This window comes from Acanthochromis polyacanthus, chromosome 21, assembly GCF_021347895.1.
Source record: "Acanthochromis polyacanthus isolate Apoly-LR-REF ecotype Palm Island chromosome 21, KAUST_Apoly_ChrSc, whole genome shotgun sequence".
Classification (NCBI taxonomy): Eukaryota; Metazoa; Chordata; class Actinopteri; family Pomacentridae; genus Acanthochromis; species Acanthochromis polyacanthus.
The window spans coordinates 7,858,363-7,977,390 of record NC_067133.1 but is presented as its reverse complement, the minus strand read 5'-3'; the positions used below and the strand labels follow the sequence as shown (position 1 = coordinate 7,977,390).

Here is a 119,028-nt window from a genome sequence, read left to right as displayed (position 1 = left end):
ATCTGTCTGGCTTTGAACGGGAACTTTTTAAAAATGGTGACAGGTTTGATTAAAGCACATTTTTCAAAATTAACTGATCAGCTGTTTGGTCTCTAAAATATCAGAAAATATTCACATTTTAGAAGCTGCAAACACTGAAGTTAAACTGATTTTTATTAAGTTAAATAAACTGATAATTAAAGTAGTTTGTATTTAATTTAATATTTGACAATTCTACAATTAATGGTTTGAAATCTCCCTCCTGGAGAAAAAAAACAATCTGCTTATTTGTTGTAATATGATTCTGATTATTCTTTTTTGACATTTTATTGAAACATTTTCAGACATTTTCAGTCATTTTTGAGACATTTTATCAAGAATTTGAATATTTTATAAATAAATTAGTTGTTTGGTCCATAAAACGTCAGAAAATGGTGAAAAATGTGGATCAGAGTTTCTTCAAATGTCTTGTTTTGTCCAAAGATCTTCAGTTTCTTGTAACAGAGAAGGAAAGAAACCAGAAAGTATTCACATTGAAGAAGCTGAAATCACACAATTTAGACTGTTTATAGAATAAAATTACTCAAATTGATCAGTCGATTATCAGAATAGTTGAAGTGGAACTCAAGATTCATATCAGTTATTGATTCTGGTCATTTTCTGAGCAGAAACGTCTAAATTTGTGGCATCAAGATGCTCAGATTTGCAAATTTGATGCTTTTTTTTTTGGCCGTAAACTGAAAATGTTCTGGTACCTGCTGATTAAGGGTTGAAGGTCTGCTGTCGTGTGTGAAATGTGTGTTCAACATTTTAGTTTCTGGGTTTCGGTTTTTCACAAAAATCACTCTTTGAGGACAGAAAGACAAACTTTAATCGGACATCAAAACTACGAGCTTCATTCTCAACAGAAAACATGAAGGAGGAGAAACAAACTTCTAACAAACGTCTCTGGAAACCTTCAAACCGAAAACAGCCGATTTCTGCAGAACAAACGATAAATCTCCAACACAAACCGCTGCGTCTACTACCAATAATGAGAATAAAAAAATAAAGAAAACGGCGTTAGAAAGAACAGAACGGGGAAACAAACGAGAGCTAAAGCCACACAGCTCCTGTCGTCGCTCCTCTAAATCTTCTCGTTAACATTCGAGGTCCCTGCCGATGCTCGTAGTCAGAAGCTGCAGCGCTAGAAGTTCATTAGAATATGTTTACGGCTCTATTTATCTCTCAGGCTTCTTCTATTTATTTACACATTTTAGATTCTATGTACAGCGACGAGAAACGAACCAGCAGCTCCGACCGGCTTCTGTGCAACTTTACAAACTCTGATCATCACGAACAAAACCGACTTCGAGAGGAAAGAAGAGCCCAGAAACGTGGATTTAAGGGTCGAGTTTCTACACCGTGAACAGAACCGCAACCGATTTTCAGCAGTTTGGTCTGAAAAACGTCAGATTATTCAGCTTACCGTCAAAAAAAATGAAAAAAACGAAAAATATTCACACTGAAAAAGCTGCAATCACTGAATTTAGACGTTTTTTATAATGTTTAACAAAATATTTGTCTTTTATTAGATTTAATTATTAACTATTGCATCTTCTTCATTAATTTATCGCTTGTTTAACTAATAAAAGGGTGAAAAATGTGGACTACAGCCACAGAAATATTCTGTTTACCATCACAGAAGAAAAACAAAAATACTCACACTGAAGAAGCTGCAATCACTGAATTTAGACGGTTTTTAATAACGTAAAACACAAAATAGTTGTCTGTTAATTTAATAACTGACAACTATTTCATTTAATCATTAATTTTTGCACCTTCTTCTTTAATTTATCACTTGTTTAATGTAAAAAAATGGTGAAAAATGTGGATTAAAGCCACAAAAATATTCCGTTTACTGTCACAGAAGAGGAAAAATACAGAAAATATTCATATTTAAGAAGCTGCAATCACCGAATTTAGACCATTTTTCTTAATAAACACAAAATAATTGTCAATTAATTTAATAACTGACAATTAACCGTCGCATCTTCTTGATTTATTTATTAGTTTTTGATATAAAAGTGTTAAGTAGTGAAAAATTAAATGGATTAAAGCCCAGGGGAGGAAATAAACCAGATGTTTACATTTTAGAAGCTGGAAAAAAGGTTGACAGTAAACGAAATATTTGACAACTTATTGATTAATGCACTAAATGCTGCATCTTCCCATTAATCGAGTAGTTGTTTGACTGATTAAAGAAAAATAAAATGGTGTAAAATCATGTTTTATCCAAAGATCTTCAGTTTAATTTAACAGTTGGAAACTAATCGATGATTGAAACCTTGAAATGTCCTCATAACTGCATTTATTACATGTTTGAGATGCTTATTAATACAGAAATTGTGAATTTTGTCTGTGAAATGTCAGAAAATACTTTGAAGTTTCCGTCAGAAGTCCAATCAGAGAATCCTGCAGCCACATAATCGACCTAAATGTTAAATCGCTCGTCTAAATTACTGCCGGTTGGTTTGACGTGCAGAGAAAACGTGATCTCAGTTTGAGGTTTTTACTCCTGCAGAAACATAAATATGATCACTGCACTGGTGAGTTTCTGTCTGTTTAAAGCCAGAAACTACAAGAAAAGGTCAGAATACTCAAATCTGAGCAGCTGGACGCCACAAATTAAACATGTTTCCTCAGAAAATGTTAAAAAAATAAATAAAATAAATAAATTTCAGGTCTAATATGACTCTTCAGCTTCTGCGTTCATCAGAAACATTTTTATTTCACTAATTAATCAATTAGTTGCTGAATTTAATATGAATCCACAAATATTTTGAGAACTTATTCATCGGTTTGACGAACTTTTTAATAAAAACTGTAAATTCTGTGATATTTTCTGACTTCTTTCCTCCTCTGTGACGGCATCTTTGGACAAAACGAGACATTTGATGCACATTTTTCACCATTTCAGACCAAACAGCCGAACGACTCACCTGGAAAATGACCGTTAGTTGCAGCCTGAACACTGATCAACTCTGTAATAAACGACATAGAATAAATGTAGGTTTTAAGTCTTATAATTGCATCACTGTCCACAGGAAGAGTCACAGCCGTTCATACATTAATAAGAACTTTCATCTATATTATAAATCATTTATTTTGTGTTTAGAGATTTAAATGATCGTGACAAAAGGCTGAAGGTGAGTCTGCAGCGCTGAAGAAAAGAAACGACTGAAAAGTAGATGGAAAAAAAAAAAACATCCAAAACTAACCGATACCTGCCGTGACGGAGACTCGTGGAAGCACCTGGTCGGATTCAAACATCCTCAAACTGCTCGGAAATTCAGTTTCTTCTTAAAACGATGAAAATGACACGTTAACCGTTAACATAGCTGGAAACCAACAGAAGAGTTCACCGTGAAAAAAGGAAAATACTTTAACTGGACTTTAACAGCACCGACGGCTCTAAAGGGTTTGAACTCGACAGTCTGGTTCAGAGACACGTCGGCGGGATTCGAACCGGCGACAGTCCGACTGCTACAGGGCTGGAAACGAAGAGGGAACCGAATAGAAAATAAAGTCTTAATCCACCAGTGCTGCTGTGGGTCACCTGCAGAGTCCGTCCACCTGTCCATACGTCCGTTAGTCCCGCCCTCCCTCGCCGGCGTTGGTTGCCAGTGGCGACCGCGACTCCTCACGACCCTCCTACCCCGCTCCTGCAAACACGAAAAGGAAAACATGCTTTAACTTTGAAGATCAGATTCAACTTTATTGCAGTAAAAGCGCAATATGAGTATTTATAATAAAATACAAGATAAACAGAATGAACAAAGAATGAAGTGTACAACCTGAAATCACACCTGCAATCATATCTACAATCACACCTGCAATCCCTTCAAGAATCACCCAGCTCCTAGAGCAGCTCCTTTGTTTGCTAAAGTTTTATCGCATCTTGAAATTTACAAGATAACCAGAATGAACGAGAACAGAGAGCAGGAGAGATGCTAACAGAGGTTAAGTGTCTCACCTGTAATTCCTGGATCAGAGTGAGGCTGAGACAGGTGAGGGAGGGCTGAGGGGCGGAGTCACTCTGAGGCGAAGGGCACTTCAGGAGGGGGGGGCTTCACGGTGACGGGCTGAGACGTTCGGCGAGGCGGCGAAGGCTTGGGCTGAGCCTGCTGCTGCATCGTGTCGTAGTACGTCACACCTCCGTAGGTCACCTGGGACTGACCCTGCAACACAGATCGGGTCAAACACACACCAGATGAACCCCAAAGGAACATCTAAGAACATCTGACACCACCTGAAGAACATCTGAAGAACACCAGAGAATGCTAAAGAAGACCTGGGAATACCTAAAAACAACTTAAAACATTTAAAAACACCTGAAATTCAATTTATTTATAGAGCGCCAATTCCCAACATTTGTCATCTCTTAAGACCGTACAAATATTAAATAGAGAACTCCTCAATCCAAAGCTCCTTTTGGATTTCCTCTGATCTCGGAAGCTTAAAAAAATCCCGAGAACATCAGAAGAGTACCTGAAAACAACTTAGAACACTTGAAAAACACCTTAGAAATAGCTGAAATACATCTGAGAACATGTGACACCACCTGAAAAACATCTAAACACAGCTGAGAATACCAAAAACACTCCAGAAACACCACAAAGCACCTTAGAACACAGTCTTGTTTGTTGTGTTGTGATACTGCTTTATCTTCAGCGTACCTGTGAGCTTGGGTACATGGCGGGGTAAGGGAAGGTCATGACGCCTGGCGGAGGGTAGAAAGGCGGCGGCGGCAGCAGCTGCTGTGGTTGCCCCGGCGACAGAGATACAGGCGGGCCTCCGTAGAGGGCGGGGTTAGCGATGGGGCCGCCTGATTGGTGGGGATGGAGACCTGGATGGAGGTGAACAAAATTAATCTGGAAACGTTCACAAATAAAAATTAAAACCAAAGAGGAAACTAACGTACACCTACCGGGGTGGGGGATGTGCATCTCCGGCTGGACCAGCATGCCTTGTGGCGGGATGGGGGCGGGGCCTTCACTGTGAGCGTAGATTGGTCCTTGGAACGACACTGAGACAGGAAGAGACAGGAAGTTAGTTAAAGTCGGAAATACCTGACTGCAGGGAAGTTTTAATCCAACAAAGTACTGCTGTCTGTACAAGTATTTGTAGTTTTATGGGTTTGTGCCAACAAAACACTACTTTAAAGGTTCATCCCACCTAAAATACTAGTTTCTGTGAACATACTTCTAGTTTTAAAGGTTTATTCCATCAAAATACTACTTTGTATCAAAAATATTTACAGTTTTAAAGGTTTAATCCAACAAAATACTACATTCTATCCATTAAATTACTATTTTGTCAAGTATTTACATTTTTCAAGATTTATTCCACCCAAAATAGTATTTATTGTACTTGTAGCTTTAAGGGTTCATTCCACCAAAATACTTCCGTCACATAATTGTAATTAATGAAAAGGTTTATTCTACCCAAATGCTACATTGTAAACAAGTGCATACAGTTTAAGGTACATTTCACCTAAAATACTTTCTTCTGTCCAAATATTTGCAGTTTGAAGAGTTTATTCCTTAAAATTACTACTTTCTGTCCAAATACTTCTAATTTTGAGAAGATTGACTCCAGAAAAACAGTAATTTCTCTCCAAGTACTTGTAGTATTAAATGCTTGTTTCATCCAAAATATTACTGACTGTCCGAATATTTATAGTTTTAAATGTTTAATCCATTAAATACTACTTTTTTCCACCATATTTCTACTTTTAAAGATTTATTCTACCCAAATAGTACTTCCTAACAAATGAGCTATGGTTCTAAAGGTCTATTTGATTAAAAATTGTACATAGTTCAGGACATAGTAGGACTTCTGTAGATGTATATGAATGTATTAATATATTAAGCATGAAGTTTGCCTCATTAGAACGACTTCACACTGACTTAATGAATGTCACCATCTGAGGATGAGCACCAGCGATTACATGTAGATTTATTGCTGCAAAAACTGCTGGTTTCTGAAAGACACTGCGTTTTCATCTTGTTATTCTTCTACCGGGTATAAAAACTGATAATTTTTTCCTTTCACTTTCACGTCAACATGTTCAGACTTTTCTAAGAATCCGGACAGACAGGGAGTCATTTAATTAATTAATTCTGTTCATAAAATGGATTCACTTCGAGGCCAAAACGTATTTTCTGCCTCCATTAGAGGATGATCCAGCAGAGCAAAGTCAAACATGTAAAATCAAAGACATTTATGTAACACAGCAAGAGCTGGAATCTGCTGACCTCCTCTGGTCAACTGGAGGAAACACTGAAGGAGTCAAACACGTTTCTTCAACTTTACTCCATCAAAATACTACTTCCTGTCAACATACTTCTAGATTTAAAGATTCATTCCACTAAAAATAAGACTTTCTGTCCAAATACTTTTAATTTTAAATGTTTATTCCACATAAATTACTACTTTGTCAATACACTTCTAGGTTAAAAGAATTACTCTATCAAAACATCACTTTCTCTCCACTTGCAATTTTTAAGGTTCAAGGTCCGAATATTCGGATACCAAATTAATATCCGGATAGTGCCGTAGTGAACGAATATTCGGATATTTGGATCCAGCCCTAGTTGTTCAGAATCGTCGCGCCTCTGTCGTCACTTCGTTATGCCCGCCTTCTGACTCTACACTTCATGGTGATTTGTCCGGCCAGTTTTAGGAGAATCCAGCCTCGAGCCTTATGGAGGGTAACTAGACCCACCCTGGCAGAGAATTAAATTCGTTGCCCTGGGTTGTCTAGCATGGCTAGGCTACTAAAATGCTACTTTCTGTCCGAACACTTTCAATTTTAAATGTTAATCCCGCTCAAAATACTACTTTCTGTCAACATATTTCCAGCATTAAAGGCTTTTTTGATCAAAATACTACTTTCAGGTTTAAAGAATTACTTTATCAAAATACTATTTTATTCTATCAAAATACTACTTTCTGTCAATGTATGCCTAGAATAAAACTTTAAATCTAGGTTCAGACTTAAAGGTTTAGATTTGATCAAATAATAGTTCCTGTCCAAATACTTTCAATCCACCCAAAATACTATTTTCCATCCAAATACATCCAATTTTGATGGTTTATTTAATCAAAACACTACTTTCTGTCAATGTACTTGTAGTTCTAAAGGCTTTTTCAATTAAAATACTACTATTCCACCCAAAGACCAAAGATTTTTAGATTTAAAGGTTTATTCCATCAAAATATCACTTTCTGTCCAAATACTTCCAATTTTAATGGTTTGTCTACAGCGCTCGATTTAGACAGTCGCCGGGAATCATGGCAGTTTGATGACATCATACAAAGTGGCTGCCTCCATGAAGAAAACATGATAGACGGTTCAGCTCAATCGAGCGCTCGATTTCGACGGTCGCTAGTTTGCCATTTGCGACGTTTTTAGTCGCAAATGGCAAACTGGCGACCGTCTAAAACGAGCGCTGGTCTAATCAAAATGCTGCTTTCTTTCAACGTGTTTCTACTTCTAAAGGCTTTATTTTACTGCGAAGGTGAATTTGAAGCTGGTTGTTGTCACTTAAACATCTGCAGAAGCATTTTTATAACGTCGTTGTTGTTTTAATTCATGTTATTTTTCGTGTCTGAGCATCAGACTGGTTTGATGCGTTCAAATACTTGGTGAATGAATCTGATGCGGGTCCATGTTCTGGTCTTACTGGGCTCGTAGAAGTGTCCCTCCATCACTCCCAGGTGGATGGGCGGTGCTGGTTCTGGAACGGCTCTCTGGCGCTGGGACGAGTATCGTTTGGCCCGGTTGGACCCGACGCCCATCTCGTCCATACTGGAGAACTGAGGCGGGCCGCCGGGGAGGTGCAGGGCGTTGGGAATGCCTGGATGGAGACAGAAGTTAGTTACTCCGCAGACAAGTTTTACTGCTTTTTACTATTATTACTGAGCTATACTCAGTTTTATTGTGTTTTAATGAGCTTTACTGAGTTTTACTGAGTTTTATGAAGCATTACTTAGCTTTACTGCATTTTATTGCGTTTTACTAAGTATTACTGAGTTTTACTGCATTATATTGAGTTTTAACTGCATTTTTATGACCTTTACTGCATTTCACTGTGTTTTACAAAGCATTACTGAGCTTTACTGATTTTTACTGAGTCTTACCAAGTTTCTGGCCCAAACAGCTGCAGTTCTGGACTCAAAGGCCAGGTAGAAGAACAAAAACCCTCAGAAACTCCTGTGGCTCATTTCCAAAAGGCTGTTTTTAAACACTGTATTCTTACAATGCAGATTTTTTTCAAACATTTTTTGGGTAATTTTATCAGATATTGCCGGTAGTTTAATGTAACAATCATTTACTATTTTTCAGCTGTGTAAGCTGCACAATGACAGGAAATATAAATAAAATGTTCATGTTTTACAGTTTATTTTTCTGTAAAATGTCAGAAAATCTTTTACTTCAGATTTCTGTGGTATATTTTCTCCAGCAGCTGATAACTAATCGATTGATTATTAACTAACCAGTGAACCTGCACAGACTCACCTCTCATTTCTGAGCGGATGTAGGACGTTGGGCTCTGGCTCCAGTTCTGTCGGGTCAGACTGAGGCGGTTCAAGTCCTGGTCCAGCTCGGTCAGTCCTCCCTGGTGGCCCGGCCCTTCTCCTCCCGTCCAGCCCTTCCCCCCTGTGCTGCCAGGGGATGAGGCTCCACCTCCGGCCCCCGACTCCTCCACGGACGCCTGTTTGCTGCCCAGGTCCGCGGGTCGGGACCGAGTCCTGCGGGCCGCCGAATACGACTTCCGCTCCACCGGCCGCTCGGCGGGAGGAGAAGCCTCCCGATTGGTCGGTGCGGCTGATGACTGGGGGGAGGGGTCGGAGGAGGACGCCGCCGAACCGGACCGGTCGGCGCCTCGCTGATCCTGCTGCTGACGTCTGGGAGAAGCCGTCTGGTATCCAGGCTGAGGGGACGCTGCCGTCGTCACGGCTGCCGGGCTGAGGTCCGGTTCAGCGGTGCTGCTGACTGTAACGTCCTCGACGACCACAGACGGACCTCCTCTCGACCCACCGCCTCGCCCTCCCCGACCTGCTCGCTCTCCTGCCGTCTCCGACTGGGCTTTGGGTCGGTCTCGGTGCATCTGGGGCGGCTCGGTGCTCCGGTACTGGTTCTGAGGCTGGAGGTGCAGCTGGTTCTGATGCTGGTTCTGGTGGGTCGGCCTGCTGCGGGAGGGCGGCGGCCTGGAGGGGTTGGAGTTACGCTGAGCCGACAGCAGGGAGGAAGACGAGGGGTGGATGGACGAAGGTGGAGCAGCTCCTCCTCGGGTCGGACCTCCTGGTCCAGTCTGCCAGGACCGGACCGGTCGGTCTCCGTCCCTCCATCGCTTGTCTCTGCTGGGAGACGAACTCTGTCTGCAGGACACACAACAGAAATTTAAAGTTTAGAACCACAAACCATCAGTTGGACAGAATCTGAAGGACTAAAACTGACATAAAAGATACTTTAATTTTATTTTTCTACTTTGACTGATTTTGATCATGCAACCAACATCAGTCCTGAACTCTGTATTTCCACCCACAGACTGATAAACATAATAAATGCATAATGAAGCTGACCTGGGTCGGCGCTGTCTGAACGCTCGCTCTCCTGAACCGCCGCCGCCATTCCTGATGTCGTATCCGTAGATGGCGATCAGCTCCTCGCGGCTCTTCGGAGCTTGTTCCTCCTCCCTGAACTTGTCGTGCTCCCAGCGACCTTCGTCCTTCCACAACTTCCTGTTACGGCCTTTAGGCCTGAGAGGAAATAAGACGCAGGCAAAGATGAAAACTTCCAACTTTAAGTCAGTAAAAACAGCACAAGAGACTAAAAACAGACAAAATGAGCAAAAACAACTGTCGTAAAGAGACACAAAACTGAAAAAAAGACAAATGAGAAACACAAGACACAAAGCTAAACAAAAAAGACAAAAACAAAGAAGATGCAAAACAAACAAGACACAAAACAATACAGAAATGTCGGAAAAAATCAAAGCAAAAGTGACACAAGTGAGGCCAAAAACTACCAAATAGAGACATAACTGTGATGAGTAGACACAAAATGACTAAAATGAGAATAAAATTAACGAGAAAATAGACACAAAATGAGCACAAAGACAAAAAAAAACGTCCCAAGCGCACAAAAAATAACCAAAACTGGGAACTAAAAGACTAAAATAAACTGTCTCAGTTTGTAGAGGCTGTAAATACAGTTAAATATCTGTAGGATGTGAAGAAAAACAACACAAACCAAGACCAAAAATGAGAATGAGACACAGAAACAACCTCAAAGAGACACAACCGTCCTAAAAAGACACAAAACAAAAATAAGACACAAAACAACACAAACGAGTATAAAAACAATCGACAAAAAAAACTACAAAAAATTACCACAAAGACAGAAAACTGTCAAAATGTCACATAAAAACTGGACAAAAACAGGAAGTGACATAAATCTGGAGGCTTTGAGTTTGTTCAGTAATTTGTCTCCATGTTAAACTAATTCTGTGGCTTTCTAGAAGGTTGAAAGAACAAATTCAGTGATGTTTGGTACGAAACAGACACAGATCTCTTTGTTTAAACATTAAAACGTCGGTACCTCTCCTCCTCCTGAGCGTGGCCTCGGACGTCGTGCTCGAAGAACAGACCTTTCCTGGGGATGTACGCCGGGTTCTTCCGGTCCTCGTCGTCGTCCAGCTGCTGACCCGTTTTCCCTCCGGCCTTCGTCTCCGGATCGTCTGTGGACTCCTGATCAGTCACAGAAAATACAACAATCTCTGAAGATGAATTCAACACTTTATTTTATCACCGCAGCAGCCATAAACGCAATACTCAGCATCAATATCAATCATTAAATTCTTGTTTTGTTTTGAGTCTTGTTTTGGTTGCTTTGTGTGTGTTTGGGAACATTTTGCATCTATTTATAGTGTGAGATTATGGTGTCTTTTTAGGACAGTTGCGTCTCTATTTGGTAGTTTTTGGCCTCGCTTGTGTCACTCATCTTTTAATGTCCTGTTTTGGTACTTTTATTTTGTCCTTTTGGTTTTTGTGGTCGTCTTGAGTCTCGTTTTTGTTGCTTTCTGCCTCTTTGATGCTGTTGCATGTCTTTTTGAGACAGCTGTATCCGTTGTGGTTGCTTTTTCTTCTGTCATTTTGTGTCCTGTTTGCTTTGTGTTGTTTTTTCTCATTTTGACTTTCTTTTGTTTGTTTTTGTTGTTTTCAGTCTCATTTTTGCTGCCGATTCATGTCTCTTTCATTCTGAATCAGTGACATGATGAAATAATAACGGGGAAAATTTCTGGTTTCTATCCTTAATAGTAGGGCTGGACCCAAATATCCCGAATATCCGTTCGCTACGGCGGATATTAATTTTGGTATCCAAATATTCGAAAAACTGGGCAATTCTTGCTGGAACTGCAGCTCATACATTTTAACACATTGACAGGAGGGAGCTGGTATCAAGCCTGCGACTTTACAATAATAAAAATTTTAAATTTTACATAGTAAGAGAGAAAATTTCAGGTTTTTATCTTCAACAGTTCCTCAGATGTTGTTGTTCCAACAGACTCAAACTTCAATGTAAGGCTGGGCGATATGGCCAAAAAATAAAATCTCGATTTTTTTAGCCATCCTGGACGATTACGATTTTAACCGATTTTTGTTGTTTCTTTGCGGTCTGTTTGCTATGGCTAGTGCTAGCCATGCCGCACTCCCGTAGCTGCGAGCACTCTTCCCATTCTTTAGGATGCCTCTGCCGGAGGTGCTGAAAGAGGTTAGTTGTGCTGCTACTCTTCGTTTTCACAGTACTTTTGCAAACCTTGCACATGACTGTAGTTTGCTCTGTGTCAGTTTTGTCAAAGCCGAACCACTTCCATATAATCGATGTAACATGAGGCCCTTTTCTCGCGACCAACTCTTCGTCTGCTGTTCTGTCCGCCATGACGGGGATGTGAGTGTTTTGGTGGAAGGAGATGAGAGACGGAAGCAAACGGCAGCGCACAAATCGTGAAAGGCAGAAGAAGAATCTGTATTGTTATTATATATTTAAGCTCGACTCAATTTTACGATTTGGCAAATTTTGAAATCGTCAGGTTTTAAAAAGGCGAATTAATCGAATTAAATTGATTTATCGCCCAGCCCTACTTCAATGTAAGAAAAACTCTGGTGAAAGTGGCAGAAAATATTTAATATATGAAGCAAAAACTTCACAAGTATCTTCATGAATTTCCATTTTGTGCCATAAAAACATCTGGTGGACCAGGTGAGGTCTTACCTGTCCGTCTCCACTCTGCCTCTCTCCTGCCAGGTTTTCTTTCTCCTCGGCTTTGTTTTCCTCTTTACTCCGTCCTCCTCCATCTCCTTTAGCTTCCTCCTCTTCGGCTTCGGCCTCCTCCACCTCCTCCTCCTCCGCCCCCGGCGTCGGCCCGGTGGTGGCGGCACCGGCAGGTTTGGGTTCGCTGGCCGCTGCCGGAGCTTCTTCATCGCTGAACTGCTCTACCTCCTCTTCCTCCTCCGCCCCCTGAGGGAACACAGAGTTTACTTCCTCCTGACGGACACACAATCCAGAGATTAGACCAAGCCAGGACCAACATTTATTCACAACAAACTGAAAACAACAAGGCTGTTCCTGTCTGTGAGCTGGTTATACGTGTAGATCTACTTACTCTAGCAACAAACAAACAGCATCATGAAGACAAGTTGAAGAGTTTTACCTCTGAATGGGATCCATTTTCCTCCGGATCTGCACTGTCGTAGTCCGAGAGGACGGCTGCACAAAACAGAGAAAAATGTCACAAGTTAATTAAAGAGATTCTGCACCAACAACTGCAACCAGCATTTAATCCTCTGAACCCCAAAACCCGTGAGCAAGACTGAAAATGCTGAAAAGATGCCAAAAATTCCCCATTTATCAACCAGAAACTGTAAAAATAGAAAGAATAGTTGGATTTTCAGCTTTTAAATGAATCTTGAACATATCGCGTCTGAGTTCTATCAGGAAAATTCACTAAATCTGAATTGTGATGTATCATTAAAAGCACTTTATTCTTCATGTCTCGCTTAAATACTTGCCAAAAATAATCAGGTTGCTCCAATCAAAATCTATATATAAAAAAAACTACTTAAAATTCACACAAAAACAAACAAACAAAAAAAAGATAAAGACAAGCAAAAACATCCACAAGGAGATAAACAACAACAAAAACGAGACATAAAACAACCAAACAGAGCCATAACTGTCCTGCAGAGACGCAAAACAGCAAAAATGAGACACAAAATGACCACAAAGAGTGAAAACTGTCCCAAACACGCAGCAAACGACCAAAACTAACTTTAAAAAATGAAACGTCTCAGAGTCTGTGGAGTCTCCATTTTTTTTCCAGTGCTGGTAACAACTGTGGTTCTAGATTTTTACATTTTTGTAAAATAAATATTTAAGAAATGTTTCTTTTTCTTGATTTCCATTTCACAATTGAGGACAAAACCAAAGAAAATAAGTCACAAAATGGCACAAGAGACAAAACAAACAAGATACAACATGACAAAGACAAGAACAAACAACCACAGACAAAAAGCAACAACACAAAAAAGGCAGAAAACTACAAAAACAAGACACAAAATGACCACAAAGCGACAAAATGGGACACTTAAAGACAAAAAAGTGTGACAAGAATACAAATAAAGAGACAAAACTAAGCTTGAAGAGGCTCTAAAAGTTAAAAAGTAAAATCTAAATTTAAATAGTTAAATGTGAACTTCCACAGTGAGGAATCAATCTTATCTATAGTATGTGGAGTCTGCATTTGTTTTCCAGCGTTGGTAAACTCTGTGGACACGATGGTTCCAGGTTTTAACATTTTTGTAAAATGAATAATTAAGAAATGTTTCTTTTTCTTGATTTACAATTCATAATTGAGAACAAAAACAAACAAAACAACTCACAAAATGATGAGACAAACAAACAGACAAAACACGACAAAGACAACAGTAAACAACCACAAAAGGAACATGTCTCCCAAAGAGATACAATAACATCACAAAAAGACAGAAAATTACAAAAAAACGAGACAAAATGATCACAAAGAGACAAAACGCAACACAAAAATGAGCCACAACAATAAAGAGACAAAACTGAGATTGTAGAGGCTCTAAAAATTAAATAGTTTTATCTAAATTTAAATAGTTATGAAATGAAACAAGAGAAAAAACAAACAAGATACAACATGGCAAAGACAAGACTAAACCATCATAAAACGAACAGAATGTCTTCCAAAGAGACACAACAACACAAAGAAGAAGAAAACTATAAAAACGAGACACAAAATGACCACAAAGTGACAAAACAGGACACTTAGACAAAAATGAGCCACAAGAATAGGGTACGTGATCAAAAGCGGAAGTGAGCGCGGAATGCAACAGAAATCACCGTCCGACCAGAACGCGGAACACGGACGGACATCGGCGCTGTATCTTGCATGTATTATGCATGCACAATGCAGTGCGGACATCCGCGATCTATCGTAAACACGGATGTCAGTGTTTATTAGGGCTGGCCCGAAAAGTGGTTTCTGGCCTCCGAATATTCGGGCCCTATTAAAGACGAATATCCGAATATTCGTTCCGCCCCGTAACGTCCGACGGAGGGGGTGGGGGGTGGTAAGTGGCGGTGGCACTGCCTTCGTTTTGTCTTCAGCATCTTGTCTTGTGTTTATGCAACGAAGTGAAGCGCGACGTCAGAGTCTGCAGCCACACGGCCATTCGGGTGGTGTTTACAAACATGAATGGAGGAGTCGAAATGAGCCGAAGAAGAAGAAGGCGCAGGGAAGAGACGAGCTCTGAATATTTTCGTCTGGGGGGAGGAGGGAGTGATCACATCGACATCTGTGTATATGTTTATGTGATCACATGATGAGATGAGCCGATAAGTGCCGATGTGGGCCGAAGGCGGAGGGAAGACAGTAACGCAGCATATTCTTTCCGCCCAGTAACGTCCGACGGGGGGTGGGGGTGGGGGGAATATTCGGATACCAAATTAATATCCGGATAGTGCCGTAGCGAACAAATATCCAGATATTCGGGTCCAGCCCTAGCGTTTACTAAACAGCTGTATCTAAACGCGGACATCCGTGCTGCATCGTGCATACATAATATATGTACGATGATGCGCCGACGTCCGTCTGTGTTCCGCGTTCCGGTCGGACGCTGATTTATGTTGGATTGTGCGCTCACTTCCGCTTTTGATGACATATTGTGCTCAGACGATTACTCGAGGTTTCGTTAGCTGCAGCCCTACACAAGAATACAAATAAGGAGACAAAACTGGGATTGCAGAGGCTCTAAAACTTAAATAGTAAAATTTAAATAGTTAAATGTGAACTTGGCTGGTGAGGAATAAATAATCCGATCTATAGTATGTGCAGTATGCATTCGTTTTCCAGTGTTGGTAACATCCGTGAACATGCTGTCCTAAAGTACAAAAATCTAAAAAGTATTTCCTTCTTCTGATTACAGCCAGAAGACATTTTTGAGTTCTCTCTCCCTTTTCATGTTGTTCTGTTTCCACAAAGCTTCAGATTAAAAAAAATGAACCACCGTGTAGAAAAATGAGACGCCCAGAGAGGAGTTCAGAGAATTAAAATAAAGGTTTCCAGTGTTGCTGTGTCTTAAAACTGGATATGAGCCACGATAAACTGCTTTCATGTGACTGTTCTGTACATGTAGATGATTTCTCACCTTCTCCGACGCCATCTTCACTCTCCTGCAACGACAGAAACACAACATCAGCACAGCAATCAGAAACACCCCGAGCATGTTTCCAAACAGAGTTCATTCAGGCTGAAAATCGCTGCTCTGCTTGTGAAGGACAAACTAACTACCGTATTTTCACGACCAAAAGGCGCACTGTACCAAAAGGCGCAGTCTCAGTTATGTGTGCCATTACTGTATTTAACACACACATAAGGCGCACCTGATTATATGGCGAGGGTTTTATATACAATCCACGCCCACACTTCCCCCTTTAACGTTCTCATGGTGTCCTCTACTACGTCGGCCTTACAACAACACACACAAGCATACAAGTGTGCGTATTTAAAAATAGAGCGGGAGTAAAACTGAGTTTGGTATTCACATTTTTTTTACCGGTAATCGTCATCAATCAAACCCATGGAAGTCCTCATCCTCTGTTTCTGAATTGAACAGCTGCGCTAAACCTCCATCAAACATGCCAGGTTCACTTTCTTCACTGTCAGAGTCACTTTCCGTGCCGTGCGGCGCCTCGGAAATGATGCCGGCTTTTGCGAAAGCTCGAACAACAGTGCCAGCAGACACGTTAGCCCAAGCATTTACAATCCATTCGCAAATTGTGGCGTAACTCGCCCGGCGCTGCCTTCCACTCTTAGTGAAACTGTGGTCTCCATCGGTTATCCATCGCTCCCACGCCGCTCGCAGCCTTACTTTGAACGGCCGGTTCACACCGATGTCCAGCGGTTGGAGTTCCTTTGTCAGGCCTCCCGGAATGACAGCAAGCTCAGAGTTCATTTGCTTCACTTGTTTTTTCACATCGGCTGTGAGATGGGCACGCATAGAGTCACAGATCAACAGCGATGGTGATGCGTGGAAAAAACCACCTGGTCTACGTCCGCCTTACAACAACAACAACACACACAGGACGCACTGCACCATAGGGCGCGCCGCACAATTTGAAGAAAATCTAAGACTTTTATGTGCGCCTTATAGTCGTGAAAATACGGTACTTTCATTATTTTCTGGATGAATCGATCCGCTGTTTGGTCTCTAAAATGTCAGAGTGGTTAAATGGTGAAAGGATGTGGATCAGTGTCTTGTTTTGTCCAAAGTTCTTCAGTTTATTGTCACAGAGGAAAGCAAGCAGAAAATATTCACACTAAATTTCGACGTTTTTGTTCTTAAAAAATAACTTAAACCAATTAGTCGACTGATTATTTGGTTATAAAAACAGATGAATCATTCTAAAGTAAACAGGTAAAACATCTGTCAGATTTGTTCTTGTCTTATGTGACAATAAATTCTGCATTTTTTTTTAGTTTTTAGACTGTTGGTAGATGCGGTGAGGACGCGTTGGGCTTCAGGACTATAAGGAGACAGACTACAGTAAATGTGTGAAATTATTAACCGCTATCAGAAATAATCTTCAACAAGTGAGCATCAACAGTGAAAACAACTGAACATTAATCTGCAGCCACTTTTATGACTGAGCCTGAGTCAAATTTTACTGATACTAGCCTCTCATCCTTTTCCAATAGTGATTAAAACACAAATATATGGATAAGCATGGGTTTATCTGTGGATTGATAAATGATGTTTTTAGGTAAAGCTGCTTCAGACATTCTTAGGTCGGTCAAACAACACTACAGGTTTATCAACACTGAGTAAAGGCATGATACCTTTTAAAAAATGTCAAAATGACACCACTTATCAGCCAGAAACTACAAAAATAGTCATTTCCACTGTCTCGTTTAAAAATTAACAACAAACAAATGATTCCCTCTAAACAGATTCTGTAAAAAAAATACAAATTCGGTGCTCCTTTGTGCAGACATGAAGCCAGCAGTGACTCAGCTGGAACCAACAACGACGTGGCAAAAATTGTGGGACTCTCGGCTGAACTGCGGGCTGTGTTTTTAAACGTTTCAGAATTTGTGTCCTACTGACTTCTTGTTCTGTTTTCACAGAGCAGCAGGACTTTAGATTGAAAATTGAAACAGAAACTGCTCAGTTCACACATTCAGCCTTCAAGTTATCACTTATGTACCTCGATAAACATGTTGAAAGTGATTAAACCCTAATCAGATCTATTCTCTCCTGGTATTAATCAGCTATAAGGCAGTAAAATGCTTAAATGTAGATATAAACAGAAGTTCTAAACGTGGTCCAGTATGTTTATGATGATAATCAGTAACTGTAGTCTTGTATTCTTTAATGTTCTTGTTCATATCTGGAAACGAGACGATAATCAGCATCATTTACAGAGAGTTTAATATCTAAAATAAACAAATTCTCTCTCCTCCAGTTATCTTTGGACTGTAATCTTTGAATTTAACCTTCATTTAGTCGTTCTGGTGCTTTCCTTAAAGCCTGTGAATGAGCTGAAGTCATTTTCTGGCTCCACACCGGCCTGATGTCAGGTCTGACGCCGTGGAAATTAGCTCCAACTGGCGCCTTTTCGTCCCGGTTCCGACCGCAGACAGCAGAGAGGCGGTAAAACGAACCACTCCGAACTACCCGTTAAACGGTTAATCTCAGACAGCCCGGTACCGTGTTGGTCCAGACAGCTAACCTCCCCGTTGAACAGCTAACTTTAACTAGTTTCCTCCAAGCTAACGGTAACGGAGCACCGAGAGAATCCAACATGTCCACCGGGAAAATAATTCCAGCTAGTTTCCGCTCCACAAGCCGCAGCGGGGGCTCGGTTACCGGTAAAAGTTTTAACGGCAGCGGTGTGTGTCACAGCTCCCGGCCGGGAGACGGAGCCCCGAGCTCGGCGAGCTAACGTTAGCTTCGGCTGGCTAGCTACTCACACACTCGGACTCCACGTCGCTCTTCGCCTCGGGCCGCGCGGCCGTGGGCTCCGCCGGGTCCGGCTCTCGGCTCCGGGCCTTGGTGGACGGGGAGCCCGACCTCCCGCTGTCCGAACCCGAACCGGACTCGTCATCGTCCTCGCTGTCCTGGGACGCGCGCCTCCTCCTTCGCCGCCGGTCCGCCATCTTAGGACTCGAATGGTTGGAACCGGAAGAAGCAGAGGATTGTGGGTAGCGGAGTTCTTCTTCGTGAAGGCGTCAGAGCGGATTCAGGAGGATCAGTGCTGCTTACTGCTACCTCCTGGAAATTATTAGTGTCTCCACAGAGAGACATGACATGAGATGACATGACACGAAATTAATAAATACCTGCAGAAAAGGTTTAAATTAAGTTTAACAGTTTTATTTCTAAACTTGGAGGCAAATCAAATCAAATCCAATAGAGTCACGCCGAGTCTTTACTTTTCATTAAAGTATAAACCCAAATCATCACCAAAACAATAAAGCTTTAATATTCATTTATTATCATAAAAAAGTCTTTACAGAAGTCATTTCAAATTAAACCTTAAATAAATAAAAGCTAAAAAAAAAAAAAAACACACAGAGCAGGTATGAGACAGCGTGTGATCCAGAACAGACAGAAACACCAGTTATTAATTCTAGAATTATCCTCAAGTGTCAGGAAAAAATAAACATGTAAAGAATCAAGTGAAAATATTTTTTAAAAAGGGAGGGAAGTCATAAAGTAAATGTTTAAAATATTTCCAAAAATGCAATTAATTCGAGAAAAAGCAGAATTTTTTTTGCAAAGTGGTGAAGTATTCTAATGAATATCAGCTGAATATTAGTGTTATTACACAATGTTTTTGTATTATTAGATATATAATGTAAAACATTATAAAATAATGTTGTTAGCTGTTTTAAAGACAGTAAAACTGTAATTTTAAGAGCAAATTACTAATTGTAAAAAACACAGATGTGAACATTATTTACAGCTTGAGCCTTTTTTCTTACAGTCAACATATAAATTAACGCTTTTTTTCATGGCTTTATTAGACATCATCTGCAATTAAACAAAATACAATTTGTAAAAAAAAATGCTGTAAAATTTTTGCATTTTTCAATCATTATAAATATTTTTACTTTAAAATAACAGCAAATATATGGAAGATAATGATATTTTTGGAGGTTTTAAATACATTAAAGCTTTCATTTTGCAGTCAAGGGGTAAAAAAGAACAAATTATTATTTTGTAAAAATACCGATTTTTTCCAGTTTTGACCTGTTTTCTGTTTTCATTTTTTTAAATAATATTTTTGTGATTTTAGTTGAAATTATCAAGAAATGAACAAAACAGAGAAAATCTTTAAAATAAGTTTGAAAAATATTCACCATTATTCAGTTGAATGATTATTTGTAAATTTTTGGATTTTTGACGCTATTCTTTTCCTGCTTTTTGACAGTCAACATGTAAATGAACGCTTTTTTCTGTGATTTTCTAAGATATTATCTGTAAATTAACAAACCAGGAGTAACCCATCCAGGTTTCTAAAAAATGACAGCTAAGCACTATTTTTTTTACAGTATTTAATAAATAGCGAGTCGATCTGAACGTGTGACGGGAAATAAAATTCTTTAACAACGATTCACATCCAGCTGTGGTGAGTCGGTGTTGCCGTGGTAACCATCCCATGATGACGATGATGATGAAGAAGGCGTCTCAGAGAGAGTAGAGCTTCAGCTGCTCCTCCATGTCGCCCTCCGTCACCTCGCCGAGCACTTCCTGGTTCTCCCTGAGCAGAAGAAAGATGGCCGCCAGCTGCTCCTGTTGCACCCTGGGAGTTCAACACAAACACGATTCATTCATAGATTGGATAATAAAGACATTATATTATCCATCCATCCATTCATTCTCTATGCACCGCTTTTTCCTGACTAGGGTTGCGGGGGGTGTCGCAGGGCTACATATATAGACAAACAATCACACTCACATTCACACCTACGGGATTTGATTTGAACCGGGGATCTTCTTGCTGCAAGGCGAAAGTACTAACCACTACTTCACTGTGCAGCCCTATATTATATCATATTATATTATAGTCTATGGTTTCATTCCACCTTAAACTGCTGCTTTTAGCTCAGATCTAAAGTCAGCAGCAGATTTCTGCAGCTTCATTCATTTCTAGGACTCCTGTTTATCAGAGCAGCGCCACCTGCTGGACCGAAGGGTGAATCGACTTCAAACACTTCAGACGTTGAAACGTCATCGACAGCTTTTCATTTTTAGTTGAATATTGTGTCAATATAACTGCATTTATTTGTCTACAGAGAGTAACATATCGTTTGTTAAGACACCACAGTTTAGTTGCTGTTGAATTAATTAATTTCCTAAAAGCCCTGACATGAATGAAAACATCCATCCATCCATTCTCTATACACCGCTTTATCCTCACTAGGGTCGCGTGGGGTGCTGGAGCCTATCCCAGCTGACTCGGGTGAAGGCAGGGGACACCCTGGACAGGTCACCAGTCTGTCACAGGGCTACTTATACAGACAAACAATCACACTCACATTCACACCTACGGACAATTTAGAGTTATCAATTAACCTCAGCATATTTTTGGACTGTGGGAGGAAGCCGGAGTACCCGGAGAAAACCCACGCATGCACAGGGAGAACATGCAAACTCCATGCAGAAAGATCCCAGGCCGGGATTTGAACCGGGGATCTTCTTGCTGCAAGGTGAAAGTGCTAACCACTGTACCACTGTGCAGCCCAACAGATATTTAATATGGATATCATTTACAGTTTGGTTAGTTTTTTTTTTAACAATCAACATTTAAATTAACTTCTTCTATGATTTTATGAGTGATCCGTAATTTAAGAAAATACAGAAAATCTGTAAAATATCAGTAAATAATTTTTTAAAAGTACTGATAAAAACTTGAATTTGTTTTACAGTTAATGTTAATTCCAGGGGGGAATGCTGAATAAATAGTTTATTATTGAGAAGTCTGGTCACAGTATTAAACAGTAAGTGTTTAAATTTCACTGCAAAAACACAGTAAATTATATTCTGCTGAGCTTTTACAGTGAAGCTTGTTTCCACAGAAAAAAAACTGAACGCTGCTGATTTGACAAACGTCTCTTTAATGATCCAGAATTTACAAAAACTGAAGTCTGGAACAGAAAGAATCAACAACACACGTTTATTTCAAAGCAAAAATCGGCAGAAAGAAGCAGTTTCAGTTTCACTTTCACTCAGTTTCTCTTTCTGACAGGAAACTAAAGAACAAACAAACGTTTCCTGAAGGCACTTTGGTGAAAACACGTTTAGTTTATTCACAAGCAGCTCAAAGCGTCATCTTCACTCATCTTCATCTTCGCAGATCTTCGTCTTCCTCACAGATCAGCTGCAGGAAAGAACAGAAGAAGATCAGGAAACAAACAAACCAGCAAACAAACAAACAGACAAATAAAGGGCAACTCAGCTAGAAATGAAGAGAAACACTCAGAAAAACATCCAAAAAGGTGAAATATTTCTGATTTATATGAAGGAGTTGAACCATCTAAATTACTATTATTATTATAGTTTTTTGTGTTCTACATTGCTAATGAAGTAACTTAGATTTATTTAATCTTATTTTATGTAAAACAAAAATAAAGACTTCACAAGTTGTTACGCTGTTGTGTGGTTTTAGTATTTTGTATTAATTTAATTACATTTTTAAATTCATTTTTATCCCGTTTTCCATCACGTTTTTACTATTTCACTTTGGTCTTGCTCTGCATTTAGTATAATTAAAATATATTATATTTAATATATTTACTCTATATTTTATATGTTGTCATTCCTCTATATACTCTATATTTTAAAATGTATTTTATATTTATTTTATTTTTATAAAACATACAACTTTACATCCAGTTTTGTCTTCTAGTATTTTAGATTTATTTTAATTTCCTAAGTCTTTTTATTACTGTTCTATATTTATTTTTGTTGTTATGAGGTGTTATCCTGGATTTAAATTTTACTTTATTTTACAAATTGAATTTAAACATTTTTATCCTGCTCTCTCTTTCTCTTAAACATTTCATTTAAATTTTATTTTGTTTAAAACAATTTTCAGAAATGAGTTTTTCCACTTTTTTAGTTTTTAGACAGGAATCTGCAACAGTTTCTAAAACCTCTTATTATAGAGCAGCTGTAAGTTATAAAAAATATAGTTTAGCTCACTTAAAGGTTTAATTGAGGATTTTTCAGCTGCTTTGATGCATATGAAAAAGATTGTGCTCTAAAATAAAACACTTTCATACTTTAACATGATAAAATTGCAGATTTTCAGCTCACAAACAAACAGAAATGTTGAGGACTCACCGTCAGCTGATGTTAGCAGCAACATGCAGGTTAGAGGTTAAAGCAGCCGGACACAAGCAAAGAACCAGAACCAGAACCAGCAGGAGGACGCACAAACAACAAATATTTCATGTTTTCCTGTCAAGTCACATCTTGATAAAGCATCCCAAGTTATCGCTCCGCAATTGCAAAGTCTGCATTCTCTTACATAAGTATAAAGAAATGGAACAAGCTCCCCACAGAAATATTGAGCTTAAGTGAATATAGAGCCTTCACCAAACAAGTGAAAGATTGGTTTATGGAGAACCAGAGTTGTGAACATTAAGAGTGTGTGATGTGTAGAAGTGAATGTTACCTTGTACGTGATGAGTGACTTTATTAAGTTTACGAGATTATTAAGGAATTTGCTTGGGATGATGAATGGCTGACATGTTATGGATGTTTTTGAAGAATAATGAGTTTTAATTCTGCAACTTTATAAATGGGACTATTTGAAAATAGTCAAAGGTATTTTATGTGTATTTGCACCTTGGCCCCCGTCCCTTTCCCTAAGGACTACAGATGGAAATTAGCTTGAAAAGCTCCAGTCTGGTACAAACATCTTTGCTCTTGAGCTTAATGTCATTGTACACTGTCCTGATAAATAAATAAATGAAATGAAATGAAATAAACTAGAAATGAGGAAACAACAGAGGCAGCAGGAAAAAGCAAAAACTCACAACTACAAAATAAAACAATGACAGAAAAGTGAACTGTGGCTGGATTTCCTTGTATTTGTACTAAAGATGCTTTACAGAAACAGTAACTAGTGAAGGAGTGTTGATCAGCTGTTTGTGATGTTTCTCATGTAATAACTGTGTTTGACCAGTAGAGGACGCTGCTGCACCAAAAGAAACAAGGACTAAGGCTCTTTAAATCTCACTAAACAGGAAACTGGGCCAGCAAGAAAGCAGAGTAACAGAACTGGTTGTACTGGGAGATTAACTGGAGGTGATTGATAACCAGCCGTTTATCAGTTAGTAGGATGATTGATGAGGGGCCTCTACAGCAGGGACAGACCGATCACTGATCAATACATATCAATGTGTCATGTTAGACCTTAAAGTACACAGCAACCAACTTATTCAAGGAGGTTTCTCTGATGCTATTTTCTTGCTCATTCAGTGAATCTTTGTATTCATTGTTTGTCTCTTTGTAGTCGGTTTGTGTCTCTTTGTAGTTGTTTTTGTCTCTTTGTAGTCAGTTTGAGTCTCTTTGTAGTCATTGTGTGTCTCTTTGTAGTTGTTTGATGTCTCTCTGTAGTCAGTTTAGGTCTCTTTGTAGTTGTTTTTTTTGTCTCTTTGTAGTCTGTGTTTCTTTGTAGTTGTTTGATGTCCCTTTGTAGTTGTTTTTGTCTCTTTGTAGTTGTTTGATGTCTCTCTGTAGTCAGTTTGTGTCTTGTTGTAATTGTTTTGTGTCTCTTTATAGCTTTCTGTACGGGAGATTCTGGGGTTGGTGTAGGATTAGAGGGCAGGGTGAAGCTGGGCGTAGCTGGTGTAGCTTGGTGTAACAGGGTGTAGGAGATATAGCAGGGTGTAGCTGGATGTAGTTGGGTGTAGCAGGATGTTGGATGTAGCTTGGTGTAGCAGGGTGTAGGAGGATATAGCAGGATGTAGCAGGATGTAGCTGGATGTAGCTGGATGTAGCTTGGTGTAGCAGGGTGTAGGGTGATGTAGCAGGATGTAGCAGGGTGTAGCTTGGTGTAGCAGGGTGTAGCAGGATGTAGCAGGGTGTAGGAGGATGTAGCAGGATGTAGCTGGATGTAGCTTGGTGTAGCAGGGTGTAGGGTGATGTAGCGTGATGTAGCAGGATGTAGCAGGATGTAGCAGGGTGTAGCTTGGTGTAGCAGGGTGTAGGGTGATGTAGATGGATGTAGCTTGGTGAAGCAGGGTGTAGCAGGATGTAGCAGGGTGTAGGAGGATGTAGCAGGATGTAGCTGGGTGTAGCTGGATGTAGCAGGGTGTAGTTGGGTGTAGCTGGATGTAGCAGGGTGTAGCTGGATGTAGCTTGGTGTAGCAGGGTGTAGCTGGATGTAGCAGGATGTAGCAGGGTGTAGGAGGATGTAGCAGGATGTAGCAGGATGTAGCAGGGTGTACGAGGATGTAGCTTGGTGTAGCAGGGTGTAGCTGGATGTAGCAGGATGTAGCTGGGTGTAGTTTGGGCAGATTCAACAGGAACATCTTACCACGTCCTGATTACAGAGAAGTTAAATCAGATGTAAGTTCTATCCTGAAAGATAAAGTAGCAGCAGGTCAGATACTGAAACCATCAGAAGGTAAATGAAGGTGAAATCATGCTGATGTTCATTTGGAGAAAAACATGACGATAAACTGATACGATAAACTCGTTACAGAGTCATCGATCAGTCATCAATCAGTCATGAGTCAGAGTCATCAGAAGATATCCACATCACATCCACACCGCAGTCCTGATAGATGTCTCGTTGTGGTTGTTTTGTATCTCTTTGTTGTCATTTGTTGTCTGTTAGTGATTGATTTGTCTCTTTGTGCTGGTTTTGTGTCTCTTTGTGGTTGCTTAGTTTCTCTTTGTGGTCATTTGTTGTCACTTTGTGGTTGTTTTGTGTATCTTTGTGGTGGTTTTCTGTCTCTTTTTGGTCATGTCCGTATCTTTGTGGTCATTTTGCATCACTTTGTGGTTGATTTGTGTCTTCATTGTTGTTTTGTGTCTCTTTTTGGTTGTTTTGTGTCTCTTTGTTATTGTTTTGTGTCTGTTTGTGGTCATTTTGTGTCTCTTTGTAGTGAGTCGCTGCAGTCATTCTGTGAGTCTTTGTGGTTTTGTGTGTTCGTTAAGAGTTCCTGTGCAGTTCTAATGAAGCAGCTCTGTACTGGTCAGAGTTTCTGTGGACTGTGTGCAGATATGAAGCTGGAGGTGTTAGAGGGAAACATTCCGTTTATAGAAGCTCAGAGGGAATCTGGAATGAGGAACTTGGACTGAACTCAAACATTCAGACTGAACCAAACAGAAACACGATGAATCAGAAAGCAGACGTCCACACGTCGAGGTGAACTGAAACTCTGCTTTACCTCAGATAAACACGTAAACATTAAATAACTGACTGAATGAGGGTGAATCTACTTCATTACACTATGACTCTAATAAATTCAGTTTACATGGACGAAGCTGCATCTTGAGCCTGTGTTCAGAACCTTAACATTGCATTTAACATTGCACTTTGTGGTTCTTATTTTGTGTTTGTTTTGTGTCACTTTATAGCCGATTTTTTTGTTGTCATTAATCATTATCTTAGTAGTTGTTTTTTCTTTGTCTTCGGTTTGTGTATGTTTGTAGCTGATTTGCATGTATTTGTAGTCAGTTTGTGTGTCTTGTTGCCATTTTCTGATCCTTTGTCATTGGTTTGTCTCTTTGTAGTCAGTTTGCATCTCTTAATAGTTGTTTTGTGTCTCTTTGTGGTCTGTTTGTGAGTCTTTGCAGTTGTTCTGTGTATCATTGTAGTCAATTCCTGTCTCTTTGAAGTCGATTTGTATCTCTGTAGTTGTTTTGTGTCTCTGTTGTTATTCTGTGTGTCACTGTAATTGTTTGTGTCTCTTTGTAGTCCGTGTGTCTTTGTAGTTGGTTTGTGTACCTTTGCAGTTGACTTGTGACACTTTATAGTTGTTTTGTGTCTCTTTGTGGTCTGTTTATATCTCATTGTAGATGACTCACTTCTTTTTGTCGTAGGTTTGTGTGTCTTTCTAGTCAGTTTGCGTCTCTGTAATAAATTTGCAACTCTTTATATTTGTTTTGTGTGTCTTTGTGGTTGGTTTATGTCTCATTGTAGTCGATTCACATCTCTTTGTAGTTGTTTTGTGTATCTTTGTAGTCGATTTGCAACTCTTTATAGCTGTTTTGTGTCTCTTTGTGGTCATTATGTATCATGTCATCAGTTTGCCTCTCTTTGTATCTTTGTAGTTGGTTTGTGAGTCTTTGTAGTTGATAGTTTCATAGGTTTCTTCCTTCCACTGTTTTAAATATTTAATTTATGATTCTGGTGTTACATATGATCATAGCTCCTCTATTCACTGACAGTCGTCACATTCAACTCCGTGCTGCAGATAAAATCATAATCTAATTATGACAACATCACCTGACCACACAAGCCAGACAAACAGCTGAACACTTTCAGGTTACAGATCTAATTTTCCTCCAATTAAATTACTTATTTATGGCCTAAAAGAGCTCAGACTGTTTCTTATCTGTGCAGGATGTTTAGCTTCACACCTTAAAGGGGAACTTCGTTTTTTTTCAACCTGGGGTCTGTTTTCGTATGTCATTTCATACATGTGAGTGATGGAGAAATGAATTTTTGACATAGCTCCAGTATTTAGCCAGGCAGGCAGCTTAGCAGCTCAGCTAGCAGCTCGGCTAGCGAAAAGTATGGGGCAACTGGCCCCCTCGCGTCAAAGTCCGCCCTAACGTGCTTTTTTCCCCACACTGACCGGCTCGGATAGTCTCAATGAGTGTTCCACAACATACTAGAGATGAGAAGTGAACGAAAACCTCCACATTACCTGGCGATCGCTCTTTGTTGTGGTCTGTATCCAAAGCTCAGGACGGTAGAAAGCAAATCTTGTTCCGAAATCGTGCGAGCTATCACAAGTGTGGGGCAAAAAGCACGTTAGGGCGGACTTTGACGCGGGGGGGCCAGTTGCCCCATACTTTTCGCTAGCTGAGCTGCTAGCTGAGCTGCTAAGCTGCCTGCCTGGCTAAATACTGGAGCTTTGTCGAAAATTCATTTCTCCATCACTCACATGTATGAAATGACATATGGAAACAGACCCCAGGTTGAAAAAAAACGAAGTTCCCCTTTAAACTCTGTTTGGTTGGGTGTTTGCTCATGTGGTAAATTTCTAAAGCTACCCACATCATCTACACCAGCTGCTAACTCATGCTGTAAAACTCAGCAGAACTATAATAGTGGAGTAGCTGCTGGAGAACAGATGCCGACATGCTTCCAAGAGTGAGCCAGAGCTTCTGCCAAGTTTTGGAATATCTGTCTGGAAAAACACCCAATTTCACTTGGTACAGAGAAGTGAAACCAGAACTTCCAGCCACAGAACTAACAGACCTCAGAGTTTGTGCCTGATAAAGAAAAAGATATCAGTGTTTTGAACAAGAAGCTGTGACTTAACCAGAGACACAACAAACAGAATAAACTGTTGTCCACTGCAGGAATGTGCAGGTTCTTTGTAGTTCAGACTGAACCTGTGAGAGTCATCCAACCCATGAAGTGTCAATGTAAAACTTCTAAACAACAAAAAACAATGACAGAGACGCAAAGTAACTACAAAAAAATGCAAAGTGATCACAAAGAGATGCAAACCAATGACAAAGAGACACAAACCAACTAAAAAGAGACGCAAATGACCACAAAGAGATACTAACCACTTACAAAGAGACACAAACAAACTACAAAGAGTTGCAAAGCAACTACAAATTGATGCTAACCAACAAAAGAGATGCAAAACCAACTGCAAAGAGACACAAACCAGCTACGATGAGACACAAGATGATCACAAAGGTGCATGTTCACAGGGATGTGTTTTTGTCATGTTTGAATTCAAAGCTGTTTTATCCTGTAAATTTTTACTTTGCACCTGAACCGAGTTCCTGCAGTGGAAACATGATTTATGTCGACTTTATTCTACCAAAATTTTCTGTGTTTAAATTTGACCATATTTAGACCAGAGAGTCTGAGGCACTGATGTCGTTCATGCGGTAAAAACCACAACTTCAATAAGCAACACTGCAGCCTTTTTAGTCTCAGCAGCAGCAGGCAGTCGATGCATTGAAGACAGCAAAGTTCAGGCTCAGACAACTCCTAAATATGTTGGTTTTAGTCTTTGTGTTCATGCAAGATGAAACTGAACTCAGCATGCTTCGTACTGTCAGAACAAACCTCTGCTCCTCCTCGATCTCCTCCTTCGTCATCATGGTCTCAAACTTGCTCTGTTTCTTCCCCGGAATGAACTTCACCTGATCGTCAGCTTCAGCCACATCTGGAACAGCAGGAACACATTACTGACCGTCCACTTCTAAACTAACATCAGCCCAAGTCTTCCTAAAATCCATGTTTATGCTTGCATTATTTCATATTAGCTTCCTGTGTGCTGCAGCAATTAGTACATTTTGAAAAGTAAATTATGCTGGTTTTCTGACAATTAAAAATCCCTGTTTTGTTTTGTTTTTTACCGTTGGTCATTTTAGACTAACATTATGAAAAGATAACTTTGAGCTTTTTAAAAATTATTATGGAAAATGTTATTGACTAAACCATATCGCAGCAATACTCAGAATGGTAGCATGTTGTTTAACTTTGTGCCTGCTAGCATAATTAAAAATTAGCATATACATAAGTGTTGCACTATAACTTGGCTTATGCTAACAAATAGCATTTAATTTGCTGTATTAATTCGGCTTATATAAACATGACTGTATAATTAAGTACACCTTAAGCTAATATATGCTACAAAGTATTATCAAGTAGTTAAATACTACTTAACTTGATGTACACTACGAGTGCTAATATGTAATTAAGTATCACCTAATTTAATGTATGATAAAAGTGCTAAAAGTGCTAGCAATATATTCGCACATCACTTAAGTGAATATAAGCTGAAAATGTTGAATATTGAAAGCAATTAATTGAATATCACCTAATTAATTTTATGCTAAAACAGTAACCTAACTTAATGTAGGCTAAAAGTGTTAGCACATTATTAAATACTATTTAATTTGTCCTAGCATGTACTTAAATACTACTTGACTTGTGTATGCAAAAAGTGTTGGCATGTAATTAGATGTACCTGGACATATGCTCAAAAGTGTTAGCATGTTCTTAAATAGAACTTGGGTTGATGTAGGCTAAAAGCATTAGCATGTAATTAAATACCACTTGACCTGATGTATGCTAAAAGTGTTAGCATGTAATTAAATACTACTCGACTTGATGTATACTAAAAGTGTTAGTATGTAACTAGATCATTGCTAACTTAACATGCGCTAAAAGTGGTAGCATGTATAAAATAACAACTGCTCTTAATTTGATGTATGCTAAAAGTGTTACCATGGAATTAAATACTACTTAATTTGGTGTATGCAACAAGTATTAACATTTTATTTAGCAATACTTCATTTGGTGTGTATGTTAAAAGTATTAGCATTTAATTACAACCACTTAATATTTACTCAGAGTTATTAATAAATGAAACTTTGCAACACTGAAACACATTTACTTGTATATATAACTTGGTGTAACCACATTAGAATATAATTTACTCTGAGTAAATCTCTGGTGTGTGCTGTTAGTGTCAGCATACAATTTAAGATTAGGTTTTTGTATATTAATCAGTGCTGAATCTGCTCAGCACACATGGCTGATTTTGGTGTTGCCAACATGTAATCCTCATTAATTGGTGTCTTTGTTCTGCACACATGTGGAACCCCCGACTGACACACCTGTTGCTCCACCTGCCGTGTGACAGGTCAGAGGACAGAAGGCCGACTGTTGGCGAATAGCGGCTGCCAAGTGCTTTACTGCCTGTTCAAGATTAAGTATCATCCTGTTAAAGCAGATGGCGGCTGAACACGCCAACAGACCGCCAGCACAGACTGGACACGCTCACCACATAAATATACAAACAACAGACTGGTTCATATATGATGTGCTGATGTCACTTCCAATCACATGAAAACCAATCTTTGTGATTATATTCAGGGGATCTACTCTTTGGAGATTACTCATTAGACATTAAATGCATGGATATTTAATATATTGCTCTGAGCCTGTGTAAATAAATGAAAATGGCGTCTGTAAAGGCTGCAGATGAAAAAACATCTAGAACTTTTCCTGGAAGTGACTTATCTGTCAAACACAGCTGCTGGCATCTGTCTGCTGCTAGAAGCTGATCTTCTAGTCAAAGATTACAGCCGGTGTAAACAAAGGAGGCCTTTCTAAAGCAGAAATATCCACAACATTGGTATGTGGACAGTTTAATAATGGATAATGCATTCAAATCTCAGCTTTAATTTGAGCAGCTTGAATACTGTGTGGAGATGCAAGATTTTAGAGCTCCACCAATAATTGGACAGAAACATATAAACAAACCCCGACATTTTTTATTGACTGCCTGAAGTCTTGGACCCACAAACACTTTGTATATTTCCTGGCCAACCACAAAGTGTCAAGGTACCCCTGAGATTTGGACCATGTGTGCAGATTAAGTTTATTATTGGTGATATTGTTGTATAATGTCTGCCCTCATGTGTCCACATATTTATGGTAAGATGTTGGACTGAAGAAGACCCAGAATGGAACCTTGGGGAACTCCAGGGTTAACGATAGATGGACACACGGTTCTGTAAATAAGACCAACCCGACCCAGGATGTCCCTATCAAATAGCAGCGAGAACAGAACAAACATGGCTGGTCAGCGTGAGGAGAATAAAATAGTCCATCTTACCGTTGTTCACACTGATCTCTGGTTCTGGCTCAGTTGACTCCACCACTTTTTCAGGTTCAGACACTGGTTCAGACTCGACAACAGGTTCTGGGGCAGGTTCAGGGACAGAGATTGGTTCTGGGACTGCAGCTGGTTCTGATACCTGCTCTGGTACAGGCTCAGGCTCTGGGACAGGTTCGGGCTTTGATACTGGTTCTAGGACAGGTTCGGGCACTGACACTGGCTCTGGGACTGGTTCTGGAACAGGTTCCGGTACTGATACTGGTTCTGGGACTGGTTCTGGTTCTGGAGTAGGTTCTGGTACTGCAGCTACTTCTGGTACTTTGACTGGTTCTGGAACAGGTTCTGCTACTATGACGGGCTCTGGTGCTGCAGGTGCTTCTGCTGGAGGCTCTGGTACTTTAACTGGTCCAGGGACAGGTTCTGGTGCTGTGGGTGCTTCTACTGGAGACTCTGGTACTTTGACTGGTTCAAGGACAGGTTCTGGTACTGGTTCTGGGGCAGCCTGAAAGACAAGCAGTGAACACATTTGAGAGCCAGAAACAGCAACATGAGTTGAACAGCTGCTTCCTATGAGCATTTTGCTGTTGCTGAGATGCCTGATTAACTTAGTTAGATTTTGGGTCTTGTTAGTTTAGAGTTACCTTCTAGTTTCCCCTTAGTTTAGAGCTTGTTTCTATTTACCTTTAGCTTAGTCTTTATTAGCTTGGTTTGCTTTCGGATCTTTTTAGCTTAGAGTTATATTGGAGCTTCCTCTACTTCAGAGATATTTTCTTTTGACTCTTAGCTTAGAGTCAGCTTCTAAGACTTATTAGCTCAGTTAGCTTTTGTTAGATTACCTTCTAGTTCCTCATAAATTAGAGTTAGTTCCTATTAACCTTCAGGTTATTCCATATTAACTTGAACTTAAATTTTGGTCATGGTAGCCTAAACATTGCTTCTAGTTTCCCCTGGTTTATTGACCTTTAGCTTAGACTCATTTTCTAGGCCTGATTAGCTTAGTGGTCTTGTTATTAGATTGGTCATAGCCTCTAGTTAACCATAATTTAGAGCTGGTTTCTATTTAGCTTTAGCATAGTCCTCATTAGATTAAGCAGCTGTTGTGTCTTCTTAGTCTCAAGTTAGCTTGTAGTTTCCCTTTAGCTTAGGCTCAGCTCCTAGCCCTTGTTGACTTAGATTTAGTCATTGTCAACAACCCTTTAGTTTGTCGGCCATATCACCTTAGGCTGTACATTGCTCTAGTCTTCCCTGATTACCAGTTAGTTTCTGTTTAGCTTACTCGCTTACTCGCAGTTAGAATAGTTAGCTTTTGTTCACAGGAGGAATTTATCTCAGACAAGTTGGTGTGTTTTTGTTGTGTTGTTTGGGATCTTGAAGGCTGGTTGGTGTAAGACTCAGCACAAACTAAACTATTTTTTATTATAATTGAAGACACATTGTAAAAATGCAAATCTGTTGCTGTGCACCGCAAAACAACTAACCAGGAATGTTGCAAGGCCAGGTCACAACTTTGGAAACCTGCCTATCGGATTCAAACACAGCGGTTAATTAATGTCCTGTATTGACATGGAGATAAACAAATTAAGGAAATTCTGCTTGTAAATTCACTTTACATGATTTTTCAATAGAAGGGTACTGAACAAAGGAATGTAAAAGCAGGTAGAAATAGAATTTAAACAGCTGCCTCAGGATGTAAATCTGTAAATAACATTGAAAATACTTGTATGTGTCTATGAGAATGCTGCAGTTTGACCTCTAACACACTGATGCTTGTTACTGTCACTTTCAGCAACTCATTGAGTTTCAGTCGCTGCCTGTCACTGACACCAGGACAAAAAAAAAGTGTTCGACAACCTGTCCTTTCCCCAACACCTGACAGCCCAGATTAGATAGATAGATAGATAGATAGATAGATAGATAGATAGATAGATAGATAGATAGATAGATAGATAGATAGATAGATAGATAGATAGATAGATAGATAGATAGATAGATAGATAGATAGATAGATAGATAGATAGATAGATACACTATGTGCGGGCAAATATACATATATGTAATACATATATACAGATGCAGATATGATATGGCTGCACAGAAGCACCTGTCTATGTCTTTTTGAAGTACTGACTCTGCACAGATCCATGTCCCGGCAGCAGATCTGGTTTCGGCCTCATCCTCTGAACTTTAACAAGCCAAACAGGCTCCATTCAGCTTTATGAGCGGCTTTGTGGAAACTCTTGGAAGCTCTGAAGCACAATGTTTGGTTTCTGAGAGGTCAACTGAACGATTCATATAAATACTTTTAACTTAAGCTTCATGGCTGTAAAACAAAATATTTTTTTATTCAAGGACAACAGTTTATCATCATCCAAATGAAAAACAAAAGAAATACAAAATAAATCTTAACTCTTAGTTTAGCTTAGTTAGCTTCTATCTTCTCCCTAGTTTAGAGGTAGTTTCTCGTTTATACTAGTTTAGAGTAAGTTTGTAGTTCCACTTAAACACAGCTTCTAGGCCTGATTAGCTTAGTTAGCTGCTGGATCCTGTTAGCTCAGATTTAGCACTTAGTTTCCTCTAGTTTGTAGCTATTTTCTGTTTACCCTTAGCGTAGTCTCTATTAGATTAGTTACTTTTAAGGTCTTGCTAGCATAAAGTTAGGTTCTGGTTTGCTCTAGTTCAAAGTTAGCTTCTAGTTGCATTTTGCACTTTTCTTCAACTCGGCTACTCGATCTTATTAGCTTTTCGGTCTTGTTAGCTTAGGTGTTAGTTTAGACTTAGTTTTCATTTATCCTTAGCTTAGCCTCTCTTAGCTTTGTCAGCTATTGAGTCTTGTTAGCTATGAGCTCGCTTCTAATTTCTCCAAGCTTATAGGTAGTTTAGCTTTAGATTAGTCTCCCCAAAGCTAAGAGGGGCTAAGCTAAGCATAAAAGAAAACTAAGTCTAAACTAATACCATTTAGTGTTACGGGAGGCTAAATAAAGATTAAGATGCTAAATTTAGCTTTTGGGACACTGAACAGATTGTAAATCAGGATTAGAAAATACAAAAGTAAACAAGACTCAAACAAGTTAATTATACTGAATCATGATTACAAGATATTAAATAAAGATTGTGATATTCTATATGGTTGATTATCATTTTTTTATCTTGGTAACTAGACTATTAACTAACAAGATATACCATGTATTTACTTTTATTTTTTATCCTTGGCTAACAGTTTCCTCTTGGTTCCAGTCTCTGTGCTAAGCTATGCTAATCATAACCTGTCTAGGGAAGCTAATCTACATCTCCTACTATATTTTCATGAACTAGAATGAACTTGCTGCTTGAGAAATGCTTTCAGGAAACTCGTTTTGGACTCTCTGGACCGGGACAGACATTCTGGTTAGTAGCTGGTGTTAAACCACAGTGACTGTTTCAATCAGGAGGTCAGACAGTGAAGCTCATCAGTCTGCTCTGCTAATCCTCCACCCTCCAGCTGGGACTCCGTCCATGGAGCCGGAAACGAATCCCTTCCTCTGGATTCCTGAGCTATGAAACACCAAAACAATCCATGCCAAACTGAAACAAAGCATTCAGAGCTAAATGCAGACTCATTAAGTCATTTTATGAGTCAGCAGGACGATAAACTGACCAGCTTGTATTTATGCCCTAAATAGGACAAACTGTTGGTTGGAGAGTCGATCTTAATGAGCTCATCCAGTGTTTTATTCTCAGAGACTACCAGCATCCATTCATCACTCCGACAGCTTGAGAGGCTGAAGAACATTACAGCAGATTAATGTCAGGAATGACAACAGACTTATAAACCAACCTGAGCTCATGAAATGCTAATTCAACATTACGAAGCATATAAAATATGAAATCAGAATGATGATACAAGATATCAAATCAGGATTAGAAGATACTGAACTGAGATTCAAAGATGAAGACATAAAATTTTACAAAACAATAAACCAAGTTCATGAAATACTAAATCGAGATTGTGAAAGACTAAAACAAGTCAAAGAGATATTAAATAAAGCATTTTAATAACATTAAGACATTAAACGAGATGACACGATAATAAATTAAGCTTATGAAAATGCTAAAACAAGTTTGCAAGATGCTAAATTGATATTGTACAATGCTAAATTGCTCATTTAAGATACTGAATATAGTTTACAAGTTAAAAAAAACTCAAGATCAAGAAATCCTAACTCAAGTTCTGAAGATAATTAAATCAAGATAAGAGACAAGATAGTAAAGTGAGATTAAATTATACTGAATTAACACTCTGAGATACTAACCAAGTTTACAAGATTTAAGTTAAATCGAAATTTCAAGCTTACAAAACACTAAAACAAGTTCAGTAGGTGCTAAATCAACATCATAAAATGTAAATTGGGATGATGAGACACAAAATCAAGATTATGAGAAACAAGACCAAGACTATGAGAAAATGAAGGAAATAAACAAGATACAAAATCAAAGATACTGAACCAAGATTATGTGACTCTAATTCAAGTTTCTGAAATATTAATTCAAGTTTGTGAGATACTAAATCAAGTTTACGAGATCCTAAATCAAGATTATGAGAAGCTAAACCAGGATTACAAGATACAACATTAACATAAAAGGATAAATCAGGATGTTGAGATACAAAATTAAGGGAATAACTGTACATGTATATCAATAAAACTTGATAGAATTTAGTTTGAAGAATTAAGAAGTCGGAATATAGAATAATAAACCATTATTACGATACCAAATCATTATTCTAATCTCTAATCCAGAGTAATATAAACTTTATGAACCACTAAAACCAAGATTATAAAACACTAACTCAAGAACTTTGCCTCCCAACATGTCAAACTGAAATATCATGAACTAAATAAAACCCCATAAAGAAGTTAGATATAAAATTTACGGACTGTGAGGTTGTGATTTTGGAAAATGAGCTTGACACTGAGGATTAGTCAGAGTCCTGGCGACTCTTCGACCTCTGACTGCTCCTCCCTGTAAATATATCCTGTTCAGTAACATTACACTGGGTGCTTCAGCCATAAAAGCCATTTTAGCTCAGTCAGAGGAAGGGCTGGCATGATGGGAATCCAGAGATCAACACTGGAGGAGGTGATGCTGAGGAGACCGTGCTAGAGAGGAGAGGCGTTCTGTGGTCAAAAAAACGACAAAATGTAGCTTCATCAGAAACTAAAACTTGCACAACGGCCAGAAAAGTGACCAAGTCCTCAACATTAAGGGTTTTTGTTAATTTCTTTGGTAAAAATCTATCACGGAGACTGTCTGAGCATAAAATGAACCCCATTTTACTGTTAGGTGCTTTCGAGAGGTCGTAGTAATTATCATAGAGAAAAAACAAGAAACTGGGCGACGTATGGAGGAGGTCAGGGTGGATGGAGAAATCAACAAAACACAACTTTAACATGAGAGACTGGTGTTTGTTTAGTGTTTCAAGCTGATTTTTGGGGTTGTTGGTTTACATACACACATGTCTAAGCACCATCTAGTGATTGTAGTAATTATGACAGTAGCAAAGGAGGAGCTTGGGCTGGATGGATGGATGTGCCAACAAAACACTGGACTTTAACATGCAACACTGCTGTTTGTTACTTCTTTCAAGCTAGTTGTTGAGATTGTTTTCTTTTACCCTGCTTACACTTATGCTTATTCAGCACCCACTAGTGGCCGTGGTAATTATGACCGTAGCAAAAGAAGCGGTTAGATGACTAAAGAGGAGGTCGGGGTGGAAGGATGGGTCAACAAATCACTGGACTTTGAAAATGTGAGATTGCTGTTTCTTTTTTATTTCAAGCTGATTGTTGGGGTTGTTTCTTTTACCCTACATATACACGTTTATTATACACCCTCTAGTGGTTGTGCTGTGTACTTGTAGTGTAATAATTTAGATGCTAGAAAAGGAGGAGGTTGGGGTGGATGGATGGGTCAACAAAACACTGGAGTTTAACATGTGCGGCTGCTGCATGTTTCTTGTTTTCATGTGATTGTTGGGTTGTTACTTTTACCCTACTTGCACACACGTTGTTTAGTGGTTGCAATGATTACGACTGAGGAGGAGGTCGAGGTGGACAGAGGCTAAACAAAACACTGGACTTTAACATGAGACACTGCTTCTTGTTTTAAGCTGCTTGTGAAGCAAAGTTTAAAATTAATCTTAGCTGAATTTCATTCTAATTTTCCCAGGGTAGTCAATACTTCCCAGTTTTGTGGTGGCACAGCAGGAATGTTGTATTGATTTAAATGCCACTTAATTTGACATTTGTCTATGAACTGACCAGCAGCAGTATTCATCTGTGTGACGGCGGCATGTCGAAGCTTTAGTGTTGGAATAGACTGTTGTTGTGGCCGAGACCTTCGATCTCAGCTCCGTTTGTCTTCTGAACACTGACTCTTTGTTTGGCTGCTTCGGCTCCCTGACGCCGAATCCATTTACGAGCCTCTTTCACTCTGTTGTTTGCAGGAAAATGTCTGCAGGACTGAAATAGCTGCAGACATCTCAGCCAGACTCTACATCTGAGCTCATTCTCTCCCTCTTTGCTTTATGAAAAAAAGGTGCCGACCTCAGGAGGAATTGCCGATGCAGAGATTCAAAGCCAATGTTTGGGAGAGATGCAAAAGAAATCATGTTTTTAGGCTTTACTTGTTCTCCTGCTTTGTTAAGGTAAAAATAATAACCAAGAAAACCATTGTAAAAAATATTCATTTGCATGTTAACCTTTACAAAAACAAGCCAAAACTGTAAATAATGTCCACATCAAAAATCTGTATTTTTCTAAACTGTAATTTGTTCTTTTCCTTTTTTGTTCTTTTCCTTTGTATTTAAATCAGGAAAAACATCTTTATTTTTGCAGACATTTGCTGTTATTTGAAAGAAAAAGTGTGCATATTAGGATTTGAAAAGTGTTGATTAATTTTGAAACTGTAATTTTCCAGATTTTCATTGTTTTGTTAAATTACTGATAATATCAAGTAAATTCGAAAAAGGAGGAATAATTTACATTTTGACTTAAAAAACACAACTGTAAAGACTGTTAAATTACAGATAACTAGTTAAACCACAGAGAAAAAGTTTTAATTTGCTTGTTAACCTTTACAAAAACCAAAAAACTGTTCAAAATTGTAAATAATCATCAAAAATATGTATTTTTAAAAATATTTTTTTTCTGTTACAAAATTTCCCTGTTAAATATTTTACTTTACTTAATACTTAACTTTTATTTTCGACTTTTTAAAACAAATGTTCCTCTTTTGTTAAATTACAATATTAAGCACTAATTTACACTTACTTTCCATCCTAACTGTAAAATTTAAAAAATAGATCAAAACTGTAAATAATGTCTACATAAAAAAATATATTTCAAAAAATGGTAATTTGTTCTTTTCCATTGTTTGACTGTAAACTACATTGCTTTATTGTATTTAAATATAATTATTTTTTAGATACTTGCTGTTATTTTCACACATTTTACAGCCTTTGAATGCTACAATATTTTGTCATTTTTTAAGCATTTGCTTCTGACACCTTGATGAAATAAAAACTAAAATAAAATTAAAAAAGTTGATTTCTATTTGATTTTTTTTTACATTGACTTAAAATTAATATTAAAGGGACTGTAGTGAAAAAATGGCAAAATATCATAAATATATACATAAATCTAAAAAAAACATTTAAATGACAGCTTATAATGGGAAATTGCACCTGAAAACAGAAAGATACTGAAGATACAGTACAATTCTTGTTAAATTACAAATCAGATGACTGTGAATTTAGAAAGTTTGATGTTTTTGTGATACTATAGTAATTTTAAAGGAAACAGTTTTTTTCTAAAATTCTATTCTTGTATAGTTTAATAAATACCTAAATTCAACCAGGTTACTCATTGCTGAATCACATGTGTTATTTTATGGGAGCTACAGTGCAGTGAGTCAGAAGGAGGAACAGGGTTCGGCCGGCGGGAAATACCAGCAGAGGAATGTCAAACAGAAAACAGCTCAGCCTGGTCAAATCCACAGAGACAAGTCACATCCAGCTCTGGTTACAGCCCATCGATGGGAGGCATCACATCAGATCCCGGAATTATTCCATCATATGGAGGCTCCTAATTTGGTTAAATAAAGTCTGAGGAACAGAGATTAGAATGCAGGTTTCCAGGGCTCACTGTAGTGTTTGGGCATTTTGATGCCAAATACCAAAAGTTAAGGTTCTAGGCTACAATGACTGTATTTTTAGGATTAACATTTATTTTTTGTACAAGAACAGCTTCTGAGATTGTGACTAAGAAACTCTGAGAGAAGGTTGTTGAAAAGCATCAGTCAGGACGATACAAGAACATTTCCAAGTTACTGAATATCTCTTGGAGTCCAGTTAAATCCATCATTAAGAAATAGAAGGAATATGGAACATTATTAAATCTGACTAGAGCAAGACGTCCTCAAAAACTGAGACCAAGCAAGAAAGAGACTGAGGGAGGAAACCAAGACACCTATAACTGCTCTGAAGGAGTTCCAAGCTTCAGGAGCTAAGATGGGAGAGACTGTTCAAACAACAACTGTTGACTGTTCTTCACCAGTCAAAGCTTTATGGAGACAAAGAGAAAGATTCTGATGGAAAAAGCTCATATTAAATCTGGACTAGAGTTCACCAGAAGATGTGGAGACTCTGAAGTCAACTAGAAGAAGGTTCTATGGTCTGAGGAGACCAGAATGGAGCTTTTAGATCATCAGACTAGATGACATGTTTGGTGGAGACCAGACACTGAACATCATCACGAACATATCATCCCCACTGTGAAGCATGGCGGCGGCAGCATCATGATGTTTCTCAGCAGCAGGTCCTGAAAGGCTTGTAAAGGTAGAGGGTAAAATGAATGCAGCAAAGTCTAGCTAAGAAACTTCAAACCTTCCTCAGTTTCTGTTTTATTCCTACCGTTTATATCACAGTTAAAACTCTCTGTAGTTGATGTTAGTCAACTTCTGCTGACATGAAAACTGTAGCTTTGATCAACTGGAGCTAACTAGCTTCACCAACGTTATTGTTAATTTAATTTTGTGGCAGACTAGAAGAGATATGGTGCTAGCAGACTGAAGCTAAAGCTAACAGACTGAGGCTAAGGCTAGCATACTGGGGTAAAAGCTAACAGACAGGCTAAAGCTAAAGCTAACAGACTGAGGCTAAGGCTAGCATACTGGGGTAAAAGCTAACAGACAGGCTAAAGCTAGAAGAGTAAAGTTAAAGCTAATACATTGAGGCTAAAGCTAACAGATTGAGGTCAAAGCTAGCAGACAGAGGTTAAAGCTAACAGATTGAAGCTACAGCTAGCAGACTGAGCCTAAAGCTAGCAGACTAAAGTTAAAGCTAACAGACTGAGGCTAAAGCTAGCAGACAAAAGTTAAAGCTAACAGACTGAGGCTAAGGCTAACAAACTGAGGTTGAAACTAACAGACAGAGGTTGAAGCTAACAAACTGAGGCTAAAGCTAGCAGACTGAGGTGAAAGCTAGCAGACTGAGGTGAAAGCTAAAAAACTGAGGTCAAAGCTCACAGTCTGAGGTGAAAGTTAATAACCTGAGCTAAAGTTAAAAAGTTCAAAGCTAAGCTAACAGATCAAAGTTAAACAAACTAAAGTTAACCCAACGGTTAAAAGTCAAACAAACAGTTTACAATTTAACTACAGATGCTGCTACAGATGTTGCATCTTTCTCAGCCTCCACACACGAGGAGGCCTGAACAACAAAAAGCTTCACAGTGTTTCTGAACACTGATGTCTTTATATCAACACAAAGCTGCTGTTAGTTTCCCAGCATGCAGTGCGGCAGAGAGTGAGGCTCTCAGAGCTGGATAACGTTATCAGAAGACGGCAGGGTGGGGTTAGCATGTTAGCATGCTAGCCTCATCTGCAACAAAGATACTGAACAGAACAGAGCTGCTGTATATCTACAGTCTAACAGCCTGACAGTGTTTACAGCTTAAGTCACATTTGAATTAATCTGAACAGATGACACTATATATGTATACGGCATTTAAAACCCCAACTAACCTTTTAAAGACAATCAGTTTGAGGGAAACCAGAAAGGAGGAATAAGTGAGCATGAAGGAGGCTAAAAGTAAACAAGTCTGAATCAGCAGCTGTCAAACATGACATGAAGCTCCGCCCACCTACAGACATGTGACACCGTGAACTCAGGTGTAAATATAGGAGCCATGTTACACCAAAGATAGACTCGGTCATGTCACAGCAGCACATTCTTCAGCTCTAAAGGCCTCGACTCAAAGAGGAAAAAGGTCAGAAAGACGTCCACAAACTGATGAGCAGCTGTTTAGCATCAGCAGACGGTCAGATGCTTCTGGAGGCTTCAGTTTTGTTTTCACGGGACAGAACGTCTCCATTAGAAACATTTTCAGAAAGAATGTTTCCATAAAGTACGTTTTTAAAAAGACCATTTTCAAAGAGAGTGTCCCCATAAAGAATGTTTTCTTAACGAATGTTTTCAAGAAGAACGTCTCCATAGAGAATGCTTTCATAAAGACATCATAAAGAATGTTTGTGTAAACAACATCCCCCTAAAGAACGTCTTCATAATAAATGTTTTCATACACAACTTGTCCATAAATAATATCTCCATAAAGAACATCTCCATAAAGAACGTCTCCATAAAGAACATCTCGATTAAGCTTGTTTCCATAAAGAACGTCTCCATAAAGAACATCTCCATAAAGAACGTCTCCATAGAGAACATCTCCATAAAGAACGTCTCCATAAAGAACATCTCCATAAAGAACGTCTCCATATATGTTTCCATTAAAGAACGTCTCCATAAAGAACATCTCCATAAAGAACGTCTCCATAGAGAACATCTCCATAAAGCTTGTTTCCATAAAGAACATCTCCATAAAGAACGTCTCCATATATGTTTCCATTAAAGAACGTCTCCTTAAAGAACATCTCCATAAAGAACATCTCCATAAAGAACGTCTCCATAAAGAACGTCTCCATAAAGAACATCTCCATAAAGAACGTCTCCATAAAGAACATCTCCATAAAGAACGTCTCCATATATGTTTCCATTAAAGAATGTCTCCATAAGGAACATCTCTGTGTGAACAACCAAATCAACCAACCAGCTGGTGGACGGTGTTCCGTTATCAGTCCAACTCTCCACTGACAATAATATGAAAATGACTTTAGTCAGTCCAAAGAGCGGTTTGTTCCCAATATCAATGATAAACTACAGATGAAACCTGGGCATCATACGGCCCGCGAGCCACATCTGGCCTGCCAGAAGACCCTGACTGGCCCGTATGAGGTAACTGGAAAATATCAAAAGTCACTGCAAATATATAACATCACAATACATGCAAGCTATACGCCTGCACTGGTTTTATTTTGAAAGATCTGCTAAGTTATCGCTTTTCGTGCATGACCTTAGACGGACTCAGATCCAGGTAGATGAGAGGAATTATGGGACGTTTATGAAACTAACAAGTGTTTTCATTGTTGATTGATCTGCAGATTATGTTTTATATTAATCGATTAATCTTCTTGTTTCTCACAGACGTGCTCTGAAGATTAGTTTTCTTCCAGTTGGTTCTTTGTCATGAATGACAAAGAAAAGAGCAGCAGAGCATCAGTACCCTGGAAATTAGCACGTTCAAGTGTCAAATCCTAAAAAAAACAAGGATATTAATGAATTTAACTGACAAAAACTTGATCATTAAGGAAAATGTGCATCAAAAAACTGGGATAATAACACATTTAAGCATCCAAAACCACGGATGTTAGTGGATTTAAATGTCACAACCCTGTAAACTAATGCACCAAAGCATCAAAAACGTGGATATTAACACGTTTATTTAACAGGGACAGAAGAAGAAGCACTGTTACAATAACCGATGCCATGTTCATAGGTCACTAGCTAACAGCTAATTCGCAGACCAGGTCAAATTTTTAGGTGTCAAATCCTAGAAAATAACGGATTTAAGGGTCAAAAACTTGGATATGAACACACTAAAGAACAATAACGTGGAAATTTTATCCAATTTGAAAAGTTTAATGAATACATTTACCATTTCATCTTTAAAAATGACAATAATTCATTCTCTGATGATCAGCTAATCAATCGATCGACTCTTGCTGCAAGTTAGAAATCAATACACAGCCAGATGATAGAAATGATGCAACACCGGGTTTGTCCAGAAAAAAATATTCACTGTGACTCATAATTACAGCTGAATACACATTAAATAAATGATATGAAATGGCATTAATAAAAACCAATCAGGAGTCGCATTGATCACCACCTAGTGACAGAATGTGAAACTGCGACTGAACCACACAAGACTGACAAACAGCAGCTACTCCGATCAATAACATCAATCAGGTTTCATTCCAGCTGTTCATCTGTTAAATATCTGGTTTTATTCCAGAAAAAAAAAACTGTTTCTACCACTAAACGGCTCCAGTAGTTCTCTTATTTTTGGCTTTAAAAATAAAACTAACAGAAACAAAATTTCTATCAATCAACTGATCAATAAATCGACTGATCATTTTAATGCTGCAGCTTCCTGAAATTTATTTACTAAGACAATCCAACAAATATACACACATTTTCAGACTGATAATGATGTTAATAGTCACTTTAATTAAAAAGTGTGAAGATTTTAAAAACAAATTAGGTACAGCAATTGATTATTGATTATTTATTGCACTTTTATCTAATTTAAACTTAATTTAATATAATCCAATGAGGAAAAATGGGTAGTTTTCTTTAACAATTTTTATGGCTATAAAATCAAGGGTTATGTATTAGATCATTTATTAATGCGTGTTTATTGTTTCTACTGAGCAGTTTTCTGACCGGATCAATACTTTTGATGTATCTGTCGGACAATTAAAAACCAACAGAGTCATTAAAAACTCCTGGTTTTTCAGTAAAAACTTTAAGTGAAGTTTCTTGAAGTTTCTCATACCAACCAGCTGATCAATAACGGAATCCATCGATCCTACCTCAACTTTAGGCGCCGGGACGTCCTGGATCTTCTCCGCGGCTCCGATGTCCTCTACAGCCGGGGCAGGAGGCTCAGGTCTCGGGGAGGCTGCGAATTGCGGCGCCAGAGCTCTGGACGGAGGGATGTCATCTCCGTAGCCGACTTTGGGCTTCTGTTTCCCGGCAGAGGAGGCGTCGGGCTTCTTGGTGAGCAGAGACGAGGCGAAGTAAATAGCCACGACGGTGAAGAGGATGGCGGGCAGGACGACGGTGGGGTCCAGGTCCATGACGGATGATCACCGCTGGAAAGTCCGGAGGGTCTGAATGTGGAGCTGGAGGATGTCACTGAAACACACAGGAGGCCGCGCATGCGCACAACATGACACACACATACATACATTTGACACACCCACAAACAGACAAACACACTAACACACACACACAAGTTCAGTAACAAACTCACATGCACAAAATAACACACACACACACACACGATTATACAGCTGACCCACACACGCAATGTAAGACACACAACATCAACACACACACACGGTAACACTCTCGTATTAATACACACAAAAATACACACACACAAACACAATGTAACACACAATAGAACACAGCAAAACAAAACGCACACAAATTTTAACACGTCTGACACACACACGCACTCGGTTACACACAGACTTTCATACATTTGACAAACACACATACTGTAACACACAGCTGACAAAGACACACAAACTGTAATATTCACATACTAACACACACAAAAACAAATTCACACACACAAAGTAACACACACACGCAATGTAAGACACACAACATCAACACACACACACACACTAATAATCACATATTAACACGCACAACCATACACAAACTAACACACAGGCAGTTACAGACTTTCACCCATTTGACACACACACTAACACACAGCTGACAAAGACACACACAAACTGTAATATTCACATACTTACACACACACAAAAACAGTAACACACATGCTTTAACACATCTGACACACAAATTAACACACAGCTGAGCTGACCCACACATACAATGTAAGACACAACATCAACACACTCTCTGTGGCACATACACACACTGCAACACACAGCTGACACAGAGAAAGGTTTTAAAGTAAGACTTTCTATAAACTGAAGATTGAGCTTTCGGGGTTTTTCTAAATAAAAGACCTTTAAAACAGTCTACAGACGTATTTCTATTAGAATTTTAAAATAAAAACCTTCCAAACTATATATCAAGACATTTGGAAAAAATAAGGCAAAATATGAGAAGGAAAAAAGATGTTAGAGTATTTGTGGGGTTAATATTAAAATATTAAGGCACTTAGGGACAGTTTTCTAAATAAAAGAACCTACAAACAGAATGACATGCATTTTGGTTACCGTTTCAAAATGGAACACCTTACAAACAACACAACACATTTAGGATTACTTTTCAACATAAAAGACATACAGTTTTTAAAAATAAAAGCCCTGGTAAAGTGGAATTTTAGGCATTTGGGTCTAGTTTTTCCAAACAAAAGAGCTTAGAAACAGATAAATTCATGTCATGTCCTCGTAAGTTAAGTTTTTTAAAATAAAATGCTTTACCATCAGGATATTACAGCATTTACCTTACAGTCTACAAAGGCATTTATGGTTTGTTTTCTCCAGAATAAAAGAAGAAGAAAGGGGCGTCAGAACTGAACAGACGAAACGTTTTGAGTCATAGAAAAGATTTTATTGAGCGACACAATGAAATTCATCACATCAGCGTCTCGTGAAGAAGCTCCTCCTAGTCGAGCTTCATCATCTTCAAATGAAGGCACCGTGTGACCGACATAGTGCCTTTAAATTCAGACAAACAGATAAAAACACACCTCAGGCTTATTTTAGGCACTTTAGTCTAAAGCGACGGTTAACATGAACAGCACAGATTCACCTCACGACTCGTTTAAAGGATCCTAGTTGAGAAAAGCTGCACAAAGCTTCCACTCTAATCTCATTTTTAAACCTGTTTTCTCCCAAACTGCTGATTTTCTTCCACTTAAATTAAAGTTAGTCGAGCATTTTGGACTTCTGACTGATTTCTGATGTTGTAAAAAACATTAAAAAATAGGATGCAGCTAATTATGAGTTATATTTTAAAATAAACCTTAGATGAGCTCAAACTAAGGTCTAATTTTGACATTTTATCTTGAGGTTTGGCATGTTGGTGGCAGCATCATGATGTGAAGTTCGTATTTGATTCTCTGCCTCTTGAAGCAACAGAAGCTCCACATTTAAACCGTTTATCACCACCGCTTCCTTCTGTGTTCGCTTGCCGATCGGTTTTCACATAAGCTGCCATTTTAAACTGAGAATAACTGGTCTTTAAAACAACCGTTACCAAAATAAAAGCGCAAAAATGCAAAACGGACATCTTCTCATGTCTTGTTTAATCCAGCCGTCAGTGAAATCCCGAAGAGATGCCTCACAAAAGACGTACATGACAAACTTTGAAGCAGAGTTTTTGACATTTTTGAGTGAAAATTCACTTTTTTAGTTGCCTGATGTTTCAGATTTGATTTGTGAAGTGACAAAGTTTGACTAATATTCCTCACATTTGGGACAAGCTGACTAATACTGGGTAAAGTTGAAGTACGATTGGACGATTTTTAAGTCATTTTTACAATGGATTGTGTCATTTTAGACTATTTTTTTGAGTAATTTTGAGCAAATTGTGCCATTTTTTGTGCCAAAAGTTTTTTATTCCGGATGTTTCAGACAAATTTTGAGTCACTTCAACAGATATGGAGTCATTTTGAAAAGGTTTCAAGTCATTTTCGAGAGACGATGAACTTAAAGGGAGAAGATTTCAGGTGTTTTGTACGGCTGGATGCTAGACTCAGGTCGGGTTCTGGTCTCTCAGCACTCGTCATCAAACTGGACCAAACCTGAACATTTTTCAAGACAATTTTAGTAGTTTTGTGTTCATCTGGGCAAATGTTCTTTTGGAAAACTTCTGACACTTTCTAGATAAATTCTGGGTTATTTTTTTAACATTTGTTGTTATTTTTGACAAATTCGGAGTTCTTTATACATGTTTGGATCTTTTTTTTTTTTTTTTTTAAATCACAGATGGAAGTTTCTACATCCATCATAAATCTGACTTCAGACCTTCAGTTTCACAAAAGTTTGTGCAACAATGGCAGTAAAAAAAGAAGAAAGGGCCTAGAATCTGCTCAGAGAACAGAGAAACTCGTCCCTTACATGTCAAACTACTGCATAAACTATTCATCTGCAGTAAGAGAGAGAGTCCGTCTGGCATTTTGAAGTAAATTAATACAACTTTTGAGTAATTTTGGACATATCTGAATCAAATAATCAAACTTTTGATAAATCTCTGCTGAGTTTAAGACATTTTCAGAATTTTTTAACCCAATGTAGAATGAAACGCAACGCTTGTTTTAGACTCAGACCAGTCAAAAAGTGAGAAAATATAAAGTCTAGCTAATTTTAAGGCTGTTAAATAAGTTCTTTTTGTTTAAAATGAGATTTTTCAGGACGCTCTGGATTAACCGCTGTGATGTTAGCAACACTTCAACGACGTGAAACTAGAGGCCCGAGAAGTTTGTTTAATGCTGCGTTTGAGTCAGTTTGGACAACTGTGAGCTCGAAACGAAACGACTTCAAATGCAAACAATCAACACGACTGACAGCAAGAAAATTAAAAAAGAAAACCGAGGATGAAGACGATATAAGAGGCTGTTGGTGTAATATTTCACATTAAATTAGTCTGAATATGACACACGACGAGTGATAAAGTGTCATTTAGTAGATAATTAACGTTCACTTGTGAGGATGTCTGGACAGAAACTCTCCGAGTTGACTCGAACGCAGCATTATGTGTTTAACTGTGTCCAGAGCTCGCAGCAAAAAAACCCAGAAGCCAAACTGTGTCGTCACTGACTCTGCTGATAATTTTAGTCAAAGAAAATATCAGTTCTTCACGTCAGAAAGCAGCTCAGCGAGTTTCAAGAGTCCTGGTTCCTACAGAGACAAACAGAGACTGGTTGGTGTTGAAAGCACAGTGGTGGCAGGTCTCCAGCAGCCTCTCGTCGGCGGCGGCCATCTTGCTTCTGCAGACTGCCTCCGTCCGGGGACGTAAACTCGACCAGAAGCAGCTGGAGTGGAGGTCTGTCTGAGAGCGAAGCCGCCGCTGCCGGAGGTCGGAGGTCACCGTGACGAGCTCCTCTCCTTGCTGACACAGTCGTCCTGGTTGCTGGTGTCGCCGTTCGCTGCCGTCCCGCAGGTCCGACGCTTCTTCCGGCGGTGAGACATGGCGTCGCCCTCCGAGCCCGACTCCGCCTGCAGGACAGACCCGGCGTTACAGCAGCCTCAGTACGTATAAAAACAACCAGATCTGAATTTGTCCAAACAAATGTATCTTTAGTTGTACCGGGCATTAAAACGAACAAGAAATTGAAGAAAACAAGGACGGTCCAATACTTTTGGAGTAAATTTAGAGCAGTATGTGGTTGTTCCCGCAGGTGAAAAAAGACATCTGGATCCTCCTGTCTGTACTTCAAGGGCCTATAACTGTGAAAATATTCATAGTATGAAGGTAAAACTTTGCATGGCTTCACTAAATGTACTGAAGCTATTGTAGGTGAAGAAGCAGCTCATTCTGAGGAGGTCTGGTGATGTTTTTTAAGGGATCAACCAGCAGTGTTGTGCTACACCTGCAGCACCTGTTGGCAGTGCTAACGCCTGCACACAGGTGACAGCAGGGATTTATGTAGGCAGGGACTGTAACTGTGTTCAGACTCAGCAGAACTTTATGTCCTTTTACAGCCCCTTTATTTCACCACGGTTTGCTCCTGGATGCAGGTAGAAAACAAACAGCACAACACAGGACTTCACAATAACTGAAGTCTGGTTAAAAAGCAGTAATGAGAAGTCTCTGGGGCTTCTTTTGTAACTTTGAAGACCAAACACAGCTTGTGCACCACTGTGTTAATGTGTGTTTAGTATATAGCTACTGTATTCTGTAGGTTTACAGCACCATCTAGAAAGGAATCCCTCATTTATGTTGCTTATATTGATACTTGCATTATTATTAAACATAATATTTGAAATGACTTTTTATTTTTCCCTTCAGTGTGTGTTTCAGGACTTACATCGGAGTTGGAGTCGGATGAGCTGGAGGATGAAGAGGATGAAGAGTCACTGGAGCTGTCAGATGCGATGCCCGTGGACTCCTGTAGGTCCACTTTGTCTGCCAGCGCCGCTAGGTCGGGTCGCTCCTGCTTCAAAATGCTGAAACAACAAATCGAGTGTGAGCAACATGTTTGTCCTGATCCCATGTTACCACGGTGACAGAAGTTTCTGCCTTTCACTGATTTTCAACATTGAATCATAGTCAATCTAATCGGATAAGAATTTACATCTCATTCATTTTACCCTCGACCGTTACAAGCCTTCCAGGACCTGCTGCTGAGTCACATAATGCTGCTGCCACCACCGTGCTTCACATCATGATGGACAAAGGAACGAGCCGTAACGTCTGACGTTGTGGGCAAATGGAGGACGGAGCCGAATATTCAGCCCGGTTCGTCACGCCCGTCCGATGGAGGGGGGTGGCAGTGGGGGTTGGGTCGCAGCGGATATTAGGATCGGTTCATATCGAACAAATACCGTTCGCACGATATCGTCTGACGTTGGGGGGGGGAGGGGGAATCCTGAATATTCGGATCTCAAAATAAATATCCGGATACCACCGTCACGACCGAATATTCGGTTATTCGGGTCCAGCCCTATTAAACTGACCAGGTTTCAATGCTGAAAATCAATAAAAGGGGAAAACTTCCAGGGGGTGAATACTTGTGATATACCTGCAGGTTTCACAAAGACACATTTTTAAAAAATGAAGCTTCCTGCACTGTGGAGGATTCGTTCTTACCGGTACCACTTCCTGGAGAGCTTGGGTCGTCCTCGGACCGTTTTGTGCCACACGATGGGGAAGTTGGTCGTGCTGGCGAAGTTTTGGGTGACGGCGATCGTCGTGTCCAGATTAAGAACAACGTGCCACCATCCACCTGCAGAAACAGAGCAGGTTAAGATTAGATCTGCGATGGTTCATTATTTAGGCTAGTACTGGATTCATTTGATAATCCATCAGTTTGGATAGTTATTTTTTTAATAAAAATTGTGAATATTTTCTGGTTTCTTTCCTCTATAATAATAATAATGATAATAATAATCTTTATTTATATAGCACTTTTCATACATCAGTTGTAGCACAAAGTGCTTTACAAACAGACAAATAATTAAAATAAAATGAAAGAAATTAAGACTCAAATCCAACCCACCCACCCCGCAATCCATACACTGTATTGTTAAAAAGCAACATAAATAAAAGGCAAAAATAAATCAGGGACATTGTTTTACCCAGTACGTACTGAGGAAACATCATAAAGGTTTAAAATAGGTAAACAATGGAGGTTAGCTTAACCTATCAACATTATGTTAGAAAATATTCTCAGATGATTACTGAATCAGCTTTTGAAGTGTAAATATGTTTTCTTTTCTTCTCCAAAAGTAAAACTAATATCTCTGGGTTTGATCAGACAAAACAAACATCTGGAAGTCATTAAATCAAAACTCTGTTCTACTTGGATCAGACCCAACCATATTTTTTTTGTGGTACAACTTGTCAAAACTGCTCAATCAGTTATGAAAGTTTAATAAAAATAGCTTTTCTTTTTTGTTTTACATTTAAAGTATTCTATGTTTAGTTTTGTATTATTGTGACCTTCAGCTGCACGTGGTTCAGAAAACATCACTAGCTGACTTGTGCAGTATCCATTTTTTTGTTCATTTGTGCTCAAAGATGGGATTTTTCTTAACAACTTCTATTTTTTATATTTTATTTCACTCATATTCAGACAGTAGTTGAGCTACTTGTCCAGTATTCAGATTCTGAATCAATGACATGATGAGAAACAAGAGTGAAAATCTCAGGTTTTTATCTTTAATGGTTCCTCAGATATTGATACTCAAATGGACTCAAATTGCAATGAGAAAAAAACCTGTTAAAGTGGATAAGCAGGCAAAATATAAACACATTTTATCTCAGAAAGTATAGAAAAGATGTCAGAGATGGTTGAACAGAAACTGCTGATGATTTGAGTTGAAATGACCGATAATGTATATAAAAATAAAACAGGGAGAGGCTGCTAACGCCCTCTTGTGGAGCCGGCAGGTGCGGTCTAAATCCTGGAGCCGTGTCGAAGGAGCAGCCGAGGGTTTAATCCGTGCTCGACTCCAGCAGCTCGGGTGGCATTAGGTGGATGTAGGTCAGATCGCTTCACTACACGCTGCTGTAAACTGTCAACACACGCCGAGTCACTGCTGGGTCACTGCATATTCTCAATGAAGACGCGCTGCTTTCTGCTATAAAACCAGCAGCTCTCCAAACAAAGACGACAATTTACTACCTTTATCAGAGTCCTACCAACCTACAATCACTTACAGAGGCGGTGAATTCATCAGAGTTTTGCTTGCATCTTTCCTGCAGCTCATATTTACGTTCAGTGTTAATAAATCTCAGGGTTCTTCCTGCATAGAATAATTTCAGGTCACCAAAGAGGCTTTATGTGCATCAAAATGATGAGAACTGAGAATAAGAAAGGGAAATACACATTTTTCACAACAGTTTTGCTTGTTCCTGGTTCAACAAATGGCCTAAATAACAGGAAAATACATGAATTCTGTCAGATAAAATAACTATCTCAATACTGTGACTATGCAGGAGTAACACAGAATCTGATATTTTCTTTATTCATCGCTTTGTGATACCAAAGATGTTGACTTTGCTGTCAGAAGCAACAAAGTAAAGCATGAAACCATCACACCCGAGAGCCTGAAAACGTTCATGAATCCAAAATCAAAACAGCTGGTTTTCTGTGGCTCTCCTATTATTACGCTGTCAAGACATTTACTGTTTAAACTTTCCCCTTTTTTTGAATTTTCTCTTCAGTTCTATGGTTTAAATTTGGTGTTTTTTTAAATGAGGTTTGGTAACAAGAAAATGAATTTAACCCTCCTGTTGTTCTCATTTACAGGCACCAAAAATATTGTTTCCTTGTCTGAAAAAAATCCAAACATTCAGCAAAAAAAAAAATTAACACATTGTGGAAATTTGTAAAATCTTCAAGAAGAAAATTCCAATAATTCTTTAAACGTTACCCTCAAAAGTTTTAATTTAAAAAAAAAATCCACCAAATTTGGCAAGAAAATTCTTGTAAATATTTTCAAAAAATGAGTAAAAATCTTCAAAAAAATCCTAAAAATATCTAAAGTTATTACATATATATCAGTAAAACTTCTAATATTTTCTTTAAGAACATTCGCATAAAAATCAACCAAAATACAGTGAGATTTGCTGGATTTTGGTTGATTTTTATCTGAATGTTCTTAAAGAAACATTTTTAACATTTCTTTTTTCCACCAAAAATGCTGAAAATGTGGAAAACAGAAGTTTCACTGTGAAAATACTTTTTTTCTCCACATTTACAAACTTTAAAACGGGTCAATTTGACCCACAGGACAACATGAGGGTTAAAGAGGAACCACAGGACGGTGATATAAAGACTCACCGGGTACGAACACCGTCTCTCCGGGTCTCTGTAGGATCTCCAGCGGCCTGAACTCGGGCGGCCATGATGGCTGCTGTGTCCGCGGGTAAACGACGCTGAACCAGGTGATAGCCTCGTCCTGCTGGTTGCCTCCGTCCTCTCTGGTCACCTTGATCAGCTCTCTGGGAGTGTTGGTGGGGAACAGGCACCACCTCTTGTGGCCCTGAACCAGGGCGTTCCAGGCGCTGGTGCCCAGCGGGTCGATGTGGATGCCGGTACCGGAGCGGGCCGGGCCCATCACGAACCACCTGGGTTTAGACACGACCCGTTTATGTTATTCAGCACATTTAAATCAACAGATGCTGCACAAAAGTGTTAAATATAAAGATTAAGTTTGATTCGGAATCACTTATTAATCCCAGAGGGAAAGTAGTCACATTACAGCTGCTTTCATTAAAAAATATAAACATAGATAAACATAAGCAGAAAAATAAATCCTAAAAACATAAACATGAGCAGAAAAATAAATCCTAAAAACATAAACATGAGCAGAAAAATAAATCCTAAAAACATAAACATGAGCAGAAAAATATAGGAATAACAGTTAAAAATGTACATTATACTTGGAAAATAATAATTAAGTACATGGTCTGAAAAATAATTGTAGTTCTACGAATACAGTAAACAAATAATTTATATCAGTTTTAAATACAGTAAATAATTAATAATAGTTTTAAGTATATAATGAATAATTAATATTTCTACATATACAGTAAATAAATAATAGCTTTAAGTATATAGTCAATAAATAATAGTTTTAAGCATACAGTAAATAATAATATCAGAGCTGTATCAGAGTTTATATTGATTGGGATTAATGCAACAAACATAAATACTACTTTTAGGACACTAAAGTATCATTTATGATATACACTAATGATTTAACCCTCATTCTTCCACTAGGACATTTTGTCTTTTTCATTTTTAGGTTATTTTGGCTGTGTTAATACATTTGGCTTCAAATTTGGTAAAAGAGTTGGAATTTTAAAATTTGGACTTTCTAACACGAGACGCTCGGTAACAAAAATCCAAAATAATAATTATCATTATCTTCGTTGAATTTTCACGTATGATTGCGCAGATATTACAAGTTGTACCAAAGTAATGGCAGATAATTTGGGTCTGAAGTTTCAACATGGCTTTCCGAATCTAACTAAGATTTTTTTTTTAAAGGGTATGTTTGTTATTTTGAGAACTGTATCATCTAAAACAATATTCCAGATTCTGAACAACTTTCACCTTCACTCGACATAAATCAGCTGTGTTGGACAGTAAATAATATCAGTGAGCTTCAGAGTTCATCAACAAATGCTCTAACAGTCATTCTAAAGTCAGTGGCTCCACCTGGTGGTTCAACATCTACAACACATTTTCTGACGGCTCCAGATCAGTTCATACTAGAGGATGGACACAATTTAAAAAATTAATCTGATTAGAGGCTTTGTGTTGAATTGATCGCGATTAATCACATTTTTGTCAGACATCATTATTTGACACAATAAGTTTTCAATTCAAATAAATTTTGGTTAACGACTGAATGGATGAATAGACACATACATGTTTCTAATTTAAAACTGGAACACAAAAGTGATTGTGATGATATAAAGACAGGCTTTAGTTTGGTTTTCCCTTTGAAGGACAAAGACTTGAAAATCCATAGATTCATTCTGTTTTCATAGTTTCTGGGTCTACAAATCACCATTGGTCCTGAGGTGATATTAATCCCATGCAAATAGGACTTAATCTGATGAAAACCTATCACTGATTGACTATTTAAGATGTGTATTTGGTGGTTCTGAAGTGGAAACTTGCAGCCTGGATGGACGAGGTGAAACCAGACTCACCTGTACGGCGGCCGGCGTTTCTCCCCAGCGAACTGGAACAGGTCGTCCGTGAAGAACACGGGAACCTGGTAGTCCTCCAGCAGCTTGCGGCGCTTGGCGTGTTCGCCGTAGCTGCTGTCGAAGATGTAGAGCGGGCTGTCGTCCCTGGTGGACTCCAGGTACTCCGTGTAGTACTTCATCTTCATCTTCACCGAGTAGCCGTCGTTGTCCTCACCGCACTTGAACTTCTGGTTGCGGTATTTGCGTTTGAGGCGCTCCAGGGTCCATTTCTCCCGGGCGGGCCAGTTCTCCTGGCAGCCGAGCAGGACGACAGGCTTGTAGGGCCTCTCGAAGCGCTGGATGAACTCCTCTGGACTGAGGTGGAGAGCGTCCACTCGCTCCACGTTGTCCTGCAACATCAGTACAAACAGTGTGAATACAAAGACTAGTGAAGACAAGGCTCACTTCATCTCAAACATCAGACAATCTCTCATGACCATCTCGGATTTGCCTGAAAGTTTTATACCATGAAATACTGACGACCAAGTGATTAGATTTTGGCAGTGATGCAGATCAAAGTATTGATCCACAGATTTGGTAAAGATTTCATCCATTGGAAATGAGACATCACAGTCTGGGTGCTTTTCTTGTTTAGTATTTTCATCTATAAAGCTTTTCCTGGTGGAACAATCAGGTATTACAGTTAATCTACAATACACTGTGACAGGCATGATTTTCTTCTTCTGCTTTATCAGTTAATATATTTGTAATCTGTAAACTTAATGTAAACTAATGGATTAAAAGGCATCATCCCTAGTTTGTAAACTGAGCAGATCTTGGAGGAGACAGAAGTATTGTTTTTAATCAAAAAATACTTCTAATTCTGCTATTATTTTAAGCACATTTCTTTGGGTTACCTCTGTTGGCATTTTAATAGCTGAAATTGTCCTTTTTATATTTTGAAAAAAAATTGTAATTAATAGTTTAATCGATGTAAAAGTCTTATATTATAATATATTATATTCTATATATTATAATATTCCATCCACATGTGCAGAGATTGTGAACCCATTTTCCTCGAGCCGAGTTAAAAGATGAAATGCAACATAACATCACAACACAAAGAGAAGGGTGTGTGATGTGAACACATACGTATGTGTTGAGATGAACAGGTAAGTGCTGGTTAAACATCTCTTTTATGAACTCAGTCACACCCACACAGACTGGAGCAGAACTATTTATTGGCCAATAACCATCATAAGATTTTATGCTGAACTTTTTCTGTAAATTTATCGTGCAAAATTTATACATGATTATTTCATTTTTGAATGTTAATGTAAAATGAGTTTTGTATAACGGAATTCACCGGTGAAAACTTTAAAAAGTGCATTCTGGGTAAACTTTCAAGGCTCATATCGGCATGTGTGATACATGGTTGGTCAGAACAAGTTCTAGACGATGAAAGCGTAACTTTACTCACAGAAAATAGCAGAATCATCTAAAAGACATGTTGCATTATGTGGAAAAAGCAGTTTCAGACATAGTCATTAATTAAACTGAGATTCTATTTACTGAAGGAATGAAACTCTTGAAAATGTCTGCAGCATCATGGAAAGACAAGTCTTCAATATCAAAATTACACATAATCATACAAAGCAACTGGATGTAAAACTGGTCTGGTGTCAGTTTTTACCAGAACTCAAATATGATTTACATCCTAAAATGTCCATGAGTCCATCTGTTGTGCTGATGAAGTTCTGAGGCTCAGAAATGATGGAAAAAGTCCATTAAAAAGTGATAAATCTGGACCCACCTCTATGTATGTCAGTGGTCTGGAATTCTGGAAATATTCATAGTATGAAGGTAAACTTTGATCATTAATAAAGTTACTGTAGATGATGAAACAACTGATTGAGAAAGTCAGGGGGAGGACTGATTGATCTTTAATTGAATTAGACGACAGATTTAGCTAAATATATGGCAGAAAAATTAAATATTGCAATGTCAGTGAATTTCAAATATCGTTCTAATTACAAACCAATAATATGTTACTTTGTCTTTCTCTGTGTTTACATAACTACTTTTAAACTCTAATATTAGTGCCTGAACTTGAATACCTCCTGTACTGCTGCTTTTTTTAAAATCATGTTTGCTTTCAGAAGTTTAAAAGTGTTAAAGAGCGGAGAAGCTGCCCCAGAAAGTGCCGGTTACATATCTGCCCCTACATTGTCTACGTGACGGGCTGCACTGCTGCTAGCCTAGCCTTAGCTTAGCATCGGCGGCTACACTGACAGTTACCTTCACGGTGCGGTGCGACAGGTCGAACGTCTCATGGTAGCCGTGTTTTATCCAATCCAGAGAGTCCTTCAGCTCGGGCCTGGCGCTCCGTTTCGCCTCTTTGATCCTCTTTTTACTCTTGTGGTTCATTCCTCCTCCGGGCTTTAAAAAGAAAACACCGCTACTCAGCTAGCTATCGAGCTAACCCGGGGCTAGCGCACAAACACATTCACTAGCCTGCACTGACACCCGGCTAGCGCTGGTCTCACGCCCCGTTAACCTGACAAGTCAACCGAAACCACGCGGCCGGTAATATGTGAAACACAGGTGTGTACCGACAGGTGTGGCAGCACTTTAACAAAACCTGCCTGCTCGGTAAAGCCAGGTAAACAGCTAACAGGCTAGCATGTGCGGCTACCAGGCAGCGGGCGACACAATGCTTTTGCAACTGATTGACAGAATCAGCGCCCGCCCCTATGGCAGACAAGAAATCCCATTGGCTACAGCGTCCACAGAAGCAAAGCGCTGATTGGTTCATGAGTAGAATAAGCCTTCCCGCCGGTGGATTTGATTGGCTGATTCAGCGTCCCCTTTGTGTTTTGGTTGGTGCGGAAATAGATCCAACCGGCATGGCTGCTCGTGTGAGATTTAATATGTTTCTGAAATTAATCAGTTAGTATGAGTTTTTGTTTTAAAGACAAACAGTAAGACTGACAACAGACGATGTAAATATGTAAATTTAGAGAGTGTTAGCTCTTAAAATGGCCCACAGTGGAGCCGAAGCAGCTAGCATAGCTTACAAAGTTTTCACGTTTAAAGACAAGAAGAAGAAACCGGAGGAGTCGCTTTCTGTCTCCATCCCTGAGGTCTGTTTGAGCTCATAAGTACAATATTTGACCAAATATTTAGCATACATTTCCGTGTGTGAAGCTGGTTTATGGTATAAATTAGCTGCCGTCCTGCTTTTATGTTGCTCTGTCACACAATCATGATGCTAACCCTTAAAAACACTCAAAATTTCAGATAAATATTTGGATATAAATGGTTTTTATGCGTTAGAAATAATTACTAGAAGATTTATATAACACTATAGTCCTCGCTTTAATTCGGCTTATATCCCGTATACATACATATATTTATTTAACTAATATCTGAATTTAGAAAACCGGAAACTGTTAGTTATGGTTAATTTAAAGATAACCCTGGATGCATTAATAATACGTACCTGCTAAAACAACCATCAGAGGATCATGGGAATTATTAGGATCTTCTGTTTAGTTCAGCTTGCATCAAGTGCATAAACGTGTTTATTTATGTAATATTAGGGTTAATAGAACTCGATTATCTCATTAGACTACAACAGGAGAGCCGCTTAAAGGCATTAGAGGAGATTTTATTTCCTACGACTTTGAACGTAGCATGCGCATGCGCACATACAACCTCTCCCTCACCCACCTCTAACCTCCCCCCTCTTAACATTTACGAAGAAACACCCCCCTCCATAATAGAGTGCCTATATAATGAGAGTGGCGACAACTGGGGATTTGAAGCCATTTTGTTTCCATTCACTCAATATGGGACGCGCAGCGCGAGGTGCACATTCACGAAAACTATGGATTGTTTACTGATTTCAAGACATGTTTTGGACAAAATAATTTACTCGCTTGTTTTGTCTGGATGTCCAAGGTTGGATTATGGCTGTTTTGTGGAATATTTTCATCTGTGACTAGTTTTGAGCCTTCAAAGGTGAGTTCTGCTGTTTACGTTATTTGCTGTTTGTTGGACAAATGTGTTTATATTACTCGCTGTGGTAATCACATCTGAAAGTGGTTTATACCGGCGGATTCATGAGAATCTAAGCTTTCCATGGGTGTATAATGTTTCTATCATCGAGCTGGCAGCTTCGGTCAATTTAGTAAAATACGTCTTCCCGTCCGCCTGTACGGTGCTGCAGCTGTAAGCATATGGCTAACAGCATCCTCATGCTAACGGCGGCTAACAGCCCAGAAACAGGTGAAGAACACGGAGCCTGTTCGAGTCATATGAGGCTGATAAGTGACTGCAGGTTGGACGGAAAACAGAAAATAGGAAACAGAAAACTGTCAGCTGTTTGTTGAATTCGAAATCATGTGAATGAACAGGGAGGCTGTTGTCGAAGCTCAGATGGGCCGCTGAAGTTTAACGGGTTACCCCGTTAAACTTCAGCGGCCCGTATTTCATGCATCTCCATGCATGAAAATGGTCAAAGTCAAAATAACCACAACTGCCTAAAATCACATCAAACTTTTCTATCTGTCATTCGCCCATACATCATAACATGAAAGTACATACATGGGACTAACCTGGTACAAAAATCATGATGAAGTCGGTTTCCATCCCACTCTCCGGACTTTATTTTCCCACAGTTTCCTTCTTTCACGACTCCTGGGAAATCTAAACATGTGTAATCCCTTCTCGGATCGATTTGTGTACCCAAAGGCACAACAGCCCGTCATTTTTCAGGTATTTATGAAGCCAAGAAAGTCCGAGAATTACTCTCTGCGTTGTAAACAACGTTAACAGGCATAACCGGCGTTCATAAATAGGAAACAAAATGGCTCCTATAGATCACGTGACCAAAATTTTTTGGACCCGTCATGTCGCCACTCTCATTATATAGGCACTCTACTCCATAAGAGAGACAGCAGGTCCGATTTGTGGCACTAGCAGCGAGCAGTGACACTTTTTGTGGCACCGCGCCGGAAGCCACGGTTAATGCCACTGTTTGGGCGAGATGCCACTGCCGCGGTGCCACTGTTTGTGCCACAAGCAGTGACACTTTTTGTGGCACCGACGCGGATGCCACAGTTAATGCCACTGTTTGGGCGAGATGCCACTGCCGCAGCGGCATTTCCAGTGGCCTCTGGAGATGCCAGCAGAGATTCCACGGTTAATTCCACTGTTTAGGGAACATGCCATGGTTAATACCAGTACTTTTACCGCTGTTTAGGCGAGATGCCACGGTTAACGCCACTGTTTAGGGGATGCCACGGTTAATGCCAGTACTTTTACCGCTGTTTAGGCGAGATGCCACGGTTAATGTCACTGTTTAGTGGTCGGTAACTGGCGGCCCGCGGGCCAAAATGGCCCGTCAGGAATAATATCTGGCCCACCAGATGATTTTGAAAATTTGATTTGGCAGGGAGCCAAGCCAGTCCGCCGCAACAGGAAACTCGCGTGGTCGGCTGCTGCCGGGCATTTCCGCGTTTGCGCTGCTGGTCGGACACGGTTGTACCAGCCAGATTTCACTGAGCAACAGTGTGTGCAAAACATGTGTGTGTCTCGGGAGTCATTTTTAATATTTTAATACATCTGTGATCAGAATTGAGACGTGTGTCCCAAGCAGCGGCGATCAGCTGTCGAAGCTCCGCTGTAACTCGTAACAAGGCCTGAGCCGGAAGATTTTTGATTGACAGGAAAGGGAGCAAACCAAACGCCTCGGTCCGAGCGCAATGATTGGCTGATGTTTTTCAGGTCCTGCCATGTCCACAGTTATTTTTTTTTTAATTTTTTTAGAAACCATACATACAAGTCCACTAAAGGTCAGTATATTCATTTTATGTGAATCAGACAAATTAAAAAACAAAAAACAAAAAAACATCCTCCATAATGCCTTTAAATCAACTGAACAAGTCAAATTAAAAGTTAACAGATGCCAAATGGTGAAAACTGTTGATGCCAATTTTAAGAGGACCTTATATTTTCTTGACTGATTGTGTGTTTTAACCAGTTGCATACATTTGTGGGTTAAACATCAAGAAGTCCTCAAATTATCGGGTTTATTGGTACTGGTTTTGTTTTGGTCTGCAACTCTCAACGAAAATGTGAGAAAACACAATAATCTAAAACCCAAAGAATCCCAGTTTACAGTGATTAGAAACACACAGAGGCAAGATATCTTCACTCTACAAGGACACTCCTTGTTGGTAGATTTTCACTGTAAATGAGCTGTTTGTAAAATGTTCTGTGTATCATCTGACCCCAGGTTCTGGACCCTCAGTATGGCATGTATGTGTGGCCCAGCGCAGTGGTTCTGGCTCAGTATCTGTGGACGTACAGAGACGAGCTGAAAGGGAAGACGGTGCTGGAGGTGAGCGCGATTCATTTCACACCGAACACTTTTCCTGGAAAACAGCTGGAAGAATAAAACAGAATATTAACAGAATTCAGACAGTCTAAACTTTTACCTAACCAAACCTCCAACAGTTATTTAAGTTTTTTTGGTTTGACATTCTTGACCGAAGTTTCCAATAAAATTTGTCTCCAGAAGCTTCAGCTAACTGTTTAGTTTAGATAATGACTTAATTTACCCAGAATTCATAGCAGTGAGAGCTAAACAGCTGAGATCAGCTGATAGATGTCAACTTAAGACTGTTTGTTTAGACTAAACCTCAGAGTCTTTGTGTGAAATCTAACCAAGTACATTTACCAAACACTACTGAAACACAGCACTTATGTACTTTCATTTTACTTCATGATTCCATTCTAATACATTTACAAAGATGCAAAACAACCACAAAATGACAGAAAGCAACAACCAAGTAGTTTTTTATGCTTTTGCCAGCATGAAAAGCAGCGTTCTTGTCACAGTGCTGTAGAAAGTGGTGCATTTTCACCTTCTGACAATTTAAAATGATTTAAAATGCAGCATTTTAATTTGCATCACAGGGAAACAGAAGTTTTTGATTCAAGATTCAAAACCTTTATTTATCACAAATACAATTATACACAGTATAATGCGCAGTGAAATGCATTGTGCACCTGTTCCAAACCGAAACAATAAGAATAAAAGTACACAAGAAATATGGATATATATGCATATTTAAGTATATATATATATATATATATATATATATATATATATATATGTATATATACATATACGTACACACACACACAAGGTGAAAGTGAATGGGATATTGAACAGAGGTTGCAGGTTGATTGTCTATTGAGTCCACTGTTTCAGGTTCAGCAGGCAGACATTTTTGGCACTTTCTGCTTTCCTTACACCCGTAAACATAAAGTATAAATCCAGTTTTAGTCCAGGACCTGATGCCGTCTCTCCTCCTCAGCTCGGTGCCGGTGTCGGGCTGCCTGGTGTGGTGGCGGCGAGCTGCGGTGCTGCAGTGATCCTGTCCGACAAACCTTCATGTCTGCAGAACTGCAGGCGCAGCTGCGATGCCAACGGCCTCCAGGAGGTGGCGCTGGTGGGGCTGAAGTGGGGTGAGGTGTCCCCGGACCTCGTCCTGCTGCCCAGACTGGACGTCATCCTGGGATCAGACGTCTTCTACGACCCCCGAGGTTAGTTTACTGACAGGAAAGAACCGACAGCTGACTGTGGAGCTACAAAGAGACACAAAACAACTACAAAGACACACAAAATGACTACAGATACATGACAAACAGCCTCAAAGAGACACAAACACCCACCAAGACATGCAAAACAACTACAAAGAGACAAAAATGACTCCAAACATATGAAATACAGTGACACAGAGAAACAAAACAACCACAAAGAGACACAAAAAGACTACAAAGACACAAAAACACCCAAATGTCTTCAAGGTTTACATGTGACAAGAACTTTTTCTAAATGTGTGTGTTTTTGTTGGGGATTAATTTGTTCCAGTTCATTTCTTCTTCTCTAAAACAACACAAAAATCTACAAAAGCTCAAACTCAAAGTTTAACTGATCAACTCTGTAAAATGTAAAAACTGCTGCGACCTGTTTCAGATTTTGAAGACGTCATCGTGAGTGTTGCTTTCCTTCTGAGGAAAAACCCTGAAGCCCAGTTCTGGACCACATACCAACTCAGAAGGTACTGCTGCTGATTCCACACAGTGAAAGTGCTCTCTGTTTATGGTTGCTTTATCACTTTGTGGTCATTTTTATTCTTTTTGTGATCATTTTGTGTCTTTTTGTGCCTTTTGTGTCTCTTTGTGGTTTTGTTGTGTGTCTTTGTGGTTGTGTTGTGAGTCTGTCTCCTGTGGTTTGAGTTTAACACACAGAATAACTCCCCGTCTCTGACTGTGTTTCAGTGCTGACTGGTCGATCGAGTCGCTGCTGCATCGCTGGAAACTGAACTGTGTTGAAGTTGAGCTCGACCAGTTTGATGCTGACGGATGTGATCTGGCCGGGTCGAGTCTGCCGGGAAAACACAGCATCCAGATGATGATCATAACCCAGAGGACAGAGTCGGGCCACGGTTAGCATTAGTTAGCATGAGTTAGCATTTCAGACACAAACAACTTCATCCTTCAAGTGGAAAATGTCTCTGACAGCAGCGTCTCTGTTGGGAATTAGAGCTGAAACGAACATACATTTTTGTTTTCAACAACAAAACTTCTCCTCAGTATTTTTTAACAACAATCCTGGTTGATAATGTGTCAGAAAATCAATTCAAAGTTGTTTTTACCGCTAGCAGTTGATGTTTTCAGCTTGCAATGACATTACAATAACCATTTTGACTTTTTGTGTAAAGATAGACATTTCTGCATTTGTTTTTTGTTTTTGTAAATAAATACAAACTGGTATTCCCCTATGAACAGCAGCCTTTGTGATCCAATGAGTCCATGTCAACACTTTGTCAAAATAGCAAAAAACCTAGACCCCTCACTGTTCTTGCTACATCAAAAATGACCTAAAAAAAGTACATAAGTTGTTCCAAACGACAAAAACTTTTCCAAAACACAAAAATGGTTCCAAATGACACAAAATCTGTCCAAATGAATTCAAACTTGTGTAAAACAGCTCTAAAATTATCCAAAACAACATAAAACTTGTTCAGAACAACTCATGATTGTGCCAAAATGACAAATTTTGTCCAAAGTAACTTTTTCAAAAATGACACAAACTTTTCCAAAGCTCAAAAATGGTGCAAAATAACACAAAATGTGTCCAAAAATTGTCCAGACGTTCTACATATTGGATTATATTGATGCTAGAGTCTTAAAAGTTCTTGAAATGTTGACGAAAGACTGTATTTCAATAGAAACATGGATCCATCCATGTACGTGCACTTACAGGAACTTCATAGTGACACAACACCAGTCTGGATTGAACATCTTCAGATCAAAGAACCTTCTTCCAGTTGACCTCAGAGTCTCCACATGTCTTCTGGTGAACTCTGGTCCAGATTTAATTTGAGCTTTTCCATCAGAGTCTTTCTCTTTGTCTCCATAAAGCTTTGACTGGTGAAGAACAGACAACAGTTGTTTTATGAACAGTCTCTCCATCTCAGCTGCTGAAGCTTGGAACTCCTTCAGAGGAGTCGTAAGTGTCTTGGTGGTACTTTTGTAGCTGTTTGTCGCTTCAGAATCTCATAAATTGTACTGTTGCTGAATAATGTTATTTTCCTGTTGTCGTCGGCTGTGTTAAGTACTACGGTGCATCTACCTTTGTCAACTAGCAGGATTGTGATATTCTTAAAGATGCTACCGTCCTATTTTAACTGGGATGTCAGGTTGCAAGGAGGGATTTTAGCTTTGGAGGAAGCTGCTGATGCTTTCAACCTGAGCTGTTCTGCTTCTGGTCATTTATTTCTAACAGCTGATTCTGTGGCTGTGAAAAGGTCCACTACTGGTAAATCTTGAAGGAAAAGTTCAGACATCCTTGTCTGGTTGGGTTAGTTCCCAATCTGCTGTAATGGAACTTCTTGGTAAGTCCACAATTTTAAATTCAAATCTCATAAAATATTATCAGACAATAGAGGGTTGTGTTAAAAAATAGTAAGATGTTCAATTTCTGTGCCAAATGTCAAAAGGAGATCGAGAGTTAAAGCTGTGAGTTGATTAATTAAAATGTTCCAACAATGAGCTAAATACAGAGTTGATGCTTCATTCTCATCAGCTACATGGATATTAAAGTTAAACTATAATGACTTCATCTGTACTGAGACTAAATCAGCCAAGAAAGCTGAGAATTCAGATAGAAACTCATAGAAGGTAATGTAACGACTAACAGCAAGCCAAACAGGTTGGGAACCACTGGTCTGAATGATCAGAAGTCAGTCAGTTGTGCTGCTGTGGAAGGTAAATCAGGTGGTTTCCAGGAATCCACAGCTGCTATATAACAGTCCAGAAGGAAATTATTGTCATGACCTGGAACACAGCTGTAATGAGGGACATGAATAGATAAGAGTCTTCTATGAAAATGATTTCTGAGGGAGTTTCAGTGATATAAACTTTATTATGTCTGTTATTATACCAAGAGTTGAAAGTGAAACCAATCTGTCTTTAGACGATGAAACAAAGAAAACATTAGTTAAAACCTTCCAATCATCTCATCTTTATGCTCACCTGGTTTCACTGTTTGGTCAATGAGGTTTTGGTAACAATTGGAGAAATTGAAACACTGACCACATTTGTGGATCTCTGGGAGACTTGTAGTGTTTTACCGTAGTAGTATCCATGATGTGAGATGAATGAATGTATCTCACTGTGATGAAGGAAAAGTCTCTCTGGCAGTCTAGTCAGGTCAGAGGTTCTGTATTAAAACTGCACCAATGAGAGCAGTTATATCAGCATTTTCCCCTCCACCTGACTCACTGTCTGTCACATGTTCTGACTTTTTGCTAGCACAAATGCAAAATTTAAGATCAAATTCACAACTAGAAAAGCACTCAGAGAGCACAGACCTTCACCAAGGATATTGACATTCCCACAGAGAGGAAAACAGGAAACCCATGCAGTAAAGGATCATGAGCTGGAATTGAACCTGCATCTCTGACACAGTTCTGTTTACAAATCACCTTCTTAACCAGTTGAGCTGTCTGGACACTTGTTCTGATTTGTTGGATGACATACTAACCTATGATGTTTTTGTCATATTTTGGACCACATACTACAACATACTAAAAAAAATCAAAGTGATCCAGGATCCTTTCCGGATTGCCACCAAAATTAAATCAGCTCTTCCTCTTATCTTAGTCTACATCCCCTCAAAATTCCATCTGAATCTGCCCAAGCGTTTTTGAGTTATCTTGCTAAAAGACAGACAGACACACAAACGCCGGGTGTCACATAACCTCCTTGGCAGAGGTAAATATGTGGCTGATGCTGGGATTTCCAGTGTTAAACATTAACAGTGCAAATGTTGTTGCATCCTCTGGTTTAGAACTATAAAATCAGACTGACTCCTCCTCTGATCAACACTATAAAACACAAAATTGGACGCTGAATGACAGACAGAAGAATTTTCTCATCAAAAGTAAATTTAAGTGTTGCTCTACAGCAAAGGTAGGCTGACAAAACATTTTTAGTCCATGATGCTGTTTTATGTCATGTCTGTCTTTTGTATATTGTTCTTTCGAAATATTCAGTCTTTCTTGTCAAAGTGAAAACCAATTTAAGTGATATCAATTCATCAAAAATATAAAACATAAAATATGTGACTACATCAATATTTTCTCGTCTTTCCAGTCTGTACTTAGTAGAAGAACCTTTTGATCATCTGTTGGTCTAAATCAGTCTGAACATCTGGACGCTGAAATTTGACCTCATTCTTCTTTATAAACTGATCAAACTCTGTGAGGTTCCACAAGGATCATGAGTGAACAGAACTTTTCAAGTCCAGACATTAATTCCCAGTTGGACTGAGGTCTGGACTCTGACTCGGCCTCCAGAACTTTCTCCTTGTTGTCTTTAATGCATTTCTGTGGAGCTTCAGCTGTTTGCTTCGACTCATTGTCTTGATGGAAAACAAATCTTCTCCAAGTCTCAGTTCTCTTCAGACTGCATCAGGTTGTCCTCCAGGATTTATCTGGACTTTGCTGCATCCATTTTACCCTCTACCTTTACAAGCCTTCAGGACCTGCTGCTGAGGAACATCATGATGCTGCCACCACCGTGCTTCACAGTAGGGGTGATATTCAGTGTTTGGTGTCCTCCAAGCATGTCATCCAGTCTGATGGACTAAAAGCTCCATTTTGGTCTCCTCAGACCAAAGAACCTTCTTCCAGTTGACTTCAGAGTCTCCTCATAGCTGGTAGGCTTGTGATGTTCTTAGAGATGCTACCGTCCTATTTTAACTGGGATGTCAGGTTGCAAGGAGGGATTTTAGCATTGGAGGAAGCTGCTGATACTTTCAGCCAGAGCTTCTGGTAGTCTTCTATTTCTAACAGCTGATTTTGCGGCTGTGATTAGGTCCACTACTGGTAAATGTTGAGGAGAAAGTTCAGACATCCTTATCTGGTTGGGTTAGTTCCCAATCTGCTGTAATGAAACTACTTGATAAGTCCACAATTGTAAATTCAAATCTCATTAAAAGATGATCAGACAAAAGAGGGTTTTGTGGAAAAATAGCAAGATGTTCAATTTCTGTGCCAAATGTCTAAAAGCTGTGAGTTGGTTTATTTACATTCCAACAATGAGCTGAATGCAGAGTTGATGCTTCATTCTCATCATCGACATGAATATTAAAATCAAACCATAATGAATTTATCTGTACTGAGACTAAATCAGCCAAGAATGCTGAGAATTCAGATAGAAACTCATACTAAGAAATATAGCAACTAACAGATTGTTTTTTGTGTTTTCAGGTGTGAGACTAAGGCTTTCAAATGAACTCTAAGTTTTGGTCTCTGTTTGATTAATAAGTTACATTCAGAAAAATTCACATGGATAAATGTGGAACTTCTTACCAAACACAAATTATTTTTGTTCAACTGATCAGAGCTTCAGATCAGAAAACGCACATTTCTTGTTTAGTTTGGAAGTTTTGTTTTCCTTGTATGTGGTCTGGATGATCAGAAGTCAGTCAGTTACACTGCTGTGGAAGGTAAATCAGGTGGTTTCCAGGAATCCACAGCTGTTGTATAACAGTCCAGAAGGAAAGTGTTGTCATGACCTGGAACACAGCTGTAATCAGGTACATGAATAGATAAGAGTCTGTTAATAAAATGATTTCTGAGGGCGTTTCAGTGATATAAACTTTATTATGTCTATTATTATACCAAGAGTTGAAAATAAAACAAGTCTGTCTTCATATGATGAAACAACGAAAACATTAGTCAAAATCTTCCAATCATCTCATCTTTATTTATTTGTAATTACTGGGTGTTAATGTGGTACAAAGATGAGCTAGCAGCTGTTCTGCTGTGATGCTCACCTGGTTTCAGTCTTTGATCAAAGAGATTTTGGTAAAAATTGGAGAAATTCAAACACTGACTACATTTGTGGATCTTTGGGAGACTTGCAGTGTTTTGCCCCCACCATGGTTCATGTCATGATGCTGCCACCTCCCTGCTTCACTGGGGATGGTGTGTTTGTGATGATGTTTAGTGTTTGGTGTCCTTCAAACATAGCATCTAGTCTGAAGGACCATAAGCTCCATTTCCAGTTGACTTCAGAGTCTCCACATTTTTTCTGGTGAACTCTAGCCCAGATTTAATTTGAGCTTTTAGTTGTTTCATGAACAGTCTCTCTCATCTCAGCAGCTGAAGCTTGAAACTCCTTCAGAGGAGTTATAGGTGTCTTGGTTTCCTCCCTCACTAGTCTCTTTCTTTTTCGGTCTCTCAATTGTTGAGGACGTCCTGCTCTAGTCAGATTTACTCATGTTCCAAATTCCTTTCATTTCTTATTGATGGATTTAACTGGACTCCAAGAGATATTTAGTGACTTGGAAATTTTATTGTGTCATCTCCTGACTCATGTTTTTCAACAATCTTTTCTCAGAATTTCTTGGCGTATTCTTTAGTCTTCATGGTGTAATTCTGTCCAGGAGTTCTGATCCACCAGTGACTGGACCTCTCTTTTATTATAGTCTTAAAGTACAATCACTGAGACACATTCAATGACCTCAGATAATCCATTCACTAACTCTTGACTTCTAGCACCAACTGACTGCAGCTGAGTTCAATTAAATGAGTCATTTTAAAGGCTCTGAAAAGCCTGGTGAAACTGACCATGATTCAACATTAAAAAGTAGTTAAAGGAGAAAACTACGAAGGGACATAAATAGTTTTATAAGTTCTGTATTTCTTGTCCAAATAAAAACCAGTATACAGTGTGTTATTGAGAAAGAGCATTTATTTGACTGCTAACTGATTTAACTGTTGACATTCCACTGAAGCTGTACCATTTATTGTTAAATTTACCAACATTTCAGCTACATGATAAAACAAAGCATCTCATTTTCATCACTCCAAGATTTACTATAGTTTGATTCTGAATTTCACTTTATAATTCTGTTTCAGTACGATCTCATCATGGGTATTGCTGACATTCTGGTGGAAAAAATCTTCTCCTGGTTGGACCTACAAAAAAAGGTGCTGAGAGGATGAACCAGCTGGCCTCTGAGCTTGAAAAGCATAAGAAGAATGTCAAAATAAGTCAGGTAGTCGGGGGCTCTGTGAGTGTTGGTGGTGCAGCTGCAGTGACAGCAGCTGGTATATTCACCTTATTTACAGGAGGAGCAGCGTTACCATTACTAGCTACAGCAGGAACTGTAGCTTCAGGGCTTGGTGTGGCCACCAATGTGGGTTCTGGTGTTGTAGAAGGAATCATATCAAGTTTGTCCATGAAGGAGGCAAAACAGATTGGAGAGGACATCGAAAATGTTTTCAAGAACATCGAGAAACTCACTGACACCCTGAGCAACAAATGGAAGGATAGTCAAACACAGGATGATTTGTGTTTTGATTCTCCAGAAGATTATATTATGGAGCAAATCGTAAGAGCGATGGCCAAAAACCACGACCTGAAAATCAATGCTCGCATCAAACTGTCCAACATGCTGACGGCTTTGAACCGTGAAGACGCTCCTGGACATCCGCTGAAGGTGTCGGGACGGTGTTTGAGCCTGCTTTCTCGGTTTGTAATAAAAATAGTCTCAAAAGTAGTTCTCAAGAAAGTGGCTAAAAATGCAGGTAAATCAGCAGCTGCTAAAGGACTCGGTAAAGTGATGGCTTCAGCTGGAACCACAGCAGTAAGTATCAAAGACAGATGTTCCTCCTCTGTCTCAGGAAATGAAATGTGGTGAGAACAGATAGAATAGTTACATCAGATTGGAATGATTGAATGGCACCAACAGAAGACACATTTTTAATTATTGGATGTTGAAAATAAAACTGAGGCTGGTGTTGTGTCTCCATAAAGTTCCTGTAAGTGTATATACGTGAATAGATCCATATTTCTACTAAAATAGTCTTTGGTCGACATTTCACCAACTTTTGAGGCTCTAACATCCGTAGAATTAGGGATACAATCCCACCGTTAATTAAAAGTTTTGCGCTATTTTCTGTTTTCAAGGTCCAGAAATTAAAAATGTCATATTCAACAGAACCTAGCTTTGGGTTCTGAATAATAAATAAATAATTGTGACCAGATCCTGAGTCAGTGCAGCAAAGTGTTTTCTGGATTCTGTTTGAACTGAGACGTACTGAACCAGCAGCTCAGTAAAGAGGCTGGAAACATTTACTGACCATGAATTTTGATCTGCTATAGTAGAATGTAGACAGAAACTGTCACAAAAACCTTGGATGGTAAATGCACCATCCAAGGTTTTCTTTACAGTTCAGTTACGGTTGAATGAATGCAGATCGTCTGGTCTTTTAATAAGATGTCGTCTCTTCCAGATTGCGTCTGGAGCAGTTGGTCTTCTCATTTCGGTTCCTGACCTGATTATAAATTCTATCAGTCTGGCTGAAAACAACTTTGTGACAGAAGCCAGTCAGAGTCTGAGAAAAGCTGCAGCAGACACGTTGGATTGTTCTGAGCAGATGAGGAAAGAGATGAATGAAATCAGGTGAATATAACAGATAACATAAAGTGAACAGTGGGTTGGACCATATTAGCTCCTTCATTTTAGTCCACAGATGGAAGTGTCGTCTGCTGATGGAGCATTGAACACTCTTTGTTGTTGTCATTCTGTATAAAATCAAATAAATCTGATAAAGAACATCCTCACAACCATCTGGTTCTCTATCTACAGTAATTTTATTAATGAAGCAAAGTTTTACCTTCATACTATGAATTTTTAATAGGTCCTGATTTTTTTTGTTTGCTTCTTCTCTTGTCATTGTGTGTTTTGTTTTTGTCATTTTGTGCCTGATTTTTGTCTTTCTTTGTCTTATTTTGTTTTTTGCATTTTAACTTTTGTCTTTTGCAAAGTTTTGTCTCCTTTCTGTTGTTTTGAGTCTTGTTTGTGCCGTTTTGTATCATTTTGGAAAAGAAACTAGAATTAGTCTTTAGACTGTGACACCTGGATAGATGTAAAACTGATCTGGTGTCAGTTTTTACCAGAACTCAGATGTGTTTTTCATCCTAAAATGTCATGAGTCTATCTGCTGTACTGATGAAGTTCTGAGGTTTAAAAATGATGGAAAAATTCCATTAAAGCATGATAAATCTGGACCCACTTCTGTGGACTTGAAGGTCCTGGAACTCTGGAAATATTCATAGTGTGAAGGTAAAACTTTGATCATTAATAAAGTTACTGTAGATAAAGAACCAGGTGGTTCTGAAGAGGTTCTGTGGGAACTTTATCAGATTTGTTCAGATTTAATAGATTTTATATGAACTGAACCTGCTGTCAGCTGTAACATTGACGAACTGAATGAATCCTCATTTTTCTATTTGTCTCACAGTGAACTTTTGAAGGTGTGGAGTGATCTGAAGAACATCATTGGAAAACCAGCGAGGAGTTACGATGAAAAGAAATCACTGATAAGGTTTGCAATTAAATACTGCAAGGAAGAAACTACTCGACGGTGGCTGAGTGAAAATTCAGAATCTGACTCCTTCTCCAAACTCGTGGACATGTTTTATTTCCTGCAAAAACAAATTGATGTGGAGGAGAAGAAGAACCACAGCGACAAAGTGGACATCACCTTTCTGGCTCATGGATCCATCAGAGACCAGATGATGCCAGCCAGCTGCCTGCTGCCTCTGGACTCCATCCATGATGTGGTTCTATATTCTCCATGGAACTGTGTTCTGACTGCTGATGCAGTGTACGACATCGCCACCGGAAACATGGAGCCTCAGGACAGAGATTTTTACTGTCGCTCAAAAGACTGCGAGGTTCCTACAGAAAGGCATCGACCTACAGAGCTGCCAAATGAGTGGAACTCAATGAAGAAGGCCGGAGATGAACAGATTCCCAACATCATGCTGAGTCCTCTGGACCCACAAAAGGATGGAGTATGGGAAAGATTGGAGAAGCTGGAAGATGAGTACGGCAGACCAGGCAGAAATCGGATCCTCATCCCGTTCATCATTGAAGGAACAAAATACAGAGTCCCCTTCTTCGTGGTCAGCTTGGCCCTGTCTCTGGTGCTCATCTTCTCCAGGTTTCAGGCCACCCTTCACCTCACTGCCTGCCTGGGAAAAGGATGGCCAGAAATGAAGCTGGATGAAGACGCCCTGAAGAAGCAGTATGCCTACGCCATAGACAACACTGGAATGAAATCTTCAGTGAACTGCTTGAGGAGATATTGGAGGCTGTTCACAAATTTACAAACTCTATTTGGTGAGAGATCCTCTGTGTGTTAGTGCCAAGCTTTATGAAGCTGTTTTGACTGCACTCTGCATGATTTACACTGTAAAACAGCTGTAAAATTTGAAGGACAAATGCAAAAATAACTCATCTTCTTTACTTCTTGGTGTCAGAGCTCTGCCCTTCAGCTGAAACACTCATTTCTCTTCTTTATTTTACGGACATTTATAGAGATATCTGTCAAATTTCACATCGATAAAAAAATTGTGTCTGAGCTGAACATTTTTAAAAATCACACGTCGATCCACTTGCAGCAGGTTTTTTTCTCACACTGAAATTTGAGTCTGTTTGAACAACAATATTTCAGGAGATAAAAACCTGAAAATTTCTCTGTTTTTTCTCATCATGTCATTGATTCAGAATCTGTAATATTGGACACAATAGTCTCTGATTATAGGTGAGAAGAAATATGTAAAAAATGAAAGATGTCATGAAAAATTCCACCTTTGAGCTCATTGACAAATAAACTGATAGAGAAGTGGGCTGGTGATATTTTATGAATCACATGTAGCTGCATGTCACAACAATACAAAACTAAACATGTAGAATACTTTAATATGAAATACTTGATCACAGAAATGGAAAAAAGACTATTTCAGTTGAGCCTTCAGAACTGATTGAGCAGTTTTGATGAGGTCACAGCTGATTGGAAAACCCAAACACCAAGCAGAGAAGTATAGGTAAACGGGATTTATTTTAGGATGAAGCAAAACTAAAGTAAGTCCTGGTGGTAAAAGGGAAAAATTCAGATTCGAGCTCATGATTACAGGTTGGGGTACCGACAAAGCAAGTTACAAGATGAAACCAAAGACAAGCAGTGATTGTAGGAAACAGGAAAGGAGGTGAAACAGGTTGAACAAGCAGAACGACTGGAGCTCTAGTGAGGAGACGTAGCCAGTGGTAACTGATACAATGGAGCTAGATCTCCATGGCAACTGATGCTATTGTGAATATTCATGGAGGTGAGATCCCCGAATCAGCCATAAGGATGAGGTATTGGCAGAATGACAGCAAAATTAAAAAAACACAGCATCATAATTTAACTTGTGATTTATAATCAAATTATGCTATAACCCAGTGAATGTGTGAACGAACCAAATGTCTATTCTTTTTTATATTCTTTAATTTTGCAACAGAGTAAAAATCAGAAGAGTGCCTCACTTGCAAGAGTGATGGTTTGATTATTTTTAAGATATGTCCTTTATATATTCTTTAATTTGGAATTCTAAATAATTGTCACAGGAGACTTTCATTGGAACAAAGGGAATTGATCGATCGTGTTTTTGAATATATATCCATGTAATCTTTGTATCAGAAGTGACCACTTGAGGGCAGCACCTCACTGTGAACAGGGAGGGTCCTGGTTACCAGAGGAGATTGATGTGGTTCAAGGTTTTTATTACTATGAAAATGGGAATGCTTTTAAGATTTTGATTACAATGAAGCAGAGATGTTTACAGAAGAGTTTGATCACCCTGTGAGAATAGGGGATTATTAAATTGATAAGTAGTCTGGAGATAAGATAGGCTAGTATTAAATGTTGACCGTAAAGGTTCATTAGCTCTGTGTAAATTTTGGGGGATTTCTTGTAAGTCTTTGCACATTGTGCAGAAATGTACAGTGTGGGTGGCAGCGAATCTCAGACGCTGACATCAGCTTCTCCTGTTTCCCAACCGGAGGTCTGTGCTGAGCTGCAGATGGAACAGAAACATTAATAGAAAGTTGAGACTGGGTGAAAGGGCTAGACAAAAGAAGCCGGGGTTTTGGTTCCTGCGGAGGCTGCAGGGGCCATGAGGTCGGGGCATGGGGAAGTGCACAAGTGCGGAGGGGGAGGATGTTTCCTGTAATTGCATATGTAAATTAGAGTGTGCCGTCAACATGTATGTAAATAGAATGTGATGTCACCACATATGCAAAGTCAAGAGAGTTGTGATGCATAAAATGCACCCGTTGGAAGGAATTTGTGGGAGTTGTTGTGGGGTGATCCGTGGATGCAATCCAGACATCAGTTCTGAGCACATGGGAGGATTACCACGTAACTTTGGACGGATGCTTCAACTTGATCTGCCAAAAATAACTATTCTGCTGGAATTATGGATTATATGGACTGTTCTTTCTGCACCGTTGGAGGATTACAGCACTGTGATCTAAATAAAACACGGACTGAAGGAACATTACTGGACTCTATCATTTCCAAAGGAACAACATCAGAGTGGATTATGACAAAGTTTATTGGCCCAAGCAACAAAATAGGATGCAAGCAGATCTAAATCTGGACTGAACACTCTCTCCAGCTTCCCCCTGGACTCCGGTAGGCCCTAGTGGCTCCTTGGGTTCCAGGTGAGCAGCCAGGTGTGGCCACACCGTCTGCTCTCCCCCTCCAAGTTACATAGTCTGGGTGATCATTATTACTCTTCTTATATGAAAGCATAGTACCAGTTAGGAACCGTGATGAGTGATTTGAATGTTAACTAATGTTTGATTAATTGTCTGATGATTTATTGGCTTCTGCTTTTGCCCTGCTGAGATATATTTTAATAAAGCATTATTCTACAATCAAAGTCAACGGATTGGGACTTCTATTTATCCCTACCACCCTGGTTAATTAAATACATTTATATATCTTTCTGTGAGTGTGGAAAATCAGGTTAATGTGTGCATTACAACAGTAAAGGTTCTGTTAGGTTACCTTGTCAATGGGACCTGGAGTGGCCTATTACAAACATATCCTAGCGGTTGTCTAATTGTCCATAGCCTCTGAATTTTAACCTGGCAACTTACCAAGTGCAAGACCCGATAAGAGGAAAAGCTCCCGTTAACAGACGTGACTGGTGGTTAATTTAACCATTCCAAATTAGCTACTCAGTTGAATTAATTATAGGATAGGTGTTTGGATGAAGGCAGTGAGAAGCTAGGCAAGTTTTCCTCAATTACCAGCTTAGACGTTCTTCAGCACCCCCTGAGTCAGATCTCACTGGGCTGTAGAACCGGACTTGTAAGATGGAGAACTGGTCCAGTGATTCTCTGACAATTGATTAAGTTAATTTAGGAGGTCACTGGCCCTGAGAATCAACACTATGCAGCCAGATCTCCATGGCAACTGATGCCATACAGCTATATCTCCATAGTAACTGATATAGTGGAGCTACATCTCCATGGTAACTGATGCAATTGAACGAAATCTTCATGGTAACTGATGCTATACAGCGAGATTCCCATGGTAACTGATGTGGTCAAGTGAAATCTCAATGGTAACTGATGCCATACAGCTAAATCTCCATGGTAACTAATGTTATACAACGAGATCCCCATGGTAACTGATGCTATACAGCTAAATCTCCATGGTAACTGATGTTATACAACAAAATCCTCATGATAACTGATGCTATACAGTTTTATCTTCATGGTAACTGATGGTATACAGCTAGATCTCCATGGTAACTGATGCTATACAGCTTTATCTTCATGGTAACTGATGCGGTAGAATGCGAGCCAACTAGTGGGCCACTTTTGGTAAGCAGAACTGGTGCTGCAGGATGAACCAAAAGCCAGGTTCAGGAGCCTGATGCTGATGCTCATGAGACATCCATGGTAAGTGATGCTATACAGCTAGATCTCCATGGTAACTGATGCTCCACATGTCACCCCCTCTGAAGGCAATCTGACATCCTATATCCTGCCTGGGTGTTATACTATATAGGTTGTTTGTTCATTTAGTCAGTTTTTGTAGTGTAGTTCCACTTGGTAGTTCCACTCTGCCCTCCCACTAGTGGGAGCTTTAGTCAGTTTAGATCCTGTTTTGATCGGTACTTCTGGTTGTAGTTTTGTCTCCATGTTTGTAGTTCTGTTTTGGAACACCTCGGAAATAAATATTGTTTTACTTGCCTTCGCTTGTTATCGTGTCTCTTTATCCTGCTTTTGAGCCTCTGAACAGAGGATCCGTAGCACTACACTCAGCTAGATCTCCATGGTAACTGATGCTATACAGTTTAATCTTCATGGTAACTGACACTGTGGAATGCGAGCCGCCTAGTGGGCCACTTTTGGTAAGCAGAACCGATGCTGCAGGATGAACCAAAAGCCAGGTTAAGGATCCTGATGCCGACGCTCATCACACATCCATGGTACTGATGCTGTGCAGTCATCTCCATGGTGACCGATGCTGTGGAGCTTTTCTGTCATTGTCAACAGCATAACTTCTCCACATTATTTTTAACACCAATCATGGTTCATAATGGGTCAGAAAATCAATAAAATGTTGTTTTTCAGCTCTAAAATGTTAGATAGTGCTGTTTTTACTCTACATACAGTGTGTACGTTTAATTTTTCTGAATTTTTGAGTGTAAATCTAAAAGCTGAAATCTTGTCAAACTTTCCGCATATCAAATCCTACCGATGTTAGAGCCTCAAAAGTTGGTAAAATGTCGACCAAAGACTGTATTTTAGTAGAAATATGGATCCATCCATATAAATACACTTAGAGTAACTTTATGGAGACACAGCACCAGCCTGGATTGAACATTTTGCACTTTTTTCCCCATCGTAAAGGGCTAATAATTAAAAATGTGTCCTTTCCTGGATCCATTCAATCATTCTGATCTGATGAAAATATTCTATCTGTTCTCACCACATTTCATGTCTGTTAGTTTTATTGCTGGATATATTGAACCTTTAAATGTCTTCTGAGGTTTTTAAAAGTTAAAATAAAAAAAAATCCATTCATTTGGAAACAAATTTAATTGAGCTGAATTATGTACAAGAAGTCAGTTTTGATTCCTGAAGAGCAAAACAGTGAACAGTGAACAAAAATGAACAAAAATGTGCTGTTGGTTAAACCTGTGTGAGGTGTGTTACCGGCAGTGACCAGTAGGGGGCAGCATCTCTTAACGTTTGACTGAAGAAAACTTCTGCCAGATGGTGGACAGATAGATAGATAGATAGATAGATAGATAGATAGATAGATAGATAGATAGATAGATAGATAGATAGATAGATAGATAGATAGATAGATAGATAGATAGATAGATAGATAGATATCTCTTTGTGCTAGTTTTGTGACTCTTTGTGTTATCTGGTTGTCTGTGTGAACATGTGGTTGTAAAATGAGTGTGTCTCTGACTTGCTGTCCTGGTTTTTGTCGATGGTTTGAAGTGGATCCTGTTCAGTCACTGACCTCTTGTGGTTTTATAGGCTTTCATGAAGTGTTGACCAGCTGCTGTGTTTCTTATCTGGATGGATTATTATGGTCTGGAACTGATTAACAGTCTGTTATCGACCTCGGCCTTTTTGGTTTAAAGTGCTGTTTATGTAATGATGTGGGTTTGGTTTTGAAGTCAGAGCTTTATCATTTAAACGTTTGGCAGTCAGATCAGAGCAAAAACATTCTGGTTGTTTGTTAATCTGATTATCATTGACTTACTGGAACATTTTAGTCTTCCGACAGGAAGTTGTGAAAAATGTCCACAGATATCTGTTCATCTCAGAAAACCACAACAGGTTGTAATTTAAAGCATGAAGTCCCACAAGTCATGTGTTTTCATCAAGTGAAACTAATTATCAAAATGAATGAACTGACTAGTGAGATTCTATAAACAGTTGAAACTGAAACTAAACAGCCATATTTCGTCTCTTTGTCTCTGTCAGTGCAAATTCAAGTTGAATGTGAAAAACAAATGGGTGGTCATTTGAATTTTTAAGGAGTTTTATTTCCTTTTGCCAAAGATTACTGAATACTGATGTTATAAAGCTGAAACAAAAATCAGATGGTGCTTTAATTTCTTTTCATTTTTTCTGATATTCTCTTTTCTCAGACCGACACAGTGTTTTATCTTTTCACTAATCACTGAAGTAATTTTATTCTTTTCTTGACAAATGAAAACAAGCAGAAGTATTGTGATTACAACCTCCTGAAGTAAAAACAGTGATGCTGACAGAACAGAAAGCATTAAAACACCTGTAAAAATCAAGAATCCCAAAAATAATCACACTAAATAATCTAGAATCCACAGTGTATTTGTGTTTGTCTCTTTGTGGTTGTTTTGTTTGTTTTTATGGTGATTTTGTGTCTCTTCGTGATTATTTTGTGTCTCCTTGTGGTTGTTTTTTGTCTCTTTGTGGTCGTTTTTAGTCTATTTGTGGTTATTTTTTGTCTGTTTGTGGTTGGGGTTTTTTTTGTGTCCTTTGGTTGTTTTGTGTCTCCTTGTTGTCGTTTTGTGTTTCTTTGTGATTGTTTTGTTTGTCTCTTTCTGGTTGTTTTATGTCTCTTTGTGGTCATTTTGTGTCTCTTTGTGGTCGTTTTGTGTGTTCTCGTCAACAGCTTGCAAATCTTTGTGGTCTCTTTTGGTTTGTTTGTTGATTTTGTGATTCCTCTGCAGTTGAACCTCCTGCTGATCTCGTCAAACTGTTGCATCTTCAGTGTCTGTCAGTGTCTCTTTGCCCTGATGTACGCCACGATCCCTGCGATTCCCATCAATCCTCCGACAAAAGCTCCGGCCAGAATTCCTGCTGCGATTCCGATCCAGCTGCTGACAGAGTATGACGCAGCTCCTCCGATGGTGGCTCCAACCAATGCACCACTATTCGCCGACAGCGCCATCTTCTTCTTGTTCTCAGCGATACTCTCAGCCCTCTGCATCATGTTGGTCGTGTAGCAGCTTCTCTTCTCTGCTTTATTATCCTTAACCATGTTGCTGATCTGCTGCAGGAGGTTTTCGACCTGAGTCGGATCCTGGTTTCTGTGGTCGATGACGCAGGGCTTCCCTCTACAGCCGTCGGCGAACTCCTTCAAATCCGTGTTGTCACTGATGAACTGTTGTATGGTTTTTCCACGTTCCTTCAACTCATTTCCGCGGACGAACAGAGGCATCATGTAATCTTTAACACTTTTGCCGAGGCTGCTGTCAATCATCTGCACCATATCCTTCTCTTCTTGTGTAAACGGTTCTAGATCCAAAACGACCAGAAAACCGTGAAGACCAGACTTATCACGAGAGATGCATGTTTTGATCTCCTTCATCGTCTCCTCGTCGCTTCGCTCAGTGTGGCAAAGTCCTGGAGTGTCGAAAACCACCACGTCTCGTCCTTCGATCTTCACTCTGAAGCACTGGCACTCCTTTGGATCGAGGTTGATTTTGGTTTCAGAAGGTTCCTCGCATTCCTCTGAGCTGTTCAGGATGGTTTCAATGGCCCATTTCTTGGCAGATCCAACCTTCCCGATGAGCATAATCCGGTACTTTTCCTGCTCTGCTAGAAAGATCACAGAAATCAGTAAGCTCAGTACTTCATAGTGACAAACTGCAGTATTTTCATGTCGCGTAGATAAACAACCAAAAAACAAAATCTCAAAACAAGAACTCTGTGCAGCCAAAGTGAAATCAGCAGTAATCAGTTACACACAAGTTAGAAAAGCTGTGATCATGGAAACTAAGCTGGGTTTAGGACACATAAAATTACCACAAAAGATCTTAAACAACCACAATGACACACAAAAGGACACAACAGACCAAACAGAAAGATGAATGAAATGACTACAAAAAAGGCAGAAGGACCAAAGAGACACAAAAGGATCTCAAAAATGACTGAAAACAACCAGAGAAACATAGAATGACCACAGAAAATAACTGGAACGAGATACAAAATTACCACAAAAGACAGAAAAATGGCCAGAAATACACCAAAAAGACCACAAGAAAGATTGAAAACAACCAGAAAGAGGCTCAAGCTTACCACACAAAGACACAAAACAATCTTAACAAGAGAAAGAATAGTCACAAAAAGATACAATGATGCAAGCAGAAAATGACACAAATTGACCACAAGACAACCAAAAGCATAAATGACTACAAATACACCAGACCAGGACTACCACAGAGTGTGATGATCTGGGGCTGCATGAGTGCAAAAGATGCACGTTAATCCATGTGACCAAACCAAAACACACGACAATCACAAAATGAGGCAAAATGACCTCAAGGAAATACTCAATTTTCAGACAAAAAGATGCAGAACAACACAAAAAAACAACAAAAACAACCAAAATAAGGGACCATGACCACAGAAAGATGCAAGACAGCCTGAAATACACAAGAGACAGAAAACAGCCAGAAAGAGACAAAAAAAATCACCACAAAAAGATGTAAAACAGTTTGAAAACATCGAAACTGAATCTGAGTGGTTTTCCAACAATATGTAATAATTGTGGCAAATTCTGAAAATAAAATTAACTAAAATTTAAAGCTGATATAAACATAGAAAGTGTAAAAATGGACTTATTTTTGAAAATGTTAAAAAACTATTTTCATATACTTGCTTTTTTAAAAACATTTTATTTTGTATTTTAATTTATTATGGATTTTTCCTGTTTTGCTAAATTTCAGATTACATTTAATAAAATAACAGAATAAAAGCATTCATTTACAGTTTGACAAGTCAAAACTGTAATTATTGTCCACATTAAAAATCAGATTTTTTTCAAATGGTAATTACATTTCTTTTGATAAAGCAAGCTTCTTGTATTATTACATGGTTTTACTGTATTTAAATTTGCAAAAATATGTTTTACAAACGTTTACCTTATTTTTTTGAAGCAATTTTCACATTACAGTATTCCACCATTTTTAACATCTTTTTTCTGACACCATTGCTACCAGATTTTCACTGTAGTTTTTTTAAAACTATTTTGTGTAAATACACAAAATATAAAATGGGATGTTGAGATAACTGACAAACTGTCAGTCACCTGACAAGCATCCAAACTGTAAAAAAAAGTAAGATTTTAAAAAAATCCAGCGAAAAAAATAACAGAAAATGTTGCAGCAAAGATGGCAGAAGAAGTTAGGTAAAAATCAGTGGAAAACTGAAACATTAATGACCTGTAAAAACAAAAATCAACTGCAAATATGTGTAAAATAATAAGATCTTTATCTGATTTAAATGCAGTTAAACTAATTTTACTGTCAAATGATGCAGAAGAACAAATAGTTTTTTGTAAAGATACAGAGTTTTGATGTGGACATTATTTACAGTTTTGAGATGTTTTTAAAGTTAACACATAAATTGATATTTTTTCTGTGATTTTACAAGATATTATGTTCAATAGAATAAAATAACAGTGATCTGTTTTCAAAAATTAAAATCAGTTAAATGTATAAATGTTATGAATGATGTGGACTCACCACACAGTGAAGACATTTCAGTGGCCATCCTGCAGAGCTCATCTGTTCACTGACTGACAATTTTAATTTCTAGTTCTTATTATATGGGAGTCTTAGTCCCTCCCCTCAAATCCACATCATCTGTTTCCCAACCACAGCTATCCAGTCACAGATCTCAATGGAAATGTTTCAACAAGCAGCAAATCAGGAAGCTGAGCAGCTCTGGTAGAAGTTTAATGACACAACAGGAGTCTCCACACTGTGAATGATTCCAAATTCTCAGTAAACTGCACAACCAAAAACACTTTAGAAAAGCAGTACTGAAAGTCCACACCCAAAAAAGCCTAAATGCAACAAAACACAAAAGATCATAGCAGACAGACACAAATCTAACAGAAATACAACACAACCAGCGAACCAAAAAATAACCACAAAACAGTATAATAAGTCATAAAATCACCACAAAAACTCACAAAATGACATAAAAAAGACACTGAAAAAGAAACAAAGCAACCTGAAAGACACAAAAAAAGTCCACAAAATGATGTAAAACAGACAAAAAGACACAATGTGACGACACATTTACCAGGACCACCATACTGAATGCACCGTCCTGACAGTGAAGCACTGAGGCTTTTTGTGTCTGTTTGTGTTAATTTTGTGTCCCTTTGTGTTTATTTTGTGTCTCTTTGGGATCATTTTATGTCTTAGACTTTTGGTAGTGATTCATTGAACGTTTTTTATTAAATTTGTAAAAAAAAAAAGTGATTTGAAACAAAGGGAAGCTACCGCAGTGACTGCAAACCATCCATCTTTAGCACACTTTACAGTAAATAATTAATTTAAAGTGTAAACAGGCCACAAAGCTTTGGATGACATTTATCTAAATTGGTGTTTTGATATCTTTTATATTTTATTACACAGTGGTAGTTTATTTTTTTATGACTTTTTTTTAAAATTCAGATTTTTTTCTTAAGCTAAAGCTGGCATCTTTTCCCAAAAAACTTTGTGAAAAATACGCAGTTAAGCTGGTTTCCTCCTCCCAGTTTCTTCTCTAGATTAACAACTGATACATAGAAATGTAGGTATTTTGTCCTCTTCCAGCCAGTGGGAGTCTCACTGCCGTAGGATTTATATTGTTTTCAAAAAGCACCTCAGAGCTCAGAGTGTGTCGACCAAAACTCTCATTGGCTGCCATTATATCTGATATCTCGGAAATCAGAAAAGTTGTGTCTTTCTTGTCCACCGCTATATGTGTATAAAACACAGTAGAGACATGAAAATACATCAGCTGGTTTAGAACAACATTGTACTGCACATGGCGAAAGAATTTTTTAAATGGTACTTACAGTTTCTGAGCTGTTATTGTTTGTTTAGGAGGTAAATTCTTGTTTTGAAAGGGCGGGAATCACCATAGCAACCAGTAACTCCATTGGTCATTGGCTGACTGTAATTCTTCTTTATCAGTCCACCATCAAACATAGTTGTCCTAATAAGCCATGTATTATTGAACATTTATGGTGTACTGCTGTAGTGAAATTGCACCATAAGTAAAACTACATTAGCTCCAATATTTACTCTTGTTAGATTTTTTCATAGCACCAATCAGAGACTTTTGTACTAGAAGGTGTTTTGACGTCATGGCTTATGTCCTAAATATGCTGCATATTATCATTATGATTATTATTGTTATTGTTTTTTGTGTCTTTATGTCTCTTCATTTGGTCTCTCTCCTGACCAGCACCACCGCAGTGAATGCAAAGTCCTGACAGTGAAGCACGGAGGTGGTAGTGTGATGATGTGGGGCTGCATGAGTGCAAAAGGTGTTGGTGACATTTGTAGATGCACCATGAATGTCTGAGCATAAACTACAACACAAGACAGCCATAAAAAGATGCAAAATGACCACAAGGAGACACAAAAAGATTACAGACACACTCAAAACAACCTGAAAGTTACACAAAATGGAAACAAACACGCAGAAAGCAAAGAGAATGAGAAACAAAATGACCACAAAGAGACACAAAAAGATGCAAAGACACAAAATGACAAAAAATCACCACAAAGTAACCATAAAGTAGCCAAAAAGTCACAGAATTACAACAACGCATGCCACGCATGTTGACAAAAAGACATGAAACAACCACAAAGAAACCTGACATCTGAATTTTAAATAGATGAAATCTAAACTGTTGTAAATGCTCTATTGTAGGAGTACTCACTGTGAGGGGAAGCAGTTTATTTAATACTGTTTTCTTTGTATCTTTTTACAGAGTGAAGGTTCAAAAAGGCAGATTTTCTGGGTACGTGTCAGGCTGCGTGTGTCAGAGCTAAACATTTACAATTAGAGTCGATATCTAATGAGCATTAAATATAAAGTGATTGTTGCTTATCCAGATTCGTGAGAAACAACATGATAATGAGTCACTTTTAATAAATCCATCAGCTGCTATGAAAAGCTACATATGGGTCGTAAGTGTAGTACAGAAAGAAGTGGCTCAGGATCACTGCAGAGCCAAACAGGACAAAGATTAAACATACAGTCATAAAACCACTGCCTTAGATAACAACATCCTGCCAGTAGTTTCTGTTCTGCTCACTGTTGACTCTATTTTCACTAAAATGCTCGAACAGAGGACTTAAAATGTGTCCAAATTAACAAAAACTGGTCCAAAATAGCTCTAAATTTGGCCAAAATTACTAAGTCTGTATTCAGAAGTGCAACAGCAAAGTGCTCTGCACTCTGGACAAAATGTAGCCCTTCTACTGTAGCCTCAGAGCTTGTTGAAAATATATGCAAACGGAAGCTTATTATCCCAGTAACAACAAAGTGGAATTCATTCCATGATGCCTTGACATGCATCCTCACTATTCCAGTCCCACAGTTAAACCACTTGTGTGCTCAGTTAGACATAAGAGTCCTCTCTGAACGTGAACATAAATTTCTTAGTGAATACTGTTCAGTAATGAAACCCCTCAGCATTGCCTTGGATATTTTACAAGGAGAAGATAACTGCTACTATGGGTGCCTTCTGCCAACACTTGAAGTTTTAATGTCCAAGGTGTTGGCACTGCAACCCAGCCTGTCAAGAATGACTGCAGGTCTACCAGATGTCATTGTGCAGGTATGTGTACTATACGTACATTTAAACAAAACAAAACAAAATATATATATATATGTTCTTATGCGATTTTATTCTTTTTACATGCAGAGCATCAAGACCAGATTTGCACCAGTGCTGGAAAACAAGGATGCTCAGCTTGCTGCAGTCACACTTCCGAAGTTCAAACTAAGGTGGCTGAAAGAAGAGCACAAGAAGGACTCTTTAAAGACACTGCTCATCACAGAATGCTGAACTTCAATTGATACACAACAAGAGGTGCTCCCATTCGATTCTAAACCACAGGCCTCTTCCTCAAACAAAAGTGAAATTGACTTTTTTGCTTTTGAAGACGACCATCCAACTTCTCGCAGCTGTGAAAGTGAAATCTTTGGTTATTTCCAATCAGGTTGTCAAGTAGACATTCTCCACCAATTTCCAAACATTAAGACCTTATTCTTAAAACTGAACACAGCAACACCTTCAAGTGCCCCAGTAGAGAGGCTTTTCAGCTTGGGCAGCCTGGTCCTAACTCCGAGAAGGAATAGGTTGTCAGCCAAACGTTTTGAGAAACTACTGCTACTAAGGTACAGCCATTACTTTGAAAAATAACACTTGCTATGCCAATAACTTGGTATACTCACACTTAGTCCTTGACTAATGCATCCCCACATAATATGTTGCAAATGAAAGAAACTTATCCTTCCAAATATGAAAAGCATTCCAAAGTGCAGCTGCAACAATATATTCAAAAAAAATAAAATATAGATCTGCTGTTTAATATAAAATTCAATGTTGATGTCAAACCTTCTCCTTGCAAAAATATAATCCATACCTCCCAAATGCAGCTGTAGAAAACACACGTTTTCTCTGAAAAAATCAAGAAAGATAAAAGATAAATGTATTTGTATATCTTTAGCCATTAATTTCTTCTTGTCAAAAAAGTGAGTGAGTGCTGTAGCTCTAATGGCTGCTGTACTACAATTAATCGACTAATCTATGCTCCATGTAATGATCAACAGATGTCAGTTGTTAATTTGCAAACGTTCTTGGTATATTAATCAGCAAAATCATCAGACTGAGAAGGAGTTGTTAAAGGCTTACTTTACAGAAGTTAGGTTCCAAAACTTATACTGTTCCTTTTTTTGCACTGTTTGCACTTTTTTTGATATGTTCAAATGCAATTCATGACTTGTTGTTAAGCCTGAGTTTTATTATATTATTTGGAAGGCCTTGAGCTTGGGTTCTTCAAACAAATGTGACTGATCTTGGGTTGGTGAAGAATAATGCAAGGAAGCTCTGGGAAAGACTACCTCAGGAAATGAAGGGATATGAATTCTATGAGAGTCGTACTGAACAGCTGGATCAAAGGTTTAAGCAGTTTACAGATGCTGACCTGATGAAGGTGGTGGGCTGCATGGAGCACGCCATCTCTGCTGTTCATCCTCGTACTCGCTACTCTCCTGGATGGGACGCAAAGTTCTTCTGGCTGCCACTGTCCTACATGCCAACCTGCCTGATGGATTTAATGTTCCTAAAGTACAGCTCCAAACCAAAAAGAGCCGTACTGTAGTTTCTGTCATGTCACTTGGCAGAGACAGTTCCCTTCACTTCTCAAGCCATAAGATGTTAATCTTCAGCACTGTGCCATTTTCACCTCTATTAGCTTTTAACGCTCTTGTTCTTGATGGACTTCCAAAACGTACTGTGCCTTTTTTGCACTGTTTGCACATTTTTTTATATGTTCAAATGCAATTCATGACTTGTTTAGCCTAAGTTTTATTATATTATTTGCAGTTTTGCACTACCAGCCAGTAGTTTTGAAGACTAGACTAGTTATCCTGGCTTATTCATATTAATGGCGCATTGTTTGAGCTAGTTTAATAATTTAAATGACTTTAATAAAACAAACATACACCTTTGACTCTCCTCTTTTTATTTTTTGGGACATGAAGTAATCAAAAAGTAGTGTAACTTAGTTACTTTCTTGAGACAGTAACTAAGTAATATACTCAATTACTTTTTAGAAAGGTAACTAGTAATTTGTAACTAATTACTTTTTCAAAGTAACTTACCCAACACTGAAACTGAAGTGGAATTTCTTTATTTATCATCGACAAGATCATTAATGAGTTTCATTAGTTCACAAACTTCAACAGTAAATTTTATAAGTTCAAAGATCCATGATTCACAGTCAACATGAGATTTTACTCCTTATTGTCTGTAATTTAACAAAACTGGGAAAATCTGCAGAAACAACAATAAACTCGTGGAAAAAATCTTTTCAATGCGGTTGATTGTTCTCAGTGATACATTTAATTCATTTAAAAGATGATTCCTTGATCATACAACAACCCATTTAATGGCTGTGTCTGATGTTTTCATTCGATTAATTTTTGTGCTGCTTCCTGCACATAAAGAAGGAATTTTCTCACTTGGGGCAGACCTGGAGCTAATTCCTCCAACTTATCAAGACATAGGTTGAGAATGTCCGGTGGTGGATTGGTGGCCAAAGCAGGTTGGATCATTTCTTCAAAGGCGTCTGCAGCCTTCTTGAAGCCTTCGTTGCTGTAATGCTCTCCTTTGTTTTTCTCCACCAGGTCAGTGATCTTCTTCAGGAGATCGTCAGCCTGGCTATCGTCTTGGTTGTTGTCGAAGACGTGGTACGGTATCTTTTCCTCCGCGATGAACCTTAGAGGAGGATCTCTGATGAGACCCTCGACTTCGTGCCCATCACCCCCATGGGTGAACAGGAAGATGGTGTGGCGCAACACACCTTCAAAGGCGTTCTTGAAGGCCTCCAGGATCTTCAGATCTTGTCGTGACAAGGGGTTTGGCTTCAGGACATACAGGAACACGTGAGGCCCAGGATGGACCATCTTGATGGCGGACAGGACTGCTTCCATCACCTCACGCTTAGATTTGCCGGTGTTCATCAGACCCGGAGTGTCGACAACAACCAGATCCTTTCCATCACGCTTTCCGTTTATCATTTTGCATTCCATGGTCTTGGATGCAGACGACAAATCAGTTGAGAATTCGTTTTTCCCGAGGATGGTGTTCCCTGAAGCACTCTTCCCTACGCCAGTCTTTCCCCAGAGTAGAATCCTCAGCTGATCTGTTGGAAAAATTCACACACAGGATGTTTTCAATCAATCAATCAGTCAATCAAAATTTATTTATAGAGCACTTTCCAACTGACAAAAACTTACTTTAAAATTCAGTATTTTTTAAAGCAGTAATTTGTTGTCTTACAACATCCAACAGTTAAATTACACTAGTTATTATATTACTAGTTATATTTAAATCTGTTGCAAACATCATTGTTTCAGAGATGCAAGAAATGCAAAGAACAATTCTGAATATTAACAATTAAAAAAGGGAAAATCATTTGTTAATTATTATTTTACAGATAATAAATCAGTGAAAGAAAAAATATTAATTTACATGCTGACTGTAAAAAACAAACAAAAAACAACAACTTACAAACAACAGAAACAAAGTATGGCAAAAGTGTATATAACATCCACATCAAAAATCTCTTTTTCTGCAAATAGCAATTTGTTCTTTTACAACCTGTACTGTAAAATTAGACAATTTTATTCTATTTAAATCAGGTAAAAATCCTATTTGTTTAATGTGATTAGTTTTTACAGTGTTAAGTAGCCAATAATATGTATATAAAAGATTTTAATATGGTTATTTTGAAGATATTTGTCATTTTGTTGAATTATGGATAAAACTGAATCAACAATGCTGATTGTAGAAAAAAATGTCAAAAATTAATATTAGTTTATTTGTTTTTACTAAATTATACCATATAATTAAACAACTTTACTTCATTTAAATTAATCAAAATTAAACTGTTTTAACAGGTTCTCCAAATTTGACGTATTTTAGCAAAAATAAGAGCCTAAGCTTAAAGTTTAACTTTTACATTACTAAAGTTCTACTGATTCCACAGGATTCATTTGAGCTTCATGCAGTTAATTAAGGCTATATTTTTGCATTTTTAATTTATTTTGAACCATTTAAAAGCACAGTAGGTGGAAGAAGGCAAGAGCTTCTGTCCGATTTCAACTTGTTTGAGGAAGTTTGGCAGATTTCCTGAAATAAATCTCACTGGTTAGCAATGAACCGCAGTGCAAATCTCTGTCATCCATCCATTTATTTACACTGATGTGAAACAAACGTGAATGTGAATGCACTTTTCATTCTTCTGATTGAACAAGAGTCATCTAGAAGCTGATGTTTCTGTCGTACTTTTCTATACGCTGATGACATTGTTCTCTTCTTCTCTGGTATAAGGAGCAAAATTCTGATTACATATTCCTTCTTTAAGTAAAACTTCACTGTTACTTTGACCATCTTCTTTTTATCTATTTGCAAGTGAATTTAAAGTAGTTAAAAAATCTATGTTAAAGTTTCTTTTATTACCACACAAGTAGTCATCTGGTTTGATGTTGGTGTTTCTCCAGTGATAATTCAACATTAAAAATTAATTTGAAAACTCTGGACAGCAGATAGAGATTAGCTTAAAGCTAACTCTGGTGCTATATATCAAATGGCAACCTTTATGTTTAATATCGTACATGGGCCCCCTTTAAATAAACTGATTATTATTATTAATTCTTATAATATATATATTTTTAAAAATGTTGACATTTGTCTTTCTGATCCACCAAAATATAATCCACCTTCTGGTTTACTGGACAATAAATATGAGAAACACAAAGCACATAAAATTTAATCATTGAGAATAATTTTAAAAATCTGATTAATCACTTTTCAGGAGGTAAAAGATCATGAAGCTGCTTCATCTGCAGACTTGAATGCTTTTTGCTTTATTGAATTTAAAAGGCATAAACACAAAAACCCCACCACCTACTAGCAGTTTACTGAGTCTTCTTTTGGTTTACTTTAATTACTTCTATTTTCAGAAAATAATATGAAACTTGATGAATTAAACCAACAGGTTAACCTCAAGTATGACTGATCACATAAACTGCACTGTGACATCTGTAACACAGGAATGACTAACAAGGCAAAAATAAATTTAATCAGAACTATCACAAACTAAATATAAGGAATGTAAGTATTGAAATGCCGCAAAATGTGAATGTGCACAACAATTAAAGCTAAAATTACAAATAGACAGAATTAAATGTGTAAAATTGTGGGTTAAATGAGAGTTTCATGTTAAACAGCAGAAGCACATGAAAACAGTAAGAAGAGACCCAGTTGGTTGCTGTATTTAAATGGACTTACCAGCCATGTTTATGTCTGTGGAAGCAGTTGGTGTCTCCTCAGTGTTGATGTGTTACTTTTGAACATTTCAGTATCATCACATTTTTATATTATAATGTCTCTGCAGTTCCCTCCCCTTAGAACCAGTTTGAGAAAGAGCCAACCAATCACAGACCACAAACCAAAATGCAGGTGCAAGCAGCAAACCAGAGGCAAAAAGCAGCAGTTCTTGCCAGTTTCACCTCCAGTCCATTGCACATTTTAACTGGACTCATCTCATAATGGAACTCTTTTTATTGGGAATTTTTAATTTTAGATTTCACTGTTTCCTTGCATGTAACTATTCACATGTTTAAAGATCATTCGCCGCCTCTTCACCATACAACTCATCTCATGGTCCCTCAGACAGCAAAGGTCAAGAACTTGCAATACTTTGTTATACAGTAAAATTCAGCTTTGTCCAAGGAATCCAACGATACCTCATTTGTGAAAACCAGAAATACGGTTCAAGAGTTACGGTCTGCGGCTGAATGCAGCTTAGACCCATTGGTGGCGCTACAGAGCTCAGCGTGCAGATGCCAAAATTCAACGGACTCTTCCTCTACCAACAGTTCTTTTTTTTAAAAACACATGTAGTCTCCTGAAATGGTTTCACAACAGGTGTTCCTTATCAAGGTTCACTTGTGGAATTTCTTGCCTTCTTAATGGGGTTGGGACCATCAGTTGTGTTGTGCAGAAATCAGGTTGGTACACAGCTGACAACGCTATTTGACAACTGTTAGAATCCATACTATGGCAAGAACCAATCAGATAAGTAAAGAGAAACGACAGTCCATCATTACTTTAAGAAATGAAGGTCAGTCAGTCCAGAAAACTGCAAAAACGTTCAATATATCCCCAAAAGCCATCAAACACTTTGATGAAACTGACTCACATGAGGACCGCCCCAGGAAAGGAAGACCAAGAGTCACCTCTGCTGCTGAGGATGAGTTCATCCGAATCACCAGCCTCAGAAATCACAAGTTAACAGCAGCTCAGACTAGAGCCCAGATAAATGCCACACAGAGTTCTATTAGCAGACACATTTCTACATCAACTGTTTAAAGGAGACTGACCAATCAGGACTTTATGGTCAAACAGCTACTTAGAAACCACTACTAAGGAAAAGCAACAAGCAGAAGAGATTTATTTGGGCCAAGAAACACAAGGAACGAACATTAGACCAGTGGAAATGTGTGCTTTGGTCTGATGAGTCCAAATTAGAGATCTTTGGTTCCACCGCCGTGTCTCTGTGCGACACAGAAAAGGTGAGCTGATGGTCTCTACATGCATGGTTCCCACTGTGAAGCATGGAGGAGGAGGTGTGATGGTGTGGGGGCCCTTTACAGGACACACTGTTCGGAATTTATTAAAAACTGAAGGCACACTGAATCAGTCTGTTAGCATAACCTTTTTAGCTGGTAGAAGAAGAAGAAAACAGTGAATCACATGATACGCTGGAATTGACATCATCAAAGAGTTTTCCAAAAGAATGCATAGATCAAAGCTGTGTTTTTTCTTCTATTTTTTATATATTTTCATAACATTGTCAGCATAGAGTGAATGTGTCTCTCTACCTCATGCAACCCTGTTATGTATATTATTAGGAAAAGACAAATTCCTTCAACTTTTTTCTTTACTGTTTTGCATCAGTGAGTTTTCTGACCAAGGCCTCTTGGTCAGCAGTAACAGCTAGCTAAATATCTAGCTTCTACTCCTGAGAAAAAGCTAACATTAGCATGGATTTGTGACCCTGTTACTGTGAATACAGTAGGGTTAGCAAACAACAAATAAAACATGTAGTAAAGACTTGTACCACGGATGTGTAAACTGAGCTAATCAAGCCTTTGATATTTTATTACCTTTTATTGATGAATATGTAGCAGAAAATTATAAAAGAGAAGAATCAGAAATATTTTATTGATCATTTAAAGTCTTAGAAATATAAACATTGCAAAAATTAAACAGATAAACATAAATAGGACAAAGTGTTCTAAGAATATAAACATGAGTAGAACAACTATCAGCATAAAATTTAAAGTGTGCTTCTCTAAGAAAAATAAAATGTAAGCATCATGTTTAATGAATAGTGTATGATTGCATATTATTAGTAACTGAATAAGTAAAGTGAAGCACAAACTAAATGCTGGCACTGAATGATAATCAGTCCAAACAGTCAGACCCTCCGAGTGAGCAGTTCTGCAGTCTGATTTCCTGTAGTGCTCTGTGGAGGGATGACTCTATGACTGGATGACTCTATGACTGGATGAGTCTATGACTGGATGACTCTATGACTGGATGAGTCTATGACTGGATGACTCTATGACTGGATGACTCTATGAATGGATAAGTCCATGACTGGATGACTCTATGACTGGATGAGTCTATGACTGGATGACTCTATGACTGGATGACTCTATGAATGGATAAGTCCATGACTGGATGACTCTATGACTGGATGAGTCTATGACTGGATGACTCTATGACTGGATGACTCTATGAATGGATAAGTCCATGACTGGATGAGTCTATGACTGGATGAGTCTATGACTGGATGACTCTATGAATGGATAAGTCCATGACTGAATGAGCTCCCCACCACCATGTTGTGGAGTAGGTGGAGATATTGTCCCAGATGCAACTTAGATGACGTCGTCTTCCCAGACACCACAGTCAGAGAGTCCAGATCTACAACATCACTGACTTTGTCCAACACTTCAGTCTGTTGGCGTCCACCACCCTCAGTCTTCTGCCCCACATAAAGGATGGTCCTGGAGAGGGTCGTAGAATAGATTAATCACTGAAGGGCGTCCAAGAAGCAGGGTTTCCGCTACATTCAATCAGCAGCGACAACCTGCCGCTGCTGAATCACGACCGCTGCTCCTTCAAATTTGTTTCTTTTTTTTTTAATCGTCACAAATACACCGCCGCTGCATGTCTCCATCTTCACAGCGGTCTTGCACTGTGTCGGGTACTCACAGGTACTAATGTAAAAAACTACAGATAAATATCTTGATCAGGATCTACTCTTTGATACATTGGATTATTATGACGTTAATTACTCATGAGAACGCGGCCTTGAAAGTGTTGTCATATCAAGCACCCAAGCACCAGGTCAGAGAGCCTTCCACCGCTGCTGGAAAAAATCCTAGAGGAAACACAGAAAAGGATTTAATCCCTGAAGGAGATCCAAAAAGGATTTAACCACTGAAGGGGATCCAACCACTGAAGAGGGTCCAAAAAAGTTTTTCCCCACTGAAGGGGGTCCAAGTGGTCCTGAGACTAGAGAGGACATCAGATAGTTTCATATTTTGTGAATATTTTGAAGATATTTTATTCACTTTATTTATGTTATTCTGGAATTTTATAAATATGTCTGGGACATTTTAGGAGTATTTTTCATTTTCAGCCTATTTTCACACATTTTAGAAACATTTTATTGATATTTTTGACATTTTATGAGCTTTTTATATGTCAGGAGTAGGTCACTGTTGCAGCTATTCTACTTTTTTAACTCATTTAATGTTCAGCAGATAAATCTGAGGATTCATTGGAGGAAAGAAGAACAAACTAAGTTCTGAATTCTGTTTTCAGTTGTTCGTTAATCTTTGATTTCTGCTCAGATGTTGGATCTTTGGAACATTTACTGAAAATAGTCATAAGCTCAGAGTACAAATCAGTATTTGCTGGAGCTGATACCAACTCATTTTATTATCTCAATGTGTTTCCACTGAACTAAACGTCAGTCAAAGACAATGAAATGACTTTGTTTTCTGCTGCCAGCATTTACAAGTCATCAGATTTCCTCAGAAACACTTTGATAAACTCTGTTTGTGTTGAACAGTCGCTGCCAAAATCTATAAAACAATAATTTGCTGAGTGTCATTATCTGATCTGAATATCATTTGATGGGAGTGTTTGATGGACATCTGACCTTTTGTTACCTTCACAATATTTTTCAATTATTTTACCGTCCATGCTGGGGAAAAAAGTAAATCTGTTTTCTCAGTTTGTCACATTCTAGAAAAATATGAGCAGTTTGTAAAGCCAGACTTCAAAGCCGTGAACGTCGTCATCTGCAGAGCAGAAAATAAGAAACCAGGTTTTCATATCTATTGACAATAATTATATCACTCTGACCTTTTTTATTCCAGCTGATAAGACTCTTATGTAACAGACTCAACAGCTTCATAAAGTCTCCTGTGTTTCCTCAAAAGGCTGTTAGTCCTTTGATGTGCAACACGGGTCAAAAGTGATCCAAATTAAATGGAAAAGGGGTATCTCTTGACTCACACTGCCCATCAAAGGGTTACGAAACTCAGAATACAGGCGAGAGTTCAAAGTTCTGACATGAAGCAGCGAAACCATTAAAATTGTTTTAAAGACTGTTTTTTAAATGTCCTTAGTTTGTCTTAAAGGGACCAGTTTTAACCTTCTGATGTCCGCTGAAGATCATTATCATTGTACAGGACGCTTAAGATGTAGAAAATTAAATAAAAATAAAGAATCCTGTGACAATAACATAAAAATAACTAGCAAAAAGCAAATTTTGCTAAAAGCTGCTGTGAAAGTGATGAGTTAAAGCTCCGGTCATAGAAGGATGTGATTGATGGAGTTCTGCCCTCTGGTGGCTGCAATATAAATCACAGCTGAATGTTTGTTCTCTTTTCAACAACTTCGGCGTTTGTTCACAAACTTTGATCAGCATTCTTGCCAAATTCAGTTCAATACAATTTAATTTTATTTATATAGCGCCAATTACAATCAAAGTTCAGATTCATAGTAGTTTCTATTTGACCAACAGATTTCTTCTGACATTATTTTAGAAAGTTCTATTGACAAGATTCTGTCAAAACTGTCAAAATTCGGTTAAAAAAAATGAAAACAGAAAGATGCAAAACAACCAAAATGTGAAACAAAATCACCAATGCAGATGTAAAGACACCTAAATTCCACAAAAAAAAATCACAACAGAAAAGTCATGAAACAACGATATGATGCAAAATAACCACAAAAATACACAACAGTATCAGAATGAAGCGGTGATTCTTGCCACAGCCACTAGAGGGCAGAACTCCATCAAAGAGCTCCTACTATAGAGCCTCAAACACAACAAATGAAAACTGCTGAACATCCTGCTGCAGTGTGTGTGTGTGTGTGTGTGTGTGTGTGTGTGTGTGTGTGTGTGTGTGTGTGTGTGTAAAGATGATTCTGATGTCAGTTGAGTCTGTCAACTCGGTTGCCTGTAATTATTATTTACATCCAGCAGGTGTCAGTGTTGAGCGACACAGTACCAGCACAGTATCACCACGGTTAAGGTGATGTACCGAAACGCTTCATGAGGCCTCATTTACCCATCACTATCCAGCTGAAAGAAGCACAGAGCAAGAAATAGCGAAGACACAAAAACCACAGGGAGTTAAACTGAACAAAGATACCAACTAAGTGTTGCTTCTTCACAATCCAGCACTGAGTGGTGAATGAGGTCTGCTTATATGTCCCAGAGAGTGGATAACTGAACCACGCCCACCTGCTGACTCCAGATCAGCTGCACCTGCTGATTAAACTCAGAGAAAGAGGGAGGAGGAGAGTACTGCTGCTGTCTGGAGCCGGCAGCCACGGGCATGACAATTTTATTAGCTTTGCATCATTCTGTGGGAATTTTGCATCATGTTTTAGCTGTTTGCATCTTTTTGTGGTCATTTTGCTTCATATTTTCGTTGTTTTTCACATTTTGTGGTTGTTTTATAGCTTTTGCGTTGTACTTTCTATATGGTTGTTTTTCATCTTTTTTGTCATTTTGCATCACATTTGAGTCATTTTGCATCAGTTGTGGTTGCTTTATAACTTTTGAGTGTTTTACATCTTTTTTGGTCATGTTTGTGTTACATTTTGATTTTTGCAAGCTTTTGTGGTCATTTTTGTGTTGTTTTTTGTCAGTGTTATGTCTTTTTGTTGTTATTTTTGTGTCATTTTGTTATTTTTGTATCTTTTTGTGGTCATTTTGCATCCTATTTTAGTTGTTTTGCTTCTTTATGTAGTCATTTTATGTTATGTTTTGTTAGTTTTGCATCGTTTGTACTGTTTATGAGGCTGTTTTTGAAATTTCCCCCCTATTTTGCATCTTCTTTTAGTAGTTTTGCATCTTTTTTCTTTGCTTTTTTTGTTTTATTTATTTAGTTTTTGCATCTTTTTGTGGTTGTTTTAAATTTTTGTGGTTGTTTTATATTTTTGTGTTTGTGTTGCATCACATTTTAGCTGCTTTTCGTGTTTTTGCTGTCTTACATCACAATGGTTTCAAATCTGATCTCCAGCTCTCATGCAAACCCACAAAAATCTGACTTGGCCACAAATTTTATATATGCTGGCTGTTTTGCATCATATTCTGTAATTTTTGGTTGTTTCAGGTTAAATGTGGGAATTTTCAGATGTCTTTTTTGGTCATTTTGCAGTTTTTGTGGTTTGTTTACAGAATATTTAGGCAATGTCACATTTTTAAAAAAGACTATTATATGTAAAATTGTGATTCCATTAGGAAATATTCAGATAAATTCTTAATTTCTTTATTTGTTTATTTTTTTTGTGGAATATAATCTTTAGAACACCAGGAGGCTGGTTAAAAATGTTCAACCTCTTATACAAAAAGCAAATACAAGTTTATTTTGAAAGTCTCTTTAGCTGTTTCCGCCATGCACTTATGGTAACTTTATGTATTCTAGACAGCAGAAAGTGCCATAATTACCTCTATTTGCATATGTCGTGATTCATATCAGAATACTACTTTTTACTAATATTTTGTAGCCTGGCCGCGCTAGACAACCCACGGCAACGAGTTTAATTCTCTGTTCGGGTAGGTCTAGTTACCCTCGGTAAGCCTCGAGGTTGGATGCTCCTAAAACTGGCCGACGAATCACTATGAAGTGTAGAGTCAGAAGGCGGGCGTAACTAAGTGACGACAGAGGCGTGACAATTCTGACAGAAACAACCGGAAACAACTAGCCTAGCCACGCTAGACAACCCACGGCAACGAATTTAATTCTCTGCCAGGGTCGACAACAGTCGTTGAGCTCCATTAGCACCGACTCTGAATAATCTTTCTGTTAACATGTCTGTAATATACTTGAGCTTCACCCATTGACTGTATAAATAAGGCCTCGCCGAACTACCGCATCCTCTGATTTCCGGCGCTCTAGGAACTCCGTCAGCCTATTCGTTGTGCTGATTGGTTGTATACCTACCCAGTGATTTGAAAGACAACCTTTTAGCCCGCCTCCCTCCCTGTCGAGAGTTCCTAGACCCTTGTGTCTTCAGACCTGGGTCTAGCGTGGCTAGGCTAAATATTTTGCCTTCTGGCAGCATATTAAGCACCTTTATATTGTTTGTTGGAACAAAACGCAGCATTATGACAGATTTTATTGTCAAAAGTGGCATTGTAATTAAGATGTGGCATGTTTTGGAAATAAAATGATTCTTTACTTGACTTTTGAGGATGTAAAAAGTGGCGATGTATAAGTATGAAAACCAACATTGTAGGTAGACACTGAAATAAGTGGCACTTTTTGACAATACAGATTTTTCCTGAGGAAGAAAAAAATGGTGATGTAATTAGATCAATATAGAAATGAATGTTTTGTTACTTCATGACAAAAAATGAGCATTGTAGTTAGACATTGTAAAAAGTGCATCTCTTTCCACCTTTGGGGAAAAAGCTGCATCTTTTTTTGGCTTTTGATCACATAAGTATCAGAGTCTTTGAATGTTTTAAAAGCAATGTAAAGTCAGGATGCCAACAAAAACCACATTTTTTTGATCAAATTTATATCTACTTTCTTTTTAATAAAAAAATAGAAGCACAATTTCCATATTTTGACAGCCCTAAAAGGTGGTGTTGTGTGTACCTTTGTGTTTTTTTGTATCTTTGTTTCATATAAATGTGTTGTTGGGGTCATTTTGGTAATAAATGTGGTTGTGTTTATATATCTTTTGTACTTTTGCAGTTAATTTTTATGTTTTTGGCAATTTTCTGTATCTTTCTAGATCATTGCATTTTTCAGCTTTCAGTTAGGTCATGTTGGTATTTAAATCGTTGTTATACATATTCTCAACTTTTGAGGACAGAGAAAAACAGTGTTTTTGTTCGAGCTCCATTTCTGCATTTTGACAGCATAAAAAGTGGCGTTGTAAACAGAATGCTACAAAAAACGTTTTTTTGCGTGCTTGGTCAGCATTAAAAGAACATCTTTAAAAAGTTGCGTTTTGATTTTTGTAGCGGTGAATTGTTGCAGTGCGAGCCTCCCGTACCGTCCGGAGCTCCGGTAACTCAGCGGCAGAAGGAGACAGAAGGAGGCGGAATGAGGCATTCAGGGAGCGGACTTAAAACACGGAGCACCGCGGAGCCGCAGAGGCTCCAGGAAAGGACCAAAGTCTAAATTGTTCTCCTTTAATCGTCGTGTTCGTTGTGTGTTTGGATGAAAGTGTATTTCTACGCTACCTGAAGCTCCTTTTATACGGATGTAAACGGGATTTTCTGGAATATTCACACCGGGAATAACGTTACTCTACAACAGGACAGCCGCTTAAATCAACTGAACAAGTCAAATTAAAAGTTAACAGGTGCCAAATGATGAAAACTGTTGATGCCAATTTTAAGAGGACCTTATATTTTCTTGACTGATTGTGTGTTTTAACCAGCTGCGTACATTTGTAGGATAAACATCAAGAAGTCCTTAAATTATCGGGTTTATTGGTACTGGTTTTGTTTTCGTCTGCAACTCTCAGCGAAAATGTGAGAAAACACAATAATCTAAAACCCAAAGAATCCCAGTCTACAGTGATTAGAAACACACAGATGCAGGATATCTCCAGCAGCTTCAGCTAACTGTTTCGTTTAGATAACAACTTAATTTACCCAGAATTCATAGCAATGAGAGCTAAACAGCTGAGATCAGCTGATAGATGTCAACTTAAGACTGACTGTTTGTTTAGACTAAAACTCAGTCTTTGTGTGAAATCTAACCAAGTACATTTACCAAACACTACTAAAACACAGCACTTATGTACTTTTATTTGACTTCATGATTCCATTCTACTACATTTACAAAGATGCAAAACAACCACAAAATGACAGAAAACAGACACAAAGAGACAGAAAAAGACTATAAAATACACAAAAATAGAAAACAACAATAAAGACACACAAAATATTGACAAAGATGCACAAAGCAACAACCAAGTAGATTTTTTTTATGCTTTTGCCAGCATGAAAAGCAGCGTTCTTGTCACAGTGCTGTAGAAAGTGGTGAATTTTCACCTTCTGATGATTTAAAATGCAACTTTTTAATTTGCATCACGGGGAAACAGGAATTTTTGATTCAAGATCTTTATTTATCACAAACACAATTATACACAGTATAATGCGCAGTGAAATGCATTGTGCACCTGTTCCACATCGAAGCAATAAGAATAAAAACACACAAGAAATATGGATATATTGTGTATGTGTGTGTGTGTGTGTGTGTGTGTATATATATGTATAGAGAGAGAGAGAGAGAGAGATAGATACATATATATATATAGCTAGATAGATCGAAATGGGATATTGAACAGAGGGTGCATATTGATTGTTTATTGAGTCCACTGTTTCAGGTTCAGCAGACGGATGGTGGACATTTGTGGCACTTAATGCTCTCTGTACACCCGTAAACATAAAGTATAAATCCAGTTTTAGTCCAGGACCTGATGCCGTCTCTCCTCGTCAGCTCGGTGCCGGTGTCGGGCTGCCTGGTGTGGTGGCGGCGAGCTGCGGTGCTGCAGTGATCCTGTCCGACAAACCTTCATGTCTGCAGAACTGCAGGCGCAGCTGCGACGCCAACGGCCTTCAGGAGGTGGCGCTGGTGGGGCTGAAGTGGGGCGAGGTGTCCCCGGACCTCGTCCTGCTGCCCAGACTGGACGTGATTATCGGATCAGACGTCTTTTACGACCCCCGAGGTTAGTTTACTGTCAGGACGCTTCAACGACAGGAAAGATCCGACAGCTGACTGTGGAGCTACAAAGAGACACAAAACAACTACAAAGACACACAAAATGACTACAGATACATGACAAACAGCCTCAAAGAGACACAAACACCCACCAAGACATTTAAAACAACTACAAAGAGACAAAAATGACTCCAAACATATGAAATACAGTGACACAGAGAAACAAAACAACCACAAACAGAAACAAAATGACTCCAAAGGCACAAAAACAGCCACAAAAACACAAATGTCTTCAGGGTTTACATGTGACACGAAGTTTTTCTAAAGGTATGTGTTTTTGTTCATTTCTTCTTCTCTAAAACAACATAAAAATCTATGAAAGCTCAAAGTTTAACTGATCAACTCTGTAAAATGTAAAAACTGCTGCGACCTGTTTCAGATTTTGAGGAAGTCATCGTGACTGTTGCTTTCCTTCTGAGGAAAAACCCTAAAGCCCAGTTCTGGACCACATACCAACTCAGAAGGTACTGCTGCTGTTTCCTCATTAAAAGTACTGATTCCACACAGTGAAAGTGCTCTCTGTTTTTGGTTGCTTTATCACTTTGTGGTCATTTTTGTTCTTTTTGTGCCTATTTTGTGTCTCTTTGTGGTTGTGTTGTGAGTCTGTCTCCTGTGGTTTGAGTTTAACACACAGAATAGCTCCCCGTCTCTGATTGTGTTTCAGTGCTGACTGGTCGATCGAGTCGCTGCTGCATCGCTGGAAACTGAACTGTGTTGAAGTTGAGCTCGACCAGTTTGATGCTGACAGATGTGATCTGGCCGGGTCGAGTCTGCCGGGAAAACACAGCATCCAGATGATGATCATAACCCAGAGGACAGAGTCGGGCCACGGTTAGCATGAGTTAGCATTAGTTAGCATTTCAGACACAAACAACTTCATCCTTCAAGTGGAAAATCTCTCTGACAGCAGCGTCTCTGTTGGGAATTAGAGCTGAAATGAACATACATTTTTATTTTCAACAACAAAACTTCTCCCCAGTACTTTTTAACAACAAAACTGGTACTCCCCAATGAACAGCAGTCTTTGTGATCCAATGAGTCCACGTCAACACTTTGTCAAAATAGCAAAAAAAACCTAGACCCCTCACTGTACTTGCCACATCAAAAATGATCTAAAAAAGTACATAAGTTGTTCAAAACACAAAAATGATTCCAAATGATACAAAATCTGTCCAAATGAATTCAAACTTGTGTATAACTGCTCTAAAGTCCAAAACAACATAAAACCTGTTCAGAACAACTCATGATTGCGCCAAAATGACAAATTTTATCCAAAGTAACTTTTTCCAAAATGACACAAACTTTTCCAAAGCTCAAAAATGGTGCAAAATAACACAAAATTTGTCCACAAATTGTTCAAACGTTCCACATATGGGATTATATTGATGTTAGAGTCTTAAAAGTTCTTGAAATGTTGACCAAAGACTATTTCAGTAGAAACATGGATCCATCCACGTACGTGCACTTACAGGAACTTCATAGTGACACAATACCAGCCTGGATTGAACATTTTGGAATCCCCCCCCCCCCCCACTGTGTCCTCTGCTGGATCCATTCAATCATTCTGATCTGATGAAACTATTCTTTCTGTTCTCACCACATTTCATGTTTGTTAGTTTTATTTCTGGAGATATTGAACCTTCAAATGTCTTCTCAGGTTCTTTAAAGTTCAAATATAAAAATTCCATGTCTGGAAACAAATGAAATTGAGCTAAATTATGTCACAGAACTCAGTTTTAGTTTCTGAAGAATAAAACAGTGAACAGTGAAGAAAACTGTGCTGCTAGTTAGAGGTGGCCGGATCGATCCAAATATCGATACCAGCGTAGTATTGATAACAAGCGATACCAGTGTAATGAGATTGGTACTTTAGTTTCATTTTCTTTTCTGTATGCCTGATCTGATGTGGTTTCATCAACAAGTGATCTGACTGTCAGAGCTCCTCCTGTCACAGAGCAGAACCACTTTGCTCCTCTTGTGTTTGGATGTTTTGCCATCATGCGACTCAGCAGCACCAGATAAGAACTCAATGTAAGCAGTGTAAACAGGCTCAGCCAGTTCAACCACATACATCGTAGTATCAGGAAGTAAAATTATGATTTTTTTCTGAGTTTCTGTCAGTCCACTCCTGCCTGCTTTATAAAACCAGCTGTTTAGCTGTGGTGCATTTCTCAACCTAAACTGAGGGAAGAGGAGGCAACGAAGGAGACAGACTGAGACTCCGCTGATGATCAGATTGCAGACAGGAAGAAACTGAACCGGTGAGCCAATTACAAATTACAAAGACTAGTGCTGTAACAGGGCTATAAAATTAATTAATCATTAATCATAGTCATGATTTAAGCTTCTAACCACGATACAAAAACGACTGACTTAAGCCTTCAAAATGTAAAAAACCGCTCCGCTCTTAAAAGACGTAGCTCTGTTTCCTTTGCACATGGAAAGCAACACGTGGATAAAATCAATCGCTTTCATCTTGTACAAATCGGAAATGAGAACACTTCATCTCACTCTTTTTAAAGTATACTGACAGTCAATAGAAACTTTGAGGTAGAAATATACGCAGAATTCTACTTGAAGGGGGGTTGTAATTATTCATTGTGGATTTACTGATGATCTAGTGCCCTGGTAGTTGAGATAATGATGAGTTGTCATTTTGTCATGATTCATTGCAGATGGGTTGGTCACTTTGCAAAAGTGAACCAAATACACACCAAGCATTACTCAGTGAGTATCTGCACAATTTGAGAATGGGTTTTGAAGGCCTATATAAAGGCCCAAAAAAGGCCACCATTGTTAGTCCAGTGAACAGCATCATGAAGGGTCTATCACATGAACAACGTCTCCGGGCACTGGGTATGGTGGAGGCCGGTTTAAGCTACAGTGATGTAGCCAGGCGTATGGGCTGTTCCCAACCCACAATCAGAAGCCTGGTCCAAAGCATGCGCCGAAGGGTTGCTGCCTGCATCCAAGCAAATGGAGGCCATACTCGGTATTGACTGTTGTGACTTTGTGTTTGGCAGGTGCTGTTTTCTTTTGTGAAATTCTTTATTTTGAAATCATTCTTGAAACTTTAGATTTTTGTTTCTGTATGCCAATATGCTAAACAAATGATTCATATGAAGAAAATCCAGTTTGTTGAAAAATATGGTCTCAAAGTTTTTAATGACTGTCAGTGTAAGTTTGGCTCACACACCTGTCTGAGCACCACAGAAAGTGAGCAGAATCTACCACAGTCTGCACTGTGAGGCATTTATCATTAACATCAGTAAATGTATGTAATAAGAATATCAGGGCAAATTGTTTTACAGCTTTGTTTGGGGTCATCCCACCGAATATTTCAGTGACAGCCTATCAGGCCAGCGCTATAGCTTATATTGCATTATTACATTGCGAGACGCGTAATACTACTCAACTGGAAAAAAGCAGCTCCACCATCTTTAAAACGTTTGATGGAGGAAGTTATGTCTCATCTAAAACTGGAGCATTTAAGACAGACTCTAAATGGTTCTCTCCAAACCTATGAGAAGATCTGGCAACCTTTTCTCATTTTCTTTGAGACTAATTTCAAAATATAGCCCTCTTTTCTTTTTCACTCCCTTAACCGATTGTGTCTGGTAATCATGTTTGTTTCATTTTGCTGTTGCATTAATGTCACTAATATTCTACTGTCATTTAACTTTATTTGATGTCTCCCTTAAATCTTTTTTTGTGAGCACCGACTGCAGTTTTGTGTTTCTGTATGTTCATAAATGTAAAAGCAATAAAAAGATTTGAATAATAACATCGGTAAATGTAGAGTCTGTCAAGTGTCTGTCCAACATTACAAAAGTAAGTCTGTGCAAAAAATTCTATGTCAAAATGTATCTTGAAAGAGCATTTCGTGTTTTTGACCAATTGAGCACTGTTTAAGGAATTCATCCCTCACTTTGTGATTTCAGCGGGAAATCAGATTGTTCCTCGTCTGATCCACAGAAAACCTAACCAGGAATTAGTCTATTAGCAATTCTTCTGCAACTTGATGGCAACACCTTTGACCAATTGCACTTGAAGCATTTTTGCACTTGCTACAGGTTTTTCCTTATGTCTGAATTCTTGCTTGTGTTGTATGTCACTTTGGACAAAAGCGTCTGCTAAATGAAATTGTAGAATTGTAGAATTGTAGTCTGATTCTTAGACCCTGTGAACATTTATAACCCCATCTTCATTTCAGATCTGGACCATGTACAACACGTAATCTTTGATCTAAATTTGCTGACTACTGAAAAAGATAGTCTGCAGTATCGGTATCGACGATACTGGCCCTGTATTTACTTAGTATCAGATCAATGCCAAATCTTGCAGTATCACACCCAGGCATAAACTAACCGTGACGTCACCCGTTGGTTTCAACGCAGAGAAAATGAAGCCCGGATTTTGCTACTTCCTGGTCGCCGTTTTGGATTTTTTGGAGCCAGTGATGTAAAAAGCGTCATCAAACAGACTGGACCGGAGAGCAACTAGGGGCAGGATTGGCTGAGGACTCTCTTATCCCGCCCACATTTTACCGCAGAGGCTTCTGTTGCTGTCTATCATGTATAGCCACGCCCCCTGGCTCCGCCAACTTTAACGATTTATTGAAAATTCAGTATTGATTTATTTTAAGATCGGCCACCTGATCTCTCATTTTGACCATGAAAACTAACGGGGAAAAAGTCCTGAGCTGTAGAACATCAGTCTATCAAATTTTATTTTTTCCAAAAATGAATTGGGGTCTATGGAGAAAAAGCTTTTTGGAGCCAACCCTAGCGGACGGCATGATATTGCAAGTTTTTAACACTTCCGGGTTGGCTTCAATTCTGGAGCCAGATGCTACGTCCACTTTATATACAGTCTATGAATGTTTTACTGAACCCAACCACACTTCAGTTAGGTGATGGATGGATGTGTTCTATGTATTTGAAGTAGTTTTTGCTGTCTGTGTTCATTTAGCATCTTTTTGTCTTCATTTTAAATCTTTGGGATCATTTTTAGTCTTATTGTTGTTTTGTGTCTCTGTGGTTGTTTTGTCTCTTTTTTGCTGGTTTGTGTCTGTAGCTGTGAGACATTCTCAACCTAATTCTGTGAGGTTCAGATGAATCCAGTTTATGTTCCACTGGATAGAGGGACTCAAGCAGCAGATTTTGGTCTGTGAGGAGGTTTTCTGACTTCAGAGTTGATGCTTCCGTCCTCCTCAACTTGCACAGTTCAGAAAAGACAGTTTGTTATCACCAGTGTTGTTAACATTACTTTGAAAAAGTAATTAAATTACAATTACAAATTACTTCTTAAAAAAGTAATTGAGTTAGTAACTCAATTACTCTATCAAAAAAGTAACTAATTACTAGGAAAAGTAATTTTTCCGTTACTAAAAAAAGATTTATGTGTGTTACATATGAGTTATACTAGTTTTGTTGCTGCATGTGTTGTGGTCAGATGCTTCATTAAATTGGAGTTGCTCACAACAGATGTGGACAAACGCTTTCCCCCCGGACACAATGTGCACTTCACATGCAAGTTCTTCCCTTGCCTCTCAGTGATGGTGAAGTAGTGCTCGTATTTCCAATTTGAAAACGCCAACTTCCCCGTTTCCTCTCTACTCGCCATCTCTTCTGGTCCTAAGTTGCGGCACGTGTGTGTGTGTGTGTTGTTCGTCGCAAAAGCTACATGCTTTGTGTGTAAAAACTTCTCAAGGATTCGACAGTGATGTCACGTGACTCGCGCAGTCACGTTACGTATACATCGCAACTTACTTCCTTGTTCCACAGGCATCTAATCCTTGGTATCTATCGAAACCGTGTTGTACCAGGCAGCTCGCTTGAGTGAGAAAGTGAAAGAAGGAAACAAACCACAACTGACTGCAGGCTATGTTGTCATGAGCCTCGACTTTAGTTACGGAAGCACAGGTCTTTGTTTATAACGCAAACGGCGTTATAACGCTGGACAAAGTAACTAGTTAGATTAAACGTTACAGAGGAAAATAACGGCGTTATGTAACGCCGTTTAAATAAACGGCGTTATTAACAACACTGGTTATCACTGACATCTTTCCTTGTGAACTTGATGTTACTGTCCACTGAGTTCATGTGCTGTGGTTCTACTTCTTGGGTTTGGTTTTGAGCCAGGTATCATCCACATATCTGAAGCAGTGGCTGGTACTTGCTCAGAGCTCTGTTTCACCTTCCTTCATGCATCAGGTTGTCCTCTAGGATTTCTCTAGACTTTACTGCATTCATTTTACCCTCTACCTTTACAAGCCTTCAGGACCTGCTGCTGAGAAACATGATGCTGCCACCACCATGCTTCACAGTGGGATGGTGTGTTTGTGATGATGTTCAGTGTTTGGTAGCCACTAAACATATCATCTAGTCTTATGGACAAAAAGGTCCATCTCCTTAGACCAAAGAACCTTCTTGCAGGTGACTTCAGATTCTCCACATCTTCTGGTGAACTCTGGTCCAGATTTAATTTGAGCTTTTTTCCATCAGAGGCTTTCTCTTTGTCTGCATATAGCTTTGACTGGTGAAGAACAGATAACAGTTGTTTCATGAACAGTCTCTCCATCTCAGCTGCTGAAGCTTGAAACTCCTTCAGAGCAGTTATAGGTGTCTTGGTTTCCTCCCTCACTAGTCTCTTTCTTTTTCGGTCTCTCAGTTTTGGAGGACGTCCTGCTCTAGTCAGATTTACTCATGTTCCATATTCCTTCCATTTCTTAATGATGGAATGAACTGGACTCCAAGAGATATTCAGTGACTTGGAAATCTTCTTGACCGATGTTTTTCAACAACCTTTTCTCAGTGTCTCTTGAAGTGTTCTGTAGTCTTCATGGTGTAATTCTGTCCATTAGTACTTATCCACCAGTGACTAGACTTCTCTTTTATTTCAGAGTCTTTATACTACAATCACTGAGACACATTCACTGACCTCAGATAATCAATTCACTAACGGTTGACTTCTAGCACCAACTGACTGCAGCTGAGTTCAAATAAATGAGTCATTTTAAAGGCTCTGAAAAGCCTGGTGAAACTGACCATGATTCAACATTAAAAAGTAGTTAAAGGAGAAAACTACTAACGGACATAAATAGTTTTATAAGTTCTGTATTTCTTGTCCAAATAAAAACCAGTATACAGTGTGTTATTGAGAAAGAGCATTTATTTGACTGCTAACTGATTTAACTGTTGACATTCCACTGAAGCTGTACCATTTATTGTTAAATTTACCAACATTTCAGCTACATGATAAACAAAACATCTCATTTTTATCACTCCAAGATTTACTATGGTTTGATTCTGAATTTCATTTTGTAAATCTGTTTCAGTACGATCTCATCATGGACACCGATGACATTCTGGAAAAAAAAATCTTCTCCTGGTATAAACTAAAAAAGGACGGTGATGAGAGGATAAAACAGCTGGGCCCTGAGCTTGAAAAGCATCAGAAGAATGTTACTGCTCTTAGTGCAGTTGCAATAACAGCGGCTGGTATATTGACCTTCTTTACCGGAGGAGCAATGTTACTGTTGCTAGTTGCTGCAGGAGCTGTAGCTTTAGGGCTCGCCACCAATGTGGGTTCTACTGCTGTAGAAACAGTCGTATCAAGTAAATCCACGAAGGAGGCAAAGAAGATTGGGGAGGACATCAAAAAAGCTGTCACTGAGATCGAGGAACACATTGGCATGCTGATCAACAAATGGCAGGAGAGTCAAACACCAGATGATTCTCATGAAGATAATGTTATGGAGCAACTCTTGAGAGCGATGGCCAAAAACCACGACCTGAAAATCAATGCTCGCATCAAACTGTCCAACATGCTGAAGGCTTTGAATAGTAAAGACGCTGCTGGACATCCGCTGAAGGAGTCAGGACGGTGTTTGACCCTGCTTTCACAATTTGTTCGTCAAACAATCGCAACAGCAACTCTCAAGAAAGTGGCTAAAGATGCAGGTGAAGCAGCAGCTAAAGGACTCGATACAGTGGCGGCTTCAGCTGTATTCTCAGCAGTAAGTATTGAAGACAGATGTTCCTCCTCTGTCTCAGGTTCAGAGTTCACTGAATTGTTATTTGGGAACCAACACTAAGTTTTGGGAAACATTTTTGTCTGACTTTTGAGGATTTGATGTGTTTTCAGACATGAGAATTTTTTTAAATTTTCACCCACAAAAAAAATCTGTGAAGCCATATTTAAGGTTTAGTATCTGTAAAAATAAAAATGAACAGCCCTGAAATGTGGTGAGAACAGACAGAATAGTTTCATCAGATCAGAATGATTGAATGGATCCAACAGAGGACACATTTTTAATTCATGGACATTGAAAATATAACTGAGGCTGGTGTTGTGTCTCCATAAAGTTCCTGTAAGTGTGTATATATGGATGGATCCATATTTCTACTAAAATAGTCTTTGGTCGACATTTCACCAACATTTGAGGCTCTAACATCAGTAGAATTAGGGATACAATCCCACCCTTAATTAAAATTTTTGCGCAATTTTCTGTTTTCAAGGTCCAGAAATTAAAAATATGTTGTATTTAACAGAACCTAGCTTTGGGTTCTGAATAAGAAATAAATAATTGTGACCAGAACCTGAGTCAGTGCAGCAAAGTGTTTTCTGGATTCTGTTTGAACTGAGATGTACTGAACCAGCAGCTCAGTAAAGAGGCTGGAAACATTTACTGACCATGAATTTTGATCCACTATATAGCAGAATGTAGACAGAAACTGTCAAACCTTGGATGCGTTTACTATCCAAAGTTTTCTTTACAGTTCAGTTACGGTTGAATGAATGCAGATCGTCTGGTCTTTTAAGATGTTGTCTCTTCCAGATTGCGTCTGGAGCAGCTGGTCTTCTCTTTTCAGCCCCAGACTTGATAAGAAAATCTATCAGTCTGGCTCAGAACAACTTTATGAAAAAACTCAATCAGAGTCTGAGAGATGCTGCAGCAGCCATGTTGGATTCTTCTGAGCAGATGGGGGAAGTGCTGGGCATAATGAGGTAAATATAACAGATAATATAACCTGAACAGTGGGTTAATTCCTTTATTTTCATCCACAGCTGGAGATGTTGTCTGCTGGAACTCTGATGGAGCACTGAACACTCTTTGTTGTTGTCATTCTGTATAAAATCAACTAAATCTGATAAAGTTCCTCTCAGAACCTCCTCACAACCATCTGGTTCTGTATCTACAGTAACTTAATTAATGAAGCAAAGTTTTACCTTCAAACTATGAATATTTTATAGGTCCCGATTTTTTATTTTTTGTTTGTTTGTTCTCTTGTCATTTTGTGTTTCATTTTGTCATTTTGTGCCTGATTTTTGTCCTTTTTTGGCCTTTTTTGTTGTTTTACATTTTAACTTTTGTGTTTTGCAAAGTTTTGTCTCCTTTCAGTTTTTTGAGTCTTGTTTGTGTCATTCTGTCTCATTTTGGAAAAGAAACTAGAATTAGTCTTTAGACTGTGACACCTGGATGGATGTAAAACTGATCTGGTGTCAGTTTTTTACCAGAACTCAGATGTGTTTTTGATCCTAAAATATCATGAGTCTATCTGCTGTACTGATGAAGTTCTGAGGCTCAGAAATGATGGAAAAAATCCATTACAAAGTGATAAATCTGGACCCACTTCTGTGGACTTCAAGGTCCTGGAACTCTAGAAATATTCATAGTATGAAGGTAAAACTTTGATCATGAATAAAGTTACTGTAGATAAAGAACCAGGTGGTTCTGAGGAAGTTCTGTGGGAACTTTATCAGATTTGTTCAAATTTAATAGATTTTATATGAACTGAACCTGCTGTCAGCTGTAGCATTGATGAATTGAATGAATCCTCATTTTCTTCATTTGTCTCACAGTGAACTGTTGAAGGTGTGGAGTGATCTGAAGAACATCATTGGAAAACCAGCGAGGAGTTACGATGAAAAGAAATTACTGATGAAGTATGCAGTGAATCACTGCAGAGATGAAACTGCTCGACAGTGGCTGAGGGAAAATTTAGATTTAGAGTCCTTCTCCAAACTCGTGGACATGTTTAATTTCCTGGAAAAACAAATTAATGAGGAGAAGAAGAAGAACCACAGCGATAGTGTGGACATCACTTTAGTGGCTCATGGATGCATTGACGACCAGATGATGCCAGCCAGCTGCCTGCTGCCTCTGTACTCCATCAATGACGTGGTTCTATATTCTCCATGGAACTGTGCTCTGACTGCTGAAGCAGCTTACGACATCGCCACCGGAAACATGGAGCCTAAGAACAGAGGTTTTTACAGTTGGTGTGGTGAAGCAATGCATCGACCCACAAAGCTGCCAAATGAGTGGAACTCAATGAAGAAGGCCGGAGATACAAAGATTCCCAACATCATGCTGAGTCCTCTGAGACCAGAAGAGCATGGAGCATGGGAAAAATTTGAGAAGCTGGAAGATAAGTACGGCCAACCAGACAGAAACCGGATCCTCATCCCGTTCATCATTGAAGAAACGAAATACAGAGTCCCCTTCTTTGTGGTCAGCTTGGCCCTGTCTCTGGTGCTCACCTTCTCCAGGTTTCAGGCCACCCTCCACCTCGCTGCCTGTCTGGGAAAAAGACAGCAAGAAATGAATCTGGATGAAGACGCCCTGAAGAAGCAGTACGCCTACGCCATAGACAACACTGGAATGACATCTTCAGTGCATGACTCAAGCAGGACGAAGGGGGAGCTGTACACAAAATTAAAAGCTGTATTTGATAAGAGACCCTCTGGGTGTTAGTGCACCAAATGTTAACTGCACTCTGCTTTATTTACACTGAGGAGCTCCTGTTGTCTTCATGAGTAACCTGAAGCTGTAAAGTTTGAAGGACAAATCCTACAATAACTCATCTTTTATTCTTGGTGTCGGAGCTCTGCCCTTCAGCTGAAACACTCATTTCTCTTCTTTATTTTACGGACATTTATAGAGATAGCTGTCAAATTTCACATCTAAAAAAAGTACTTTCTGAGCTGAATATTTTTAAAAATCACTTGCAGCAGGTGTTTTCTCACATTGAAATTTGAGTCTGTTTGAACAACAATATTTCAGGAGATAAAAACCTGAAATTCTCTGTTTTTTTCTCATCATGTCATTGATTCAGAATCTGTAATATTGGACACAATAGTCTCTGATTATAGGTGAGAAGAAATATGTAAAAAAAAAAAGAGGTCATGAAAAATTCCATCTTTAAGCTCATTGACAAATGAACTGATAGAGAAGTGGGCTGGTGATATTTTATGAATCACATGTAGCTGCATGTCACAACAATACAAAACTAAACATGTAGAATACTTTAATATGAAATACTTGATCACAGAAATGGAAAAAAGACTATTTCAGTTGAGCCTTCAGAACTGATTGAGCAGTTTTGATGAGGTCACAGCTGATCTGAGAACAGACAGGTACAGGTAGACAGGATTTATTTGAGGATGAACCGAAACTACAGTAAATCCTGGTGTTAAAAGGGAAAAAATTCAGATTCGAGCTCATGATTGCAGGTTGGGGTACCGACAGAGCAAGTTACAAGATGAAACCAAAGACAAGCAGTTATTGTAGGAAACAGGAAAGGAGGTGAAACAGGTTGAACAAGCAGAACGACTGGCGCTCTAGTGAGGAGACGTAGTCAGTGGTAACTGATACAACGGAGCTAGATCTCCATGGCAACTGATGCTATTGTGAATATTCATGGAGGTGAGATCCCCGAATCAGCCATAAGGATGAGGTATTGGCAGAGTGACAGCAAAATAAAAAAAAACACAGCATGATGATTTAACTTGTGATTTATAATCAAATTATGCTACAACCCAGTGAATGTGTGAACTAACCAAATGTCTATTCTTTTTTATATTCTTTAATTTTGTAACAGCGTAAAAATCAGAAGAGTGCCTCACTTGCAAGAGTGATGGTTTGATTATTTTTAAGATATGTCCTTTTTATATTCTTTAATTTTGAATTCTAAATATTTGTCACAGGAGACTTTCATTGGAACAAAGGGAATTGATTGATCGTGTTTTTGAATATATATCCATGTAATCTTTGTATCAGAAGTGACCACTTGAGGGCAGCACCTCACTGTGAACAGGGAGGGTCCTGGTTACCAGAGGAGATTGATGTGGTTCAAGGTTTTTATTACTATGAAAATGGGAATGCTTTTAAGATTTTGATTACAATGAAGCAGAGATGTTTACAGAAGAGTTTGATCACCCTGTGAGAATCGGGGATTATTAAATTGACAAGTAGTCTGGAGCTAAGATAGGCTAGTATTAAATGATGACCGTAAAAGTCAACATGTATGTAAATAGAATGTGATGTCATCACATATGCAAAAGTAAAGAGAGTTGTGATGTATAAAATGCACCTGTTGGAAGGAATTTGTGGGAGTTGTTGCGGGGAAGCCACCTTCTGCAATCCAGACATCAGTTCTGAGCACAAGGGAGGATTACCACGTAACTTTGGACGGATGCTTCAACTTGATCTGCCAAAAATAACTATTCTGCTGGAATTATGGATTATATGGACTGCTCTTTCTGCACCGTTGGAGGATTACAGGACTGTGATCTAAATAAAACACGGACTGAAGGAACATTACTGGACTCTATCATTTCCAAAAGAACAACATCAGAGTGGATTATGACAAAGTTTATTGGCCCAAGCAACAAAATAGGATGCAAGCAGATCTAAATCTGGACTGAACACTCTCTCCAGCTTCCCCCTGGACTCCGGTAGGCCCTAGTGGCTCCTTGGGTTCCAGGTGAGCAGCCAGGTGTGGCCACACCGTCTGCTCTCCCCCTCCAAGTTACATAGTCTGGGTGATCATTATTACTCTTCTTATATGAAAGCATAGTACCAGTTAGGAACCGTGATGAGTGATTTGAATGTTAACTAATGTTTGATTAATTGTCTGATGATTTATTGGCTTCTGCTTTTGCCCTGCTGAGATATATTTTAATAAAGCATTATTCTGCAATCAAAGTCAACGGATTGGGACTTCTATTTATCCCTAACACCCTGGTTAATTAAATACATTTATATATCTTGCTGGTCGTGTGGAAAATCAGGTTAATGTGTGCATTACAACAGTAAAGGTTCTGTTAGGTTACCTAGTCAATGGGACCTGGAGTGGCCTATTACAAACATATCCTAGGGGTTGTCTAATTGTCCATAGCCTCTGAATTTTAACCTGGCAACTTACCAAGTGCAAGACCCGTTAAGAGGAAAAGTTCCCGTTAACAGACGTGACTGGTGGTTAATTTAACCATTCCAAATTAGCTACTCAGTTGAATTAATTATCAGAGGGGGCAGGATAGGTGTTTGGATGAAGGCAGTGAGAAGCTAGGCAAGTTTTCCTCAATTACCAGCTTAGACGTTCTTCAGCACCCCCTGAGTCAGATCTCACTGGGCTGTAGAACCGAACTCGTAAGATGGAGAACTGGTCCAGTGATTCTCTGACAATTGATTAAGTTAATTTAGGAGGTCACTGGCCCTGAGAATCAACACTATGCAGCTAGATCTCCATGGCAACTGATGCCATACATCTAGATCTCCATGGCAACTGATGCTATACAGCAATATCTCCATGGTAACTGATATAGTGGAGCTACATCTCCATGGTAACTGATGCCACTCAGCAAGATCTCGATGGTAACTGATGCAGTTGAATGAAATCTTCATGGTAACTGATGCCATACAGCTAAATCTCCATGGTAACTGATTTTATACAACAAAATCCTCATGGTAACTGTTTGTTTGTTCATTTAGTCAGTTTTTGTAGTGTAGTTCCACTTGGTAGTTCCACTCTGCCCTCCCACTAGTGGGAGCTCTAGTCAGTTTAGATCCTGTTTTGATCAGTACTTCTGGTTGTAGTTTTGTCTCCATGTTTGTAGTTCTGTTTTGGAACACCTTGGAAATAAATATTGTTTTACTTGCCTTCGCTTGTTATCGTGTCTCTTTATCCTGCTTTTGAGCCTCTGAACAGAGGATCCGTAGCACTACACTCAGCTAGATCTCCATGGTAACTGATGCTCTACAGTTTAATCTTCATGGTAACTGACACTGTGGAATGCGAGCCGCCTAGTGGGCCACTTTTGGTAAGCAGAACTGACACTGCAGGATGAACCAAAAGCCAGGTTAAGGATCCTGATGCCGACGCTCATCACACATCCATGGTACTGATGCTGTACAGTCATCTCCATGGTGACCGATGCTGTGGAGCTTTTCTGTCATTGTCAACAGCATAACTTCTCCACATTATTTTTAACACCAATCATGGTTCATAATGGGTCAGAAAATCAATAAAATGTTGTTTTTCAGCTCTAAAATGTTAGATAGTGCTGCTTTTACTCTACATACAGTGTGTACGTTTAATTTTTCTGAATTTTTGAGTGTAAATCTAAAAGCTGAAATCTTGTCAAACTTTCCGCATATCAAATCCTACCGATGTTAGAGCCTCAAAAGTTGGTAAAATGTATTTTAGTAGAAATATGGATCCATCCATATAAATACACTTAGAGTAACTTTATGGAGACACAGCACCAGCCAGGATTGAACATTTTGCACTTTTTTCCCCATCGTAAAGGGCTAATAATTAAAAATGTGTCCTTTCCTGGATCCATTTAGTCATTCTGATCTGATTAAACTATTGTATCTGTTGTCACCACATTTCATGTCAGTTAGTTTTATTGCTGGAGATATTGAACCTTTAAATGTCTTCTCAGGTTTTTTTAAAGTTAAAATTAAAAAATCCATTCATTTGGAAACAAATTTAATTGAGCTGAATTATGTCCAAGAAGTCAGTTTTGATTCCTGAAGAACAAAACAGTGAACAGTGAACAAAAATGAACAAAAATGTGCTGCTGGTTAAACCTGTGTGAGGTGTGTTACCGGCAGTGACCAGTAGGGGGCAGCATCTCTTAACGTTTGACTGAAGAACACTGCTTGCCTTCAGAGCTGGGTCTAGCGGGGCTAGGCTAGAAAACCGCATTTCCGTTGGATGGATGGATGGATGGATGGGTGGATGGATGGATGGATGGATAGGTAGATAGATATCTCGATATCTCTTTGTGTTAGTTTAGTGACTCTGTGCTAGCTTTGTGACTCTTTGTGTTATCTGGTTGTCTGTGTGAACATGTGGTTGTAAACTGAGTGTGTCTCTGACCTGCTGTCCTGGTTTTTGTCGATGGTTTGAAGTGGATCCTGTTCAGTCACTGACCTCCTGTGGTTTTATAGGCTTTCATGAACTGTTGACCAGCTTCTGCGTTTCTTATCTGGATGAATTATTATGGTCTGGAACTGATTAACAGTCTGTTATCGAACCTGGACTTTTTGCCTTAAAGTGCTGTTTATGTAATGATGCCCCCCACACACTGATAGGTACAAGTACCTGATGGTGGCAGTAAGGATGTGTTCTGATGAGCGATTCTTTATGTAATAATCATGTTCATTTTGCTGTACCGATGAAGCTGTGATAATTTGTTTTTGGCATAAATGTGATCCGGCTTGTACTTGTGTATATATATGTCAGGGTAGAGACTGTGATTTGGTAGAGTTGGAGTTTCTACCAGTAGAGATTGCGATTGGAGTATCTACCAGTAGAGACTGCAATCGCAATCTCTACCAGTAGAAACTCCAATCCTACCAGTAGAGATTTGTCAGGGCTAAGGTTAGACTTTTAAGGTTAGGGTCAAGGGTCAGGGCAGGGGTCAGATTTAAAGTTCCATCTCTACTGGTAGGATTGGAGTTTCTACTGGTAGAGATTACAATCGCAAACTCTACTGGTAGAGACTCCAACTCTACCAAATCGCAGTCTCTACCCTGACATATATATTTATATACAATCCAGGCCAAAGGTGGGGAAGCTGGCCTCGAGTCTGTCAACTCGGTTGCCTGTAATGATTATTTACATCCAGCAGGTGTCAGTATTGAGCAACACAGTACCAGCACAGTACCACCACGGTTAAGGTGATGTGCCTAAATGCTTCATGAGGCGGCCTCATCTACCCATCATTATCCAGCTGAAAGGAGCACAGAGCAAGAAAAAGCGAAGGCACAAAAACCACAAGGAGCTAAACTGAACAAAGATACCAACTAGGTGTGGCTTCTTCACAGTCCAGCACTGAGTGGTGAATGAGGTCTGCTTATATGTCCCAGAGAGGGGATAACTGAACCACGCCCACCTGCTGACTCCAGATCAGCTGCACCTGCTGATTAAACTCAGGGAAAGGAGGAGGAGGAGAGTACTGCTGCTGTCTGGAGCTGGCAGCCACGGGCATGACAGTTTTATTAGCTTTGCATCATTCTGTGGGAATTTTGCATCATGTTTTAGCTGTTTGCATCTTTTTGTGGTCATTTTGCTTCATATTTTAGTTGTTTTATAGCTTTTGTGTTGTACTTTCTTTATGATTGGTTTGCATTTTTTTTGTCATTTTGCATCACATTTGAGTCGTTTTGCATCAGTTGTGGTTGCTTTATAACTTTTGAGTGTTTTTTTACATCTTTTTTTGTCATGTTTGTGTTATATTTTGAGTTTTGCATGCTTTTGTGGTCATTTTTGTGTTGTATTTTGTTAGTGTTATGTCTTTTTGTGGTTATTTTTGTGTTATTTTTCATCTTTTTGTAGACATTTTGTGTTTTGTTTTGCATCGTTTGTACTGTTTATGGGGCTGTTTTTGAAATTTTCCCCCTATTTTGCATCTTCTTTTAGTAGTTTTGCATCTTTTTTCTTTGCTTTTTTGTTTTATTTATTTAGTTTTTGCATCTTTTTGTGGTTGTTTTAAATTTTTGTGGTTGTTTTATATTTTTGTGTTTGTGTTGCATCACATTTTAGCTGCTTTTCGTGTTTTTGCTGTCTTACATCACAATGGTTTCAAATCTGATCTCCAGCTCTCATGCAAACCCACAAAAATCTGACTTGGCCACAAATTTTATATATGCTGGCTGTTTTGCATCATATTCTGTAATTTTTGGTTGTTTCAGGTTAAATGTGGGAATTTTCAGATGTCTTTTTTGGTCATTTTGCAGTTTTTGTGGTTTGTTTACAGAATATTTAGGCAATGTCACATTTTTAAAAAAGACTATTATATGTAATATTGTGATGCCATTAGGAAATATTCAGATAAATTCTTAATTTCTTTATTTGTTTATTTTTTTGTGGAATATAATCTTTAGAACACCAGGAGGCTGGTTAAAAATGTTCAACCTCTTATACAAAAAGCAAATACAAGTTTATTTTGAAAGTCTCTTTAGCTGTTTCCGCCATGCACTTATGGTAACTTTATGTATTCTAGACAGCAGAAAGTGCCATAATTACCTCTATTTGCATATGTCGTGATTCATATCAGAATACTACTTTTTACCAATATTTTGTAGCCTAGCCGCGCTAGACAACCCACGGCAATGAGTTTAATTCTCTGTTCGGGTGGGTCTAGTTACCCTCGGTAAGCCTCGAGGTTGGATCCTCCTAAAACTGGCCGACGAATCACTATGAAGTGTAGAGTCAGAAGGCGGGCGTAACTAAGTGACGACAGAAGCGCGACGATTCTGACAGAAACAACCAGAAAAAACTAGCCTAGCCTCGCTAGACAACTCACGGCAACAAATTTAATTCTCTGCCAGGGTCGACAACAGTCGTTGAGCTCCATTAGCACCGACTCTGAATAATCTTTCTGTTAACATGTCTGTAATATACTTGAGCTTCACCCATTGACTGTATAAATAAGGCTTCACCCAACTCCCGCATTCTCTGATTTCCGGCGCTCTAGGAACTACGTCAGCCTATTCATTGCGCTGATTGGTTGTATACCTACCCAATTGCTGCAGAGTGATTTGAAAGGCAACCTTTTAGCCCGCCTCCCTCCCTGTCGAGAGTTCCTAGACCCTTGTGTCTTCAGACCTGGGTCTAGCGTGGCTAGGCTAAATATTTTGCCTTCTGGCAGCATATTAAGCACCTTTATATTGTTTGTTGGAAGAAAACGCAGCATTATGACAGATTTTATTGTCAAAAGTGGCATTGTAGTTAAGATGTGGCATGTTTTGGAAATAAAATGATTCTTTACTTGACTTTTGAGGATGTAAAAAGTGGCGATGTATAAGTATGAAAACCAACATTGTAGGTAGACACTGAAATAAGTGGCACTTTTTGACAATACAGATTTTTCCTTGGCATCTGAGGAAGAAAAAAAATTGTGATGTAATTAGATCAATATAAAAATGAATGTTTTTTTTTTAACTTCATGGCATAAAAATGAGCATTGGAGTTAGACACTGTAAAAAGTGTATCTTTTTCCACCTTTGGGGAAAAAGCTGCATCTTTTTTTTGGCTTTTGAGTACATAAGTATCAGAGTCTTTGAATGTTTTAAAAGCAATGTAAAGTCAGGATGCCAAAAAAAAACTACATTTTTTGATCAAATTTTTATCTACTTTTTTTTAAAACAAAAATAGAATTACCATTTCCATATTTTGACAGCCCAAAAGGTGGTGTTGTGTCTACCTTTGTGGTTTTTTTGTATCTTTGTTGTAAATAAATGTGTTGTTGGGGTCATTTTGGTTGTAAATGTGGTTGTGTTTATATATGTTTTGTATTTTTGCAGTTAATTTTTATGCTTTTGGCAATTTTCTGTATCTTTCTAGATCATTATG

General features: G+C 38.7%; 6 protein-coding genes across 13 annotated transcripts; 1 reads left to right on the top strand and 5 right to left on the bottom strand.

Moving 5' to 3' along the window:
- Window positions 1-832: 832 nt before the first annotated feature.
- Window positions 833-18,805, bottom strand: casc3 (casc3 exon junction complex subunit). Of its 2 annotated transcripts, none has more exons than XM_022199995.2 (12): window positions 18,588-18,805; window positions 15,763-15,787; window positions 12,744-12,799; window positions 12,305-12,577; window positions 10,631-10,779; window positions 9,613-9,789; window positions 8,546-9,408; window positions 7,710-7,883; window positions 4,949-5,047; window positions 4,698-4,867; window positions 3,995-4,199; window positions 833-3,683 (listed from the first exon to the last, which is right to left on the bottom strand). In XM_022199995.2, exons 1-11 carry the CDS (start codon window positions 18,771-18,773, stop codon window positions 4,053-4,055), a joined length of 2,319 nt encoding a protein of 772 aa, XP_022055687.2. In that variant the 5' UTR covers window positions 18,774-18,805; the 3' UTR covers window positions 833-3,683; window positions 3,995-4,052. The 2 variants fall into 2 exon arrangements, with proteins under 2 accessions (XP_022055687.2, XP_022055689.2); XM_022199997.2 differs by having other exon boundaries at window positions 12,305-12,550.
- A 283-nt stretch (window positions 18,806-19,088) lies between these two features.
- Window positions 19,089-44,816, bottom strand: si:ch73-366l1.5 (FILIA-N KH-like domain-containing protein). 4 transcript variants are annotated; one of them, XM_022200005.2, is made up of 5 exons: window positions 44,490-44,814; window positions 31,464-31,968; window positions 28,901-29,000; window positions 25,169-25,212; window positions 20,317-20,422 (listed from the first exon to the last, which is right to left on the bottom strand). In XM_022200005.2, the coding sequence occupies exons 1-4, from the start codon at window positions 44,754-44,756 to the stop codon at window positions 25,179-25,181; spliced, it is 906 nt and encodes a 301-aa protein (XP_022055697.1). In that variant the 5' UTR covers window positions 44,757-44,814; the 3' UTR covers window positions 20,317-20,422; window positions 25,169-25,178. The 4 variants fall into 4 exon arrangements, with proteins under 4 accessions (XP_022055695.1, XP_022055697.1, XP_022055696.1 ...); XM_022200004.2 differs by lacking the exon at window positions 20,317-20,422 and adding an exon at window positions 21,718-22,000; XM_022200003.2 differs by lacking the exon at window positions 25,169-25,212 and having other exon boundaries at window positions 19,089-20,422; window positions 44,490-44,816.
- A 1,380-nt stretch (window positions 44,817-46,196) lies between these two features.
- jmjd6 (jumonji domain containing 6, arginine demethylase and lysine hydroxylase) lies at window positions 46,197-57,696 on the bottom strand. The gene is made up of 6 exons (XM_022200002.2): window positions 57,280-57,696; window positions 55,003-55,391; window positions 53,120-53,406; window positions 50,422-50,557; window positions 49,640-49,778; window positions 46,197-48,827 (listed from the first exon to the last, which is right to left on the bottom strand). Exons 1-6 carry the CDS (start codon window positions 57,406-57,408, stop codon window positions 48,696-48,698), a joined length of 1,212 nt encoding a protein of 403 aa, XP_022055694.1. The 5' UTR covers window positions 57,409-57,696; the 3' UTR covers window positions 46,197-48,695.
- A 145-nt stretch (window positions 57,697-57,841) lies between these two features.
- Window positions 57,842-104,156, top strand: mettl23 (methyltransferase like 23). 3 transcript variants are annotated; one of them, XM_051941417.1, is made up of 6 exons: window positions 57,842-58,124; window positions 58,945-59,004; window positions 61,283-61,387; window positions 62,370-62,598; window positions 63,032-63,116; window positions 63,337-63,843. In XM_051941417.1, the coding sequence occupies exons 1-6, from the start codon at window positions 58,020-58,022 to the stop codon at window positions 63,506-63,508; spliced, it is 756 nt and encodes a 251-aa protein (XP_051797377.1). In that variant the 5' UTR covers window positions 57,842-58,019; the 3' UTR covers window positions 63,509-63,843. The 3 variants fall into 3 exon arrangements, with proteins under 3 accessions (XP_051797377.1, XP_022055708.2, XP_051797378.1); XM_022200016.2 differs by lacking the exons at window positions 58,945-59,004; window positions 62,370-62,598; window positions 63,032-63,116; window positions 63,337-63,843 and adding exons at window positions 100,091-100,319; window positions 100,752-100,836; window positions 101,037-104,156; XM_051941418.1 differs by lacking the exon at window positions 58,945-59,004.
- Window positions 78,477-82,124, bottom strand: LOC110955128 (GTPase IMAP family member 7-like). Of its 2 annotated transcripts, none has more exons than XM_051941416.1 (2): window positions 81,967-82,124; window positions 78,477-80,038 (listed from the first exon to the last, which is right to left on the bottom strand). In XM_051941416.1, exons 1-2 carry the CDS (start codon window positions 81,992-81,994, stop codon window positions 79,215-79,217), a joined length of 852 nt encoding a protein of 283 aa, XP_051797376.1. In that variant the 5' UTR covers window positions 81,995-82,124; the 3' UTR covers window positions 78,477-79,214. The 2 variants fall into 2 exon arrangements, with proteins under 2 accessions (XP_051797376.1, XP_022055699.2); XM_022200007.2 differs by having other exon boundaries at window positions 78,477-80,035; window positions 81,967-82,079.
- LOC127531656 (GTPase IMAP family member 6-like) lies at window positions 87,135-90,385 on the bottom strand. The gene is made up of 2 exons (XM_051941419.1): window positions 90,315-90,385; window positions 87,135-88,164 (listed from the first exon to the last, which is right to left on the bottom strand). Exons 1-2 carry the CDS (start codon window positions 90,319-90,321, stop codon window positions 87,428-87,430), a joined length of 744 nt encoding a protein of 247 aa, XP_051797379.1. The 5' UTR covers window positions 90,322-90,385; the 3' UTR covers window positions 87,135-87,427.
- Window positions 104,157-119,028: the final 14,872 nt, after the last annotated feature.

Excerpts from the sequence above, each read along its gene's own strand:
- si:ch73-366l1.5 (XM_022200003.2), bottom strand. The coding sequence starts at position 44,756 with ATGGACCTGGACCCCACCGTCGTCCTGCCCGCCATCCTCTTCACCGTC. Across the intron at positions 31,969-44,489 it reads TCCCGGCGCCTAAAGTTGAG|GCTGCCCCAGAACCAGTACC; the intron begins GTAGGATCGATG and ends CTTGTCTTTCAG. Across the intron at positions 29,001-31,463 it reads AGAGATCAGTGTGAACAACG|ATGTGGCTGAAGCTGACGAT; the intron begins GTAAGATGGACT and ends CTGCTGTTCCAG.
- casc3 (XM_022199995.2), bottom strand. The coding sequence starts at position 18,773 with ATGGCGGACCGGCGGCGAAGGAGGAGGCGCGCGTCCCAGGACAGCGAG. Across the intron at positions 9,409-9,612 it reads TTCAGACAGCGCCGACCCAG|ACAGAGTTCGTCTCCCAGCA; the intron begins GTCAGCTTCATT and ends TGTGTCCTGCAG. Across the intron at positions 7,884-8,545 it reads CATCCGCTCAGAAATGAGAG|GCATTCCCAACGCCCTGCAC; the intron begins GTGAGTCTGTGC and ends GTCTCCATCCAG.
- LOC110955128 (XM_051941416.1), bottom strand. The coding sequence starts at position 81,994 with ATGGCCACTGAAATGTCTTCACTGTGTG. Across the intron at positions 80,039-81,966 it reads TGAAATGTCTTCACTGTGTG|CAGAGCAGGAAAAGTACCGG; the intron begins GTGAGTCCACAT and ends TGATCTTTCTAG.
- jmjd6 (XM_022200002.2), bottom strand. The coding sequence starts at position 57,408 with ATGAACCACAAGAGTAAAAAGAGGATCAAAGAGGCGAAACGGAGCGCC. Across the intron at positions 50,558-53,119 it reads AGAGACGGTGTTCGTACCCG|GTGGATGGTGGCACGTTGTT; the intron begins GTGAGTCTTTAT and ends CTGTTTCTGCAG. Across the intron at positions 48,828-49,639 it reads CATCCGACTCCAACTCCGAT|GCGGAGTCGGGCTCGGAGGG; the intron begins GTAAGTCCTGAA and ends TCTGTCCTGCAG.
- mettl23 (XM_051941417.1), top strand. The coding sequence starts at position 58,020 with ATGGCCCACAGTGGAGCCGAAGCAGCTAGCATAGCTTACAAAGTTTTC. Across the intron at positions 61,388-62,369 it reads AAGGGAAGACGGTGCTGGAG|CTCGGTGCCGGTGTCGGGCT; the intron begins GTGAGCGCGATT and ends TCTCCTCCTCAG. Across the intron at positions 62,599-63,031 it reads CGTCTTCTACGACCCCCGAG|ATTTTGAAGACGTCATCGTG; the intron begins GTTAGTTTACTG and ends GACCTGTTTCAG.